The 144,179-nt window shown below is 37.5% G+C and overlaps 4 protein-coding genes and 1 non-coding gene across 9 annotated transcripts; 1 reads left to right on the forward strand and 4 right to left on the reverse strand.

The window, feature by feature from the left end:
- Positions 1–21,263: 21,263 nt before the first annotated feature.
- On the reverse strand, positions 21,264–39,838 carry LOC121432716 (aldo-keto reductase family 1 member C13-like). Its single transcript, XM_041630867.1, has 10 exons — positions 39,692–39,838; positions 34,772–34,900; positions 32,186–32,353; positions 31,251–31,367; positions 30,297–30,374; positions 29,669–29,791; positions 26,852–26,961; positions 26,436–26,601; positions 23,041–23,123; positions 21,264–21,546 (listed from the first exon to the last, which is right to left on the reverse strand). Exons 2-10 carry the CDS (start codon positions 34,853–34,855, stop codon positions 21,504–21,506), a joined length of 972 nt encoding a protein of 323 aa, XP_041486801.1. The 5' UTR covers positions 34,856–34,900; positions 39,692–39,838; the 3' UTR covers positions 21,264–21,503.
- Positions 39,839–52,986: 13,148 nt separating this feature from the next.
- LOC121432715 (aldo-keto reductase family 1 member C13) lies at positions 52,987–71,343 on the reverse strand. Of its 5 annotated transcripts, none has more exons than XM_041630865.1 (10): positions 71,212–71,343; positions 64,155–64,290; positions 62,208–62,375; positions 61,459–61,575; positions 59,944–60,021; positions 59,332–59,454; positions 58,530–58,639; positions 57,746–57,911; positions 55,576–55,658; positions 52,987–53,242 (listed from the first exon to the last, which is right to left on the reverse strand). In XM_041630865.1, exons 2-10 carry the CDS (start codon positions 64,236–64,238, stop codon positions 53,200–53,202), a joined length of 972 nt encoding a protein of 323 aa, XP_041486799.1. In that variant the 5' UTR covers positions 64,239–64,290; positions 71,212–71,343; the 3' UTR covers positions 52,987–53,199. The 5 variants fall into 5 exon arrangements, with proteins under 5 accessions (XP_041486799.1, XP_041486797.1, XP_041486798.1 ...); XM_041630863.1 differs by having other exon boundaries at positions 71,199–71,336; XM_041630864.1 differs by lacking the exon at positions 71,212–71,343 and adding an exon at positions 71,084–71,104.
- A 10,066-nt stretch (positions 71,344–81,409) lies between these two features.
- Positions 81,410–94,510, reverse strand: LOC121432553 (aldo-keto reductase family 1 member C13-like). The gene is made up of 9 exons (XM_041630555.1): positions 94,355–94,510; positions 91,372–91,539; positions 90,841–90,957; positions 89,505–89,582; positions 88,877–88,999; positions 88,073–88,182; positions 87,185–87,350; positions 83,701–83,783; positions 81,410–81,698 (listed from the first exon to the last, which is right to left on the reverse strand). Exons 1-9 carry the CDS (start codon positions 94,436–94,438, stop codon positions 81,656–81,658), a joined length of 972 nt encoding a protein of 323 aa, XP_041486489.1. The 5' UTR covers positions 94,439–94,510; the 3' UTR covers positions 81,410–81,655.
- Positions 94,511–114,582: 20,072 nt separating this feature from the next.
- LOC121432554 (aldo-keto reductase family 1 member C13-like) lies at positions 114,583–126,513 on the reverse strand. Its single transcript, XM_041630556.1, has 9 exons — positions 126,362–126,513; positions 123,546–123,713; positions 123,031–123,147; positions 121,105–121,182; positions 120,563–120,685; positions 119,785–119,894; positions 118,468–118,633; positions 117,778–117,860; positions 114,583–116,180 (listed from the first exon to the last, which is right to left on the reverse strand). The coding sequence occupies exons 1-9, from the start codon at positions 126,443–126,445 to the stop codon at positions 116,138–116,140; spliced, it is 972 nt and encodes a 323-aa protein (XP_041486490.1). The 5' UTR covers positions 126,446–126,513; the 3' UTR covers positions 114,583–116,137.
- Positions 116,832–116,957, forward strand: LOC121432775. Its single transcript, XR_005972227.1, has one exon. It is a non-coding gene; the product is annotated as a small nucleolar RNA SNORD22 (small nucleolar RNA).
- Positions 126,514–144,179: the final 17,666 nt, after the last annotated feature.

Raw genomic sequence — 144,179 nt, forward strand, 5'->3', positions numbered from 1 at the left:
TTCTGTATCATCTGGTATAAATTCAGCAGTTTCAATATACAAGATAACCCTTTATGCATATTCCAAATCAGTAACTATACTGGAAGGTTCTTTAAAATCCCTTAGCAGCATAAGAATAGCATATAATTCTGCCTTCTGGAAAAAAAGTATAAGGGCTTTGTTCCACCATACTTAACTCTTCTGATTTGTAATCAGCCTTCCCTGATTTATTTGCATCAGTATAAAATGTACAACTTTCAGTTATTGGTGCATCACGTACAATTCAGGCAAGAATGCAAGAAGTTCTTTTTATAAGGATAAGTATATCACTTTTGGGATAATTGCTATTAATTTATACCCCCAAAAATAGCACAAATACTTTACCAGGATTCATTGTCTTCCCATAACTTTTTATTTCATCAGCAGTAAAATGCACTATAATGTCTGTTGGGTTTATACCTGCTAATTGACAAAGTCTCATTTTATCTTTTATAATCAATTCAGAGATTTTCTACATAAGTTTTTAATTTTTTACTTGGTTTATGGGGTAAAAACATCCATTCTAAGATAATATCATCCCCCTGCATTAAAATTCTTGTAGGAGAAATTCTGGAAAGCAATATGACTAGAATACAATTAAGATTTGGATTCACCCTATCCACATGTGCCTCCTGTAATTTCTCCTCAACAAACAGCAATTCCCTTTCCACTACATCTGTTAATTCTTTGGGACTTTTCAAGTCTTCATCACCATCTAAGGTTTTGTTTAAATGAATTATTAGATCACGTGTTATCCTATCAGCCGGTCGTAGCCTGGAAATATCTTCCAATAATCTTTGAAAGTCATTGAGAGTTTGCAATTGATTTCTTCTAATTTGTGCTATTGTGTTCTAATTTTCTGTACACCTATTCTGTATTCTAGGTAATTAACAGAATCTCCTCTTTGAATCTTTTCAGGAGTAATTTGTAATCCCCATTTAGGCAAGACTTTCTTTACTTCTTCAAACATCCTTTCTAAAAGTACCTATATTTGAATCAGATAACAAAAAGTCATCGTGTAATGGTAGATTATAGAATTAGGAAATTGTTTACAAATTATTTCCAATAGCTGAATGACAAAAGAATGGGGCTATTGAACATTTCCTGTGGGAGGACGGTCCATTGATATCTTCTAGAAGGCTGAGCAGTATTATAAGTAGGTACTGTGAAGGCAAACTTTTCTCTATCCTTTTCTTGTAAAAATATAATAAAGAAACCTTCTTTTAAATCAATAACTATGAGAGGCCATCCCTTTGATAACAGAGAATGCAGAGGCATTCCAGATTGTAGAGGGCCCAAACGTTGAATAACCTGTGTACAACTCTTCAATCTGTCATCATTCTCCATCTTCCAGATTTCTTTTTTTAACAAAAAATACAGGAGAATTCCAAGGGCTGGTAGATTCTTCTATATGTCGAGCATCTAGTTGCTCTTGTACCAGCTGTTCTAAAGCCTTCAACTTTCCTCAGCTAGAGGCCACAGCTTAACCCATATTGAACTCTCAGTTAACCATTTTAAAGGTTAGCTGTTGGTACATCTGAAGATTTATCAATTGCTTTGTGTTCTTGTACAGCCCAAATAGTTGGTGTCTATCGCCTGTAATATCTTCTAATATTTTCTTCAGAAGCATAAGTTTTGGGGCTGCAGGAATGTTAATTTGGGCATTCCATGGCTGCAATAGGTCACAACCCACAAATTTACTGCAATATTGGCTATATATGGCCTTTGCCACACCTCTTACATACACCTAAAGGCAGAGTCCTCCTATTTCTGCCATTCCCAGAGGAGGCATTGTTCCTAAAAATCCATGCTTTACAGTCCCTTCTCAGATGTCCCATTCTACCACAATGAAAACATTTGGTATTTTTGTGTATTCTCTTACCATTGGAATTTGCTTCTCCTACCCACACTTCAGTACCACAATCAAGTGTCTTGATATTCATTGTATGCAAGACCCATTCATCCATGGGTGCTCATATAATGTTTAAAAGCCCAAGGATCCGTTTGTACTCAATGTTGTCATTCTCATAAGCCAAAGATTCAATTATTATATTTCTAGCTGCTGGATCAGTTACCCCTCTTTGTACAGCCCTAGTTAGTCTTTGCAAAAGGTCACTAAAAGGCTCTCTGAACCTGTTCAACCCTACGATGTAATTGTACTCTCTTTTGTGATTCCTGAATCTTGTCCAAAGCCTTTAAAGATGCTGTGCTACATGGGGACAAGGTGTGGTCATCATGAAGAGCTTGATCATTAGGATCAGAATATGGTCTTTCACCTAGAATTTGATCTAGGGAAATCTCAAGTACATTTGCTTTTTTCTTGTTGCTCTAAACTGCTCACCTCCTCTTTAAAAAGACATCTCCAAAGTAATTGCTGTCCACATTCTAGGACTTCTGAGATTAACTGAGCCCAATCTTAAGGCTTTGCTTTGTGACTGAAAGCCCAGGTTTTGACCATCTCCCTAAAAAAGGGCAAATGTAGTCCATAAGCTACAATTTTTTAATTTTCCTTAGCTCAGTCAGATGTATGGGCTCCCATGTACATTCTTTGACAACCTTAGGGTACTTGGGGCCAGATACATTTTCTGTTGTTATTACTGGAAAGGCAGGCAGAACTCTGGGGAAGCTATCCTGGAGATTTTTATGTACTGACAAGATTAAATTTCGCCATTGTATCTTTTGTTACTGATCATCAAATTTAATAATATCCTCAATATTTTCATATCTGCTTACCATTGCCTTTTGTAATGTCTGGATCTCTGCCCAGTGTTCTGCTCTAATGCCCTGATTGATGATTCTGAGGTATGAAGTCTGTCCAGTAGAGATAATGTCTCATTCTTGGACATAATTTTTATGGCATATATATAACCTTCCTATAGAGACATCCTATCAGTCAATTTGTCATAACCCTTTGACAATGTCTGATTAATACATTCAATAGTGTAAATTATCTCAAATAATGTTTCAGTACCCACTGTCATTTATTGGGTTTTATGTGCCATATCATCTGTTTCCTTCTCCAGAGTGATTAATCTTCCATTAAATGAAGTCATATCCTTCTTCAGATTTCCAAACTCTTTCTTGAGAAACGTGGTTTCAGTCTGCAAAGACTACACTATTTCTAAAAACACCTCATTTTTAGCCCTATTGTTAAACCAGAAAAAAATAATTGAGGACAAAACTAATCTCCAAAATTAAGATTAATCATGTAGAAGGGACATCATATAAGTCTTGTAAAACCTCATACATGCAATAAGAGGATATTGAAAACTTGGACAGTTAGGTTGCCTATCATACTGCCCTTTTAAATTAGCAATTTATGATCTCTATTTAAATCTTACCTGTGGTTTAATTAAATTAGCTGGATTAGGTGCAATAATCATAACCTGCCAGTAGGTGTCGCAGGCCACCTACAAAACTAACCCAGATGGACCTGATGACACAGTTGGAGTCACGTGACTCATATGAATCTGATTTTAGTGTGAAATGCTAAAAGATATGTTTAGATCAAAAATATTTATTAATAGAAATTACAAACTGTGTGAATCACTGTAGGCCATGATCAGTCAACAGCCACAAGAGCACAGGGATAACAAGATAACAGCAGGTACCCAGTAAAGCCCATATCACATCTGAATTTCTACACAGTGTGCTGTGATGGAAGGACTGGAAGCTGCTCTGAGGTGAGTAATGAGGTAATATAAAGAACTGTGGCCAAATTGCATCAAGAAAAGCCACTGCTTTGTGAGAATTCTATATCCAAATGAACAGCTGGCTCCACACACAGGCCATGGCTGGCTGAAGGAGGGCCTAGCCAGGAGCCCTCTGAGCTGGCAGTGGTTAGTAGAGCCGGGAGGTTCTAAAACCAAATGTTCATTGGGCGCCAGATGAAGGCATAAATCATAAAACAACCCCACACCAGTTTGAAATTATGATTAATAAAATGGTTAATTATTTAAAGGGAAAACTTACAGATCATTGTCCTAGACAACAGACCTCTGAGTGAACAGGAACAGAGTCTAGCAGCCAGAAGTGGGAGCCAGAATTAAGAGAGAGAGAGAGAGAGAGAGAGAGAGAGAGAAAGAGAGAGAAAGAGAGAGAGACAGCAGGGCTACTGCCGCTTTTTAAAGCAAAAGCAAAAGAGACCACACCCAAGTGGGCTGGTATCTTAAAGGATATTGGCTGAAGGACCAGAATGAGCTTCCACAGCAAATCTCATCTTTATAGAAAGCTGTTTGTTACTCATTTTGTGATAATGTATTCATTATTCATGTTGGGTTATCAGCCCTTAAAACAAAAGGTACTTTGCTTAATGAAAATATAGCCATACTTAAATGTAAGATTATTGTCTTCTCTGCCAGAATGCTCATAAGTTAAATAATAGATCATCATGTCATATCAAATTACTTTTGCATTTGTTTTAAAAACATCAGGGTCAGACATGGTGCTCAATCTCTTAATCCCAGCACTCTGAAGCAGAGGCAGGAGGATCTCTGAGTTTAAGTTCTTCCTGGTCTACATAGCAACTTCCAGGTCCAGAGCCTGGAAGTATAATTCTGTCTCAGAACAAATTAAACAACAAAAACAGGAAAAGGGCCGGGCGGTGGTGGCGCACGCCTTTAATCCCAGCACTCGGGAGGCAGAGGCAGGCGGATCTCTGTGAGTTCGAGACCAGCCTGGTCTACAAGAGCTAGTTCCAGGACAGGCTCCAAAACCACAGAGAAACCCTGTCTCGAAAAACAAAAACAAACAAACAAACAAAAAAAAACAAAACAAAAAAACAGGAAAAGGAAATTCTTTTCATTATGAAGTTATAGTCAGTGAAATGATAGCTCTTATCAGCATTCAGCCCTCAGTCCTGCCCAGGTTATCGAGCTACAAGGCAACTCAGGCTGAGGTTTCTATAGGGATCATGACACTTGTCTTCTCTTCCTTTTTCTAAACTATTTTTAGATTAATTTTATATGGGAGTGTTTTGGCTGCATTATGTGAGTACACCACATGCATGTAGTACCTATGGGGTACAGAAAAGGGTGTCAGATCTCTAGAATTGGAGATGGTTGTGGACTGCCCTGTGCTCACTGAGAATACAATCCTAGTCCCTGCAAGAGAAACAAATGCTCTTAAACCACTGAACCATCTCTCTAGCCCCATTGCCTTCCTTTCCTTTTGCTACTTTACCATACAAATAATTAAATCTCATTATATTTATTCACGATTACTCTTTGGATATTTCCAACAAACTAAATTGGCACATCATACATATCTTTGTAAATCTTACAGATAAGAATTATATGCATTCTAAGTTTAAAAAATAATTTACTTATCCTAGAATTGCATGATCTAAGGAAGATTTTAAAACATGAAATTTCTTCCAGGTTTGTAAACTGCCCTCTTTGGTCACTTTACTTCAGAACACTCTCTGGATCACTATGCTATAAACCTAATGTACATTAGCAAAAATCATTATTTTACAATTACCAATTTCACCATCATAATCTTGCACTGCCCACTTAGTGTCCACAGTGGTGCATTTGATGTTTTGCTTAACTCAGGTGCAGCATTTGCTGTGAATACTGACCCTCACAAAAACAGAACTGCAATCGTCCTTGGACATTTATTTTGTTTCTTATCTACACAAACATTCTATACGCTGATTTATTATTATTATTATTTTTACTTTCTTAATACTAGGAATCAAAATTTCCACTTCCTCCCCTCCACCCACTTCCCTCCTGCTCCCCTACTTACCCTTCTCCCCTTCCCCTCCAGTCCTAAGAGAGGGCAGGGTACCCTGCCTGCCCTGTGGGAAGTCCAAGGCCCTCCCCCCTCATTCAGGCCTAGTAAGGTGTGCATCTAAATAGACATATGCTGATTTTTTACGCCCAGCATGTTTTTGGTATGGGGGAAATACCCTGGATTATAGAGGTTAAAGAAGGAACCCTCCCTCCTTCCATTCAGCATCAAACCAAGAAAGCTAACAGTGTTCCAGACTGGTGACTTTGATTTCTTCTACCAAGCCAAGACACATTGCAGCAATTGAAAAAACGATCATATTATCAGACCTTGACACAGGGCAAAGCCAAACTATCTTCTTTCTCATATGTAGTATAGCTGTAGTGTAGAGAAACAGAACTCCATGAGCGCCACTGAGTCCCGTGGGAATGGGTGACTTGACGGCTTTATCTCCCCCATCCTCCCTTAGCCTATTTTCTCCTTAAACCTCCACCACAACACCAATGTTCTTACCTCTTCAGGTTTGAATGTACCAATACCCAGTGCTGGAATTTAGCTTCACACGCTGCTGTTTGGAACTCATTATTTAGCACTCTTCTGACTAAGCAGGTTCTGATTCTCCTGCAGCCTTTGTGGAACAGTGAAAATGTGAAGGCCTTATGTCAACCTTCTGACTAATGGACAACCAGAAGCCCATACTATCTAATGACTGGCCAGTGGTACCCTCTGGTTAGTAATTTAACAATTCTTCTGCCTGTCTAATGGCTAACTAGTGACATTATCAGTTTAACAGTTAACCAACAGAGAAGGGAGGAGTAGGAAATTTAAGGAACTACTTCACAGGTCATTTGGTTCCATTCAGATATGTAAAAGATAATTCTGTAGTGAATCTTTATATAGTTGTATTTCCTTTTAGTAAAATTTCTCTTTAAACTATATAAATTACTGCAAGCTAGTGCAGGATGTTAAATGCATAGTTAATAATTGTTTTCTCCAAAGAAAACTATTCTCCTGTGGTTTTGGGATGTCTCAAGTCTCCCCTAGTCTCAAGATCAGCAGTACTCTTAGTTCTTTTGCTCTTATCAGAGAAAATATCAAATACACCATATCAATTGAGCAAGGAGGTTAGGACTGAATTTTAGCAAACAAGGAAACAAGAACAGACTTCAAAATAAGAGCAGATCAAGCTCTTATATTTGTTTGGGACAGGAAAACTCTTCCTAAATTACTTAGCATTAATTACTTCTATTTCATTACAGCAATACTTGTAATACCATTATGAATTCTGACAATGAATGTAGTACATGATGCCCATCTGTACTCTATGTGCTCCCATACAGTTTGTGAGCCAGGAAATGGGCTTGAGATTGACACACACAAAGACACACAGACAGAGACACAGGTCATCATTGAAACAGGAATGCCCCCTTTATTGTGTCCAGGGGCAGCATATAGGGATCCTTAACTGATAGCCATGTTCCAGCCAAATGCACCAGAAACTACTCGTCTGCCATCAAGAACTTCTGAGGGTCTCGTGCTCAGAGCAGCTGCAAGTATTGAAAGTTGTTTACCAGAAATTCAGGGTCTGGGGGGTTCACAGCTCCCAACAAATGAATATTTGGATTATTTCTAATTTTTCCATTTTCTAAGAAATATTGTTACACATGTGTACTTTTAAGATATTATTCATCATTTGAAATTTTTATATATGTATACCTATCTTCCTCCTATGCTCCAGCTTTTCCTAACACACATCATCACAGCTCTCTCCCAATTTTATGCCCTTTCATTTAATTTTAACATGTGCATATAGGACTGAAGAGATAATTATCCTTCTGAAATATATCTCTGTACATCTAGAAAACCTAACTAACATGACTATCTATTAATATGTACTCTTTACCTATACATTTCATTTTTAAGTGAGCTGCACTAACACAATACCTTAAACAAAAGCAGAAATATATATATAACAAAATTGACCTTAAAATTGCATCAATAAAAAAAAGATTCACACCAATGCAAAGTATTTGTCTCTATTACATATCCCCCTTTAAATGTAAACAAACATTTATAAACAATCATTTAGTGAAATTGGGTATTGTTCTCTAGACTACTTCCTGCTGATTGGGGCACTGTCAATCATATCTTTCATGGGGTATTTTGTGTGGTAGGTCCATCTCAGTCAGCTGTCCTGAAGTTGTCATGAATGTTGAACCATCTGGGCCATTGCTTCAGTGGGTCTTGTTTGATCAAACCATATTAGCCAGTAAGGAATCCACAGCTTTGTAGCATCTGTGGAAAAAAAAGCAGAACCTCTTTTCCAAAGCAACATATCCTTAGACCCAAATTTTGAAGTTAAGTTATCTTTAAAATATATATGTTGGTTTGGCTTAGCAGCACATACAATGAAATGTCTCTCTGTACTTAGCTCATTCATAGTCAAAAAATTTAAAGATAACACAATAATATACATAACCCAGACTCTCTGTGTATTTTCCAACTTTATGTGGCTTATTTTTCTTTACTCCTTTAATCTATGATTGTCTGTACTCTGTCTCTTTAAACACTTTACTTTTTTTATAACTGTCTATAATCTCTTTTGTAGTAGGGAAATTACTTGTTGGTTCCCAGCTGTTCAGCCCTGAAATAATTACACAGAAACTGTATTTTTTTCTGTCTTCTTTTTTTAATTTTTTTTAATTTAATTATTTAATAAGGATTTCTGCCTCCTCCCCGCCACCACCTCCCATTTCCTTCCCCCTCCCCTGATCAAGTCCCTCTCCCTCATCAGCTCTAAATCACTGCTTGGTTCATTAGCTCTAGCTTCTTATTGACTAACTCTTACATTTTAATTTAACCCATTTTTATTCATCTGTGCATCACCACAAGGTTGTGGCCTACCAGAAAATTTTCAGGGTGTCTGTGCCCAGTGGTATCCCTATGGCTTCTGCCTATCTCCTCCTTCAGTTCAGTTTGGTTTTCCCCATTTATATCTATTCCATGCACAGGCCCAAGACAGTTTCTTTATTAACCAATGGTATTTACAGCATACAGAGTGGAATCCCACATCACTTTTTCCTCTCTCTCTTAAGCCTATGTACATTACCCAGCACTGTGACCCATTTAGAGGTCTTTTTTCATCAGAATTTGTCATTATTGTATGTGCATCTATAATTATTTTCTGACCACAAGTGCTTTTTTAATTCTAAGCATGCATGGCTAAGACGAAATCAGTGACCCTGCCTGTTGGCTCTGCTCAGTCCAACATGGCAGAGGAATGTTCACTGCCTCTGAGAGCTATGTTCAATGTCCCAGCTCCAGAGTCACAGTGAGTTTATGTCACCATTAAGCAATTGTAACACACTGCTCACAGACCACATTTAAGCGCTCAGACTCCTTAAAAATCTATAGTTGTTCATGCAACTAGCACAAACCAGTAAGTTGTCTCCTAAAGAAGCCATGCAGCCTTTGCTGCCAATGCTGAGTCAATAAAACCCTCTCTGAAAGGAGCCACAGCAACTGTGCTCACCACAAGCAAACAGAGCCCATCTGAAAAAGAATTTGGAGCTACTAAGAAGCTGCACTAAACTCTGTTATTTTCTGTATTGAATTCTTTTCCATTCTCTCTCAGGTTTTATGTGGATGTAGTCAGCCCAAGTTGGCATGCCAGTCTGTAACAGGAGACTGTTTGTTTGTTCCCAGCCACCAGAACTGAATAATCACACAGAAACTATATTAATTGCAACATTGCTTGGTCAGTCAGTTAAGCATATTGCTATCTAGCTCTTATATCTTAAATTAACTCATTTGCATTATTTTATATTTTGCTATGAGGCTTGTGGTTTACCAGTAACATTTCTGGATGTCTGTCTCCTTTGGTGGATATATGGCATCTCCCTGACTCTGCTTACACTCTCTCTGTTTAAATTTTCTGCCTGGCTTTACTTTGTTAAGCCATTGGCTAAAAGTGGCTTCTTTATTAACCAATGACAATAAAACATATTCACAACATACAGAGAGGAATGCCACATCAGGTCTTCATGCCCTTGGCCCCCGTGCTTTCACTGACTTTGACAAACAGAATTAATGGCCTGAGCCAGTCATTTATCTTTCTGCCTCACTCATGGGAAACAAAACGACAACAAGTATCACCCTTTCCACTCCTCTGGGATGCCTGTTAGAAAATCTAAACTTTTTCTGCTTAATGCCAGGTATATAGGATGCTACCTACACTCACTTGCCTTTGTACTAACAAATGATCCAAATATCCACTGAAAAAATTACTCAAATTGGCTGCCTCATGGCTCTTTAGGCCCCAAGATTTTATGGAATCTTTCCAATTACTGTCAGAAAATGGATAGATAGAAGGAGTTACTGTATATTCAAGGGTTCTTCTATTTCAGTGCGAAACATCCTCTCTGTTCTTTGTCTTCTCCATCTCATGTCCTTCTACCTATAAAATCTGAATTAGAGAATATTCCCATTACTTTAGATCCTGCTTATGAACCCCCACCATTTTATTCTCAACATTCAATTGCTCATTCTGCACCCTTAGCTTCTCCTTCTCTGTCACTGCAGTACCCTAGATACCCATCCCTTGCACCTTCTTTCACCATCCCTATTTCCCACTTTCATGCCACCACAGGCCACTTGACTCGGCCACAGTCAAGCTAGCTACAGTTCTCCCTTGTGAGAGGCAACCTGGGTGGAAAGACTGGTTAAAGCTCATGTCCCCTTCTCACTAACAGAACACTGTCAAATTGAGAAAAATAAACTAGGATCTTACACCTCTGACTCTACTGTTTTCATAAAGGAATTCCAATATATCACCCAATCTTATAGTCTCACATTCCATGGTATATAGATTTTAACAAGCAACCTACTACCTGAGGAATGCAGGCCAGTTTTGGGAGAAAGCTAGAGCCCATGCAAATGAAGTTCACCAGACTAATGCAGCTCATCTGGTCATCCAGTCAGGGCAGAAGCTGTCTAGGATCTTGACTTCCAGTGGGTCTATAACACCCCAGGAGGCCCCTTAGCTAGAGATCAGTTTATTACCTGCCTCCAGGCAGGTCTTTATAAGACTGCCTTCAAGCCAGTAAACAGTGGAAATTCTTCAGGAAGTAGTTCGGGACAGAAAAATCCATTCAGTTCCTGCAATACCTTACAAAAGACCCTTTGCAGTACAGTAACTTAGACCCTGAAAACCCAGGATCAGACAATTCCTTTTGACCATTTTTTTTTCTCAGATCTTCCCTGACATTAGGGCTAAACGTAGGCTTCTGAAGAAAGGGCCACTTACCTCACAGGCAGAAGTCTTACCATTGACCTTGAAGGTCTACCCTGAGAGGCATGAGAAAGCTCAAAAAATAAATAACAATGCTGGCCAAGGCCAAATTGACACAATTCAGGAACGGAGAGGAATTCTTTGCCCTCTGGGGCTTGAGGTTCTCCAGATACCTCTTTCAAGGGTGATCAAAATTGGCACTGGGCCCAGGCTTGCCCTAATTCCCCTGGGACAAGAAGATGATATCCAAGGTGCCAGCAAGAGGGACACAGGTAAGTGGACTGTCCCTGTGCACCTTGTGGCGTGCAGATGTTGAACACAAACTACCCTCCAGCCAATTTCCTAGTCTTGGCAATGGAGGACTGAAAATGCTCAGGTTATCTTGAACTGATCACCACTGTCATCTCCAAAAGGGAACCCCAGGTAGACATCACAGTATCAGGACATTCCATCTCCTTCCTCTTGGTGCCACATACTCAGTCCTGTGGGAGTTTTGGGGACCCACCTCTCTTTATCATCTTTCTATTGTTGGGGTAGAAGATAGCCTTATCTATTTCATCAGACTCTAACACTCAATTGTATTTTCAGGATTATTCTTCTAACTCATTTATTTTTGGTACTGCTAACCTTACTAGCAAGTGATCTTTTAGTCAAAGTATGAACATTTGCTCCTCCCATCCACTGACCCCATATTCTCCAGGAGCTCCTCTCCTCCTAGCCACCTACCCTACTAGTTATAGCATATCATTTCCTTTGCCTGCCTCTCAGGTGGACCCATGAGTCTAGGCACCCAGAACACTTTTGTTGCTAAATACCATTCCCCCATCATCACTCAATTACCAGATCCTGTGCAGTACATCACTGAGCCCAGCACCTACTTCCATTCCAGAGTCTGAGGAGACTTAAGCCAATTATCTCTGACCTCTTAAGAAGAAAGCTCCTTCTCCTCACTTCTCCTTTCAACACTTTATACTTGTGGTTAAGAAACCTAGCATGTTTCTTAGCCAGCCATCAGGGAGTTTGCTGCTTGTAGGTTCTCCCAAAACCCAACTTGATCCACTGGACCTCCCAAGCTACTAATGATACCCTGCTTAAGACTTGAGAGCTTGCTACAATACTGAGGGGACCAAGAGCTTGCTACAACACTGAGGGGACCAAGAGAGAGCACCAAAAGAGTGAACCAGGAAACAAGACCAAGAGAGCAGGCTTATAGAAATCTCAGAGGCTTTCTGAGACAGGCATTGACAGTACAGAGCAGGCAAAAAAAAAAAACCTCCCAAACACTCAGACAGTCACTGAAAGGATTGAGCCAAGATGCAGTGACACTGCTGGCCTCATTTGAAGAAAGAGATGGGTAGGCAATAATGCAAGAATTCCTCCTACAACCTAAAAAGCAACATGGTAACACCAGTACACAGTGATCACACAACAGGAAGACTTGATCATCCTAACCCAAAAGAAGCAAAAGTAAACAACATTAAATGTAACATTATGCAAATGATAAAGAGCTTTAAAGAGAAAATGAAATATTTCCTTAAAGAAATGGAGGAAATGATGAACAAAAAATTAGAAAAAATTAATAAATCCCTCAAAAAAAACCAAGAAAACCAAGAAAAAACAATCAAACAGGTGAAGCAAACAGTTCAAGACTTGAAGACTAAAATAGAGGTAATAAAGAAAACACTAACTAAGGGAATTCTAAATATGGAAAATCTGGGTGAAATAAACAGGAACTACAGAGACAAGTATAACCAACAGAATAAAAGAGATAGAAGAAGTATCTCAGGTGTTGGAGATACTATAGAGAAAATGGACTCATTGGTCAAAGAAAACATTAAATCCAAGAAATTCTTTTTTTTATAGAACTTTTTTTAACTTTTTTTTATTGAGAAAAGGAGAAAAAAAACAAGTTTCCTCCTCCTCCCAGCCTCCCATTTCCCTCCCCCTCCTCCCACCCTTCTCCCCCCCCTCCCACCCTTCTCCCCCCACTCCACGGGGTTTTGAACCTACGTAATGTGCTGGCTTTGTGGGAGCCTAGCCAGTTTGGATGTTCACCTTCCTAGAAATGGACGGAGGGGGGAGGACCTAGGACTTACCAGAGGGCAGGGAACCCTGACTGCTCATTGGACTGGACAAGAAATCCTTAACACAAAACATTCAGAAAATCTGGGATACAATCAAAAGACAGAACCTAAGAATAATAGGGGAAGAAGAAGGAGAACTTCAGCTCAAAGTACAGAAAATACATTCAATGAAATCATAGACGAAAACTTTCCCAACCTAAAAAAGGATATCCCTATGAAGGTACAAGAAGCTTACAGAAGACCAAATAGACTGGATCAAAAAAAGTCCCTTCACTATACAATAATCAAAACACAAGACATATAAAAAAAATGAAAGAATGTTAAGAGCTGCAAAAGAAAAAGCCAAGTAACATATAAAGTTAAACCTATCAGAACTACTCCTGACTTCTCAATAGAAACTATGAAAGCCAGAAGGTCCTGAATAGATGTCCGGCAGACAATAAGAGACCATGGATGCAAGCCCAGACTACTATACTCAGCAAAGCTTTTAATCACCATTAAAGGAAAGAACAAGATATTCCACAACAAAAAAGATTTAAACAATACATATCCAAAAATTCAGCCCTACAAAAGGTACTAGAAGAAAAACCCCAACCAAAGGAAGCTAATTGCACCCACAAAAATACATAACTGAAACCTCCTACCAGCATATCCCAAAGAAGGGAAATGCACAAACACTACTACCACTACTACCGAAATAACTGGTATTAACAACTACGGGTTATTAATACTGCTTAGTATGAATGGACTCAATTCACCTATAAAAAGACACAGGAAAAGAGAATGGATACAAAAACAAGATGAAACCTTCTGCTGTATACAAAAACACACCTCAACCTCAGAGACAGGCACTATTTCAGAATAAACGGTTCGGAAAGGATTTTCCAATCAAATAGACCCAAGAAACAAGTGGGTGTAGCTATCCTAATATCTAACAAAATATATTTCAAACTAAACTCAATCAGAAGAGATGGAAAAGGGCACTTTATACTCATAACAGAAACAATTCATCAAGATGTAGTCTCAATCCTGAATATCTATGCCCCTAATACAAGAGCACCCACATATGTAAAAGAAACATTATTACAACTTAAATTGCGGATGCTGAGGAGTTCCATCTGGATGGAACCTTCAGTTGGCAATGGATGGAGAGAGAGACAGAGACCCACATTGGAGCACTGGACTGAGCTCCCAAGGTCCAAATGAGGAGCAGAAGGAGGGAGAACATGAGCAAGGAAGTCAGGACCACGAGGGGTGCACCCACCCACTGTGACAGTGCGGCTGATCTATTTAGAGCTCACCAAGGCCAGATGGACTGGGACTGAATAAGCATGGGATAAAACCAAACTCTCTGAACATGGTGGACAATGAGGGCTGATGAGAAGCCAAGGGCAATGGCACTGGGTTTCGATCCTACTGCATGAACTGGCTTTGTGGGAGCCTAGCCTGTTTGGATGCTCACCTTCCTGGACCTGGATGGAGGGGCGAGGACCTTGGACTTCCCACAGGGCAGGGTTTCCTTCCCTTTCTAAGGAGGGAGAAGGAGGGAGGAAGATGAGTGGGGGAGTGGGAGGGGAATGGGAGGAGGGAAGATTTTGAATGGAAAATTAAAAATAAAAAAATAAAATAACGTGATAGATATTACTAAAAAAATAAAGAAAGAAATGGAGAGTTTGAGCTGGTACCTACATAGATCCTTCACCTCTACATTCTAGTACTTTTGATGTGGGTAGGTAGTCTGTAGGCTGCCACAAGAGAAGTATAAACATCAACTCACATGCAAAACCTTTCATTTACAATTGCTTTCTTGAATTTATTCTGAGAGCCTGCAAAATATGATAGGGTGATGGTGACACAAACCTTGTGGGAATAACCAAGAAGCAAGGAATAGATAGTCCAGAGGTCTACAGAAAAACTGCATACTAATGGTCTAAAAAATTAATAAATAAATAAAAGAATATTAATAAAATTATAGCTTTTAATTTAATATTTTTATGGGGTTCTTGAGTATGTAAACAAGTAGGTCAGATTCTTTTTTATTCCTCAGGAAATCCATTCTATTTCATTTTATTATATTTTATTTTGTTTCTTGTTTGTTATCTCTTAGAATACTATTATTTTTTAATGAAAGACAGAAAGAGAGTAGATATAGATTGGAGGGGAGGTGGGAAGAATTTAGAGGAGAATTTGGAGGAACGGAAAATATATGATATATACTATGAGTAAAGAATCTACTTTCAATACAAAGAATTTTTTTTATTGAGAAAAGGAAAAAAAAAGTTTCTGCCTCCTCCCAGCCTCCATTTCCCTCCCCCTCCTCTCACCCTTTTCTCCCTCCCCCCACTCCTCTCCCCCTCCCTCTCTAGTCCAAAGAGCAGTCATGGTTCCCTGCCCTGTGGAAAGTCCAAGGTCCTCCCCCCTCTGCCCATATCTAGGAAGGTGAACATCCAAACTGGCTAGGCTCCCAAAAAGCCAGAACATGAAGTAGGATCAAAACCCCGTGCCATTGTCCTTGGCTTCTCATCAGCCCTCATTGTCCACCATGTTCAGAGAGTCTGGTTTTATCCCATGCTTTTTTAGTCACAGTCCAGCTGGCCTTGGTGAGCTCCCAATAGATTAGCCCCTCTGTCTCAGTGGGTGGGTGCACCCCTCGTGGTCCTGACTTCCTTGCTCATGTTCTCCCTCCTTCTGCTCCTCATTTGGACCTTAGGAGCTCAGTCCAGTGCTCCAATGTGGGTCTCTGTCTCTATCTCCATCCATCACCAGATGAAGGTTCTATGATGATATGCAAGATATTCGTCAGTATTTCTTTAGGATAGGATCATTTCAGGTTCCCTATCCTCAGCTGCCCAAGGAACTAACTGGGGACATCACCTTGGGCTCCTGGGAGCCACTCTAGGTTCAAGTCTCTTGCCAACCCTAAGGTGGCTCCCTTAACTAAGAATTGTGCTTCCATGCTCCCCTATCCAACCTTCATTTATCCCAATCATCCTTTTTCCCCAAGTTCCCCTCATCCTCCCCTTCTCCCTTTTCTCTCCCCATCTCCCCTTACCCCCATCCCACCCCACCCCCAAGATCCCAATTTTCTCCCCGGTAATTTTGTCTACTTCCCATAGCCAAGAGGATAACTATATGTTTTTCCTTGGGTTCACCTTCTTACTTAGCTTCTTTAGATTCTCCAATTGTAGACTCCGTGACCCTTATTTATGGCTAGAAACCAATTATGAGTGAGTACATCCCATGTTAATCTTTTTGGGTCTGGGTTACCTCACTCAGTATAGTGTTTTCTATTTCCATCCATTTGCATGCAAAATTCGAGAAGTCGAGCGTAGTACTCTAATGTGTATATATTCCACACTTTCTTCATCCATTCTTCCATTTAAGGGCATCTAGGTTGTTTCCAGGTTCTGGCTATTACAAATAATACTGCTATGAACATAGTTGAACAAATGCTCTTGTCATATGATAGGGCATCTCTTGGGTATATTCCCAAGAGTGGTATTGCTGGGTCCAGGGGTAGGTTGATCCCAAATTTCCTGAGAAACCGAAACACTGATTTCCAAAGTGGTTGCACAAGATTGCATTCCCACCAGTGCCGGGGACACAGCCCGCCGCCCTTGTTTCAACAGAGTGGCGCCCAACGTGGGGCTAAATCCACTTAAAAACCTGAGAAGGCTTAAAAATAAGGGAGAGAGAGTTTAACACAGATTTTTTGCTGTTTGTTGCTGGCATGCTGTAGAGAGATTTCCTGATTCGGCAACAGCAGCAGAAAAAAATGCTGTGTCATTTTAAAGCATGGCTTCCTGGGGCTGTGCTGCCAATGTGAACTCTGGCTTTAAAGCATTTCAATGGATTTTATGGGACTGGATGTTTTATGTTCCCACTTGGGATCAGAAGGAGAGTGCTCTGCGACAATGCTGAGAGCTCCCTGCCTGCACCTGGGCAGACTGCAGAATCAGGCTTAGGCAGGCAGAAAAGCATGATGGAAGAGACGTGTTTTCAGACTGCGCAATGCTCTGCATGTCAGATTTGGTTGTAACTTGGATAAAAAGAGTTTCTGTGCTGCATGCTCAGTCTCAGAATTAAACTGCTGAATGCGGCTTCAATGTGGACTTGCTGTGTGCCTGGAACTGTGCTCAGCTCAGGGGCACCAAATGGATCTGAGGCAGGAGCAGCTGCTCCATCCATGAGGAACTGTGCTGACCTCAGGCAGGAACTGCCATAATTACCATAATAGCAGCACAGTTAAGGTTTAGACATGGCAGTAAACAGGCAGTACCATATTACCTCTACATGGTGCAACTTCAGTTTTTAAGAACTGCTTAACATTTTAAGAAATTCTCCTGGATAATAAAAAAATGTTACAGATTCACAATAAAACAGATTCAGACATAAAAGGCCACACTGTTGGATAAATGTATGTAGGCTTAAGAGACAGAAAAAAAAAGAATATAGAGAATAAAGTTAATGGTTAAAAAAAAGGGGTAAAGTCTTTAAAGAGACAGAGTACAGATAGTTGTAGATTAAAAGAAATAAAGAAAAATAAGCCACGTAAAAATGGAAAATTCACAGAGAGTCTGGATTATGTACATTGTGTTTTCTTTAAAATTTTTGACTGTGAAGGAGCTAAGTACAGAGAGACATTTCATTACATGGGCTGCCAAGCTAAACAAGAATGGATATAAGGATATTACGATTTCAAAATTTGGGTCTAAAGATATGATGCTGTGGAGAGGGTCTTCTTTTGTTTTCGCAAAAGACCAGACCCTATGGATTGCATCTATCCCGATATGGTATGATAGACCACGCCCTCCTGAAAGGTTGCTGTAACATCTTCAAAAAATTACTTCACTCAACTGCCAACTGAGATAAACCTGGCACACAGGTTACACCCTAAATGATCTGATTAACAGCGCCCCCATTCAGCAGAAAGCAGTTTGGAGAGAAAAAACTGCACCCATGTTCCCAAAATATTGTTTATAAATGTTCTTTTACATTTAAAGGGGGAAATGATATAGGTATGAATAATTTGCATTGGTGTGGATTTTAAGGTCAATTTTGTTATATGTATATGTATTTCTGATCTTGAATAAGGTGTTGTGATTGTGTAGTTCATTTTTAAAATGTAATGTATAATTAGAAAATATAGGTTGTTGATGGATAGTCATAAATAATAGTCAAGTTTGTAGTCATGTTACTTAGATTTTCTAGATATATAGAGATATATTTCAATTAGATAGACATTCTTCATATCTTTCAAAGACTGCAGAATATGGCATTTTAAATGTTTTAATAACTTAGGACTTTTCATGACAATGAGACACTCTGCTCCTGGCAGCACCAATCTACTTCAAGAGGAAGATGGACATCAAAGAGGATCCTTATGGAGTTTGATAGCCATTTGGGCAAGAAACTGCTCTTGCCTGGACTGATGCATGAACTGGACACAAAGAACCCACAAGAGAGAACTTGCCTAAAGATGAGATGGTCTTTCGGGGTTCCTGACTCATGAAAGAGTCTGAGAGACATTCTACAGGATACAGCAGAAAATGACTGAACTGTCTTTGAAATTTCCTGCTTGATGAAAATGTCTGCTGGATACTATGGGCCTAAAGGCTGAAGATGGATGCCCCAACGGTACAAAAGAATTTTGGGTGACTGTCCAGGCAGCGAGATGTCTCTGTCATTTCTAGAGTTTTCTTATTTCTTGTTTACTTAGGTAATATTATATCCTTCTGGAGTCTTTGATGGAGTTGAAGAATGAATAGATAGTGATAGTTTTCCTTAGTTATGATAAAAGATAAAATAGATATAAATATTGTAACTGTAATTCTTGCTTGATAACTGTTTTGCCATATGTAATTTTGCTATGTTAAAGTTAAAGCCTTCCTTTTTTTGTTTAAACAGAAAAAGGGTAAGTGATGTGGGAGTGTCATATATCAATCTGTTGATTTCATTGGTTAAGCAATAAAGAAACTTCTTGGCCCTCATAAGTTAAAACATAGGTGGGTGGAGTAAACAGAACAGAAGGCTGGGAGAAAGAAGCTGAGTCAGGGAGTTGCCATGGTTCTCCCACTCCAGACAGACGCAGGTGAAGATAATTCCTGGTAAGCCAGCTCTTGGGCTACATAGATTATTAGAAATGGGCTAGTCCAAGTGCGAGAGTTAGCCGAGAAAAGGCTAGATATAATGGGCCAAGAGGTGTTTAAAAGAATACAGTTTCTGTGTAATTATTTCGGGTAAAGCTAGCAGTGGGGGCGGCCGGGTGCCGGGGACGCAGCCCGCCGCCCTTGTTTCAACACACCAGCAATGGATGAGGGTACCCCTTCCTCCACAGCCTCTCCAGCAAAGGCGATCATTGGAATTTTTTATTTTAGCCATTCTGACAGGTATAAGATGATATCTCAAAGTTGTTTTGATTTGCATTTCCCTGATCGCTGAGGAGGTTGAGCATGACCTTAAGTGTCTTTTGGCCATTTGAACTTCCTCTGTTGAGAATTCTCTGTTCAGTTCAGTGACTTATTTTTTAAATGGGTTAATTAGCATTTTAAAGTCTAGTTTCTTGAGTTCTCTATATATTTTGGAGATCAGACCTTTGTCTGTTGCAGGGTTGGTGAAGATCTTCTCCCAGTCAGTAGGTTGCCTTTTTGTCTTAGTGACAGTGTCCTTTGCTTTACAGAAGCTTCTCAGTTTTAGTAGGTCCCATTTATTCAATATTTCCCTTAATGTCTGTGCTGCTGGGGTTATACATAGGAAGCGATCTCCTGTGCCCATCTGTTGTAGGGTACTTCCCACTAAAGAGGAAGGAAAATCAAGAAAAAAACGAGAAGAAGCAGTATGATATCTAAAAGGATATCATATTTTCTCCTCCAATGTTGTAGAATCAAGGTCCGCTTTCCTTATTATGGGAGCAGATATTGAACAATAGTCCCATAGTGTTTTCAAATGCAAATGATATAAGTTTATTTCTATCTACTTTCTAGAGTTTACAAAGATTCTATGGAAAATGGTTGCTAAGATAAGGAAAAATAGCACCTTGAACCAAAGCTGTTGCTCTGGTGACAGCAGTTGTTGCTGATGTTAGTGTACATCCTGGGCTGAGAGGAAAGGGCAAATTATTTTAGAGAGGATAAGCATAATTCTACTCTGATGAATCTTCAAAGCATTGGACCAATAGGATAAATTATTGTAACTGGAAAATATCAATTAGCCAAAACCAAGTAAATCATTGGCATTTCCATAAGAAAATGTGAAACTTCATTACTCCATATATTTTGATGTTCTGTTGTGGCTGTTTTCATTTACTTGATGTTGTAATTTATTATGATGAAGGTAAACTAATGCTCTATGGTCTGTGAAACATGGGTAGGCTCTTTGTGAGCAATATCATATTTACTACATAATCAAACATGAGAAATAAATCTGATGCCCAGTTAGAAGATTCAACTCTACTGATTAGTGTTTGTGGTAATAAAAATTGCTTTTCATGCTACCAGGGAAGAAAGATAATCATCAATACCACTAATATACAAATCTTGCTGCTTACAATAGTGATATGTCAGCAAGATATACTAGTGGAATAGTGGTACAAATGTTATGGAAGTAGCCAACCCCACTTTATTAGATTTAAGGCCTGCAACACAATAAGCAACCCGTACCTGACACTGTTAATCATGCTAAGAACCTGAGATTAAATAGACCAAAGCTCTAGGGAGAAACCTACTCTAATAAAGGAACATAGCAACTCCTGGTGACATACTTCTGTACCTAAAGATCACTCAACCCCCCTGCCACCTCATGGACCAACACTATCTCAGGAATGTCTCACTGAACATTTCCAGTTCTCTGTAATTTGGAAGTTGTGGGGGAACACTGGCACTGTGGGTCAGCCTTTCCAAGAATGCTTCCCCTTCCAGACTAAGAACCATGAATATGTGCAGTGTGTTTTTATTGGGCTCACAAGTCAGATGAGCATTCTCACAAATACCTGGTACTTGCAACTTTGCTAGAAGAGAAGGTATACACCCACTATAACCTCTTAAGCTATCATTTCCTAAATTATACACCCAAACTTCCAAAAAAGTTAAATTTTTGTCTCAAAGATTCAAAAGAAAACAAACCAGGCAAGAAATGCAGACAGTATTAAAGAAAGATCTTTATAGGAATTATTGCCATTATTTCAAAGCATAATGAAAATGTAATGATTTATGGTAGACTTGTGGACACGGCTCTAGCTGAAGTTGAGTTGTTAAGCAGTTCAGACTGAGCATAAATGATATATGTTCAGTCGACAGCATCTCGGATGTCACCCAGATCAATATCCATATAGAGGGACTTCGAGACTTGGGATAGAAGTCAAGACAAAGGCATCCATATTAAAATTCATCAGAAAAAGGGTATTCTGGGTGACCCTTACCACTAAAATAGAAAAGAAAAATATAAACTATTAATGCTTGGATTCATTTCCATGGTGGTAAATCAGAAATCTATGATGCCATCTTTAGACTTAACCCTCAATTTTCCTGGCTGGTTGCAGAATCAACTATTTTTATTTTCATAAACTTGGATATGAAGGAAATGTTTTTAACAAAGTAAAACTGCTTTTGTTTCAAATTAAATTCACTTGTCTAGAGCAGACAAATGCAAACAGACATTCAGATATAGTCCTTCCTTTTTGCTTCTTATTCAGTCTGTCAAAGCATAGGAGGAAACATTATGTCTCATTTTAGTGTCTCAATAAAATAAAAAACTGAATATCATATTTAATGAAAGTCTAAGCATTAATTATCACAAAATAATGTGGTGAACACTGCTTATAGGTACTAATATCCTTGTCAATTCATTCATTATTTATGTACTGACCATTGTATACAACATAAGGTGTTAAATTCAGAACGTCTCTAATAAGATAGATTCCTATGGCTAAGAATCAAGCTTAGCATATAATTTGTAGATCTATAGATTATCACCATTAGAAAGTATAAATTGACAAAATTATTACTTATTATAATACTTAATATATAACAAGAATTACTAAGTACTTGCAAGTCACTAACATGCATTATTGATGTGAGATGTCCTTCTGTATATGCGTTGCTTTTATTGGTTGGTGAATAAACTGTTTTTTCCAATGGCTTAGCAGAGTAAAGCCAGGTGTGAACTCTGAACAGAAATACTTAGAGAGAGTAGGTGAAGTCAAGGAGATGCCATGTAGCTGCCAAAGGAGAAGTACATGCTGGACCTTTACCCAGTAAGTCGCAGCCTCATGGTGATACACAAAATATAGAAATGGGTCAATTTAAGATATAAGAACTAGCTAGAAATATGGTTGAGCCTTTGACCAAACATTGTTGTAATTAATATAATTTTTGTGTGATTATTCAGGTCTTAGTGTCCAGGAAACGAAAGAGAAGCCTCCACCTACACATTATGTCTTGTCTTTATCTTTCAATTTTCTCTATTAATCCATTATCATCTACTAGTGATGACAACATACATGCCATTGAAAACTGTCTATCCTTTTAAAGTATCAAATTATATGTCCAAAGAGCAAGAAGTGAGATCAATGTTTTTGTTTGTTTGTGTGGTTTTGATTTTGGTTTCTCAAGACATGGTTTCTTCGTGTAACAGCCCTAGCTCTCCTGGAACTAGTTCTGTAGACCACTCTGACTTTGAACGCACAGTACTCAACAGCAAAGGCAGGTAGATCTCGAACTCACAGAGATCCACTAGCCTCTGCCTCCTGAGTGCTGGGATTAAAAACATGTGCCACCACCACCCAGCTAAAAATAATTGTCATAATGGCAGCTTTCAAGAAACTAATGAAATGATTGATTCTATGAACAAACATTCACTGAAAAGGAAAAGACATAATCTAAAATAAATTCTGACATATTAATAAGAATGACTTACAATGGAGCAGGTGCATATCTTAAATTTTTGTTCAGGCCATCTAGAATTTTCATATCCTCTGAAGGCAGCTCAAATTCAAATACCTATTGAACAATTTGAAACATTTCAGGACAGTGTCTATTTGCAAAATTTTAAAACCCAAGTGAGTCATATTTTATTCTACAAATGCAACTTGTGAATATGCAAAAACCCGTGAAAGTTATTTTATGACATTAAGCAAGATACTCAAGTGATCAAAGGATATCAAATAAAAGTTAAAGGAAACCACTTTTGAGATCTGTTGAAGCAGTACAATTTACCAAAGGGAACTTTATTCAAAGACCACGGTGCTAGATTTCAAACAATCTAAAATAAATTTCTCAACCCAATAATTCAAATATTTACGTGAATAAATAGAATTCTTTGTAACACAGTTTAAGGCACAATTTATTCAGGTGTTAATTTTATTGTTTCAAAAAAAGAAAGTATTTGGCATGAATAGGATTTCACTGGCTGGCATTTGGTTTCTTTACATAAAGCAATTTTCTACTAATTTCTAAATTATTGGCACAAATAAATCATTAAATCTTTAGTTATTTCTTTTTTAAAAAGGTGATAAATAAATAGAAAGAGGAAAAGGGGGTAGAAAGGGAAGGAAAGAGGGGTGGAGACAGAAGGAAAAGCTTAAAGTGTCCAAATCTAGCTACTGATTTATCTAGTAAAAAATCACTGAGCAAACTTTTCTTTATATTTAAAAACTAACAAAAGAAAAAAGGATTAATTAGTAAATGATGATAAATAGCACCACTTCTCTTTATAAACTTAACAGGATATATGCAAATGCCTTAAAGGAAAAAATTAAGTTGTTAATATATAAAAAGGTCACATAAAATTGTAAATTCTCAATATTTACATATTAAAATTCTTAATATTTCAAACTTTCAGTTCTTCCTCAACTGATAGAGAAATTTAGTATTTATCTAAAAGCTTAAATATTTAAACACTGAAAGATATAATCAAGGTAAACAATAATAAATTAAGAAATTCACACATATATGATTTATCTGCACAGAAAATCATATTTTATTTTTATTCAAATCTAATTATATCATCCCCACCTTTGTTCTCCTCACTCTCACATGTCTCCTCGCTAATTTTTGATCTTTTTGTTCATTTATTCTACACACACAGATACACACCCATGTACATAAAAGCATTCTGCTGAATCTATTTAGTGTTGTTTGTTTGCATATCATTTCACGGCTGACCAGTGGCTGTTGGATAAACAAGTACCCCATCCTAAGGAAGACCAATTCTGCAGATCTTAGGCTCTTAAAATTATTTGTCTGTAGTTCTCTATCTAAGTATGCTACATTATGAGATTTCTTCTTTACACGCAGTGGAATTATTTGTCATTGTCCTTGTTTAAGACCTGAATTATTGTTAAGTCATATTGTTAAGGTAGTTTGTCATATTTTGAAAAGAGGTTCACATAAATAAGACAAAGAGAATCCATGATTATAATTACTCTTGATGGCAACACTACATAGCCATTTAGAACATTATTTAACTGTTCTTTAATTTTTATTTTACATAATTTCAGAAGCTGCACTTCAACTAGAGTTTGGAAAGAAATGCGCTTTTTAAATATATATGGTATATGATGTTTTGTTCTCAATGAAAAAAAGAACATGACATTTAACCACAAAATAAAAGAATGAAGAAACACAATAAAGAGAAATATTTGCTAATGAAAATAAACAAGGAGAGAGAGAGAGAGAGAGAGCACAGCAGAATTTAGGATAGAATAAATGTATCTGAATTTGTAAGGTAATTAATGTGGAGAAGATATAAATGCTGCAAATTAATTATAACTCATATTATCAAGTCTTCACACTCCATGCAAATGTGCACCTACTTCTACTAATAGGCAATGTCCTTATTCTGACTCCTTTAATTTTAACACTTTCTGTCCTTTGTCTATTTCCATACGTGTATATACAGTATTCATGTGTTTTTATATGTGCCTATGTAGGGGTTCACATATGTGTGTATTGTATGTGGAAGACTGAGGTTGATACCAGACTTCATCCACATAGCTCTTGTACCTTATTCATTGAGGCAGGATCTCTCCATCAGACCCAGAGAACAACAATATGACAGTTTTCACTAGTCAACTTACTCTTGGGAATCCCTTATCTATGCTTGCAAAGCTCAATTAGAGGAGTGCACCATACCTACTTGGAATGTGAGTTCTGTGGATCTAAAGTCCAGTCCCAGGTATGCTTGGCAAGAACTTTAATAACTGAACCATCTCCCAGGTCTTAACTTAGCAGAATATGTGGTAGATAATTTTTTCCTAGATTTAAAGTCTTTGCAAGTATTGACTCAGTGTCTTGAAAGAGGAATATGTGAGGAAAGAAAGCCTATGCCATTTGGCTAATGAATGAAAACTTTTTGGGGCTAAAGAACATCACAGAAAAGATCAACTGTATCCTGAGTCAGATGGATATCATCATCTTGCAAATATATACACTAGTTCTTTAAATGTACTTGAGAGAACGCAAGGTAGATAGACCACTCAGTGCTCAGATATAATTCTAGAAAAATATAAAACCATAGAATAATGAACTAAAAAATATACTCTATATTAAAACTCTAGGTTGGACCTGGTTCATTTTCAATTGTTTTACATAATGGTATAACAAAGTTCTTGTAGTTGAAAATAGAAGGTCAACAATATAGGTTAGTCTTCAATAAAGGAATATGATCTTAGCCAGTAAAGCAACTCATAAGAAATAAATACATCCATATTAAAATATGTGTGCATGATACTATCTATGGCCCCCTGGTTTAAACACTATCTGAACTTCCTGAGCAGATTAGAGTCCCAGAACACACAGTGCAGCCCACAATCATTCACAACTTCAGCTCCAGGGCACCCTTTTCTAGCCTCTGCAGACACCAGGCATGGATATGGTGCACAGACATGTATGCAGCCAAAACATCTATACATATAAATAAAAATTAATAAACAAAAATGAAATAAAATATGTGAATATGCAAGTCAAATACAAAATAAAGCCACAAATGTTTATCATATGAAAATATCTACTCAAACTTAAACTCTCATTTCATCAAACAATGAAGAGACCCATAGCAAAGCTGTTCACGGTGCGCAGATGACTTAATTCTGAATTCTAAATTTCTGTGCTCTCTCTAAATAGAATTTTATCAAGTTAAGTTGTTATGTTGTAGAGTAGGACAAAACATTTCTGCATGCAACTGAAATCTCACGTGAGCAGGAAATGCTAGGCAGATTCTCTGTGCCAAAAAGTTCCCTGAGAGATTTCAAAGAAGAAAATAGAAGAGAGAGGATGTGTAAGAGTCCAGATGCCCACAGCCTCCCTGGTCACCTGTAAATTCTCTTTTATCTCATTCTCTTTGTAACTCTGGGCAAGGACCACGATTCCACGTTGAAGATGGTAACGAAGAGCAATCTGGGCCGGACTTCGCTTGTGCTTTTTTGCCATGTCACAAAGAACTGGATCATTCAAGAGAACCGGGGAGTTTGGGTCCACCCTGGAAATAAAAGCCGAAAACTTTAGCTTCAAAAGCTAAGAATTGATAGGAGGCTTCAGAACCAGGGGTCTTCAAAAAAAAAAAAAAATCGTTGGACCAGTAACTTCCATCATTAAGATCTCCTCAAAAATGGAAATTCTTCTCTCTCTCTTACCAAGTTCAAAATGAGCTTCTGAAACCTGAGTTTATGTTATTATTAAAAAGATTTCACCAATACTAGTGTTTGGAGTAAACTCCTTACTGTCCTTACCATCGTTTAGGTCGTTGAGATCCAAGAGCACAGTAGGCGACCAGAACAATGTCCTTTGACTTGCAGTAGTTCAGCAGTTTGCTCTGGTTCAGGTAAAGATGGCATTCCACCTTTAGAATAGAGGGACAAACAGAATAGTATCTAATTATACAAAATACTAGTGTTTATGTAAAAGAGAAGGATTAAATAAGAAAATGTAACATACTTTGATTATCAATATAGTTTAATCTGCATCTTTAAAATTTAATTTCACATCTATATACAAATATGACACAAAAATATTTTTATTATGATAAAATAATTCTATGAAGCAGATCTTGAAGTTCAAATTCCAATTTGGATTACAAAGTGAAAATACAGTACTGACTTGAAGACATTTCCAAAAATATCTGGGAAATTTAAATATACACAAGTTCAGATTATGGAAAAATTGCTAATTTTTTTAAATACAAGTCTAACAATGTCTGATCACATCTCCATTTTGGGGAGTTATTTTCTGAACTTTTTGAAGGTGAACACTTAAAGAAACTACTTTGAAGAAGGTCCTAAGAATGTTTCGGAAATAGAGCCAGTAGGTTAAATTACTTGCTGACAAGTCAGACCTGAGTTTTTTTCAATGAAACTCACAAGTCCTCTCCTTTCCTCCTTTACAAATGTACCATAACACACACATACATACACACACATAAGCATACACACATGTACATACACAACACAAATGCACACACCCAAATGTAATTTTAAAAATTAAAGAAAATATTGGAAAGATATAAAGTAAATATATATGTAGAGATAGACCCTGAATGGGTGTATTTGTCCATGTGACAAACTGTCACTATTTTGAGATACAGGTTAGGAAGCAGAAATATTCTTCTTCAGTCTATCAATTATTTAGAATGCTTCACAAAAATTATGATAAGAATTTTTGGAGAAAATTAAAGCCATATATACATATATATATATATTGGTTATATTGGAAAGTCACAATTTCATGTTATTATGAAAAAAGTAATGACCTGAAACAGTATTTTCTATTCAGGAAAAGCTATTAATAGCAGACCAGCTCATGATAGCTAAGTTAGGGAACCAGCATAGCTGCCAACAACAGAGGAAAGGATAGCCTTTATGTGGCTTCTAAGCACAGTGGAAGTTTTTATTTATAAAAATGTATAAAGTTAACTGCATGTAGAAAAATTAATGCATTGGAGATAATCACAGTAAGTAAATTAAAACAGTTGAAGAAAGACGAATAACCCACTTTTTCTCTTTTCTAAGTCCTAGACCTTGTAGATATATGAAATCCTACATGGACAGATGACTTGAAAATTGAGACAAGCTGCCTGGGGAATAAAGAAGAAAGAGGACGGGATAGAGAAGAGTGGTTCTGCTTCTTCCTCCAGATCGCGGGCCGCATTAGTCCATGGGGATGGAGGGAGCAGAACTGGAGATCAAGGTTAGCATGGCTGTGAGTGTGACAGAGACAGCCCTCCAGGAGACAGACTTTGGTGAATCAGCTCAACTGTATCCCATGTTATAAGGAAAATATAGAACTGGGTAGCTTGAGGACAAACCCAGATTGAGATTAAGTGACATGCTCCTATCAAAAGACCACATATGTGACAATAGATTTCTATAGCAAAACTCCCAGTACGAGCCTTCTAGCAGGAATCTGTGCCAAGGGTCAATAAATATCAGGAATCTGGCTAAGAGACAGCTTTTAAATAAGATCAGTCCTCCACACCCAGGGACAGTCTCTAGATGAGAGCAGTAGAGAGCAGGAAGTATTGCTGAAAAGAGAGGGAGTTTCCCTGTACTATGCTTTTGGAAAAAGCTGCCAGGCCATGATAAAGTGAAACCTCTGACCAGCCATCAAGGCCTTCCAGCAGAGAGTGCAGTGAAGTGGTCTAAGGCAATGCTTCCTTTATGTCCAGCACACTGCCCTTTTCTGGTGCACTCTATAAGATACTTTTCTTTTTCTGATCTATAGTTAAATACTTCAACTGCCTGCAAATCTCTTCTTTACTACCGTAGCAGCCAGGTCACTACAGTTTCCAGACAAAGATCTTTGTTACATGATGAGCATGTGTTAAATTGGAATAGAGAATATAGGGCCACTCACAGAATACATGCATGCGTTTAAAATAGCTTATAAGAGATGAGGAAGAAAAGAAACGCTCACCTAGAGGTTTTCTGGCACAGAATCTACTGTATGTTCTGCATGTAATCCCCAAGTATAGCTTTTATCCAACATTAATATCACTATGAAGAGACGATCAGTTAAATGTGCATGGTTTGTAGACTTTGTACTCCCTGCAGCTATGTCTTTCTTTCAAAATCCCAAGACCGGGCATACTAAGAGGAAAGAATAACCCCTTTGCCTCCAAAGCTGCCCTGCCTACTCATCTCGCTCATTTTCATCCTCTCCTTTCACTGCTCATTCCATGTTCTTATGACGTACTCACCATAAGTGGGCCCATTTCCCAGCACCTTCACTTGTCTGATAGACTACATTTTCTTAGGTCAGATAAGTCTACTTTGATCCTGAAATACTACTAGTGACATCTGCTTCCTGGATCACTTTAAATCTCCACATTTTGCACCAGTTGGACACGACAGTATGGTCTCCTTTTCACTAAATTTAATACCGCAAAACTGAATTTTAGAATCTCAAAGTATCCTTTGCTCCAGTGACACTATTCTTGGAATCTTCTTTTCAATGAAAATAAGATGACTTGAGGAAGGATCAAATGGACTGGAGACATCAGAACAGAGATAAGGAAATGTGTATCAGACTAAAGGGAGTGTGACGTTTCTCACCTGGTTGCAGACAGGCTTGTACTTAAGCCCAGGCTTACTCAAGATTTTCTCCAGCTGCCTGCTATTAAAGTTGGAAACCCCAATGGACTTGACCAATCCTGCATCCTTACACTTCTCCACAGCCTAGAAATGATGGAGTTGTGAAGAGTCATATTTACATTGAAATAAATACAAGGTGGAGCAGTTCAGAGTACACCATTTTGCTCTAGATATACAGTTCAGTGGCAGAGCACTTGCTAGCAGTGAAAGACCCTGGGTTTGATCATTATCACACTAACATTGAGAAAGTGGCACTAAGGAGACACTGCCCAGATTATCGCTGAAATTGAATGTGAAGAACCCAAAAGAGCGAAGATAATAAAGGAAGAAAGTGACAGCCATGAAGGAATTACTGCATCCTTACTAAGAACCAGATTTTCACACTACATATGTTGGCAAAATACATTCATTCCTGTTGTCCTGAGTAGTTCTTCATTACACTATAGTAATGCATGGCTCTTCTTCATTCTGGTAACACACCATGTAAACATAATGAATTTATACACCTAGAGGCATATACCCCCCTTCCTCAAGCATGATCCGGTTTCCCTCTCCCAGCTCCTCCACTGTCCCTCTTCCAACTGCTCACCTCCCATGTGGCACAGATATCCACTGTGTCCAATAATGTATTCCCATGTTCATCTTCTGGAAATAGATCCTCCCCTGGCTGGAACAGAAACAGTCTTCATAATAATCTGACGAAACACAATTATAATCAAAGGAATAGCTAGAAATAGAACACTAAATATGTATTAACAAGAGCATCATTCTATGTACTTACATTTACAAAGTGATTTGTATGTGGAAGTATAAGGAGTACTCTCAGGTACTTGAACTAGTTTCTTGTATAAACTGTATATATATATATATATATATATATATATATATATATATGTAATAGTTTTACAAACATATTAGTTATTATTGTTATTAGTAAACAGTATTCTCACAGGTCTATCTGTAGTCTCCTAACTGTTGTCCATTACTTTGTAACTTCTTATTCATGCTTTTGATGAGAGATTTCTCTTTCACTAAGAATTTTAGTAGACATACAATCCTGACCTCCGGTAATAGTAGATTTCAGTCCTGACGCAAGCCAAATAATCAATATTCTTTTCCTACCTGAACATATTTTGGCAATAGGAAAGTTTGTCCACTAAAGATGGTTAATCAAAGTTGTATTCCAAGCTAATTTTGATGGAGGAAAACTTAATGATGCTATAAAAAGTTGATAACCAGAAAGCTTGAACTCTCTCAATGCCACAAGAAAACAAAATGCTTTACTAAAACCTCTATACCTAGTAGTGTAATATGAGAAATGCATAAATAGTGTCATTTTTGAACATTTCTTGAGTCTGTAATTCTAGCAATTGCTTGGACTTCAATTTTATGGCCATTTGCATAATCTGTTTTGAGTAGATTATGTATTACATAAATTGAATTTACAATAAAATAAAATAGATCTTTATCTTGATCATCCAGAAAAAAATGATAACCATGCCATTGTCAAAGTTGATAAAGTCTGACCATTCAAATTACTTACCTTCATTGGCACTGGGTAATGAAGAATATAGAGGTCAACATAATCCAGTTGAAGGTTTTTCAATGATTTTTCCAAGTTAGATCGAACCAGCTCTGGTCTAAAGAAAGTGCACCAAAGCTATTTACATGAAAGAATGGAAGTAATCCTAGATTAGTAAACAATCCAAATATGGAAGTTTTACTTTATCTAATATAAATGCATTTGCACTATGTAGAAACTTATAATCAAAAGACATGAAATCCCCTTTGTTCTATTGTTTTTATTAATCTGACTTACAAATACAAACTTGATCATAAGTTTGTTTTAATCCTTCAAAAATAAAAGAAAATTTCTCAAAAGATAAAACTCATATTTTTTACAAATAATATTCAGTCTCTGAATTAAATCTCACATAGATCAAAAGCAATTATTAATCTAATTATTTGACCCATTTTTACCATTAGAGAAGAGTTAGCATCACTTGTTTACATAATTGAACAGAAGCAACAGATAAAATTTTAATGTGTGACTGACACTAATAATTGTACTTTAACCTTTAATATGAAAGTTCTCTTTTACTGCTCTTAAATGGTTAAAGATAAAATTAGTATTTGACATATAATAAATTTTACAAAGCTTTCAAGGAGATAGAGAAAGCCACAATTTCATAGTTTAAACTGAATTCACAGCCCATGTTAAAAATGAATTGAGGTTTGGGAAAGAAAAGGACTTCAGAGTGATATATTTGAGAACAATGGGAAGTCAAAATCTTTTTTTTTGCTTTTCATGAACTCATCTACAAATTATATGTAATAAAATTATATGCAATAATATATGTAATAAAAATTGTATATATATATATATATATTATCAGATAATTAATGATCCAATTAATGTTTGCGTGCCTACATCACATTTCAGTTCACCTGTGCATCTGAGAACTACACACACAATACCTTTGTAGTGAGGAATATGTCTTCTCTCTTCAAAAGGCCAGCTGCAATCTTGCTTCGAATAGCCTGCCCTACATCCTTTTCTGTTTGATACACATAAGCAGTATCAATGTGGCGGAACCCAGCATCTAGAGCTAAATTTATAGCCTCCAGTGGCTTATCTTCAGGAACCTAAAGAGTAAACAAAAGCAGAATTTAAAGGCATGTAAGAGAGATTGAAATGGATGTAGTGGACAAAAAGGAGGAATTTTATATTCCTAGGTCATTCTCATGTTACTTTACTACCTAACAAGAGACTGGTTTCCTGGCCACTGATATTTCACCTCCCGTAAAACTTAACAGTATCCACAAACAGTAACTATGAAGATGACAGACACAGAGGTGATTTCAGGAGCCTTTCCCCCCATATCTAGGATAGCTGAGCATTTGAGGTAAGAGGTTTCAACCTACTTTCACTGAGTTCTTCCTGGATAATAATGAGAATTTCATATTCCTTAACTCCTTCATACCCATGCAATAATGATCAATTATTTGCACCAGAGGACCTCAAGTAGACCTCAAATTCAGTGATTATTCTATAAATGCTTACAGAACTGAGTATATAGAAATAGCCCCTGTGGTAATTTATGGGGTCACAAGTACAATGAACACAGGAGAAACGTATTTGGAACAAAACAGATAAGAGATACAAATTCAGTGCAGCATCATGAGTCTTCCCCCAGTGAAGACTCCTAGGAAATACTGAGCTTTTTTTTCTGCATCAAATTGTGTCAATACATGGAAAATCTCATCTGTATAGAAAGTTGTACCTGCCGGGTGGTGGTGGCGCACGCCTGTAATCCCAGCACTCGGGAGGCAGAGACAGGCGGATCTCTGTGAGTTCGAGACCAGCCTGGTCTACAAGAGCAAGTTCCAGGACAGGCTCCAAAACCACAGAGAAACCCTGTCTCGAAAAAACCAAAAAAGAAAAAAAAATAGAAAGTTGTACCTAATTTGTAAGGGATTATTCATGTTAGGTTATCAGCCCTTAAAACAAAAGTTACATTGTGTAATGAAAATATAACCAGACTTAAATTTCAGATTATTGCTTACTCTGACACAACATCCATATGTTAAAGGATAGAGGATCATGCTGCGTCAAACTACTTTAGCATTTATTTAAAAACATCTGAGTTAGACATGGCACACAACATCTTTAATCCCAGCACTCCTGAAGCAGTGAGTTCAAGATCTGCCTGGTCTACATAGCAAATCCCAGGACCAGAGCTTCACAGTAAGACCCTGTCTCAGAACAAATTAAAAAAAAAACAGGAAAAAGAAATTCTTTTCATGATGATAGTATAGTAAATGAGATGGTGGCTCTAAGCATTGAACCCTGAGGCCTGTAGAAGTGATCAAGCTACAGGGCTACTCAGGCTGAGACTTCCATAGTGATTGTGGCCTCTTTCTTTTTCTAAACTGTTGTTTTTGATTAATTTTCTGTGAGAATGTTTTGCCTGCATATATGTCTGTGCACCATATGCATGCAGTGCCTGTGGAGGACAGAAAAGGTTGTTAGATCACTAGAACTGGAGTTACTGATGCTTGTGAACTGCCATGTACCTGCTGGGAATAAAATCCTGGTACCTGAAGAGCAATAAATAAGTGCTCATAAGCCACTGAAGATATCTCCTGCCCCATTACCTTCCTTTTCTTTAAGCAATTTTACCATACAAAGTAATTAAATCCTATCATATTTCTTCAGTTTTGCCCTTTGGATATTTCCGACAAGATAAGGTATAGACCAGACAATATGGCCATTGGAATGCCATACATATCCTTGTAAAAATTACAGATAAGAAATACGTGAGTTCAAAGTTTAAAAAAATAATTCGCTTATCTTAAAATCGAATGATCAAAGATTTTAAAACATGAAATTCCTTCCATGTTTGTAACTTGTCGTTTTTGCTCACTTCATTTCAGAGCACCTTCTGGACCACTATGCTATAAACCTAATGTACATTAGCAAAGACCAGCATCTCACACCTGCCATTTTCACCATCATGATGCTGCAGTGTCCACCCAGTGCCCACAGTTGACACAGTTGAGAGTAGTGCATTGGATGTTTTACTTAACTGAGGTGGAGCATTTGCTGTGAAATACTGACCACGCCCCAAACAGAATTGCAGTCATCCTAGGACTTTTATTCTGTTTCTCATCTACACAAATATTTCACTTGCTAATTTTTTAAGTCTGGCATTTTTGAGGTATGGGGAAAATACCATAGAATATAGAGCTAAAAAGAGGAACCCTCCCTTCTTCCAATCAGCATCAAATCAAGAAAGCTAACAGTGTTCCAGACTGGTGATTTGATTTCTTCTACAAAGCCAAGACACACTGAACCATTGACAAATGATCATATAATAAGACCTTGACACAGGCCAAACTATCTTCTTTCTCATATGTAGTATATATAGCTCTAGTCTAGGGAAACAAAACTCCGTGAGTTCCACAGAGTCCCATAGGAATGGGTGACTTGACAGCTTTATCTTCCCCATCCTCCCTTAGGCTATTTTCTCCTGAACCCTCCACCAACACCATAGTTCTTACCTCTTCAGGTTTGTATGTGCCAAAGCCCAGTGCTGGAATGAAGTGGCCGTCATTTAGCTTCACACGCTGCTGTTTGGAACTCATTGCTTAGCACTCTTCTGACTAAGCAGGTTCTGATTCTCCTGCAGCCTTTGTGGAACAGTGAAAATGTGAAGGCCTTATGTCAACCTTCTGGCTAATGGACAACCAGAAGCCCATACCCTCTAATGGGTAGGTGGGGTTACTCTCTGGTTAATGATTAAACAATACTCCTACCTGATTAATGGTTAACCAGTGACAATTCCCGTTTAACAATTAAGCAACAGAGAAAGGAGGAGTAGGAAATTTAAAGCACTACTTCACAGGTCATTTGGTTCCATTCAGAAATATAAAAGATAATTTTGTAGTGAATCATTATATAGTCGTAATTTCTTTTAGTAAAATTTCTCTTTAAACTCTAAAAATTACTGTAAGCTATTGCAGTGGTTAAGTGAACAGTTACTAGGAGCTTTCTACATAGAAACCTATTCTCTTCTGGTTATGGATGTCTCAAGTCTCCGCTAGTCTCAAGTCAGCAGCACTCTTAGTTTTTGTTCTCCTAAAAGAGATGATATCAAATACATCATAGCAATTGAGCAAGCAGGCTAGCACTGAATTTTAACAAACAATGAAACAAGAATAAACTTCAAAATAAGAGCACACCAAGCTTGGCAGCAGTGGCCTTGCTTCTTACAGGCACGCTCTCCTCTCTCTTATCTCTTCATCGCGGGCACTTTTAGGAAAATAAAAAGCATGTTTCTCTTAGATTTTACCTAAATTTCAGTCTAAGGGGCAAGGAATAGAATTTAAATAATACCAAAGTTGAAAAGAAAAAAAGTAACAACACTGGGCACATACTACTTTGTGAGAAAATTCCTGAGGACAATTTGAGATTATCCAGGCAGAGTCAACCACTCCTGCATGTTGTTCTTTGTGACCTGGTTGTGGGTCTTTGAAACTGGCCCAGTGAGAATCAACACTACCAAATATTATCATATCCTATTTCATCCACCTACACCATCTGCCCAACCTTCCAAGGGCTGTGAGTTGTCGCAATTAAAATGACCCCTACAGTGATCCAAAACTATAAATGTGCATTGGTAGAATACATACTTTGGTGGTAACAAACAATTAACTAATTGGCCTTAAAACCCAATCAACAGTGGGGAAAATAGTCCTGGAACCAGAAACCTAGCCAACTACCCAGGACTAGGGAAGCCATGGATTTTGGAGAAGAGCCTAAGTCATTATAAGCCTAACAACATTTTAAATATCTGTTCTTAAATTCAAAGACAAGTATAACCCTCGGGTTTTCCTCATCAAGGAAATGTCTCTTGGCAGCAGGCTTAGGTCTTTTCAGAAAATCACAACTAATCAAAATGTACATTTGTGGAGTCCAGCCCCAACTGACATATCTACAGCATGGCTCCTGCACGTCAGGCTCAGGGATAATCGACTGCTCTCTATATCCTGATGTGGGGAGACCATTGGTCAGTTTACTTCCTGTTCAACAATAGATTTTTGAAATCTTTCAGGGAAGAGAGGACGCAGCTTGTCTGGCTAGTTCTTCCTGGGTGAGGGCATTGCTATAAGGAACATCTGGATAAGAGATCACAGAGTCCTCCAAGGAATAAAGTTCAGAGACTCTTAAAAAGAAAAAAGTGATGATAGGGGTTAAAGGTTAGCATCACTTGGTCACTCTCAGTTAAAGTCTTTGGGTGTTGAGCCTTGAAGATATCAATTGTACAAAGATGCTAAGTGAACAAGAACCAGAGATACAAGACAAAAATCAAATCATGAATATTGTGGGAGACTGTTGGTATAAGAAACATACAATTTTTTTTTAATTTGAAAATTCTAAGGAAGACTTAGATCATTTCGTGCAAGCAAGCTATGATGTGTCTGGATCTGGTCCAGAATAGGTGCAGCACTACCTTTTGCATAACTATTTGAAAAGTAATCTGTTGGTTCATGGAACAAACAAATTTGATTACCCATTAAAGGAGGAGCAAGGAGTCAAAATGTTTAATATCATAGTAAATGAGAGGCTAACCAGGGCCAAACCTGTTTAAACAATGTTAGAAAAACCTTTGGAAATACTTTTATGGGAGTCAAGACAGGATTATGTGAGGAGGCCAGAGGGGAGAGTGAATGTGTCATTACGACACCTCCCAGAAGGATAATTTCACTAGCAGGAGCTGTGGAGCATAGTCCACAGATTTGCTTACCTGAACCTTGGTGCCCTTAGAAGAGAAAGCACAGTGGGTAATTGGTTTATTGCTTCAGTGTGGTCCTCCCCTTCTCATTCTGAGTCTTTGTGAAACATAAGCCTTTCTCCTGAGCTGTGGGTTCAGTCATTAATTCCTTGGAGTTTGACAGCCTTTTGAACACTGTCCCTTTTACACTAGCTAAAACCAGTCATTTGTTTTTTTTATGTCTTTATATATGTTTGGGAGCACAGGGGTTCCCTGGGTCAACGAGATCAAATAAGAGTCTTAGTTGGAGCAGATAGCATTATTTTGTTTTATGCACTGGGGAGCATTTAAGAACATATGAGAGGTTAAATAATTAAGCTCCTTAAAGAGTCAGGGAATCTCCTAGAGACCTTTAATTGTTTATACTTTCCTCTATCAAGTGTGCCATCTGAAGGAATGGGGAAGTTTCTTGCTGACCATACAGCTTAACATAGAAGCACAGAGAATACTCTCTTTTCTTTGAGTGTACATGTAGTCTATGTGCAGCTTAGAGTTCAGTAGTTGGAAATTCTAAGGCCTCTCCAATTACAAGGACAGGTGACTTACCAGAGAAGCCAAACATTCCTAAGGGTTCCTTTTCCCTCTGTGTTCTGGCTGACTTGGGAAGATAAGGTTCAAAACACTAGCTATCCTTCTAGACCTCCCATTCTCGTTGAGTAAGCCTGCAAACTTGGGCTTTCAGCATCCACAAGGAAAGTTTTTTCCATCTTGTGCAGTGACACATGATTTTTTTTTTATTACTAACCTTTCTGTGGCAGGCGAAGTTTAGATGAGAACATATTTTTAACAAATAAGGCAGAAAATATAATTATCTTGATAAAACATAAATTTTTTTCTAACCCAACCTTTATGAATGATACAAACCATATACTTTTACACTGAACTAAGCCCAGGCTTTATATCAGTGCACTGAATTCTGGCCTTAGAGATTTTAGTAACCTTTACTTATTATATACATGCCTTCTGGAAATCCCACCTCCACAAATCTTTGTAACTTACATTCTACTTTATAGTTTCTCCTTCCTAATTACGGATTCTTTTCTATCTAATTCCCTTTCTTACCTTGAAACAGTAACATAAACAAATACATCAACTTACTCAAAGGGAACTGAATCCAAATTATTTTCATAGTTTAAAGTAACCCATAATACTGGCCCACATGTTCTTAAACTATAAGATTCTTGTCCGTGGTAACTCCTAGGCAGACTTAATTTCTGCTTGGATAATTTAAAATTTTTCTTTTACATAATTTTCTTGGTCTCATATGATTCTGAGGGTTTCAGAATGTTGGATTCTGGCAAGGCCAGGCTATGATACGAACTTCCAAGTACCTCAAACAGTGAATTATCAAACAAGAAAAGGCATGTAAGAAAACACACATAGCCAAAACTGTGTGTATGCTAATCTTGCAATTGTGGTTTGAGATGCAAAATGTGTCTGTTCCAATGAAGGACTGTGACAGATTGCAAATGGTTTCGTTTTCATAGGGGACCAATGCCTACTGCACAGGAGACTTTCCTTAAGTGAGAGCAGGCTGCACCCAGGACCCTTATTCTAGTTCTAACTCGTAAAGCTCTTCCCTGACATTGGAAATGGGCAATAACAAGCAATAGAAACAGGCCTTTCTCCCCTCAGAGTGACCACCTCTCACTCCAAAACAAGAAAAACTGCCTGGGAAGAGATTCGATGTTGAAGAGCTACCACCTGACGTTTTAAAATTTAAAAAAAAAAAATAGTTCCTTCAGATCTGTGAGGTGGCTATGTCTGTAAAGGCACTTTCTTTGCAAGTCTGAAGACATGAGATTGAACCCCAAAACCTACATAAAGGTGGGAGCAGAAAACCAATTTGCAAAACTATATTTATACCTCTCAATAAATGACAATACATATGTACCTCACAAACATTATGTACATGCAAACCCACACATATACTAATAATAAGTTAAAAAATAATATTTTAAAAGACAATGAAAGAATCCCAGCAATAGGGGCGAGGATCCTCATAAAAGGGATGAGGGTGGTTTATGGTCACTCCCTGTCAACAGTCTTCATGTTTTCCAAGGCTATACTGCTGTTTCATAAGAAAAGAAGGCTGCTTGGTTAAAAAGACATCCTGTTCTGCAGCCCTCAGAACAAGAATCCTCTAAACACATCCTTAAATTCTTGCAACTTCCCAGACAGCCAAGTGCCACTTCAGAATAATCACCGCAGGGGACTCCAATGTCTTTCCAGAACATATTAGAGCAAGCAAAAGGGTTTCATCTCAGCAATAAAGTGGGAAACGGCACAAGACAAAGTTCTTGACCATTCCAAGTTTCCGATAATGGTCACACAAGCAACAAACCAGAAACAGCTGCTTTTTCAGCTCTTTTGGGTCAAAGAAAAGAATGAAACCAACAGGCTGGATGGCAGTGGCAATTAAACCAGGGATACAAGCAGTGACAGAGGAGAGGGGGAGGAGAGAGAAGAGCCACTTAAGCTAAATGATTCTTAGAGCAGAAAAAGCAACAAGAGGAAATAATTTCAGTACCCTTAGGAGATAGGAAGGAAGTGAGACAATACAGTTGCCAAGCAGAAGCCGATTCCTGGCCAAGGGTGTTTGAGGAGGAGAATGCCTCTCTGTGCCCTTTAGCTAAAGAAAGTGGACCTGTATTGAGCACCAGATGTCCTGCAGCAGGTCTCCAGTTCCCCTGGTCTCAACTCTAGCTTCAGTCTCGTTTATTCTGCATTCCAAAGTGAAGAACACACAACACAGAGAGCGGCCAAGAGTTTCATTTCAGAGGCCACGGAAGTAAGAACTCTCTTCAGAATAAGAGCATGCTGAGCCCAGCAGCAGAGCCTGGCAACTGGCAGGCAGGGACTTTTATTTGTCCTCTCCTTATAACACTTGCCCTCCCTCCTCCAGGGTGGGCCCTTTTAGGGAAGAGGCCTGCTTTTCTCAGGACCCCATTTTCTTAGGGTTTCCACCTAAGAAATAGAAGGTTCAAAAATATGTGTAGGATTTTAATTACTCATAAAATAGAAAAGTTCACTGTGTATGCTCCCCTGAAAATGCCAACTTAAGATGACGCAGCTTCCACCACCTATTGTAATTTATGTTTTGTTTGTGGGTGCAGGCATGGGCCAGCCCTTCCCAGAGCTAACTTCATGCCTGAGCCTATGTGTGTTTAATTTGCAAAGCTTTCTGCTATGATGAAGCTTCTACTTCACACAACACAAGAAACAATGAGCTGTTATTACAGGCTTGAAGTAACTAGGATATTCTACAAAGATGCTTTTGTCCTTCCTGGGCTATCAGACTATTGAAACAACAGACCTCAAGAAATTAGATTACCCCTAGGAATTTTGTATTTGGAGAAAAAAAGGATGTGCTTACATGACAGTCAAAGACAAAATTATCCCCAGGAGAAAGATTTATGAGGTAATAGAACATCTTTCAGGAAGAATTGAAGCCAAAGGCACCACATTTTGACCACAGTACATAGTTGTACATACTGCACACCACAGGAGTGGTCATTTCAGCTGGGACCACTCAGAACCCAGCTGGGATACTCAGATAGTGGTGCAGGATAAAACAGACGTGTGTGCCTTGAAAAGTGATTTAGTTGGATGACACCACTCACGGAGCCTTTCAAGTTTTATATTTTTGAATCATAGACTAAGATAAGTATACAAAGAATTAGATAAAAGTGCACACTATAACTATACAAAGGTGTTTATTTGTTCATCCAGTCATTTATTCATTTATTCATTTATTTTGGAGCTATGATGGAGGAAGGTCATTGGCTAATAAAGGAACTACCTTGGCCCATTTTATTGGTTAGAGGATAGGTGGGAGGAGTAGACAGAACAGGACGCTGGGAGGAAGAGGAAGTGAGCTCAATCTCGACAGCTCTCCTCTCTGGAGCAGATGCCTGAGAGAGACGCCATGCCCCACTCCCGGGATGAAGCTCCGACCCAGGATGGACATAGGCTAGAATCTTCCTGGTAAGCGCACCTTGGGGTGCTACACACAGATGATTAGAAATGGGCTAAATTAATATGTGAGAATTAGCCTAGAAGATAAAGGGCCAAGCAGTGTTTAAATGAATACAGTTTGTGTGCTGTTATTTCGGGCATAAGCTAGCCGTGCAGGCGGCCGGGGTGCTGGGAACGCGGCCCCGCAGCCCTTACTACTTCAGAGCTTAATTTAAAATCTTTGAAATTTTGCATTTCTTACAAGTTTCTCTTTAAAACAGCATCAATGACCACTAATAAGCCTTCTTTGTCTCATACCAAGTGCAACTCACTTGAATAATAGCTCTATTTAAACAGAGATACAAAACTAGGCAATAAAAAGTTTTCAGCCCAAACAGAAATTTAAATGCCCTTAGCCATTTTAAACATGGGAAATTTTTAACAAAAAAATGTTAAACATCTATTATAGTAGAACATAACTATTTTAAACTTGGGGTTCTGTTTTAACAACTTTGGTATAAATGGATCAGTTTCTAAGAATGCCATTTTGCTTCGAATATAATGAATAAGAAAACTATATGAATAACTTTATTACAAACAACCTAACACATATAAATGTACTTCTATGTGCTATCTTCTTTATAAGACGCTCATAGTTCAAAAGTGTTAAATTTCTGTATTATTGAGAATTTTTATAACATTTGAGATATATGATATAAAATCATGAACATGTTATTTTACATATTACATTAATATGGTATATTAAATATAAATAGCATGAGATATTAAACACCAAATATCACATATTAAAATATTTTTATATACACATATGATATTTCCTCTTCAAACTATTCATTTATCTTCTTTAGATTTTGATATTCAGATAAAAAAGTAAAAACTAAATTAAATTTGATGTTTTAAGTCAAAATATTCTAATATTATTCTAAAAATAATACATGAAAATTTTTAGATTTGCAACTGTGTCTGCAATTGAAATTTTGACTTTTGGTAGTTTCCTAGATACTTATATTTATATAAACTCATATTTATATAAATATAAATTACAAATACTAATTACAAATGCTATGTAGATGTCAGTTTCATCCATTCTTTTAAAAGAAATAGTATATCTGGGATATGAAAGTCTAAGTCTGAAACTCCCTGTCTAAAACAGTAATTCAGAGGTCACTACATATGACATGGGAACAAGGAGAGTGTGACTTGAAGTTTATACTGTCTTTCCAAGGGAGAAAGATTGGAAAGACATTGACAGTCACATAGCAAGTGATAGGGTAATAGGATACCTAAGAAACACGGGTAGACTGAAATATGGTACCCACAGGAAGTCAGAAGGTGAGGTACTCACTGCTGTAGGTTCTCATTTGCTGTAGCTAAGCCTTCTTGTCACAGAAAAGAGACTGACAGTCTTGCTGAAGGGTAAGCTCACAGCTCCTGAAAGCCTTGAACCCAGTCGTACATTCTGGTAAGACGTAACTTCTCTGATGTGATGATTTTGGTCAGCAACCATCATGACACTGAATCTGTTATTTAATATAGACCCATGCTGGTGACCTAATAACAGTGAACATTCTTACCTCAAAAAACCTGGAGCCTTGGTGAGATGGGAAAAGGAGTTAGTCACAAAGAGGAGGCAATCCTGGTGTTGTTAACTGAAAAATTCAAGTGGAAGGTTTGGCTCATACTCTGAAGGTCATGCTTAGAAATCAACATGATCCTCAGTAGCTAGATGCCGATTCCATTACCTTATCTGTGTGTTTTATAAACCCAAGCCTTACATCACCAGGTGGCCAGCCGCTGCAGCCCCCTGTGTCAGTTGAGGTGCACTATCATTGGGTCTGAGAACTATGAAGCACCAGCAAAGCATTTGACTTCTTCCCCTCATACCCCCTGCAGCGTGTCAATGGCTGAGTGTGCTTTGAAAGTGTATAGTGATCTCTATATACAGATGTCAGTGCTGTGTTCGCTGTTCTCACCCCCAGCTCAAATGGGACAAACTCCTACCTAGAATATTAGTCTTTCCTGAAGTGTACAAGCTAGGGAAGCCTGAGAATGGGAAAGAATCTGCCAGGCCCCATGCTGCAATGTTAAGTGTAGCAAAGAGAGGCCGCTCCTCATCCACAAAGAAAAGAAGTGGAAAAGTACTGGTAGGCATGTCACACTTAGCTGGCCGAAAAACAAAGTCTAACTGGTAGGACAAGCAAGAGAGTCCAGCTTAAAGTGACCCCCACCCCTCCACCCGGCCAAATACAAATTTAGAGGGGTCAGAAAGAGCACTAAAGCTTTCTCTTTTCTAATTCATTTCTCTCTTTATCTTATTACTATATATTAGTAGTATTTTAATTTATTTTGTTTTTTAAAAAGAATGTTTATGTTTTTTTTCATTCTCTTTAGGTTTATTTATATTTCTTACACATTTTTGTTAATCAGTTATATATCTCTCACCCTTTGGGCAACATCCTTATGATATTCTTCTATAATCTTTAATCTTTCCTTTAGTAAACAGTAACTAACATTTCTATTTCCCTTTTTTGTACATTTTTAATTATTCCATTGATTTCCTGCATATACTTTTACTCTAAATAATATTAATCCCATATGTTTTTTTTCTGTTTTTGTATTCCATGGCCATTGTTTTTGATGGTATAGTCTTTAGTTGGTTTTTAGTGTTTCTATATTGTGTTTAGTTAGTGTTATTTTGTGACAGTAGCTTGATTTTTATACTCATGATGGTAGTAAGGATTAAGATCTTAAGGCAGAATGCTGACTAAAAAGACGTCCTAATAAAACTAAATATTCAACACACAGAAACACAGGAACAAACACCAAGACAAAAGCAAAAGACAATATGATACCCCCAAAACATTATAAAACCTCCACTGATGAATCCAAAAATAATGAAATTATTAAGCTACTGAACAAAGAAAAAACATCTATCAATAGTGTAGGAGAAAAATCAGTAATATTGATAAATTCCAGGAGGAAACAATCTTTGAGAATAAAAAGCATATTGAAATGCGGTAATAAAATAAAATACACAGTCAAAATCCACAAAAAAATGGTAATATTAAGCTTAAAATAGAATATCAGAGATTGAAGACAAAGTTGTGAAAATGCTACATTCAGATACAAATGAAGAAGAGAAACAACAGTGATCATAACATTCCAGAAATTAAGAGAACAAAACTAAGACTCCATTAGACAGAAAGAACTGAAATCAGCAGTAAAGGTACAGAAAACCTACTCAATGAAGTTATAAAAGAAAAGTATTCAAATCTAGAACATTTAAGCACAAGAGACATATAAATCTCCAGTAGACATAAACAGGCAGGAACCTGACCATGACACACTGTAATTGAGATGCCAAGACAACAAATGTAAAAGCTGCAACGGAAAGTTGCCATTTCACGTTTATAGGCCAAACCATCAGAATAACATCAGACCTATGAGAAGAAACCGTAAATCCAGAGGAGTATGAGAACTATTTCTTTGAAGCCAATAGTGCCTAACCAAGAGAAAAAAAAATTCAAAGACCAGTAAAAATTATATTCATGACCACTAAGCCAGCACTCCAGGAGATCCTTAATACTTGCTACATAGAGAAACCATAGGGAAGCTTTTCAGTAAGTAATTAAGGTAAGGGCTCAAGGACTCAAAGAGCCTAGAAAATGAGGTAATAACGGACAAATGGAATTGGAAGAAATTTAAAAAGTTCTTTATAACAAGGAAGATAACTGACAGAGTAAAGGGGTAGCTTACAGAGTAGGAGAAAATCTTCCCCACGTATACATCTGATAGACAATTCAGATGCAGAAGATTTAAAAGTTCATTAAATTAAATACCAAACAGTATCTAATTAATTAAAGAGAAATTGAACTGGTCAAATAGATTTCAAGGAATAAATACAAATTTCATATAAATTTTTTAAAAAATTATATTTACCATCACTATACATAAAGGACATGAAAATTCAAACTACACTGAGGCTCCCTCCTTCTGACCCCAAGGAAAATGGGTATTTAAAAAAATGCTGACTAGCATCAGGGGAGCCTTAAACACAACAATTGCAATTGTTAGCTACTGCAGTTATATTCTAGTTCAGTAGGCAGATTAAAAATAAACAACTAAAAGTAGACCAAACATGTGATCCTTCAATATCACCCATGTTTGGTGTCAAAGGTTCTTCATTCATGTGTTGCTTTCATTGTTAATGAATAAAGAAACTGCTTTGGGCCTGATAGGGCAGAACTTAGGTAGACAGAGAAGACAGAAGTGAATGCTGGCAGAAAGAAGAACAGAGTGAGAGAAGCCATGGATTTTCTCCCAGAGATGGATGCTGGTTAGAATCTCCGGCAAGCCACAGCCACGTGGGTTTTAATTAATACATTTTCTGTGTGGTTATTTTGGGTGTGAGCTAACCAGGCTGCCCCCTCCTCGTACGGGCTTAAAAAGGAATTCTAGACACACACACACACACATACATACATACACACACACACACACATATAAATATATATACATACACACACATATATATATATATATATATATATATATATATATATATATATATATGGAGAGAGAGAGAGAGTTTAACACAGCTTTTTGCTGTTTGCTGGCTTGCTGGTGGCATGCCACGGAGATATTTTTCTGACTCAGCAGCCACAGCAGAAGAAAAGTGGCGGTTACCTTGAGTCAGCATTCCACAGAAATACTTGCACACCCATAGTGATGAATTGAAGAGAACATGGTATATATACACAGTGGAATTTTATTGGGCCATAAAGAAGGAATAAAGTATGTCACTTGCAGGAAAATAGATGAAACTGTGATTGCCATATTAAGCACACAAACCAGACTCAGATAAACATAGTTGCTTTCTTTCATATGCGGAATTTTGATTTTAAATAAGTGAACCTATTATATAACATATTTTCTCGGATAAAATTATTTAAAGAGAATGGACCAGATAGGACAATGGGAGATAGAAAGACAAATATTATGTTTTCTCTCATGTCTTTATCCAATAAAATTGAAAATTTAAAAATCTATTAAATTATCCCTTTATCACACAACTCATTATTCCCTGTAAAATAGCTGAATAAAAACGTCATCCCAGATTAGATAACTCTTCACTTTGGTCATGTCATTTCCGAGGACCAGCTTTACCACTGGAAAGCCAACACTGAGAGAGACACAAGTGAGTCCACTTAGCCCAGGTCCAGCATCTCGCGAGTGATTTGGGGGCTACTCCACAAAATGCAGTACTACTCATGTGTCTTATCTCCATTACCATTTAGAAGATTAATTTCTCTTAATATGACCTTATTGGAAAGAAGAAATATTTTCTGACTCCATATAAATAGAGAATTTACCTTCATCCTATTGCAATCAATATTAAAACCAGAAAGACGACAGCAATAGTACACACTGGATATTTTTATTTTTCTGCAAAGCTGGAAAATAAACTGAAATAGGATAAATGGTACCCAGAATATTCAATAGGTGATGACATGATCAGATGCTGAGGCAGACCAAGCCCTAACCACCTTGTCTCCTGTTCATGGACTAGTTCTAGTGTGAAGAAACTGAGACCCAGAAGCAGGTGACTGGGCAAAACAATTGAGTCCCCACTCACTTTACATGCATTACCCTTGGATCTTGCAACACCACACCACTACTCTTGCTTCATGTATCAACAACCTGACATGTGAAATTTATCTCCTGTCACTCTTTTAGATAAACAAATGCTGTTTCTTTTTTCTCATTCCCAAACACAATAATAACATAAATCATTTCATCTAAAATTGTTTCCTTGATAAACCAATAACATGGGAAGATCTGGGGTTAAAGCGGTAGTCCACCACATGTACCACTGAGTTTGAAATGATCTGCCTATTTTATGTGAATTAAAATTTCTAAATATATCATGATAAAGAAACTAATCTTTTATTATGATTCTTTTTAGAATCTTGCAATCATAGCAAACTATGCAATATATGTATTTATTTGATAAGTTACTCTTTTTAGACTAGGAAACATTAGCCCCTACTTTCCTGGTGGTGTTTTTGTCATCACTATGAAACTCTTGTCCTATCTTTGCATGTGGATATGACAGCTTGTGGCAGAGTTTGCATAATATATTCATGAACATGTGTGTAACTGTGGGTGCACACATGCGTCAGCACGGGGAATAAAGGACAACCTCAAGAGCTAGTCCTTGCTCCTTAACTTCTGCCTTGGTTGAGAGAGATCTTTTGCTGTTTTCTGCTGAGTGAGTATGCCAGACTGGCTCACCCACAGACATCCAAGGACTCATTCTCCCATGTCTGTCTCCTATCCCACTATAGAAACATGGGGATTACAGACACAGGTTGCCATACAGGCTTTACATGAATTCCACTGGCCAAAACTCAGATCTTATACTGACACATCATCAAGCATTTTACCCACTGAGCTATTTCCCCAGCACATGAAACCTCTGTCCAATTGTAGGAGCAGGTGGACTTATGGCTAGTACAACAAATGTCTTGTTCACACTTTTATCATTCCATTTGTATGACATCTGTTAATATTGCTAATGCCTCTTATGTGGTGAAACAACATATTCAATGGTCACTTGAATAGCCCTTGAAATGTTACACTTAGCACACCAGATTGTAACTGTTTTAGCCAAAGGGTTGTTGGAATACCATAGCCCAAATGGGAGGCTGGGTCCAGTGGTAACTGGGGACCCTATTGCTGGCAATTTTAATGCCTGTTGCCATGGGCATTCATCTCTTAATTCTGTGTAAGATCAGACAACCCATGAGAATGCAGCATATGTTCACTTAGCAAGTCCTTCTGAGCCTGTTGGCCAGTAACTTGAACATACTCCAGGTTTGGTTGCAAATACTGCACCAACAATAAAGACTCCTCTATAGACAGGCAATTTCTATAGAAGAGGAAAGGGGTCTCCCAAAGACGGGTAAGGGTTTACTCTTCTGAGATGACCAAAGACAGGAGGGTCTTCTGTTTTATAATAAAAAATTTAGGGGAGAGATGTTGGGATTGAGTCCTGGCCTTCAGCTGCTCTTCCCTGCTAGAGCCTTCTAGTTGAAGTTACTAAAAGCTGTGCTTTGCGTAGAGGACCAGAGGATGGGATTTTCACCTGTTGGCCATTGACGACTTTGTATTTAAACCTCCATGGTGCTATTAAAGAAGGGCTTTTTGTACCAGCGATTGGAGGTCCCTGTGTTGGTTTGTCTCCTCGTGTGTTTCCTCAACCTCCAGCCCCTTGCCCAAAGCTCACAAACTGGATTCTAGCACATAAAGCGGAGACAGAGGGCATGGTGCGCAGCACCCAATCAAACATTTTTAGAACAGTCAGATGTCTTAGACTATGCACACAGTAACACACAGAGAGACAGTATTAGAAACATGACAATTGATTTCTTAATTTTTGACTCTTAAAAGGTAAATTGCAAATTGAAAAGAAAAAAATCCTTTCAATTTTCTCTTTACAAATAAATTTTGCTTTGTAAGAGTTTTGCTGAATCATTACGTGGGGTGAGAGCACTGTGCAGTAAAAAGGACAGTGTAGCAGTGTACTGATTAGATGTAGAATGATTAACCACTGTTGGAAATCATATGCCAAAGGTACAAACAGAACCTTAGGACTCATTATGTCTTTCACCTGTTATGCAACTATGAGGATCTTTAAATATAGTCAAAATACAAAAGACTATTTCATTTAATATGTGGCTTTACTCAAAATGATTCTTTGAAGAGGAATTTGGAAGGACATTGTGGCTGTAAATTTTAGAGGACTTAAATGGAATTTGAAGTATTTCTGTCAAAATACCTTAAAATATTTGTCAGTGCAGGCTTCAGATTTCACATTAACAAAGAATGTTTAAATAAGGACTAGGGCTTCTAGTGCATTTCCATCAAAGAGCGGGGACTATGTTAGCATCCACACTGTCATATCGTTATATGAAAAAAGTAATGAAAAATGGAAAGACTGGAATTTTTAAGCAGTCTCTATTTCTGAAAGTTTGGAGTGTAGTTACTTCATGTCCTATGTGCTTTTCAGTAATTGTAAGGAAATTTTATAATTTCAACTCTAAGAACAGCTCTTTTAAAGCAACCAAGGAGAGCTGAGAGCAGGAGACATAGTCTACTTGGTATGCTGTACCAAATGGTCAGTCCCTGAAGCATATATGGAACTTTCTACAGACTCAGAGAAATTTATTTATGTAGTTAGACATATACATGTATGTATAGCAATAATTAATTTTAAAAGGACATGAAATGAAAGAGACCAGAGAGGGGTATATTGAGGACTTGAAAAAATGAAAGGGAATTGGGTATATATACAAATGAAATACGTTTTTAAAAGATAAAACTATACCTTTCACTATGGGCATAGAATAACACCCTTTATTACATTTATTTCAACGTCATTTACTCAATACCACAAACTCAGTGTCTTTCTGTCTTTTTAATTATGTTACTGTTCTTTTTAAACTCCCCTAGCCTTCTCTCATTAATGTAAATATAGATTACGATAATTTCTGAGTGCCTCAACTGTCCATCTCTCTGGAGATTTGTTTTAAGTCCTGGCACCCTGTTGATCTACATGGACATTGTACTACATACACACATACCTGTTTGAAGGCCCTGGGAACAGAAAAAGAACTACTATGCTCCATGGATGGCAATTCCAAGGTCCAACTGCATCCTATTCACAACCTACATTGTTAAATGCTTCTCTTTTTAGAGCCTTGGGAATATGGGGAAAATTTGGAAGCAAATTTAAATGAAATTACAACATAGAAACTGGTATGCCTATAAATAAAGATCTATATTATATAAAGACTTTGTGTAATTATCAAAATTCTCATATTTTATACTATAAACTCTTAGGTTTTCCTTTGTGCCTAAAATTGTGTCACATCTGAACTAAATTTATGGATGAAGTTTTATGTATACAATATAGTGGTGAATCTTTTAATATCTAGGAACTAATAGGACAACAATTATTTTTGTTTACATGGCCATCCTCTGTACACGTATTATATACAAAAAAGTCCATCAATAACTCATTTAGATGGGAGAACAGCTCACTCTTTGGTTGTGACCATTCATAATTTTACTATTTCCAACTTGATCTGTTTTGGCAGATGTCAAAGAATAAATTTAGTGACTCAGGGATCAGGACCAAGACCATGGTGGTCATTTGGTCATTAAACATTATTTATCGTGTTTTATCACGCTATTGATTTGTCTAATGTAGAATTGTGTTCCATGTACTCAAATTGATCAGGTCCTATGTAAGTCTAAGTGATCAAATTAATCTAAATCATGAACTCGGGAACAAGTGAGTAGATTCTGATCATTCTCTCTATCATCTGTTATTCATAATTTTATTTTATTTTTTGGTCATGGGTACAGCCTCTGTTTCCAATTTTTTTTTCAACTGCAAGGGAAGGTAAAAATTCCTCTTTGATACACTCATCTGCCACTGAATTTTTTCCACACATCCCAAAACACCTAGAATTTCTGAACATTTACAAAGCCATAACGAGATTGAAAGTCCCTTTGTATCTAAATGAAGAACAAAATATTAAGTAACAGGGGCAGGAGAGATGGCCCAGAAGTTCAGAGTCATTGCTTTTTTTCAGAGGACTTAGCTTAGATTCCGAGCACACACATGATGATGGCTCACAACACTCTGTAATTCCAGTTCTAAGTGATGAATACCACCTTCAGACCTCCCTAAGCACTAGACATTCATGTGGTACACAGACATACATGCAGACAAACACACTTTATATACAATAAAAATTTGTTTAAAAAACACATTGAGCGATAGTAAATAAGAATTAATATAGAAAAGGTAATGGTATATTAAAAAGTACTCAATTCTATCCTAAACTATTAAATTCTGGTCAACATTCTAAGCATTGAGAAAAGACTGTTTGTCATCATTTAATCAGTTGTTCAAATGCAAAGAAAACAAAATTTATCTTCTATGGTACATAAAGATTCTGTGGGAAACTTGCTAGCTAATGCCAACTGCTATTTATGAAGTTAGGCTTCATGAAAGAATGGAAATATGAAATAAAAATCACATATTTGGTATATTGGGACCTATAAGATCAGTTGCTAGAAGTGTTTTGAATTAAAAATTGAATGGTAAGCCAGACACAAAAAGAGGAACATGGGATGTACTCACTCATATTTGGTTTCTAGCCATAAACAAAGGACATTGAGCCTATAACTAGTGATCCTAGAGAAGCTAAATAAGAAGGAGAACCCAAAGAAAAACACATAGGCATCCTCCTGAATATTAACCTTCATCAGGCGATGAAAGGAGACAGAGACAGAGACCCACATTGGAGCACAGGACTGAAATCTCAAGGTCCAAATCAGGAGCAGAAGGAGAGAGATCACGAGCAAGGAACTCAGGACCGCGAGGGGTGCACCCACACACTGAGACAATGGGGTTGTTCTATCGGAAACTCACCAAGGCCAGCTGGCCTGGGTCTGAAAAAGCCTGGGATAAAACCGGAATCGCTGAACATAGCAGACAATGAGGACTACTGAGAACTCAAGATCAATGGCAATGGGTTTTGATCCTACTGCACGTACTGGCTTTGTGGGAGCCTAGGCAGTTTGGATGCTCACCTTACTAGACCTGGATGGAGGTGGGTGGTCCTTGGACTTCCCACAGGGCAGGGAACCCTGATTGCTCTTTGGGCTGAAGAGGGAGGGGGACTTGATTGGGGGAGAGGGAGGGAAATGGGAAGCGGTGGAGGGGAAGAGACAGAAATCTTTAATAAATAAATAAATTAAAAAAATATTGAATGGTAACTGTTGATGCCATCTTCATGCCTAAACCACATGGTTCCAGGCAGGCAGTTCTTCCCAGTGTGAGATATAAAACCAGTAAAACTACCTATTTGGGGATCCTGTTGTTACTAATTGTGTACTTGGTTTCTAAAGATAATCGACTGCTTAACAGAGCCTATATCACAGTTAATGTAGGTTCCATGGTGTTTCTTGTATTTCTACGGGAAAGATTGATGTTTGCTTGTCCAACATGGTGTTAACATCTTTACACACTACATTTGCAGGCATTCATAGATCACATTCACCAGTGCATCACAATTCTTTAAGTATTTCAAAATTTATTAAAATTAAAGTTGGTTCTGTTTTTATTTTTAAAAAATAATGCTAGGAGCCGGGCGGTGGTGGCACACGCCTTTAATCCCAGCACTCTGGAGGCAGAGGCAGGCGGATCTCTGGAAGTTTGAGGCCAGCCTGGTCTACAAGAGCTAGTTCCAGGATGGGCACCACAGCTACAGAGAAACCCTGTCTCGAAAAACCAAATAAATAAATAAATAAAAATAAATAAATAATGCTAGGAAAAACTCTCTGCCATGTCACTGGATTAAATTTGTGAAAAACTCCTTTTGTTTTCAAGTTATAATTATATTGTAAAAAATAAGAAAAGAAAAAGGAAAAAGTTCTGAATAAAATAATCTTGGCATTATTTCTAGGTATAACGATGATCAACTGAAGTCTCCCATCCTAACTTTTAAAGGTCCTACTAGGCTGGTTCTCATGCCCTCTCTTTAGCCTAATCTATTCCAGAAATGCTTCACCCTCCAGTTCCAAGTCTCTAATGCTAAGAAACTAGAGAGAGCCTGGGAATTGTTGATCAACCTTTCTATGTGTGTCTTATCTTCCAGACTGTGAATCACAGAATGTGTGCAGAGTTTTCTTGCTGACTCAGGGCTAGAGGACCACTGACTCATAGACAACTGCTAAGAGTCATTCTCTGGTCTGGAAACACCACCTACCCCAAGTCTAAATGGCTTATAAAATGGAAATCATCATCGCCAAATACCACCCCTAGATTTCCAACAAAACCAGTTTTGTGACATACTGACTCATTAAAAAAACAAACAAACAAATGTATCTTTTGAGAAGAAAATGTTATATTTATTTTGAGGCATCCTGAAAATTAAATTCCTTTCCTTCAAGACCATTAGCTGGAGCTTCAGTTGAATGTGAGAGTTGCTAAGAAGTCAAGGTAGTCGGGAAATGAGGCATCCACCAAACAGCATCTGAGTCACATCACCAACATCATTGCACACAGTAACTTCAGGCAGTCCTGACTAGGTCCTCATGTTAATATTCCTCAGAATATGGATATTCAGGGTGGTCTATAAAACTGAAATAGGAAATAAAAGCAAACACGCACTTTTTGTTCCATTTCAACAATATAAACTCTGACATGTAGGCGGTCACTATCAAGGAGAACGTTAAATGTTTTATTTCTGATTAGTTGCAGAAGGTGATATTATTTTTTATTATTGTTGTTGAAATCCATTTCTTTTTTATGGTTTAGTTGCATGTTATTTGAAACATACCCAAATCTTCATGTTCTCTCAAAACAAAAATAAACTAGCAAACAAAAACCTTTACGTGTAAGTAATTACAATTTTGGCAATGATACTCAAATCTCAGGTTCAAAGTAATTTTTCTTCTCTTTATTTCTTAATTTGCTCTGATGCTTAATTTTTATTTATAATTTTCATATTTTTTAAATTTTCTTCTTTTTTCTTTTTTTATTAAAATTTACTTTTCATTTTACAAACCAACCCCAGTTCTTCCTCTACTCCCTCCCCTTCTCCAGCCTGTCCACCTACCCTCATTGCCATTTCTTATCCACTCCTCAGAGGGAGTCAACAAAGCCTGGCATATCAACTTGAGGCAGAACCAAGCTCCTCCCCTCAACGCTCTTATCAAGGCTGAGCAAGGTATCCCATTATAGGGAATAGACCCCCAAAATCTAGTTCATACATCTTGGGTAGACCCTGGTGCAACTGCCAGACCCCACCCCCATGTCAATATAGCACAGGAAACGATTATTCAGTGAGGTTAGAAAAATTAAAATAGGAAATAAAAACAAACACACGTATGCATTTCTACAATATAAGTTGTGACATCTAGGAAGGCACCATTAAGTTGAAAGTTTATCATTTCATTTCCTGATCAGTTGCAGAAGGTGATATTCTTATAGTCATTTATAGGCATGTATAAGAAATGTTTTTAAAATATCATTTATAAATTATTTTCCAATATGTCCCTTAACTTAAACAGAACATACAAAGACCAGTGTTTATTAACATTCATCTCCCTTAGCTCCATCTATGCATCAATCAATGAAGGGCCAAAAATCCTTCCCAAATCTAGTCTCCTTAAAAAGGAGAAAATTGTAAGTCATCTTTAGTTCAAGGTAACTCTATACATTGATCAACACAAAAATATCTTAATATGCCTTAAAATATCATTTACGTCTAAAACTTTCACTTCCATTTAATTATTAGTAATACATTAATTATTCACTCACTGCCTATCTATTAAAAAGTAATGTATTAGATTCATTTAAAAAAATTAATAAGATGGTCTTTCATATCCAAGGAACTTACTGACCTCTCTATATAAATAGCATTCTAAAATATGCATTGGTAAAAATAATTAATTGTTAAGGTGTGGCAAGAATTATTCATTATTTACAACAATGACTCACTCATTTTGTCATATTTTCTTTTACTTTATTTTTCTATATACCAACAAAAATATTAATAATGCTAATATATTTAACAATTTACATGGTATTGTAGATTTTCTAATTCTCTTTCAAACATTATCATATTTATTAATATTGAGAAAAAAATTCCAACACACAAAAGATATAGATATATGGTAGATAGATAGATAGATAGATAGATGATAGACAGATGGATGATGAATATGCACCTATAAGTACCTATGCAGTCTTTGTAATTTATAACCTTTTTCTCATATTAAATTTTGTAACCATAGAGCAGGAAAGAAAACTAAAGATCATTAGTTGGTTTTTAATTCTCCCATGATTTTCTCTAAAGGTCCTTTTCTTACTTTTAAGTGTTGCAGGAGAATTGTTTGTATTCTGTCAGTCATGTTTGAAATAAACACTGATTGGCCAGGTAGGAAGTATAGCCAGGAAATCCAGACAAGAAGTAGAAATGATGCAATGAGAACAGGAGAATTCTGGGAAGGAGGAAGTTGATTCTTCCTGTGCAGACCACCGAGGAAGCAGGATGTGACCTGCCAACTGAAAAAGGTATCCAGCCATATGACAAAAATAGATTAGAATAATGGGTTAATATAAGCTACAAGAGCTAATAAGTAGCCTGAGCTAATGGGCCAATCAGCTTTATAACTTATAGAGATCTCTGTGTGATTTTCTTTGGGACTTGCCGGCTATGGGGTACCTGGCGGGACAAAAACTCCGAACAAGCCAGCCACTCACGTTACATTTAAGCATGAATTCAAACCCTTCCCCATGTTTTGAAATGACAAATTCATGTTTCAAAACTCAGAAACAAATGTTGCATTAACTATCTCTGTGGAAATCTTGCTACAGACAAATAGGGCAGTTAGTGTGTGAACCATCATGGATGGAAGAAGGAGGCAGAGACTTGGACATGAGATGAGGTGTTTATCAACATTACTTACAACTCAGCTGCAAGATATCGAAAATTTTTGTTCAGGCCATCTAGGGTTTTCATATCCTCAGGAGACAACTGGAATTCAAAAACCTTCAGGAAAACACAAGGGTTTTAGCATTTGAATAAATCAGACTTTATGCCTCAAAAGCACTGTGATTAGTATGTATGCACCTAAAAATGATGAACAATGTTTACTAAAGCATTCATGGTTATTAAATACCAAGTAATAATGAAAGAAAACTGTTTTGATATATATTAAAATTGCACAATGCTATAGACAAGAGGAAATCTCATAGTCATTTTGAGTAAAAACAAAAGTAAACAAACAATCAAACAAAAGCAGTACATTTAATATCACATTAAAAACCAGAGCACTACGTAAATAGATTCCAAAAAATCTAGAGAAAAATTTTGAAACACATCAAACAATGATTTTCATGGAGAGTTACATTTTATAACCCATCAATGAATCATTAAAATGTAAACAATTGCTCTTTTCAATATTATGTATGTAAAGATTTGTCCAAATTCTAAAATTTGAGACACTTTAACTTCAAAATGATTTTCGCTAATTGTTCACATTTATTTTATAAAATTAGATCCAATTTTATTAAGGATTTTAAATTACATATTCTAGAGTTCTAGAATCAAATAGAACCATTTGGGGACTGACAAATTGTCATAATAAACACTGATCCCCATGTCCAAAGCACATTCCCATTTTACAACAAAAAGCAGCTACTTGTTCACTTTGGCAACAGCTACTTCCTACTTAAGGAAGTACTAGCTCTTAAAGTTCACTGAAAACAAGATTCTAACTTTAGATTACAAACTTTAATATTCAAGAAAATAAGCTGTGTTTAGATGAACTATGATTAAAGAAAATAGCACAAACCATCTAATAGAAAGCAACCAATTATTTTCAAAATAAAGGAAATTATATAATTGGTTAAGGATTTCCAGTAGTTAAAAATCTCAGGAAGAGGTTAGTTATAGAATGTCTTCACATCCTAAGATGTTAATAGTAAAATTTCACAAAAAGAACTATCACTTCTCCACAAAAGGGAAAAACTATATGTAAATTTTATTGACAACAGGAACGATAGGAAAGACTATTTTCCAAGTATAAATGAGTTAATATACCCTGTGGAGCAAAGTTCCTTCACCCAAAACGAACAGTAATTAGCCTGAGATATTTTAAACATGGCTCTTAGCATCTAAAAGTTAAATGTCATCGTTCCCTGCAATGGTCTCATTACTACTTTGGGATTTATTACAATGTGGTTACTTGAAATACCCAAAGTGCGGGAAAACTAAATAAAAGGCAGAAACCCTTAAATCTCTGGAAGTTATGTATTAATTTCATCCATTCCCACTAGGATAGAAGCTATACACTCAGATCTAGGAGTGAGGTGTTTAAACTTCATTCTCCAGTTCAATGATTCTAGCTCAGTGTAAATATAATACTGACCATCACAGTGAAGTATGAGACCTGCATGGAACTGAGGGGATGCTCAATCAGTCTAATGAGCTTAAGAGGCCTCATTGTCTTGAAAAATATACAAATGTTCCTTAAATATATGTGAAGCAACTTAGCATAGATAGAAAATTTTCACTGACTTCAGGCTAAAGTAAAGCAAATTTAACAAAAAAGAACACTAAGGTAAATAAATGATTCATAATAAATTTCTAATTAAGAATGGTATTATTAGTAATTACTAACATTTTATACAATAATAAAGTATATTTGAAATTTTGAAAATATCAACTTGGGAGAAACACAAACTTAGAGTTAATCTGTGTGTGTGTGTGTGTGTGTGTGTGTGTGTTACAATATATGAGCATGCAATGAAATAAAATTAAAACCATAGAAATGTCTAGAATCAAAATTACTTAGTCCAGATCCCTCATTTCAGAATATAAAAAGGTCCATGAAAAGATGGATACAATACTTGGCTGACAAGGCAAAGCAAAATCTAAATCTTCTCCAACACTAACTCTGTAAAGTCATGCTGTTGTTTATGTCATAGACAAAACATTTCTCATGCACCTGAAAGTTCAAATGTACACAAAATGCTAGAAATATAGGTTTCATCTCAAAAAAAGTTCACAGACATTTAAAGGAAGCAAGCATACAAAGAAACTAAGTAACAACCCTAAGGAGCAGAGCTCATCACCTGCAAATTCTCTTTCATCTCATTTTCTTTGAAACTCTGGGCCAGGGGCACAACCCCACGCTGGAGCAGGTATCGCAGAGCAACCAGGGCGGGACTTCGATTGTTCTTTTTGGCCACGTCACAAAGAACTGGATCATGCAAGAGAACTGGAGAATTCTGATCCACCCTAGTAGGAAAGCAGAAATAAGCTCAAGAAGCCAAAGATTTGGGTTGGTTATAGTGCTGCAAAGCACAGTAGAGAGTACATTCTAGACTAGACATGATGGTTATATATAATTATCAACTAAACATGATCTTGAATCACCTAAAAATTGTGCCTCTAGAATGCCTTGAGAGATTATCTTATTATAAAAATTTATGTAGGAAAACCCATTTTAATTATAGGTGCGATCAAGCAAGCAATCCTGGACTGTATAAATGGAAAAAAATGATCAGATCATTAGTATTCATTTGTCATTCTCTGCTCTTGATTACAATGTGAAGAAACCACTTGCTTCCAGCTCGTGACACCCCATCTTGCCTGCTATTACGTTCTGTACCCTAGAATTGTGAAACATAGTAAACACTTTCTCCCTAAGGTTGCTCTTGTCAGAGCATTATTTTAGAGCAATCAGAAAACAAACAAACAAACAAAAAAAAAAAGACTCCAGGGCTACACAGAAGTCCCTGAGCTACCAGCTTCTGCTTCACATGGATCTTCTAAAGACAGCTCTCTCTACCTAGCAGCTGAGTAGTGTGATGCTAATTGACAGTCGTGCTTCAGGTATCCGCTTCATCTTATTACCATTCTTTATATCGTTGGGTTCCCAGTGCACCATAAGCAACCAGAACAATGTCTTTTGATTTGCAGTAATCCAGCAGCTTACTCTGGTTTAAATACAGATGGCATTCAACCTGTGAAGGAATATGATAGAGATAAGATTATACCAAATGCTCAAATTAAGACAAATAAAAGTGTTTAAAGTCAATAAAGTAGACTAAGAAAATTATGTGCAATATCACATTTGAATTTAAAAGATCAAACTGCTGCAATTTTTCGTGAAAAAAAAAGAACTAATTTTGGAAGATTCTGTAAATAACTTTTGACTGGGCAACTTTTTGTGTCAAATAATAGCTTATGCTCAGCAAGGCAGTTCAGTGGGTAAAAAATATCAGGTTCTAAACTTAATTACATCATGAGGAAGGATAATAGTAAGACAGAGAGAAGCATCTAAGCTCCACATAATTCCTGTCAACACAGTGATTTTTTTTTAGCTCAGTCTTTTAGAACAGTATCTATGCCTACTCACTACCCTCAGTTCAAGGGGACATCACTTTCCTCTGCCCTCAGCGGTTGCCTGCTGAACCAAATTTAAATCTATATTTTCTCCATAAGTGGGGTACTAGATAGTATGTCCCTATTCTTACCAATACTTCAGAGTACAAGATAAAGTTTAGAATCCCCCATGTCTTTTCAACCAGTGGCACTGCTCTCAGAATCTTCTTTTCCACAGCATGGAAATCACTTGGGCAGAGGACAAATGAACAATATCAGTAGTACAGGGTGAAGAAAAGCATGAGAGATGGGGAGGAATGAGAATCCTTACCTGATTGCAGACAGGCTTGTACTTAAGCCCTGGCTTATTCAGGATTCTCTCTAACTGCTTGTGGTTAAAATTGGACACCCCAATAGACTTGACCAATCCTGCATCCTTACACTTCTCCAATGCCTGGTGATGAGAAAGGGGTTATGAAATGTTATACTTGCAATCACTACATTAATATAAAGAGAAGTTGGAGCAGTTACAAAGAAAACTGTCAAGAGCTTGATGAGTAGTTCTGTATTAGAATACTAACCTGTGTTAAAAGGCCCTAAGTTTGATCATAGACACTAAAAACTATGGAGAGGAATGTATTGCCCAAATGATCATAGAACTTAAATATGAAGAAGTAAGGATAATTATGATAATGGTGAATATGGTATCAACCAAAGAGGAGTTTTTATGACATCACTAGTAAATTGAGAGTGCTAGTACATAATGTGGCAAAATAATACATATTCCTATTATCCTGAGTACTTCTTCACTTTCCTCCCTTACATTTTAGTAATGCATTCTTCCCCTTTCATTCCAGCAAATATGTGTAAATAATTTCTATACCCATAGGAAAATGAGCTGATTCTGCCTCCCTCTGCTTGATTTATTGTCAAAAGTACTCACCTCCCACGTGGCACAGAAATCCACTGTGTCCAATAGCAATTTCCCTTTTTCATCTACTGGATAATCAATATCCCCTGGCTGGAAAAGAAGTGCTTGTTAAAGAAATCTCACAAAACACTTGTCTCACCTCTAGTAATGTTTTTAAGAATATCCAGATAACTTAGTATTAAGCACTGGCCTCTCTTTCAGAGGGCCTGGGTTCAATTGCCAGCATCTACAGGGTTGGTGAGAACAATTTTTAAGCAAGACCATGGGGCCTAGTGCTATATTCTGGTCTCCAAAGATACTACAGCATAGAAATATAAATAAAACATACAAACACATGAAATATTTTTTGAAAAATAAGGAATATCTTTGAAATAAGACAGTAAGCAAACATAGAGGAAGTGAAGCGTTCTCTTATACACTGCGTTCACAAGTGAGGAGTTGGAAAACTTTTCTTTAGGAGCCCTGTTTTGCTGTACTCGCTTATGTTACCCATAGGAATAATTAAAATTTTCCTTTCTTATAATTTTCTTTTTATTTTTGATATTATAGTATAATTACATCATTTTGCTTCTTCCCTTTCCTCAGTCTAAAACCTACAATGTATTCTCTTGCTGGCTCTAAATTCATGGCCTCTCTTTCTTTAATTGTTATTACATACAGACACAGACACACACACACACACACACACACACACACACACACACACAATTCCTGCACCTAACTAATATTTACAAACAACAAAGTGAACTCTCCTAGTACACTTGTATTCTTTTGTCTACATATTTTGGAAAAAAAAATGAAAATGTTTCATTTTCACTGGGAAGCATGGTCATTGCATGTCCTTGAACACCAGCAAGAATTTATATCAATCCTGTCCCAAGATAAATAATAAGTATGGATGCCTGTGGGCCCAAGGGCAGACATGTGAGCCAATGATGCTAATTAGGACTATGTGCAGGATTGATTGTGATAAGAAAAGATGCAGAGAAGCCACAACATGCCCAGACCTTGAAGCTGAAACTCTCTGGGGCCAACTTTGCCACTAAAAAAGAAAAAGAGGGACAAGACCCAAGAAAATATCTAGTAGCACAAATAAATTCAAAAGATGTGTAAATACAATTCTGGAAGTTACTTCTAATCTGTCATTCTGATAGTTTGTTTGTTTGTTTTTGTTGTTGTTTTTTTGTTTTGTTTTTTTTTTTTTTTGCTTTTTTCGAGACAGGGTTTTTCTGTGGTTTTGGAGCCTGTCCTGGCACTAGCTCTTGTAGATCAGGCTGGTCTCGAACTCTCAGAGATCCGCCTGCCTCTGCCTCCCAAGTGCTGGGATTAAAGGCGTGCGCCACCACCGCCCAGCTCTGATCGTTTCTTGATTACTTTATTTCATAATCCTGTAAACCCTTTGTGAAACCTACTCAAAAGTTTAGTAGCATAAATTTATATGAAATTATAATAGAAACTTGTCTCAATGATCCAAATGATATCCATGCACACATGAAAAATATGTTCATTTGACAAAGAAATCGCTACCTTCATTGGCACTGGGTAGTGCATAATGTAAAGGTCAACATAGTCCAGTTGAAGCTTCTTCAGTGATTTTTCCAAAGCAGGCTGGACCAGCTCTGGCCGAAAGAAAGTACACCAGAGCTACAGACGGTGAAGAATGGAAGTTGTGATCAGTTAATAGATTGCCCAAACATGCAACTTATTTATCCTAATACTGAATTATTTTTTAACTTGAAGGAAAATTGTAATCATTCACTTTAACACAGGATTTGCGTTACTCATACTTAACAGTGTGAAATCAGTTACATATTTTTGTTATTGTTAGCTCATTTATTGAACAATGAAAAGGAGTTACTCAAGAAATAAAACACATACTAGTAATAAAGTCTAATAACTAAATTAATTTCATAAAGATTATACTCTCGGGGCTGGAGAGATGGCTCAGTGGTTAAGAGCATTGCCTGCTCTTCCAAAGGTCATGAGTTCAATTCCCAGCAACCACATGGTGGCTCACAACCATCTGTAATGAGGTCTGGTGCCCTCTTCTGGCCTGCAGACACACACACAGACAGAATATTGTATACATAATAAATAAATAAATAAATAAATAAATAAATAAATATTTTTTAAAAAAAGATTATACTCTACCATTACTTTCTCTCACCCATTTATACAACTGACACCTTTAACCAGCTTCTCATCAAGTAATATAATTTTAACTTTTTTATATATCTTTCAATAATTTGCCCTCTTGCATGCTATAAAAACTCTACCTTTGTAGTGATGAACATGTCTTCTCTCTTTATAACGCCAGCTTTAATACTGCTTTGAATGGCCTGTCCTATCTCCTCTTCTACTTGATATGCATAAGCAGTATCAATATGGCGGAAACCAACACCTATAGCTAAGTTGGCAGCCTCCAGTGACTTGCTCTTGTGAACCTAGAGTAGCAAACAGAACAGGTATTTAGAGATACATCTTCTGAGTGAGCTTAGATGGGACTTTGCTAGACAAGAAAGAATTTGTTCTTTCAAAATTATCATCAGACTACAAGGCAAGAGCCTACTCCTTTGATCCTTGAACCCAGCATGTCACTGGGTTACCTTTCTAGCTGAATCACTGAGTTCAAGACTCAGTGGGACACCCTACCTCACAAAAATAAAGTAAGAGTAGTGGAGGAAGACTTTGACCTCTGGCATGCACAAATACACAAATACATATAGTTATACAACCTATACATAAAAGGAAAAAAAAATCAGACTGCCTTTTGAGTATTTTAGTAATTTCTGCCCTTTTTCCATAATAAAACACAGTGACTAAAATTCTGCCTTGTACCTCCTTCTCTGAATCTCAGCTCTGACTTAGCTAAGAATAAAAATCACTCTGTGAGGTACCAACACTGATGGTTTAACAGGAGCCTTGAGACCTGTTGCCGTTTTTCTTTCTGTCACTTTGTAAAAGTAACTAATCTTGTATATATCTCCAGATTTATCTTTGTAAATATGCATAAATCTAATAGGAAGGAAATATATGAGTTTGAAGTTAAGGGAAGTGGTCTATTGTCTCAGAATTTAAAAGATTCAGGAAGTTTACAAACAAGAAAGTCCCTCCAGGATAAGTACACCTTGATAGTTTCAGTTCTGGAGACCATGCTCTAAACCCAACATGCATTAATGAAGACTAATAATTCACACTTATGGTTACCAGATCCTCTTTGCCCCAATCATAAGGATATATTATGAATTCCAGTAAGTTTCCTACAGTTCAGAATTTGCACATGGGGAACTTATTTAGTTCTACTGCTGCATTCATTGTGTGGTGCAGAAGTTTACCCAAAAACAAAATTGAAGTAGCCCTCAAATACTTGTATCATGCAATATTACAGGCAGACACCCTGAGTTACCACACTGATTTCCATGGATCTTGCATTCTTAAAAGGAAATATCAAGCTGTGGATTGTAGACATGAACAGAGAAGTCCCTCTCACTGCAACCAAGAACACTGATAGGCAATCTGTTGACTTTCATTTCTTCTATCCAGCTGAGAAACGTAAGACATAGGAAAAGCATAGTGCCTAGAATTTTTAAGTCATGGATATGTCCCTTTAAGCCCAGAGCTCAAAGCCTGAAGACTCATGCTGAGTTCACTCTTAGAACTGACAGATGTCAAACCAGAACAGTAAACTCATAAGCAGGTCTGTACCAGAAGAACAAATCTAAGGAAAAGAAAAAAAAGAAAAGAAAAAAAAAAACAGCCACATTCAGCCAAGACCAGAGAGCCTCACCTCTAGCAAAAATAACCAAGGAACTTAAACAATCTTTCTCCCTACCCCTGAAGTCCCTGACTAAATTATAGTAAATGTCCAAAGGCCTCTGAGTCATATACCCTGTACTTCCATCACATAAAACACTAACACCCACTCTCAAAGAAACTGTTCAAAGAGTTAGGCCTTCCCTTTGTTCTCCATTAAGCCTCTCTCTCTGCTGGATCACAATGAGAAGTACAAATATGCATAAGACCCTAATCTGACAGAATTCTGACTCAGCCTATCTAGGGAAACAGATTAGTCTCCTACCCACAACAACCAATTGCAGCTACTGCTGCAACCTCTTTTTAACAGGAATAATAAACAGGTTGGGACTCAATCAAGCCCTGATGTAGGCCAAGCCAAACTATCTGCCTTCCTATAAATGGAATAGGTTTAGACTGGACATACTTACCTCTTGGGGCTTATAGGTGCCAAAACCCAGGGCAGGAATGAAGTGGCCATCGTTTAGTTTGACAAACTGCTGTTTGGAACTCATGGCTTGTCACTCCTCTGCCTAAGCACGTCCTGAATCTTCTGGTGCTGCTGCCCTAAAGTGGAAGTTGGGAAACATCATATATCACCTTCCTGTCTAGTGACTAACAAGTGGCACTCCCATTCTGATGGTTAGCCATTCCTACATCCTGGCTATTTTTTAACCATTTCGACTCCCTAGAAAATGATTAACTAGTGCTATTGTCTGAGCAATGGTTAAACAATACTGCTGTGTGCCTACTGTTTATGCCCTACTATTGACTGTCTAATGGTCAGGCAGCAGAAAGGAGGAGGCAGTTGTAGCATTATTTCTAATTGATCTTAACAAGAAAAACCTCGAGTCAGAAATTAGGGGATGAATGCTGAAATATCAGAGAAAGGAGAGCACCCAGCCACTAGTCCTACCTCCATGAAATCCTGAGACCAAATGGGGTACCCTATCTCTGCAAGTCCTAAAACTGAATACTGATTCTACGAAACTTCAGGCTGAAACCTCAGCCAGCGTTATTCTTTCCACCCAGCCTTATCACTTCCGGTGCTGAGATTAATAGTGTGAGCCACCACTACTTGCCTCTTTTCTTTTTAGACAGGTTCAATCTCATGTATCCAGGTTAGCCTTAAACTCACAGAGGTCCATCTGCCTCTACCTCCCACATGCTGGGATAAATGTATGTGCCCCTACTGGCTGACTCTCTCACAGGGGAATGTTAAATACCCCCACCCTGTGCCAAAATATTGTATGTCAGCCATTGGAAATGATATGCGAGCTCAATCAATAGTTTGCCATTGTGTGGATGATATTTTACTAGCAGATTAAAATGTAGATACCCTAGAGAATTAAAGAACATTTTGCATTACTGGGGATTACAAATTGGTCCTGAAAAAATATAAGGAGGAGATTCTATTAGTTACTAAGGATATAAAGTGGGTCTATAAATAATTATACCCCAAAATGTACAAATTAGAAAAGATCAGATGCAGATTCTTAATGACTTCCAAAGACTGGGAGACATTGACTATCTACAATCCACTATTGGAGTAAGAAATCCAGAAATAAGTAATTTGTTTCAAACATTGAAAAGTGCCAAGGACTTAAATAATCTCAGAGAATAATGAGCTGAAATGAGAGAAAATTAGCTTTGTTGGAAAAGAAATTACAGGATATACATGTGAATCATTTGGATCCAGAGTTTGATTGCATTTTGGTCATTTGACCTTCTATGAGTTCTCCAATAGGGATTTTAGAAGAGGGAAGATAACATCTTAGAATGGATATTTGTATCATGTTAGCAGTGTAAAAAAATTAAAAAATTATAAACTTACTTGGAAATGTTCTGAGTTGCAGGAATAGACCCATAAGAAATTGTAGTTTTTTTTCTTGTGATGAAATTGACTCATTGTGGTCAGAAAACAAACATTGGCAAAGAGTTTGAAGAATTTTTTTGGGAAAGATTAACATCAAATATCCCAAAGACAAGAGAGTTGAATTTAAAAAAGAAATAACTAGATTTTCCTCACATTATATGGGGAACACCAATATCTGTAGCCCCTACATTCTATCCTGATGCAAGTAAGTCAGGAAAGGCAGGTTAGACATGAAGAAACTTAAATAAGTTGGCTCAAAGTCCTTATGGTTCTGTCCAAAAGTCAAAATTATATGCTATTCTCATGGTATTATTATATTTTCCATAACTTCTTTCAAAAGTTATTGGATTTCAATAAGCAGAAAGAGGTTCTTTTGCATACTGAAACTATTGAATTTATACTAGATGATACAGAATTGACTTTATTGTTTATTCATTACAAGTAATAATCAGGAATAGTAATCATTTCAGTTGGGGCAACTCAGGAGTACATAAGGATGGTGGTGCTGGGTAAAATAGACATGTGCCCCATGAAAAGGATTCATAACAATTTTAAGTAGATGAGACCAGCTAATAAAACATATTAAAATTTGCATTCTTTGAATCATAGGCTACAATAAAAATACAACAATTTGGTAAAAGTTAGCACTGCAATTATGCGAAAGCATTTATTTATTTATTTGGAGCTAAATTTAAAATGTTCGAAATTTTAAATTTCCTATGTTTTTTTAAAGAGTTTCAATTACAACTAAAATGTTTTCATTTTGCCTGGTACACAATTAAAACCTACTTATATAATAGCTCCATTTAATCAGAGTAATAAAAATGGACAATATTTCAACTCAAATAGAAACTTAAATAATTGTTAACTTTATTAAGTTATGAATATATAAGGTAAAATTTTAAACAACAATTACAATAGAACATAAATATTATAAACTTCGTGTTTTGCTTTAAACTTTGGTAAAAATAGATCAAGTTCTAAGAATGCAACCTGCTTTAAATGGAAAGAATAGGAAAAATTCTGTAAATAACCTTTTGAAGATAACAAACTTAACATATATAAATTTATTCCTATGGACTTTCTTCTTTATAAGCCTTCTGTGGCACAACTATGTTAAACATCTATGTTAGTAAGGTTTATATAAAAACAGACATATATTTATGCTATTATTTCTGTTCAAATCATCACTTTATCTTCTTTAGTTTTTTATCTTGATATAAATAAGTGAAGACCAAATAAAATTTGATGTTTTAGGTCAAAGTATTCTGATAAAATTCTGAAAATAATACATAAATCTCTTCAGATTTCCATTTGTATCTACAATTAAAATGAAGACATCTTGGTAGTTTCCTAGATACTTATATTTATATAAACTCATATTTACTTGCCAGGCTAATTGCAGATGCCATGTACAGATGTCAGTTCCATCCATTCTTTAAAAGGGATAGCACATCTATGATATGAAAGTCTAACTCTGAGACTCCCTGTCTAAAGAAGAAACTCAGAAGTCACCTACTTGTAACATGGGAGTAGGGAGAGTCTGACAATAAAGAATATGCTCTCTTCCCAAGAAAGAGAAATTGGAAGGACAGTGACAGTCACACAGGAAGTGATAGGGTAACAGGACACCTAAGAACCATGGGCAGACTAAAGTATGGTACCCACAGGAAGTCAGAGGTTACAGTATACACTGCTGTACCCACCCATCAGGCAAATTCCTAGTGAGAGAAATGACACAGAAGCCATAACTTAGGGTCACTGGCAGATAAAAGCCCACAACTCCCGAAAGCCTTGAATCCAGTTGTGAATTCTGGAAAGACCATGACTTCTCATGTGATCACTTTGGTCAGCAACCGTCATGATAGTGAGCCTGTTATTTAATATTGATCCATCCTTGGGTGCCTAATAACAGTATACAATCTCAATTCAGGAAACCTGGATCCTGAGTGAGATGGGCAAAGGAGTTAGTCACAGAGAAAAGGCAAAACAGGTGTCAGCAGCTGAAAATTCAAGTGGAAGATTTGGCCATAGAAATCAACCTCATTCTCAGTAGCTAGCAGCTAACCACATCACCTTATCTATGTGTGTTATAAACCCAAACCTTACATCAGCAGGTGGCCAGCCTCTTCAGTCTCCTATGTGAGTTGAGGTATGCTATTAATGGAACTGAGAACTACGAAGCACCAGCAAAGCATTTGACTTCTTCACCTCACCTCATCCCTCCAGCAGCATGTCTACAGATGAGTGTGCTTTGAAAATAGAGAGTAGTTTCTAAATAGTGATGTTGGTGCGGTATTCACTTCCCTCACCCCCACTGCAAATTGGAGAAACATTCTTTTTTTCTTTTTCTTTGGGGGGGGGTCTACACATGTATTTTTATTTATTTATATTATTCTAATATGATGTCCAGGAATATAATTTACTAAGAGATAATGGAGATATTTTTTAAATTTTTTATAAGAAACCACCAAAGAAATTTAACTTTTACATTCCCATCCTTTGTAATCATAGAGTTTTGAAGCAAAATTATTGAAGTGTACAAGCTAGGGAATCCAGAGAATGGGAATCTGCCAGGCCCCATGTTGCAATACTAAGTGTAGCCAATAGACGGCGCTCGTAGTCCACAAAAAAAAGAAGTGGACAAGCGCTGGTGGGCATGTTGCTCTTAACTAGCTGAACAACAAAGTCTAACCAGTAGGAAAAGTGTCAGGGGCATGGGAGTTATACCAGGTGACAACTAGTATTCAGATGTAAACCCATCAGAGAAATGGCTATCTGATGGAGGTTAATCCTGTCCAGAAAACATCTGCAAGAACATTGACTCTGAAAGTCGTTGTTCACTTTGGCTAAAGCAGCTTGCTGTCTCCACAATACCTGCATTATAGTGTGTACTCTCATGTAATGTGTATATGCAATCTCCTGGTTGCATCTTAACCTTATGGGCACATATATCTGTGAGTGGTCAGGCAGATGACTTTTCATTTATCTATAGAGTTTTGATATGCATAATACACACTGTAGCATGCTTCATAACTGAACCTATTTGTCCCACAAGGACTGTGGACACTGAAAAACATGCCTTGCTCTTTTGCTTTTTGGGTGACTTCCCTCCAATCTGTGGGACCTCCGGTGAGAAAATTTAGTCACACAATCAAAAACCTTGATTCCCACAGTCAAATCTCGGCTCCGTTCCCTGAGATAAAGCTTGGAGGTCAATGCTTTTACAATTATCTCTATTTGGCAGGACATTTAGTTAGGAAAGGAGTCTCTCAAATAGATCACATTTTGGAACTTCAAAGATAAAGGGATGTCCAAGCTTGTTTGAGATTGAGTGCCCTAAATGCTCCCACAGCCAACTTGGTAAAGTGTTGACCTCAGTTGACCCCCAGTTCTAACCCTAAAAATGGCTGTTAATACCCTACACCTACCCCTTGTTTAATTAAAGCACACCTAGAAATGTAGTTTCATGCACCAACTCCACTGTTCCCTCTTTGAATTTTAAGTTTCCTAAACCAGCCTTTAAGTCTCCTAGGTGTTGCCTAGATTTCCTTTTGGCCTCGCTTCTCCAGAGCCATAAAGATACTGACAGTGTCACTCAGGACAACCCTTATCTGCTTTTGGACCCTGAGAAACTCAAGCTCTGCTACTTGCGATTCCAGAGAATTACCTTTGTTTATGTATGTATACACACACACACACACACACACACACACACACACACATATACATATACATACACACACACACATATATATACTAGAAACCTTGAAGCAAAAGAAAGGAGAATAATGAACATAATTTGAACAACACGTGTGTAAACTTGTTTCATACTTGTTAGATTATCCTTTAACTGGACACACACTTTCCCCTTTTGTCTTTTTCATCAGCAAAGTAGATCAAAGAGGACAGTGATGTGATTAACATAAAAGGCTTAAACATAAGGGATCTCATTGCATTTGTCATCCCTGAAGAGCATGTCGATAACTGTAGCATGGATTCTGGATTTAGGCTCCCATTCAGAGATCTAGTCTTTCCACCCCAGTTCTTAGGAAAGCCAGGCATTAATGCAAATGAAAACAAGTTGCCTCCTTTGGAGAATGTTTTGGTTAAACTTGTCCCACTTCTTTAGGATGCAGTCCGGGGGGGGGGGGGGGGCTTTGATGAGATGGAGGTGAATCTGATTCCCCAACAGAAGGAATATGAATCAGAAAGCTAAGACATATTTCAGATGGGGTGTCCCTCTTTTTACCTATGCATCCTCTACGCTCCAGAGGGCAGTCATGCGTTTCTTTAGGTATCACCAGGGAATTCTCATCTAGTTATTAAACAGTGACCAATCTCTGGGGCATCCTTTCCAGATGCCAACTATTTTCAAATGTCCCTTTTATGCTTAGGCTGTCCCCTAGACATAAACCAGCCCAGTGATCCTAAGCTCTATCTATATTCAAGGAGTTTCTCCCAGATATTTGTGGCCCCTTTTCAATTAAGCCTGGTGTTTGATCTTGCTGATTTCCTGAAAACACAGCTGGTGCCAGTCAGCAAACAACTGATTCAAACAGAGTCCCTGCTTTGTTTAGGGGTAAGGACTTCATATAGGCTTTTTGACGAGTGCACACAAGCTGGGAGCATGACTCAGTGGCATAGTACATGCCTCATATGTAAGGGCCCGGAGCTCATTCAAAATGCAAAATGCATCTGTCTGTGAGGTGGCTTTCCTGTAAAGGCACTTTCTGTGCAAGTTTTAGGACCTGAGATTGATCCCCCGAAGTCACATGAAGGTGGGAGCAATAAACCAATTTGCAGAACTATATTCATAGCTTTCAATGATTGCCATGACATATGTACCCCCACAAACATTATGTACATGCAAACACGCACATAATATAACAACAATAGTAATAATAATTTTAAAAATATTTTTAAAAGACAACCAAAGAATCCAAGCAATAGGGATGAAGATCCCTATAAAAGGGATGGTGGTGGTTTAGGGTCACTCCCTGTCAACAGTTTTCATGTTTTCCAAGGCTATTCTGAGGTGTCATAAGAAAAGAAGGCTGCTTGGTTAAAAAGACATCCTGTTCTCCAGCCCTCAGAACAATGATCCTCTAAACTCATCCTTAAAGTCTTGCACCTTCCCCAGACAGCCAAGTGCCACTTCAGAATAATCACCTCAGGGACTCCAATGTCTTTCCAGGACATATAAGAGCAAGCAAAAGGGTTTTACTGTGGGAAACAGCTGAAAACAAGGTTTTTGACCATTCCAAGTTTTCAATAATGGTCACAGAAGCAACAAACCAGACACAGCTGCCCTTTCAGCTCTTTTGGGTCAAAGAAAAGAATGAAACCAACAGGCTGCGTGGCAGTGGCAATTAAACCAGGGATACCACCAGTAACAGAGAAGAGGGGGTGGAGAGAGTGGAGCAACTTAAGCTAAATGATTCTTAGAGCAGAAAAAGCAACAAGAGGAAATAATTTCAGTACCCTTAGGAGATAGGAAGGAAGTGAGACAATACAGTTGCCAAGCAGAAGCCGATTCCTGGCCAAGGGTGTTGGGAGGAGAATGCCTCTCTGTGCCCTTTAGCTAAAGAAAGTGGACCTGTATTGAGCGCCAGATGTCCTGCAGCAGGTCTCCAGTTCCCCTGGTCTCAACTCTAGCTTCAGTCTCGTTTATTCTGCATTCCAAAGTGAAGAACACACAACACAGAGAGCGGCCAAGAGTTTCATTTCAGCGGCCACGGAAGTAAGAACTCTCTTCAGAATAAGAGCATGCTGAGCCCAGCAGCAGAGCCTGGCAACTGGCAGGCAGGGACTTTTATTTGTCCTCTCCTTATAACACTTGCCCTCCCTCCTCCAGGGTGGGCCCTTTTAGGAAAGAAGTCTGCTTATCTCAGGACTCCATTTGCCTAGGGTTTCCACCTAAGATATAGAAGGTTCAAAAATATGTGTAGGATTTTAATTACCCATAAAATAGAAAAGTTCACTGTGTATGCTCCCCTGAAAATGCCAACTTAAGATGACTCAACTTCCACCACCTATTGTAATTTATTTTCTGTTTTTGGTTGCAGGCATGGGCCAGTCCTTCCCAGAGCTAACCTCATGCCTGAGCCTATGTGTGCTTAATTTGCAAAGCTTTTTGCTATGATGAAGCTTCTACTTCACACAACACAAGAAACAATGAGCTATTATTACAGGCTTGAAGAAACTAGGATATTCTACAAAGATGCTTTTGTCCTTCCTGGGCTATCAGACTATTGAAACAACAGACTTCAAGAAATTAGGTTATCCCTAGAAATGTTAAACATGGAGAAAAAAACGGCTGTGGTTACAGGACAGCCAGAAGACAAAATGGTCCCCAGGAGAAAGATTTATGATGTAATAGAACATCTTTCAGGGGGAATTGGACCCACAAGGCACCACATCTTGACACAGTACATAGTTGTACATACTGCACACCACGGGAGTGGTCATTTCAGCTGGGACAATTCAGAACCCAGCTGGGACACTCAGATAGTGGTGTTGGATAAAACAGACATGTGCGCCTTGAAAAGTGATTCTTAATAAATTTTGGTGGATGACACCACTCAAAAACCTTTCAAGTTTTGCAGCCTTGAATCATAGACTACAATAAGTATACAAAAAATTAGGTAAAAGTGTACGCTATAACTATGCAATGGTGTTTATTTTTCATCCAGTTATATATTCATTTGTTTTGGAGATAAATTTAAAATCTTTGAAATCTTACATTTCTTAAAAGTTTCTCCTTAAAACAACATCAACGACCATTAATAAGTTTTCTTTGCCTCATACACAAGTGCAACTCACTTGTATAATAGCTCCATTTAAACAGAGCTACAAAAATGGGCTTTAAAAAGGTTTCAGCCCAAACAGAAATTTAAATGCCCTTAAACGTTTTATGTGTGGGAAAATTTTAACAAAAAAAAATTTAAGCTTCTATTATAATAGAACATAAATATTTTAAACTTGCGATTTTGTTTTAAGAACTTTTGTATAAATAGGGCAATTTCTAAGAATGTCAATTCGTTTTGATTATAAAGAATAGGAAAAATATATATTTTGATTATAAACAACCTAATACATATAAATGTACTCCTATGTGTTTTATTCTTTATAAGCCACCCATAGCTTAACTGCATTAAACTTCTGTGTTATTGAGAATTTTTATAACATTTTATATATAGAATACATATTATATAAATTCATGTACATTTTATTTTATATGTTATATTAACATGGCATATTGAATATAATTAATATGAGATTTTAACTATAAGATAAAGGTAAAGTGCCAAACATAATATATTAAAATATTTTATATATACATATATATGCTATTTCCTCTTCAAACCATCATTTATCTTCTTTAGAATTTGATATTCAAATAAAGAAGTAAGAACTAAATAAAATTTGATGTTTTAAGTCAAAATATTCTGCTATTATTCTGCAAATAACACGTGGGGTTTCCAACTGTGTCTGCAATTGAAATTTTGACTTCTTACTTGTTTACTAGATACTTATACAAACTCATGTTTATTTGCCAGACTAATTGCAGATGTCATATATAGATGTCAGTTTCTTCCATTTCGTAAAAAGAATAGCATATCTTGGATACGAAAGTCTGAAACTCCCAGTCTAATACAGTAATCAGAAGTCACTACATATGACATGGGAACAAGGAGAGTGTGACATTGAAGTTTATACTGTCTTTCCATGGGAGAAAGATTGGAAAGACATTGACAGTCACATAGCAAGTGGTAGGGTAACAAGATACCTAACAAACACAGGTAACTGAAATATGGGACCCACAGGAAGTCATAAGATAAGGTCCTCACTGTTGTAAGTACTCATTTTGTCTTAGCAAATCCTAGTCAAAGAGAAGATGCATAAGACTTAGCTAAGCCTCCTTGTCAGAGAAAAGAGACTGACAGTCTTGCTGAAGGGTAAGCTCACAGCTCCTGAAAGCCTTGAATCCAGTCGTACATTCTGGCAAGAATATTAGTCATTCCTGAAGTGTACAAGCTAGGGAAGCCTGAGAATGGGAAAGAATATGCCAGGCCCCATGCTGCAATGTTAAGTGTAGCAAAGAGAGGCAGCTCCTCATCCACAAAGAAAAGAAGTGGAAAAGTACTGGTAGGCATGTCACACTTAGCTGGCTGAAAAACAAAGTGTAACTGGTAGGACAAGCAAGAGAGTCCAGCTTAAAGTGACCCCCACCCCTCCACCCGGCCAAATACAAATTTAGAGGGGTCAGAAAGAGCACTAAAGCTTTGTCTTTTCTAATTCATTTCTCTCTTTATCTTATTACTATATATTAGTAGTATTTTAATTTATTTTGTTTTTTAAAAAGAATGTTTATGTTTTTTTCATTCTCCTTAGGTTTATTTATATTTCTTACACATTTTTGTTAATCAGTTATATATCTCTCACCCTTTGGGCAACATCCTTATGATATTTTTCTATAATCTTTAATTTTTCCTTTAGTAAACAGTAACTAACATTTCTATTTCTCTCTTTTGTACATTTTCACTTATTCCATTGACTTACTGCATATACTTTTACTCTAAATAATATCAATCCCATATGTTTTTTCAAATTTTGTTGTCCATGGCCATTGTTTTTGATGTTATAGTCATTAGTTGGTTTTTAGTGTTTCTATATTGTGTTTAGTTAGTGTTATTTCGTGACAGTAGCTTGATTTTTATGCTCATGACGGTAGTAAGGATTGAGTTCTTAAGGCAGACTGCTCACTAAAAAGATGTCCTAATAAAACAAAATACTCAACACTCAGAAACACAGGAACATACACCAAAACAAAAGCAAAAGACAACATGATACCCCCAAAACATTATAAAACCTCCACTGATGAATCCAAAAATAATGAACTTATTAAACTGCCTAACAAAGAAAAAATGTATCAGTAGTGTAGAAGGAAAATCAGTAATATGGATAAATTCCAGCTGGAAACAAACTTTGAGAATAAAAGCAAATTGAAATGCCGTAATAAAATAAAATACACAGTCCAAATCCACAAAAACTTGTAATATTAATCTTAAAATAGAATATCAGAGATTGAAGACAAAGTTGTGAAAATGCTACATTCAGATACAAATGAAGAAGAGAAACAACAGTGATGGTAACATTCCAGAAATTAAGAGAACAAAACTAAGACTGCATTAGACAGAAGGAACTGAGATCAGCAGTAAAGGCACAGAAAATCTACTCAATGAAGTTATAAAAGAAAATTATTCAAATCTAGAACATTTAAGCACAAGAGACATATAAATCTCCAGTAGACATAAACAGGCAGGAACCTGACCATGACACACTGTAATTGAGATGCCAAGACAACAAATGTAAAAGCTGCAACGGAAAGTTGCCATTTCACGTTTATAGGCCAAACCATCAGAATAACATCAGACCTATGAGAAGAAACCGTAAATCCAGAGGAGTATGAGAACTATTTCTTTGAAGCCAATCGTGCCCAACCAAGAGAAAACAAAATTTTCAAAGACCAGTAAAAATTAAATTCATGACCACTAAGCCAGCACTCCGGGAGATCCTTAATACTTGCTACATAGAGAAACCATAGGGAAGCTTTTCAGTAAGTAATTAAGGTAAGGGCTCAAGGATTCAAAGAGCCTAGAAAATGAGGTGAGAACGGACAAATGGAATTGGATGACATTTAAAAAGTTCTTCATAGCAAGGGAGATAACTGGCAGAGTAATGGGGTGGCTAACAGAAAGGGAGAAAATCTTCCCCACGTATACATCTGATAGACAATTCAGGTGCAGAAAATTTAAAAGTTCATTAAATTAAATACCAAACAGTATCTAATGAAAGAGAAATAGAACTGACCAAATAGATTTTAAAGAATGAACACAAATTCCTGATAAATTTATTAAAAAATGTATTTACCATCTCTATGCATTAAAGACATGAAAATCCAAACTGCACTGAAATTCCCTCTGACCCCATGGAAAATGGGTACTAAAAATGCTGACAAGCATCAGGGGAACCTTATACCCAACTATTGCAATTGTGAGCTACTGCAGTTCATTTCTAGTTCAGTACGGAGATTAAAAATAAATAAATAAAAATTGATCAACCATATGATCCCTCAAATTCACCCCCTCTGTATACTGAAGTAACCTTGAGTCAGCATTCCACAGAAGCACTTGCACACCCATAGTGATTTCTTGATGAACTGATGAATGAATTGAAGAGGACATTGGTATATATACACAGTGGAATTTTATTGGGTCGTAAAGAGGGAATAAAGTACAAAACCTGCAGGAAAATAGATGAAACTGAGATTGCCATATTAAGCACATAAGACAGACTCAGATAAACAAACATACTTGCTTTCTCCTGTATGCAGAATTTTGATTTCTAATAAGTGAACCAATTATCTAACGTATCATATCATATAAAAGAGACTAAGGAGTATCTTGTAGAGAAAGATATTTAAAGAGAAGGGACCAGAGAGGACAATGGGAGAAAGAAAGACAAATATTACGTTTTCTCTTATGTCTTTATCTAACAAAAATGTAAATTCAAAGTTTATAAAACTTTCCCTTTAGCACATAACTAATTGTTCTGTGTAAAATAGCTAAATAAAATTTTTTGCCACATCCAGATAACTCTTCACTTTGGTCATGTCATTTCCGAGGACCAACTTTACCACTGAAAGCCAACACAGAGAGAAACAAGTGAGTCCGCTTAGCCCATGTCCAGCATCTAGCGAGAGATTTTGGGGCTACTCCACAAAATGCAGTACTACTCATGTGTCTTATCTTCATTACCATTTAGAAGATTAATTCCTCTTAATATGACCTTATTGGAAAAAAAAAGAAATCTTTTCTGACTCCATATAAATAGAGAATTTACCATCATCCTATTGCAATCAATATCAAAACCAGAAAGATGACAAGCAATAGTAAACACAGGATAAGTGTATTTTTCTGCAAAGCTGGAAAATAACCTGAAATAGGATAGATGGTACCGAGAATATTCAATAGGTGATGACGTGATCAGACCCTGAGGCAGACCAAGCCCTAACCACCTTGTCTCCTGTTCATGGACTAGTTCTAGTGTGAAGAAACTGTGACCCAGAAGCAGGTGACTGGACAAAACAATTGAGTCCCCACTCACTTTACATCCATTACCCTTGGATCTTGCAACACCAACACCAATACTCTTGCTTCATATATCCACAAGCTGACATGTGAAATTTATCTCCTCTCACTCTTTTAGTTAAACAAATGCTGTTTCTTTTTTCTCATTCCCAAACACAATAATAACATAAATCATTTCAGCGAAAACTGTTTCTGTGTTAAACCAATGACATGGGGAGAACTGAGGTTAAAGCGGTAGTCCACCAATGTAACACTGAGTTTGAAACAAACCGTTTATTTTACATGAGTTAAAATTTTAAATATATCATTATAAAGAAGCTTATCTTTTAATATGACTTTTTTAGAATCTTTCAATCATAATAAACTATGCAATATATGTATTCTTGGATAAGTTACTATTTTTAGACCAGGATACATTAGCCCCTACATTCTTGGTGAATTTTGTCATCACTGTGAAACTCTTGTCCTATCTTTGCATGTGGATAGGAGAGCTTGTGTCAGAGCATGCATAATATATTCATGAACATGTGTGTAACTGTGGGTACACACATGCCTCAGCATGGAGATCGAAGGACAACCTCAAGAGTCCTTGCTCCTTAACTTCTGCCTTGGTTGAGAGAGATCTTTTGCTGTTTTCTGCTGAGTGAGTATGCCAGACTGGCTCACCCACAGACATCCAAGGACTCACTCTCCCATGTCTGTCTCTTATCCCACTATAGAGACATGGGGAATACAGATACAGGCTACCATACAGGTTTTACAGGAATTCCAGTGGTCAAAACTCAGATCTTATACTTACACATCAAGCACTTTACCCACTGAGCCATCACCCAAGCACATGAAGTCTCTTTCTAATCAGACATTCCTTGAAACAGTCAGATGTCTTATACTATGCCCACAGTAACACAGAGAGAAACAACATTAAAAACAGGACAATTGATTGTTTCCCAATTTTTGACTCTTAAGAGGCTAAATTGCAAATTGAAAAGAAAAGAATCATATCAACTTTCTCTTTAACAGATACATTTTGCTTTGTAAGAGTTTTGCTGAATCATGACAGTGTAGTAAGAGCACTGTGCAGTAAAAAGGACCGTGTAGCAGTGTACTGATTAGATGTAGAATGATTAACCACTGTTGGAAATCATATGCCAAAGGTACAAACAGGACCTTAGGACTCATTATGTCTTTCACCTGTCATACAACTATGAGGATCTTTGAATATAGTCAAAATACAGAGACTATTTCATTTAGTATTAGATCTTACTCAAAATTATTCATTGAAAAGGAGTTTAGAAGCACTTTGTGGCTATAAATTTTAGAGGACTTAAATAGAATTTGAAATATTGGTGTCAAAATACCTTAAAATAATTGTATGTGGAGCATACAAACTTCATATTAATGAAGAATGTTTAAAAAGGGACTAGGACTTTTATTGAATTTTTCTCAAAGAGTGGGGAATATGTTAGCACCCACACTGTCGTATGGTATATGACATATGTAATAAAAAATGGAAAGATTTGAATTTTTAAGCAGTCTTTATTTCTGAAAGTTTGTAGTGTAGTTACTTATGTCCCATGTGCTTTTAAAACAGTCATTGTAAGAAAATTTTATAGTTTCAATTCTAAGAACAGCTCTTTTAAAGCAACTGAGGAGAGCTGAGAGCAGGAGACATAGTCTACTTGGTATGCTGTACCAAATGGTCAGTCCCTGAAGCAATAAGGAACTTTCTACAGACTCAGAGAAATGTATTTATGTATTTACAAATATACATGTATGTGTATAACTATAATTAATTTTTAAAAGGCCATGAATTGTAAAGAGACCAGAGAGGACTATATAGGAGGGCTTGGAGAAATGAAAGGAGAAGTGTGTGTGTGTGTGTGTATGTGTGCGTGTGTGTGTGTGTGTGTGTGTGTGTGTGTGTTTAGAAGATAAAGCTATACCTTAAACTATGGGAATAGAATGGAATATAACAAGCAGAAAACAACACTCTTAAATTTATTTCAACTTCACTTACTCAATACCACAAACTCAGTGTCTTTCTGGGTTTTTTTTTTTCATGTTCCTCGTCTTTGTAAACGCATCTAACCTTCTCTCATCAATGCAAATATAGATCATGATAACTTCTGAGTGCCATTTGGATGGACTACTGGACACTGCCTCAATTATCAATATCTCTGCAGAGGAGATTCTTTTAAATCCTGGCACCCTGTTGATCTACATGGACATTGTACTATACACCCACATATCTGTTTGAAGGCTCTGGGCACAAATAAAAGAACTACTGTGCTCCAAGGATGACAATTTCAAGGTTGCTACCTCCTACTCACAATCTACATTGGTAAATGCTCCTCTTTTTAGAGTCTTGGGAATATAGGGAAAACTTAGAAGCAAATTTAAACAAAGATTAAATAAGATTGCAACATAAAAACTGTTATGCCTGTAAGTAAAGATCTTTATTATATAAAAAGTTTGTGTAAACAATCAAAATTCTTGTAATCTTATAGTATAAACTCTTAGGTCTTCCCTTGTGCCTAAAACTGTGTCACATCTGAACTGAATTTATGGGTGAAATATTATATATACAATATAGTGAGAATTTTTTAATATATAAGAACTAATAAAACAGCATTTATTTGTGTGTATATTGCCATTCATATACATAAAACTCCATCCATAAACACAGCTCTCTCTTTGGTTGTGACCATTCATAATTTTACTATTTCCACATTGATTCATTTTTGCATCAAAGGTTAAATTTAGTGCCTCAGAGATCAAGACCAAGGCCTTGGTGATCATCTGGTCATTAAACATTATTTTTCATGTTTTATCAAGCTATTGAACTGTCTAATGTAGAATTATGTTCCATGTACTCACACTGATAAGTTCCCATGTAAGTCTAAGAGTTCAAATTAATCTAAATCATGAGTTCAGGAACAAGTGAGTAGATTCTGATCATTCTCTCTATCATCTGTTATTCATAATTTTATTTTACTTTATGGTCATGGGTACAACCTTTGTTTCCAACTTTTTTTCAACTGCAAGGGAAGGCAAAAATTCCTCTTTGACACACTCATCTGCCACTGCATTTTTTCCACACATCCCAAAACACCTAGAATTTCTGAACATTTGAGATTAAAGGTCTCTTTGAATCTAAATGAAGAACAAAATATTGAGTAACAAAGGCAGGAGAGATGGTCCAGAAGTTAGGACTAATTGTTTCTTTTCCAAAGGACTTATGGTAGATTCCTAGCACACACATGATGGAATTACAAGCCTTTGTAATTCTAGGTCTAAACAAAGATTACCATCTTCTTGTCTCCCTAAACACCAGACATTCATGTGGTACACAGACATACATGCAGACAAACACACTTAACACAAAATAAAAATAGTTTTTAAAAGACATATTGAACAATAGTAAGTAAGAATTAATATGGAAAAGGTAAGGGTATATTAAAAAGTACTCAATTCTATCCTAAACTATTAAATTCTGGTCAACTTTCTAAGCATTGAGAAAAGGCTATTTGTTATCATTTAATCAGTTGTTCAAATGCAAAGAAAACAAAATTTATCTTTTATGGTACATAAAGATTCTGTGGGAAACTTGCTAGCTAATGCCAACTGCTATTTATGAAGTTAGGCTTCATGTGAGAATGGAAATATGAAATAAAAATCACATATGTGGTATATTGTGACCTATATGATCAGTTGCTACAACTGTTTTGAATTAAAAATTAAATGGTAACTGTTGATGCCACCTACATGCCGAGACAACATGGTACCAGGCAGGCAGTTCTTCCCAGTGTGAGCTATAAAACACAGTAAAACTACCTATTTGGGGATCCTGTTGTTACTGACTGTTGCCTCTTTGCTTGGTTTCTGTAGATAGCCGACCACTTAGCAGAGCCTATCATGTTTCCATTGGAAAGCTTGGTGTTTGCTTGTCCAACATAGTGTTAACATCTTTACACACTACATTTTCAGGCATTCATAGATCACATTTATCAATGCATCACAATTTTGATAAGTATTTCTAATGTATTAAAATTAAAGTTGGTTCTGTTTTTATTTTTAAAAAATAGTTCTAGGAATAACTCTCTGCCATTTCAATGGATTAAATTTGTGAAAACTTCCTTTTGCTTTCAAGATGTGATTATATTTTAAAAAAAAACGAAAGGAAGGAAAAAAATTTAAAAAAGTTCTGAAAAAAGCAAACTTGTCATTATTTCTAGGAAAACCTATGATCAACTGAAGTCTCCCATCCTGAGTTTAAAGGTCCTACTAGGCTGGTTCTCATGTCCCCTCTTTAGCCTAACCTATTTCAGAAATGCTTCGCTCTCCAGTTCCAAGACCCTAATGCTTAACAACTAGACAGAGCCTGGGAATTGTTGGTCAAACTTCCTATGTGTGTCTCATCTTCCAGACTGACAAGCACAGAATGTGTGCAGGGTTTTCTTGTTGACTTAGGGCTAGAGGACCTTTGACTTATAGACAACTGCTAACAGTCATTCTTTGGTCTGGAACAACCACCTACCCCAAGTCTGAAAGGTTTATAAAATGGAAATCATCATTTCCAAACACCATCCACAGACTTCCAACAAAACCAGTTTTGTGCCATAATGATTCATTAAAAAAGAAACAAATGTATCTTTTGAGAAGAAAATGTTATATTTATTTTGAGGCATCATGAAAATTAAATCCCTTTTATTCAACGTAAATTAAATTTTATTCAAATTAAATCCCTTTTTAATTCAACTCCAGCTTCAGTTGAATGTGAGAGTTGGTAAGAAGCAGTTTAGGTTGACCGGAAATGAGGCATCCTCCAAACAGCATCTGAGTCACATCACCAACATCACTGCCCGCAGTGACTTCAGGCAGTCATGACTAGGTCCCCACATTAATATTCCTCTGAAAATGGATATTCAGGGTGGCCGATCAAACTGAAATAGGAAATAAAAGCAAACATGCACTGTTTGATTCATCTTTACAATGTAAACTGTGACATTTAAGAAGTCACTATCGAGGAAAAGTTAATTGTTTTATTCCCTGATTAGTTGCATAAGGTGATATTCTTTTTATTATTGTTGTTGAGATCCATTTCTTTATTACAGAGAACAAAATATTTTATTTTTAGTTGCATGTTATTTGAAACATATCCAAATCTTTATGTTCTCTCAAAATAAAAACAAACAAGCAAACAAACAAAAACCCTTATATGTAAGTAATTACAATTTTGGCAATGATACTCAAATCTAAGTATCCATGTATTTTTTCTTCTCTTTCTTTCTTTATTGGTTCTGATGCTTAATTTTTATTCATTATTTTAATATTTTTAATTTTTTAAAAATTTTAATTAACATTACATTTCATTTTGCATACCAACCCCGGTTATTCTTCCAATCCCTCCCTTTGTCCTGTCTCTCACCTACCCTCATTGCCATTTCCCATCCACTCCTCAGGGGGGTTAAGGCCTTACTTTGGGAGTCAACAAGGCCTGGCATAGCAACTTGAGGCAGGACCAAGCCCCTCCCCCAAGCCCTCATATCAAGGCTGAGCAAGGTATCCCATCATAGAGAATGGACTCCAAAAGGCAAGTTCATGCATCTTGGATAGATCCTGGAATGAATGCCAGCCCCCCTCCCCGTGTCAATATTTCTCAGAAAATGGTTATTCAGTGTGGTCAGCAAAACTAAAATAGGAAATAAAAACAAATACACACTGTTTGATCAATTTCTACAATGTAAATTGTGACATCTAGGAAGACACCATCAAGGTGAAAGTCAATCATTTTGCTCCCTGATGAGTTGTAGAAGGTGATATTCTTGCAGTCATTTACAAGCATGTATAAGAAATGTTTTAAAAATATAATTTATAAATTATTTTCCAATTATGTCCCTTAGCCTAGAATAGAATATGCAAAGACCTGTGTTAACTAATATTCATCTCCCTTAGCTTCATCTATGAATCAATCAATGAAGAGCTAAAATCCTTCCTAACATTAGTCTCCTGAGAAAGGAGAAAGTTATATCATCTTAGATCAAGTACACAATGATCAACATGAAAATATCTTAATATGCATTAAAATATCATTTATGTCTACTATTTTCACTTCCATTTAATTATTAGTAATTTATTAACTATTCACTCACTGTCAATCAATTAAAAAGCAATGTATTAGGTTCAGTTAGAGAATTAATAAGATGGTCTCCCATTCAAGCAGCTAACTGTATAATTAGTAGACTTCTCTATATAAATAACATTTCAAAATATGCATTGATAAAAATAATTAATTATTAAGGTGTGACAAGAATAACCCATTATTTACAACAATGATTCTCTCATTGAGTTGTACAATTTCATTGACTTTATTCTGCTGTATACTAACAAAAATCTTAATAATGCTAATATATATACCAATTTACATGGTATTGTAGATTTTTCTAAACCTCCTTAAAACCTTATCATATTTATTAATATTGAGAAATAAAATTCCAAAAAGAGAAGATATAGATAAATGATAGATAAATAGAAGATAGATCGATAGATAGATAGATAGATAGATAGATAGATAGATAGATAGATAGATGGTGCACCTATAAGTACCTATGCAGTTTTTGTAATTTATAACCTATTTGTAGTATCAAATTTTTTAACTATAGAGCAGGAAAGAAAACTAAAGATCATTAACTAGTTATTAATTCTCCCATGCAGTAGTGCTTTTCTCTAAAGGTTTTCTTTTTTACTTAATTCAAAACCTCCATGTTTGAAAATGACAAATTCACATTTTCAAAAATGCAGAAATAAATGTTGTATTAACAATCTCCATGGGAAACGATACAGAAAACTAGGATATTTGGTGTCTGAATCATCATGGATGTAAGAGGGAGGCAGAGACTTGGACATGAAATAAACTGAGATGAAGTGTTTATCAACATTACTTACAACTCAGCTGCAAGATATCGAAAATTTTTGTTCAGGCCATCTAGGGTTTTCATATCCTCAGGAGACAACTGGAATTCAAAAACCTTAAGGAAAATACAAGGGTTTTAGCATTTGAATGAATCAGAGTTTATGCCTCAAAAGCAATGTGGTTAGTATGTATGCACCTAAAAATGGTGAACATTGTTTACTAAAGCATTCATGGTTAATAAATAGCAAGTAATAATGAAAGAAAACTGTTTTGAGATATATTAAATTTGTACAATGCTATAGCCAAAAAGAAATTTCATAGTCATTTGAGAAAAAAACAAAAAGAAATAATCAAACAAAAACAATACATTTAACATCACATTAAAGACCACAGCAGCATGTAAGTAGTTTCCAAGAAATCTAGAGAAAAAATTTTGAAATACATCAAACAAGCAGCAATTTGCATGGAGAGTTACACTTTATAATCCATCAATGAATCATTAAAATGTAAACAATTGCTCTTTGAACATAATGTATGTAAAGATTTGTCCAAATTCTATAATTTGAGACACTTTAACTTCAAAATGATTTTTGCTAAACGTGTGAACAACTGCATCCACATAAAGCCTGAGAGAGTTTGGGATGTCAGTCTAGACAGAAAAGGGTAGAGTTCATCACAGCTTATTGATAGCAGCATTTTCTCAGGTGGGCTCTGGTTGCTAGTGGCAAACACTCTCATTTAAGAGAGGCTTCCTGACTTAGCTTTAGCTGTAAAACCTTGCAGTTCTTTTACGAGGTCCTACCACAAAATACTTAAATGGTGTTGATGACAAGCTGACTGCATGCTTTTTCGTTTGCAGTCATAGCAGTAAAAAAAGCCATGCCATTTTAAAATGTTGGCTTTCTTGGCAATCCTGCCAGCACAAACTCTGACGCTTTCAGACAGGAGGTCTGGCTACAGAGCATTTGAGTGTGATTTGTTAGCAGACTGCTAAAGATTGCTTGATGCCAGGGAACTTTAAGTGTCATAGAGTTTTGGCAATAAATATGGCTCTGGCAGGTACCTCTGCCATGAGCCTGAAATCTCAAAAGGTCAAGGATCATGGCTGGATAAAGCCATGACTTTAACCTTAGCCATATCACTTAGCAAATTAAATACTCATGTTGTTAGAAAAAGAGAGATATACAGTAAAGAGAGAGTCAAAGATAAAGAAAACCTCTAAATGGTTTACAGTATATTAAAAATATATGCAGGCTAAAGGTTAAAGTCCTTAAATTAAAAAAGGAGAATAGTTGGGTGTGGTGGCACACACCTTTAGTCCCAATACTTGGGGGCAGAGGTAGACTGACCTCTATGTTCAAGGTGTAGTGGCACACAACTTTAATCCCAGCACTTGAGAGGCAGAAGCAGGTGGATCTCTGTGAGTTCACAGATAGCCTGATCTACAGAGGGAGTTCCAGGACAGCCAAAGATACATAGAGAACTTGCCTCAAAAAGCCAAAAATTAAAAGTAAAAATAAAAGAAATAAAGGTTAAAATAAAGCCACGTAAAGATGAAGAATACACAGAGAGTCTGTATACTGTATGTTATTATATTCTCTTTGAATTGTTTGAATGCTGAAGAAGGAGCAACAGCTGCCAAAATATATTTGTTTATAAATGCTGCTAAATGAATCCAAGATAAATATTTTGAAATACCTTGACTTCAAAATTGAAGTAAAAAAATATGATACTTTGGAGAAGAGGTTTTGCTTTTGTTTCCACAGAAAATGAGAGGCTATGGATTTATTCTGAGTTAAGAAAAATAAGGATTGATCAAGGAAGACCACCCTAGAAATCTCCAATAGAAAGAGATAGCCCAGATGTCTGAGTTCTACATCCAGAAGAGATTTAAGACTGCTGGTTGAGATGAATAAACCTCACAGGAAACTCCAGTCAGAACTTGATCATAATTCTAAATTTTCTTTAGGTCCCCATAAGATTATTGGCGCCCCCAAACAGCAGGAAGTAGCATGGAAAACTATGCCCACATTCCCAAAAATGGAGTATAGATATTTTCTTTTGTTTAGAACGTTGGTTAAAAGTTGTTATGGCTAATGGTCAGGAGAAAAACTAAACAAAGGATATTAGATTCAGAGTTCTTGTTTTTTTTTTTTTTTTTAAAGAGGATTAAGTGCTGTGGAGCAATGATCTTATCCAGTCAATTATATTTTAAATAAATGCTGATTTGCCAATAGCCAGGCAGGAAGAATAGGTTGAACAACCAGACAGGAAGTAGAGGCAAGTCAGTGACAACAGGAGAATTCCGGGAAGAGAAAAGCTTGGTCTGTATTCCTGACCCAGACACAGAGCAAGCAACATCTAACTGCCTCACCGAAAAAGGTACCAAGCCACGTGAAATAAAACATAGACAAGAATAATGGGCTAATATAAGTTATAAGAATTAATAAGAAGCCTAAGCTAATGGGCCAATCAGATTATAGTTAATGTAGACCTCTGTGTGATTTCTTCAGGACTTAACGATTGTGGGAACCGGGCAGGACAGAAACTCAGACAACGCTAAATGTAGAGGTAAAACATGGAAAATTTGTCAGTTTTATGAAACCTATATGGAACTGAGGAAAAGCTCAATCAGTCTACTGAGCTTAAAAGGCATCATTGCCCTGAAAAATGCACAATTGTTCCTTAAATAAATGTGAAGCAACTTAGCATAGACTGATTATTTTCACACTGAGTTCAGGCTAAAGTACAGCAAACTTTTAAACTGAAGAACACTAAGGTAAATAAATGTTATTCAAAATAAAATTCTAATTAAGAATTGTTTCTTTAGTAATCATTTTTTTTCTTTTTTGTTTTTGTTTGTTTTGTTGGTTGGTTTTCGAGACAGGGTTTCTCTGTAGCTTTGGAGCCTGTCTTGGAACTAGCTCATGTAGCCCAGGCTGGCCTCGAACTCACAGAGATTTGCCTGCCTCTGCCTCCTGAGTGCTGGGATTAAAGGGTTGTGCCACCACCACCTGGCATTCTTTCGTAATTATCAAAATTTTATAGTATAATAAAGTATATTTGAAATTTTGAAAAGAATCAATATTGGTAAGGAGAAACGTAAACTTACAATTAATCAGTATGTGAGCATATATTAGAATATCGGAGCATGCAATGAAATAAAATTAAAACCATAGAAGTGTCTAGAATCAAATTTACTCAGTCCAGATCCCTCATTTCAGAATATAAAGAAGAGGTCCATGAAGCGATGTATGCAATACTTGGCTGACAAGGCAAAGCAAAATCTAAATCTTTTCCAACACTAACTCTGTAAAGTCATGCTGATTATGTCATAGACAAAACATTTCTCATGCACCTGAAAGTTCATATGTACACAAAATGCTAGAAATATAGGTTTCATCTCAAAAAAGTTCACAAAGATTTAAAGGAAGAAAGCATGCGAAGATTCTACATAACAACTCAAAAGCATATAAAAGATTTTAAGTAACAACCATATGGAACAGAGCTCATCACCTGCAAATTCTCTTTCATCTCATTTTCTTTGAAACTCTGGGCCAGGGGCACAACCCCACGCTGAAGCAGGTATCGCAGAGCAACCAGGGCGGGGCTTCGCTTGTTCTTTTTGGCCACATCACAAAGAACTGGATCATGCAAGAGAACTGGAGAGTTCTGATCCACCCTAGTAGGAAACAGAAATAAGTTCAAGAGGCCAAGGATTTGGGTTGGTTGTGGTGCTGCAAAACAAAATCCAGAGTGCTTTCTAGACTAGTCATGATGGATATATATATATATATATATATATATATATATATATATATATACACACACACACACACACACACACACACACACACATATATATATATATATATATATATATATATATATATATATATAAATTATCAACTGGATAAAGTCTGGGATCACCAGAAAGATCGCCCTCTAGAATGATTGGGAGAGATTATCTTATTATGATAATTGATATAGGAAAACCTATTTTAATTATGGGTGCGAGCAAGCAAGGGATCATGGACTGCATAAATAAAACAAATCACATTATTAATGCCCATTTGTGATTCTCTGCTTCTTGATTGCAATGTGAAGGGACCACCTGCTTCAAGCTTCTGACACCCTGTCTTGCCTGCTGTTATGTTCTATACCCTGGAATTGTGAACTATACTCAACACTTTCTCCCTGAAGTTGCTCTTGTCGTAGCATTATATTAGAGCAATCAGAAGACACACACACACACACAAAAAGACTCCAGGGCTACACAGAAGTCCCTGAGCTACCAGCTTCTGCTTCACATGGATCTTCTAGAGACAGCTCTCTCTACCTAGCAGCTGAGTAGTGTGATGCTAATTGACAGTCGTGCTTCAGGTATCCGCTTCATCTTCTTACCATTCTTTATATCGTTGGGTTCCCAGAGCACCATAAGCAACCAGAACAATGTCTTTTGATTTGCAGTAATCCAGCAGCTTACTCTGGTTTAAATACAGATGACATTCAACCTGTGAAAGAATATGATAGAGATAAGATTATACCAAATGCTCAAGTTAAGACAAATAAAAGTGTTTAAAGTCAATAAAGTAGACTAAGAAAATTATGTGCAATATCACATTTGAATTTAAAAGGTTAAAGTATTGCAATTTTTCTTGAAAACCAAAATAATTAATTTTGAAAGATTCTGTTAATAAATTTTGTCAGGACAGGTTTTTGTGGAAAAAAAAAAGAGCTAGTGGTCAGCAAGGCAGTTCAATGGGTAAAAATGTCAGCTTTTAAATCTAATAAAATCATGAGGAAGGATAATAGTAAGACAGAAAAATGCATCTAAGCTCCACATAATTCCTGTCACCAGAGTGATTTTTTTTAGCTCAATTTTCCAGCGAAGTATCCTATGGCTACTCACTACCCTCAATTCAAGGGGAAATAAATGCCTCTGCCATCAGCTACTGCCTGCTGGACCAGCTTTAAATCTATACATTCTCCAAAAGTGAGCTACTAAATAGTCTGTCCCCATTCTTATCAATATTTAAGACTACAAGATAAAGTTTAGAATCCCCCATGTCTTTTCAACCAGTGGCACTGCTCTCAGAATCTTCTTTTCCACAAAATGAAAATCACTTGGGCAGAGGACAAATGAACAGTGTCAGTAGTACAAGGTGAAGAAAAGCATGAGAGATGGGGAGGAATGAGAATCCTCACCTGATTGCAGACAGGCTTGTACTTAAGCCCTGGAATAGTCAGGATTCTCTCTAACTGCTTGTGGTTAAAATTGGACACTCCAATAGACTTGACCAATCCTGCATCCTTACACTTCTCCAATTCCTGGTGATGAGAAAGGGGTTATAAAGTGTCATACTTGCAATTCACTACATCAGTATAAAGAGAAGTTAGAGCAGTTACAAAGAAAACTGTCAAGAGCTAGACATGTAGTTCAGTATTAGAATACTTACCTGTGTGTAAAAGGCCCTAAATTTAATAATAGACAGTAAAAAAGATGGGGAGGAATGAATTGCCCAAGTGATCATAAGACTTAAATATGAAGAAGTCAAGATAATGATTATAATGGTTAATGTGGTATCTGCCAAGGAGGAGTTTTTGTGACATCATTAGTAAATTGAGGATGATACTACATAAGGTGGCAAAATAACACATTTTCCTATTATCCTGAGTACTTCTTCACTTTTCCTCCCTTACATTTTAGTAATGCATTCCTCCCCTTTTATTCCAGCAAATATGTATGCATATGAATCAATTTCTATACCTATGGGAAAATGCTCTGATTCTCCCTACCTCTGCTTGATTTATAGTCTTTTTGAAAAGTACTCACCTTCCACGTGGCACAGAAATCCACTGTGTCCAGTACCACTTTCTCTTTTTCATCTACTGGAAAATCACTATCCCCTGGCTGGAAGAGAAGTGTTTGTTAAAGAAATCTCACAAAACGCATGTCTCACCTCTAGTAATGTTTTTAAGAACATCCTGGAGGAGGCTGACAGATAGCTTAGTGATTAAGCACTGGCTTCTCTTTCAGAGGACCTGGGTTCAATTGCCAGCACCTACATGGTTGGTCAGAACAATTTGTAAGCAAGACCATGGGGCCTAGTGCCATCTTGTGGTCTCCAAAGACAGTACTGCACAGACATACAAATAAAACATGCAAACACATTAAACAAATAATGTTTTCAAAAAATAAGGACTATCTTGGAAATAAGACAGTAAGCAAACATAGAGGAAGTGAAGCATTATCTTTTACACTGCATTTACAAGTCATAGATATGAGGAGTTGCAAAACTTTTCTTTAGGAGACCTGTTTTGCTGTACTCTCTTATGTTATCTATAGGAATAATTAAAAAAATTTATTTCTTATAATTTTTTTCTTATTTTTGAAAGTATACTATACTTACATCATTTCCCTTCTTCCCTTTCCTCAGTCTAACACCTCCCCTGTATGCTTCTGCTGTCTCTCAAATTGATGGCCTCTCTTTCTTAAATTTTTATTTTATACAAACACAGGCATACACACACACATACACAATTCTTGAATCTAAATAATATTTTTAAACAACAAACTGAGCTTTCCTAGTTGACCTATATTCTTCTGTCTACTCATTCTTTTGTTAAAAAAAATGTTTCATATTTACTGGAAAACACAGTCATTGCATGTACTTGACCACCAACAAGAATTTATATCAATCCTGCCCAAAGATAAATAATAGATATGAATGCCTGTCGGCACACGGGCAGGCATATGAGCCAAGGATGGCCAATCAGGATTGTGTGCAAGATTTATTGTGATAAGAAAAGATGCAGAGAAGCCACAATGTGCCAAGACCTTGAAGCTGAAACTCTCTTTGGCTACCTTTGCCACTAAAAATAAAATAATAAAATAAAATAAGGACAAGACCCAAGCAAATATCTAGTGACACAAATAAATGTAAAAGATGTGTAAAGGCATGTTTTCTGGAAGTTACTTCTAATCTGTGATTCTGGCCATTTCTTGGATACCTCATTTCATAATCCAGTAAGCACTTTGTGGAACCTACTCGAATGTTTATTATCATAAATTTATATGAAATTATAATAGAAACTTGCCTCAACCATTCATAAAAATGATATCCACGCCCCCACAAAAACATATGTTCATTTGACAAAGAAATCACTACCTTCATTGGCACTGGGTAGTGCATAATGTAAAGGTCAACATAGTCCAGTTGAAGCTTCTTCAGTGATTTTTCCAAAGCAGGCTGCACCAGCTCTGGCCGAAAGCAAGTACACCAGAGCTACAGAAGTTGAGAATGAAAGTTGTGATTATTTAATAGACTGCCCAAACATGCAACTTATTTATCCTAATACTGAACTATTTTTTTACTTGAAGGAAAGTTGTAATCATTCATTTTGAAAACAGGATTTATGTTACTCATACATAACAATGTAAACTCAGTTACATGTTTTTGTTATTGTTAGCTCATTTATTGAACAATGAAAAGGAGTTACTCAAGAAATAAAACACATACCACTAATAACATCTAATAGCTAAGTTAATTTCATATAGATTATACTCTACCATTACTTTCTCTCACCCATTTATACAACTGACACCTTTAACCAGCTTCTCATCAAGTAATATCAATTTAACTTCTTTATATATATATAATTCAATAATTTGCTTTCTTGCATGCTATAAAAAACTCTACCTTTGTAGTGATGAACATGTCTTCTCTCTTTATAACGCCAGCTTTAATATTGCTTTGAATGGCCTGTCCTATCTCCTCTTCTACTTGATATGCATAAGCAGTATCAATATGGCGGAACCCAACACCTATAGCTAAGTTGGCAGCCTCCAGTGACTTGCTCTTGTGAACCTGCAGGAACAAAAAAAAAAAAAGAGGTATTTAGAGATGCATGTTCTGAGTGAGCTTAGATGGGACTTTGCTAGACATGAAAGAATTTTTTCTTTTAAGGTCCATCCTCAGACCACAAGGCAAAAGCCTAGTCCCCTGCTCTTTGAATTCCTGCGTTTTATTTGTAAGATGATTGAATACTGAAGAAATATGATAAATAATACAGAAAGATAAGCATCTCCACAGGTTCCGTGTTTGCTTGTTTTTTGTCCCACACTTGAGGCAAGGAGCCACAATCCATTTTCTTGGAGTTTCTTTCCTAACTAAGAGTAAGATTATCATATCCAAGAACCTCTTTATACCCACACAATCATGGCACTGGTGAATGGCAAGCTCACACGGGGTTCAAATATTTGCTTGAAAGTCACACTTCATTCATGTAGTGGAGTTACTAAGCAAAATGAGCACAAGAATGTCTACTTGGGACAAAGCACATTTACATACACACTCCTCTTTGACTCCAACTAAGACACTGCCCAAAAAGGATGAGAAAGCAAAGATCTCAGATAATAAGCAAGGCTAAGTTAATAATAGGACCTTGAACAGAGAATAGTATCCTCTGTTTGTCTTTCTGCATATATATTATCTTTATCTGACATACCTAAATACTGTCAGGAAAAAGAAAATCTACCCTATGAATATGTTCTCATTAAAAATAAATTTCCTACATCATGTTGGGTATTATTCACTTGGGGAGTCAGCCCTTTTCTCCAAAGATATTTGCTTTAAAAAGATTTGACTGGCCAAGAATTGGTGGTGCATGCCTTTATTCCCAGCACCCGGGAGGCAGAGGCAGGAGGATCTCTGTGAGTTCGAGGCCAGCTTGGTCTACAAAAGCTAGTTCCAGGACAGATTCCAACAGCTGCAGAGAAACCCTGTCTGGAAAAACAAATAAACAAAAAGATTTGACTGGAAACAAATCTAAAATCACTGCCTCAACTGTGAGATTTGGATGAAGATATGACAGTTCTTTTATTACAGAATTTAAGGTGTGGACTGAGAAGATATCTCAATCAATAAAGTGTTTATTAACAACTCTCCGAATCTTAGTTCAGACCCCAGCCCTCAGGTAAAAGCAAAGTGTGGCATGGTGCCACACATGTGTAATCCCAGTGCCTGGGGAAACAATTCAGGGTGATCCCAGGATGTCACTGGATTGCCTTCCAGCTGAATCACTGAGTTCTAGACTCAGTAGGACACCCTACCTCACAAAAATAAAGAGGAGTTGAGGAAGACTTTGACCTCTAGCATACACAAATACACAAACATATATAGTCATACAAATATACAAAGGAATAAAAAAGGAAATTAGACTGCTGCTCTTGATTATTTTAGTCATTTCTACAGTTTTCTTTCATAAAAAAACACAGTGAGTGAAATTCTGGATTGTACCTCCTTCTCTGAATACCGGCTCTGACTTAGCTAAGAATAAGAACCACTCTGTGAGGTACCAACACTGATGGTTTAACAGGAGCCTTGAGACCTGTGGCCGTTTTTCTTTCTGTCACTTTGCAAAAGTAACTAATCCTATATATATCTCCAGATTTATCTTTGTAAATATGCATGAATCTAATAGGAAGGATATGTATGAATTTGAAGTTAAGGCAAGTGGTCTATTGTCCCAGAATTTAAAAGATTCCGGAAATTTACATACAAGAAATTCCCTTTAGGTTAAGAAACTATACCTTGATAGTTTCAGTTCTGGGGACCACCATTCTGTAAACCCAACATGCATTAATGAAGACCAAGAATTTACACTTACCGTTACTAGGTCTGCCTTCCCCCAATCATAAGGATATATTGTAAATTTCAGTAAGTTTCCTACAGTTCAGAATTTGTACATGGGGACATTACTTGGCTCTAGTGCAGCATCCACTGCATGGTGCGGAAGGCTGCCCCAAAACAAAGTGAAATAGTGCTCAAATAATTGTTTCATACATTACTACAGGGAGACACCCCGAATTAGCACACTGATTTCCATGGATCTTGCTTTCTTGAGAGGAACTATCATGCTGTGGATTGTAGACATAAACAGAGAAGTCGCCCTCACTGCAACTAAGAGCACTGATAGGAAATATGGTGACTTTCTTCTCTGCTTTCCAGCTGAGAAACATAGACATAGGAAGAGCATAGTACCCAGAATTGTTAGGTCATGGATATGTCCCTTTAAGCCTGGAACTACAGGCAGAAGCTTCATTTCAAGTTCACTCTTAGAGCTGACAGGCCCCAAACAAGAACATTAAATTCACAGGCAGGTCTGGACCAGAAGAGCAAATCTAAGGGGGAAAAAGAAAGCAACATTCTGCTAAGACCAGAGAGCCTAGCCTCCAGCAAGAAAAACCAGGGAACATAAACAAGAATTCTTCCTACCCTGAAGTCCCTGATTAAATTATAGTAAATGTCCCAATTCCTCTGAGGCATGTACCCTGTAGCTCCATCATACACAACACTAACACCCACCATCAGAAAAAAAAATGTTCTGACAGTTAGGCCTTCCCTTTGTTCTCCATTAAGCCTTCCTCCCTGCTGGCTCACAAGCAGAAGTGCAAGCATGCATAAGACCCTATTCTGACAGAATTCTGACTCAGCCTATCAGGAAAATAGATTAGTCTCCTACCCACAGCCACCAATTGCAGCCAGTGCTCCAACATCCATTTAACAGGAATAATAAACAGGTTGGGACTCAATCAAGCCCTGATGTAGGCCAAGCCCCACTATCTGCCTTCTTGTATGTGGAATAGCTAGCCTGGAAATACTGAGAATCATGCATTCTTACCTCTTGGGGTTTATAGGTGCCAAAACCCAGGGCAGGAATGAAGTGGCCATCGTTTAGTTTGACAAACTGCTGTTTGGAACTCATGGCTTGTCACTCCTCTGCCTAAGCACGTCCTGAATCTTCTGGTGCTGCTGCCCTAAAGTGGAAGTTGGGAAACATCATATATCACCTTCCTGTCTGGTGACTAACAAGTGGCACTCCCATTCTGGTGGTTAGCCATTCCTACATCCTGGCTATTTTTTAACCATTTCGACTCCCTAGAAAATGATTAACTAGTGCTATTGTCTGAGCAATGGTTAAACAATACTGCTGTGTGCCTACTGTTTATGTCCTACTATTGACTGTCTAATGGTCAGGCAGCAGAAAGGAGGAGGCAGTTGTAGCATGATTTCTAGTTGATCTTAACAATAAAAACCTGGAGTCAGAATTGAAAAAATGAAAGCTGAATTATCAGAGAAAGGAGAGCACCCAGCCACTAGTCCTACCTCCATGAAATCCTGAGACCAAATGGGGTACCCTAATCTCTGCAAGTCCTAAGACTGAATACTGATTCTATGAAACTTCAGACTGAAACCTCAGCCAGCGTTATTCTTTCCACCCAGCCTTATCACTTCTAGTGCTGAGATTAATAGTGTGAACCACCACCACTTGCCTCTTTTCTTTTTTAGTTTGGATCAATCTTATGTATCCAGGTTAGCCTTGAACTCACAGAGGTCCATGCCTCTGCTTCTCAAGTGCTTGGATAAATGTATGTGTCCCTACTGGTTGACTCTTTCACAGGAAATGCTAAATACCCTTACCCTGCGCCAATATAGGGTATGTGAGCCATTGGAAATGATATGCAAGCAGTTTCCTCAATCTATAGTTTACCATTATATGGATGATATGTTACTAACAGATTCAAATAGATACCCTAGAAAAAATGTTTGAAGAATTAAAGAAAATTTTGCATTGTTGGGAATTACAAATTGGTCCTAAAAAATTACAAGGAGGAGATTCTATTAAATACTAAGGATATAAAATGGGTCTAGAAAAAATTCAATCCCAAAATGTGCAAATTAAGAAAGATTAGCTGCAGATTCTTAATGACTTTCACAGACTACTGGGGCATTGCCTGTCTACAACCCACTATTGGAATAACAAATCCAGAAATAATTAATTTGTTCCAAACTTTGAAAGGTGACAGGACTTAGATAGTCTCAGAGAATTATCAGCTGAAGATGAGGGAGAATTGGCTTTGTTGGAAAATAAATTACAGGATACATGTGGATCATTCGGATCCAGAGTTTGATTGCATTCTGGTTTTCAACCTTCTATGATTTAACCCACAGAGGTTTTAGCAGAGGGAAGATAACATCTTAGAACAGATATTTGTACCATGTAAGCAGAGAAAAAAAATATAAATTTACTTGGAAGTGTTCTGAATTGAAGGAACAGACCCATCAGAAATCGTAGTACAATTGACTCGTTGTGGGCAGAAAATGAACATTGGCAAAGAGCTTACAGAATTTTGGGGGGAAAGATTAACATCAAACATCCCAAAAACAAGAGAATTCAAATTAGGAATAAATGAGGAAGAAATAACTAGATTCTACCTCACATTATATGGGGAACACTAATATCTGTAGCTCCTACATTCAATCCTGATGCAAGTAAGTCAGGAAAGACAGGTTACAAATCAAGAAATTTAAGTAAGTTGGCTCAAAGTCCTTATGGTTCTGTCCAAAAGTCAAAATTATCTGCTCAGCTCAAGGTATTATTGGATTTTCCAGAAACTCTTTCAAAGGTTACTCAGTCTCAATATACAGAAAGAGTTTTGTTGCATATTGAAACTGTTGAATTTATACTAGATGATACAGAATTGACTTTACTGTTTATTCAGTTACAAGTAATAATCAGGAATAGGAATCATTTCAGCTGGGGCAACTCAGGACTCCATGAGGATACGCAGATAGTGGTGCTGGGTAAAACAGACATGTGCTCCTTGAGAAGGGATTCTTAACAATTTTAAGAGGATGATACCAGCTAACCAAACAGTTTTAGTTTTGCATTCTTTGAATCATAGACTACTATAAAAAATACAAAGATTTGGTAAAAGTTAGCAATGTAAATATGAATTTATTTATTTATTTATTTATTTGGAGCTAAATTTAAAATGTTTGAAATTGTAAGAATTTTCTAAATTTCTTACAAGTTTTTTTTTAAAGAGCGTCAGTGACCATTAATAAGTTTTCATTTTGCCTGGTACACAAGTACAACCCACTTATATAATAGCTCAATTTAATGAGAGTAATGAAAATGAGCTTTAGAAATATTTCAATCCAAATAGAAATTTAAACAATCCTTAACTCTATTAAGTTATGAATATTTTAAGATAAATTGTTAAACATCTATTATAATAGATCATAAATATTTTAAGCTATGGGTTTTGCTTTAAAACTTTGATATGAATAGATCAATTACTATGAATGTCCAACTTGCTATAAAGTTAAAAAATAGGAAAAATATTTTGATGATAAACAACTTAACACATATAACTTTTCTCCTATGGACTTTCTTTTTTATAAGTCTCCTGGAGCACAACTGGGTTAAACATCTATGTTAGTGAGATTTATATAACAACATATATATATTTATCTTATTATTTCTGTAAAATAATCATTTTGTCTTCTTTAGATTTTTATCTTGAGATTAAATAAGTGAAAACCAAATAAAATTTGATGTTTTAAGTCAAAATATTCTGGTATTATTCTGCAAATAACACACAAATCTCTTCAGATTTCCATTTGTATCTACAATTGAAATGAAGCCTTCTTGGTAGTTTCCTAGATGCTTATATTTATATAACTCATATTTACTTGAGATACTAATTACAGATGCCATGTATAGATGTCAGTTTCATCCATTCTTTTAAAAGGATAGCATATCTGGGATAGGCAAATCTAATTCTGAGACTCCCTGTCTAAAACAGAAACTCAGAAATCATCTACGTGTGACATGGGAATAGGGAGAGTCTGACAATGAAGAATATGCTCTCTTCCCAGGACAGAAAGATTAGAAGGACATTGACAGCCACACCGCAGATAATAGGGTAACAGGACACCTAAGAACCATGGGCAAACTAAAGTATGGTACCCACAGGATGTCTGAGGTTACAGAATTCACTGCTGTAATCACCAGGCAAATTCCTAGTGAGAGAAAAGACACAGTCACTGTCAGATGTTAGACTTACTGTCAGATAAAAGAAACTGACAATCTTGCTAAGGGATAAGCCCACAGTTTCTGAAATCTTTGAATCCAGTTACGAATTCTGGAAAGACCATGACTGCTCTGATGTGATGATTTTGGTCAGCAACCATCATGATAGTGAATCTGTTACTTAATATTGAGCCTTCCTTGGGTGCCTAATTCCATAAACAATCTCAGTTTAGGAAACCTGAATCCTGGGTGAGATGGGCAAAGGAGTTAATCACAAAGAAAAGGCAAAACAGGTGTCAGCAGCTGAAAATTCAAGTGGAAGATCTGGCTCAGACACTGAAGGCCTTAGAAATCAACCACATTCTCAGGAGCTAGCAGCTAACCACATCACCTTATCTATGTGTGTTATAAACCCAAACCTTACATCACCAGGTGGCCAGCCTCTTCAGCCTCCTATGTGAGTTGAGGTATTAATGGGGACTGAGAACTACGAAGCACCAGCAAAACATTTGACTTCTTCACCTCATACCTCCGGCAGCATGTCTACGGCAGAGTGTGCTTTGAAAATAGAGAGTAGTTTCTAAATAGTGATTTTGGTGCAGTATTCACTTCCCTCACCCCGACTGCAAATGGGAGAAACTCCTACCTAGAATATTAGTCATTCCTGAAGTGTACAGTAGCTAGGGTGTCTTGAGAAGGGGAATCTACCAAGGCCCCATGTTGCAATATTAGGTGTAGCCAGTAGAGGCCGCTCCTGGTCCACAAAGAAAAGAAGTGGACAAGCACTGGTGGGCATGTTGCTCTTAACTAGCTGAACAACAAAGTCTAACCAGTAGGAAAAGTGTCAGGGGCATGGGAGTTATACCAGGTGACAACTAGTATTCAGATGTAAACCCATCAGAGAAATGGCTATCTGATGGAGGTTAATCCTGTCCAGAAAACATCTGCAAGAACATTGACTCTGAAAGTCGTTGTTCACTTTGGCTAAAGCAGCTTGCTGTCTCCACAATACCTGCATTGTAGTGTGTACTCTCATGTAATGTGTATATGCAATCTCCTGGTTGCATCTTAATCTTATGGGCACATATATCTTTGAGTGGTCAGGCAGATGACTTTTCATTTATCTATAGAGTTTTGATATGCATAATACATACTGCAACATGCTTCATAACTGGACCTATTTGTCCCACAAGGACTGTGGACACTGAAAAACATGCCTTGCTCTTTTGCTTTTTGGGTGACTTCCCTCCAATCTGTGGGACCTCCGGTGAGAAAATTTAGTCACACAATCAAAAACCTTGATTCCCACAGTCAAATCTCTGCACTATTCCCTGAGATAAAGCTTGGAGGTCAATGCTTTTACAATTATCTCTATTTGGCAGGACATTTAGTTAGGAAAGGAGTCTTTCAAATAGATCCCATTTTGGAACTTCAAAGATAAAGGGATGTCCAAGCTTGTTTGAGATTGAGTGTCCTAAATGCTCTCACAGCCAACTTGATAAATTACTGACCTCATTTGACCCCCAGCTCTAACCCTTAAAAAAGCTATTCATACCCTACACCTACCCCTAGATTAATTAAACCACACCTCAAAATGTAGTTTCATGCACCAACTCATCTGCTCCCCTTTTAGAATTTAAAGGTTCCTAAAGCAGCCTTTCAGTCTCCTAGGTGTTGCCTAGATTTCCTTTTAGCCTCGCTTCTCCAGAGCCATAAAGATATTGACAGTGTCATTCAGGACAACCCTTATCTGTTTCTGGACCCTGAGAAATTCAAGCTCTGCTACTTGCAATTTCCAGAGAATTACCTTTGTTTGTGCATGTATATATAAACTGGTAACCTTGCAGCAAAATAAAGGAGAATAAAGAACATAATTTGAACAACACATGTGTAAACTTGTTCCATAATTCTTAGATTAGAAATTTTGTAAGTTCTCTCACTATCCTGGGGTAACAGACCTGAACCTTACCAGGGAGCCAGTAGTGCTGGACTCTGCTGGCTCTCATTAGAAAGGTAAGAGATTCCAACTTCAAGTGACTCGTCCCCTTCTCCTGGCTAAATACAACTTTAGAGGGCCCAGAAAGAAGCCTGTGAATGCTTTGTCTTTTCTTTCCTAATAAGTTTCATCATTTCTCTTACTATTATATTTTAGAAGTATTTAAATTTATTTCATTAAAAAATTATGTTTTTATTTTTACTCTTCTTAAGTTTATCAATTTTTCTTAACATTATGTTGATCAATTATCGATCTCTTGCTCTTTGATCAATATCCTTATGACCTTCTACAATTTTACGTTTTTCTTTCTTTTTTAACATTAACTGGCATTTCTATTTCTTTTTTTCTTATCTTTTTACGTATTCTATTAAATTACTACATGTACTTTTAATAATTTTAATTCCTTATCTTTTCTAATTATGTATTCCATGGGCATGGCCTTTGTGGTATAGTCTTTAATTGGTTTTCAGTGTTTCTATATTGTGTTTAGTTAATGTTATTATATTACACTGGTTTGGTTTTCATGCTTATTGTGGTAGTAGGTGATATGGGTTGCTCCTCTGTATGATATGAACATGATTTATTACTATTAGTTATTGAAAAAGCTTTTGGCCTATGTCAGAAAAGAATATGGCTATATGGGTAATCTAGAGATAGAGGAAGAAAGAAGATAGAGTCAGGGAGATGCCAGCAGCTACCAGGGGAGCAAGATGTGAAGTAACAAGTCACAAGTCTAGTGGTAAAATACAGAATAATAGAGATGGGTTAATTTAAGTTGTAGGAGCTAATCATTAATAAGCCTGAGCCAGTGGGCAAAACTGGAATATGTGGACAGGAGAGAAAAGTCCAGTTACAAATAGGGGATTGAGTCCTCAAGGTATACTGTTCACTAAAAAGATGTACTAATAAACAAAATGCCCAAACTAACAAATGCAAAAGAACAAAAAAAACCCAAAACAATAAAAGACAACATGATGTGTCCAAGATACCATAACACATCCACTGATAAATCAAGAAATAATGGTGTTTGTATACTGAAATAGCCTTGAGTCACCATTCCACAGAAATACTAGTATGTCCAATCCATGCAGACTGCTTGGTGAACTGAGGAGAAAAAATGGTAAATATACACAGTGGAGTTTTATTAGGCCATAAAGAAGAATTAAAGTATGTCACCTTCAGGGAAATAGATGAAACTGAGATTGCCATATTAAGCAAATAAGAAAAACAAACATACTTGTTTCCTCTCATATGCAGAGCCTATATTTCAAATAATTAAATATATTATATAACATCATATCATATAAAAATAAACAAAGGAATATATTATAAAGAAAGAGATATAAAGAGAGATGGACCAGAGAAGATAATGGGAGAAAGATAAATATTATGTTTTCTCTCACATCTATGTCTAGTAAAAATGTAATTTCAAAGTCTGTTAAACTATTCCTTCACCACACAATTGTCAAGGCACACACAGATGTGAGCCTATTCCACCTTGTCTGATGGTCAGAGAGTTTGAGCTTATTTTTGCTCTTTCAAAGTTGTTGACAACACGTGTGGCCAGAAACGAGAGATTCTGGCCTTGATCGTGGTTAATTAGTATTTTGAGTGCTGAAGTAGATCCATTCCACCTGTCCTAAGGGTCAGAGAACTCAAATCTATGCCTTGTGTCATCCTAATGAAGTCTGTTGCCTCCTTCCACCCCCTTTGGGCTGTATAAGCTTGTGGAAAATTAAACGAAATAGATTCAGTAGTCACTGAATGCCCCTCCCAATACTGTCTTGTGTTTCCATCTTATTTCTCCTGTATCTCTGTTCCTTTTGTGTAATTATTCCAATGTTCACCCTGGAACATACAAGTTTATCAAAGCTGGTTTTCTATACACAACTAATTGTTCCAGGGACGATACTTGAATCGAAGCTTTTTCCCACTCTACCAAATCATTTTGGTTGCTTCATTTCCGAGGGCCAACATTACCACTTCAAGCCTAACACTTAGAGAGACATACAGGGGTCCATTTAGCCCAGGTTCAGCATCTGTTGAGGAATTCTGAGGCTACTCCACAAAAATGCAGTATGACTCATGTTTCTTATCTTCATTACCATTAGAAGATTCATTTCTCTTAATCTGGCCTTCTTGGAAAGAAGAAATATTTTCAGACTCCATATAAATAGAGAATCAACCATCATCCCATCCCATTGCAATCAATATTGAAACCAGGAAGCCACTAAGCTGTGCTCTAGACTGGATATTTTCATTTCTCTAAAAAGCATGAAAATAAACTGAAATAGGGGAAACACAGTACCCAGAACAATCAATAGGTGATGATGTGGTCAGACCCTGAAGCAGAGCAAGGGCCAACTTCTTGTCTCTTGTTCATGGACTAGTTCTAGCATGAAGAAACAGAGAAACTGCTTCTCTGTTTTAGATTCTCTCAGCACACTGTTAAATACAGAAACTCCTTTCAAAACAGAGAAGAACTACCTTATATTTGACATTTAATGTTTGCAGTCTCTGCATTTACATCTGCCATATACTGTGCACAGTATCGTGTTCACGAGTACCCCGTGGAGTGGGGACTGATTCCTGACTACAGGCGCCTATTACGACTTAGGATTCTGGGCTTGCAATCATATTGAATGTATGAAGATGTAAATAAAATCGAAAACCTTATTTTTGTACAGTTTTGAAGTTTATACTCAGAACTGAAGCCTCCCCAGCCGTGTGGAGCGCTGAGCAGTGTGTAAATATGTTTTTACCGTGGATGGGTTGGTACAGTATTTTTGCATCTGTGGGACCTGCACTTTTGTTCCGTAGTTTGAACTATATATAAACTGTACCATCTGTAAAGTTTTTATAGAATAAATATTCAGCTGTGAAAACTGGTTAAATAAATCTAATATTTCTTTTTAATTATTTATTTATTTATTTATTGAAGATTTCTGCCTCCTCCCCGCCACTGACTGTCATTTCCCTCCCCCTCCCCCGATCAAGTCCCACTCCCTTGTCAGCCCAAAGAGCAATCAGGGTTCCCTGCCCTGTGGGAAGTCCAAGGACCACCCACCTCCATCCAGGTCTAGTAAGGTGAGCATCCAAACTGCCTAGGCTCCCACAAAGCCAGTACGTGCAGTAGGATCAAACCCATTGCCATTGATCTTGAGTTTTCAGTAGTCCTCATTGTCTGCTTTGTTCAGCGAGTCCGGTTTTATCCCAGGCTTTTCCAAACCTAGGCCAGCTGGCCTTGGTGAGTTCCCGATAGAACATCCCCATTGTCTCAGTGTGTGGGTGCACCCCTCACGGTCCTGAGTTCCTTGCTCGTGCTCTCTCTCCTTCTCCTCCTGATTTGGACCTTGAGATTTCTGTCCGGTGATCCAATGTGGGTCTCTGTCTCCTTTCATCTCCTGATGAAGGTTAATATTCAGGAGGATGCCTATGTGTTTTTCTTTGGGTTTTCCTTATTTAGCTTCTCTAGGATCACTAATTATAGGCTCAATGTCCTTTGTTTATGGCTAGAAACCAAATATGAGTGAGTACATCCCATGTTCCTCTTTTTGGGTCTGGCTTACCATTCAATTTTTAATTCAAAACAGTTCTAGCAACTGATCTTATAGGTCCCAATATACCAAATATATGATTTTTATTTCATATTTCTATTCTCACATGAAGCCTAACTTCATAAATAGCAGTTGGCATTAGCTAGCAAGTTTCCCACAGAATCTTTATGTACAATAGAAGATAAATTTTGTTTTCTTTGCACTTGAACAACTGATGAAATGATGACAAACAGTCTTTTCTCAATGCTTAGAATGTTGACCAGAATTTAATAGTTTAGGATAGAATTGAATACTTTTTAATATACTATTACCTTTTCCAAATTAACTCTTATTTACTATCCCTCAATGTGTTTTTTAAACAATTTTTTATTGTATATAAAGTGTGTTTGTCTGCATGTATGTCTGTGTACCACATGAATGTCTAGTGCTTAGGGAGGTCTGAAGGTGGTATTCATCATTTAGAACTGGAATTCAGAGTGTTGTGAGCCATCATCATGTGTGTGGTCAGGATCTAAGCTAAGTCCTCTGAAAAAAAGCAATGATTCTGAACTTCTGGGCCATCTCTCCTGCCCCTGTTACTTAATATTTTGTTCTTCATTTAGATACAAAGGGACTTTTAATCTCATTATGGCTTTGTAAATGTTCAGAAATTCTAGGTGTTTTGGGATGTGTGGAAAAAATGCAGTGGCAGATGAGTGTGTCAAAGCGGAATTTTCACTTTCACTTGCAGTTGAAAAAAAATTGGAAGCAAAGGCTGTACCCATGACCAAAAAATAAAATAAAATTATGAATAACAGATGATAGCGAGAATGATCAGAATCTACTCACTTGTTCCTGAGTTCATGATTTAGATTAATTTGATCACTTAGACTTACATAGGAACTGATCAATTTGAGTACATGGAACACAATTCTACATTAGACAAATCAATAGCGTGATAAAACACGATAAATAATGTTTAATGACCAAATGACCACCATGGTCTTGGTCCTGATCCCTGAGTCACTAAATTTATTCTTTGACATCTGCCAAAACAGATCAAGTTGGAAATAGTAAAATTATGAATGGTCACAACCAAAGAGTGAGCTGTCATCCCATCTAAATGATGGACTTTTTTGTATATAATACGTGTACACAGGATGGCCATGTAAACAAAATAATTGTTGTCCTATTAGTTTCTAGATATTAAAAGATTCATCACTATATTGTATACATAATACTTCACCCATAAATTTAGTTTCAGATGTGACACAGTTTTAGGCACAAAGGAAGACCTAAGAGTTTATAGTATAAAATATGAGAATTTTGATAATTACACAAAGTCTTTATATAATATAGATCTTTATTTATAGGCATACCAGTTTTTATGTTGTAATTTCATTTAAATTTGCTTCCAAATTTTCCCCATATTCCCAAGGCTCTAAAAAGAGAAGCATTTAACAATGTAGGTTGTGAATAGGATGCTGTTGGACCTTGGAATTGCCATCCATGGAGCACAGTAGTTCGTTTTCTGTTCCCAGGGTCTTCAAACAGATATGTGTGTATGTAGTACAATGTCCATGTAGATCAACAGGGTGCCAGGATTTAAAAAAAATCTCCAGAGAGATGGACAGTTGAGGCACTCAGAAATTATCATAATCTATATTTACATTAATGAGAGAAGGCTAGGGGAGTTTAAAAAGAACAGTAACATAATTAAAAAAACAGAAAGACACTGAGTTTGTGGTATTGAGTAAGTGAAGTTGAAATAAAGGTAATAAAGGGTGTTATTCTATGCCCATTGTGAAAGGTATAGTTTTAACTTTTAAAAACGTATTTCATATGTATATATACCCAAATCCCTTTCATTTTTTCAAGTCCTCCACATACCCCTCTCTGGTCTCTTTCATTTCAGGTCCTTTTAAAATTAATTATTGCTATACATACATGTGTATTTTTAAATACATAAACACATTTCTCCAAGTCTGTAGAAAGTTCCATATATGCTTCAGGGACTGACCATTTGGTACAGCATACCAAGTAGACTATGTCTCCTGCTCTCAGCTATCCTCAGTTGCTTTAAAAGAGCTGTTCTTAGAGTTGAAAATATAAAATTTTCTTACAATGAATGAAAAGCACATGGGACATAAGTAACTACACTCCAAACTTTCAGAAATAAAGACTGCTTAAAAATTCCAGTCTTGCCGGGCGGTGGTGGCACATTCCTTTAATCCCAGCACTCGGGAGGCAGAGGCAGGCGGATCTCTGTGAGTTCGAGACCAGCCTGGTCTACAAGAGCTAGTTCCAGGACAGGCTCCAAAACCATAGAGAAACCCTGTCTTGAAAAACCAAAAAAAAAAATCCAGTCTTTCCATTTTTCATTACCATTTTCATATAACGATATGACAGTGTGGATGCTAACATAGTCCCCGCTCTTTGATGGAAAGGCACTAGAAGCCCTACTCCTTATTTAAACATTCTTTGTTAATGTGAAATCTGAAGCCCGCACTGACAAATATTTTAAGGTATTTTGACAGAAATACTTCAAATTCCATTTAAGTCCTCTAAAATTTACAGCCACAAAGTCTTTCCAAATTCCTCTTCAAAGAATCATTTTGAGTAAAGCCACATATTAAATGAAATAGTCTCTGCATTTTGACTATATTCAAAGATCCTCATAGTTGTATGACAGGGGAAAGACATAATGAGTCCTAAGGTCCTGTTTGTACCTTTGGCATATGATTTCCAACAGTGGTTAATCATTCTACATCTAATCAGTACACTGCTACACTGTCCTTTTTAGTGCACAGTGCTCTTACTACACTGTCATGATTCAGCAAAACTCTTACAAAGCAAAATTTATTTGTAAAGAGAAAATTGAAAGGATTTTTTTCTTTTCAATTTGTAATTTACCTTTTAAGAGTCAAAAATTAAGAAATCAATTGTCATGTTTCTAATACTGTCTCTCTGTGTGTTACTGTGTGCATAGTCTAAGACATCTGACTGTTCTAAAAATGTCTGATTGGGCGCTGCGCACCATGCCCTCTGTCTCCGCTCTATGTGCTAGAATCCAGTTTGTGAGCTTTGGGCAAGGGGCTGGAGGTTGAGGAAACACACGCAGAGACAAACCAACACAGGGATCTCCAATCACTGGTATAAAAAGCCCTTCTTTAATAGCACCATGGAGGCTTAAATACACAGTCGTCAATGGCCAACAGGTGAAAATCCCATCCTCTGATCCTATAGGCAAAGCACAGCTTTTAGTAACTTCAACTAGAAGACTCTAGCAGGGAAGAGCAGCTGAAGGCCAAGACTCAGTTAGTCCCATCATCTTCCCCCCCCCCCTAATTTTTTTATAAAACAGATGACCCTCTTGTCTTAGGTCATCTCAGAAGAGTAAACCCTTACCGGTCTTTGGGAGACCCCTTTCCTCTTCTGTAGAAGTTGCCCGTCCATAAAGGAGTCTTTATTGTTGGTGCAGTATTTGCAACCAAACCTGGAGTACGTTCAAGTTACTGGCCAACAGGCTCAGAAGGACTTGCTAAGTGACCATATGCTGCATTCTCATGGGTTGTCTGATCTTACACAGAATTAAGAGATGAATGCCCATGGCAACAGGCATTAAGATTGCCAGCAATAGGGTCCCCAGTTACCACTGGACCCAGCCTCCCATTTGGGCTATGGTATTCCAACAACCCTTTGGCTAAAACAATTACAATCTGGTGTGCTAAGTGTAACATTTCAAGGGCTATTCAAGTGACCATTGAATATGTTGTTTCACCACATAAGAGGCATTAGCAATATTAACAGATGTCATACAAATGGAATGATAAAAGTGTGAACAAGACATTTGTTGTACTAGCCATAAGTCCACCTGCTCCTCCAATTGGACAGAGGTTTCATGTGCTGGGGAGATAGCTCAGTGGGTAAAATGCTTGATGATGTGTCAGTATAAGATCTGAGTTTTGGCCAGTGGAATTTATGTAAAGCCTATATGGCAACCTGTGTCTGTAATCCCCATGTTTCTATAGTGGGATAGGAGACAGACATGGGAGAATGAGTCCTTGGATGTCTGTGGGTGAGCCAGTCTGGCATACTCACTCAGCAGAAAACAGCAAAAGATCTCTCTCAACCAAGGCAGAAGTTAAGGAGCAAGGACTAGCTCTTGAGGTTGTCCTTTATTCCCCATGCTGACTCATGTGTGCACCCACACTTACACACATGTTCATGAATGTATTATGCAAACTCTGCCACAAGCTGTCCTTTCCACATGCAAAGAGGGGACAAGAGTTTCATAGTGATGAACAAAACACCACCAGGAAAGTAGGGGCTAATGTTTCCTAGTCTAAAAAGAGTAACTTATCAAATAAATACATATATTGCATAGTTTGCTATGATTGCAAGATTCTAAAAAGAATCATAATAAAAGATTAGTTTCTTTATCATGATATATTTAGAAATTTTTTTATTGAGAAAAGAAAAAAAAACATAAACAAAAAAACAAGTTTCCACCTCCTCCCAGCCTCCCATTTCCCTCCCCCTCCTCCCACCCTTCTCCCCCTCCTCTCACCCTTCTCCCCCTCCCCCCACTTCTCTCCCCCCCCCTCTCCAGTCCACAGAACAGTCCGGGTTCCCTGCCCTGTGGTAAGTCCTAGGTCCTCCCCCCTCCGTCCATATCTAGGAAGGTGAACATCCAAACTGGCTAGGCTCCCACAAAGCCAGCACATTAAGTAGGATCAAAAGCCCGTGCCATTGTCCTTGGCGTCTCATCAGCCCTCATTGTTCGCCATGTTCAGAGAGTCCGGTTTTTTCCCATGCTTTTTCGGTCACAGTACAGCTGGCCTTGGTGAGCTCCCAATAGATCAGCTCCACTGTCTCAGTGGGTGGGTGCACGCCTCGTGGTCCCAACTTCTTTGCTCATGTTCTCCCTCCTTCTGCTCCTCATTGGGACCTTGGGAGCTCAGTCCAGTGCTCCTGTGTGGGTCTCTGTCTCTATCTCTATCCATCACCAGATGAAGGTTCTATGATGATATGCAAGATATTCGTCAGTATTGCTCTAGGATAGGGTCATTTCAGGTTACCAATCCTCAGCTGCCCAAGGAACTAACTGGGAACCTCATCTTGGGCACTTGGGAGCCCCTCTAGGGTCAAGTCTCTTGCCCACACTAAAGTGGCTCCCTTAACAAAGAATTGTGGTTCCGTGCTCCCCTATCCACCCTTCCTTTATCCCAATTCTCCTGTTTCCCCAAGTCCCCCCTCCTTCCCTTCTACCTTTTCTCTCCCCATCTTCCCTTACCCCCATCCCACCCCACCCCCAAGATCCCAATTTTCTCCCCGGCAATTTGGTCTACTTCCCTTAGCCAAGAGGATAACTGTATGTTTTTCCTTGGGTTCACCTTCTTACTTAGCTTCTTTAGGTTCACCTATTGTATACTCCGTGGCCCTTATTTATGGCTAGAAACCAATTATGAGCGAGTACATCCCATGTTCATCTTTTTGGGTCTGGGACACCTCACTCGGGATAGTGTTTTCTATTTCCATCCATTTGCATGCAAAATTCGAGAAGTCATTGTTTTTTACTGCAGCATAGTACTCTAGCGTGTATATATTCCATACTTTCTTCATCCATTCTTCCATTGAAGGGCATCTAGATTGTTTTCAGGTTCTGGCTATTACAAATAATACTGCTATGAACATAGTTGAACAAATGCTTTTGTCATTTGATAGAGCATCTCTTGGGTATATTCCCAGGAGTGGTATTGCTGGGTCCAGGGGTAGGTTGATCCCGAATTTCCTGCGAAACCGAAACACTGACTTTCACAGTGGTTGCACAAGATTGCATTCCCACCAGCAATGGATGAGGGTACCCGTTCCTCCACAGCCTCTCCAGCAAAGGTTATTCTTGGTGTTTTTGACTTTAGCCAATCTGACAGGTGTAAGATGATATCTCAAAGTTGTTTTGATTTGCATTTCCCTGATTGCTAAGGAAGTTGAGCATGACCTTAAGTGTCTTTTGGCCATTTGAACTTCTTCTGCTGAGAATTCTCTGTTCAGTTCAGTGCCCCATTTTTTAATTGGGTTAATTAGCATTTTGAAGTCTAGTTTCTTGAGTTCTCTATATATTTTGGAGATCAGACCTTTGTCTATTGCGGGGTTGGTGAAGATCTTCTCCCAGTCAGTAGGTTGCCTTTGTGTCTTAGTGACAATGTCCTTTGCTTTACAGAAGCTTCTCAGTTTAAGTAGGTCCCATTTATTTAATGTTGACCTTAATGTCTGTGCTTCTGGGGTTATACATAGGAAGCGATCTCCTGTGCCCATCTGTTGTAGGCTATTTCCCACTTTCTCTTCTATCAGGTTCAGTATGTTCGGGCTGATATTGAGGTCATTAATCCATTTGGACTTGAGTTTTGTGCATAGTGATAGATATGGGTCTATTTTCATTCTTCTACAGGTTGACATCCAGTTGTGCCAGCACCATTTGTTGAAAATGCTTTCTTTCTTCCATTGTATACTTTTAGCTCCTTTATCGAAAATGAGGTGTTCATAGGTTTTTGGGATAAAATCCGGGTCTTCTATACGATTCCATTGGTCGACTTCTCTGTTTTTATGCCAGTACCACACTGTTTTTATTACTGTAGCTCTGTAATAGAGTTTGAAGTCAGGGAAGGTAATGCCTCCAGAAGATCCTTTATTGTATAGGATTGTTTTGGCTATCCTGGGTTTTTTGTTTTTCCATATAAAGTTGAGTATTGTCCTCTCCAGATCTGTGAAGAATTTTGATGGGATCTTGATGGGGATTGCATTGAATCTATAACTTTCCTTTAGTAGAATTGCCTATATTTAGAAATTTTAATTCACATAAAATAGGCAGATCATTTCAAACTCAGTGGTACATGTGGTGGACTACCGCTTTAACCCCAGATCTTCCCATGTTATTGGTTTATCATGGAAACAGTCTTAGATGAAATGATTTATGTTATTATTGTGTTTGGGAATGAGAAAAAAGAAACAGCATTTGTTTATCTAAAAGAGTGACAGGAGATAAATTTCACATGTCAGGTTGTGGATACATGAAGCAAGAGTATTGGTGTTTGTGTTGCAAGATCCAAGGGTAATGCATGTAAAGTGAGTGGGGACTCAATTGTTTTGCCCAGTCACCTGCTTCTGGGTCTCAGTTTCTTCACACTAGAACTAGTCCATGAACAGGAGACAAGGTGGTTAGGGCTTGGTCTGCCTCAGCGTCTGATCACGTCATCACCTATTGAATATTCTGGGTACCATTTATCCTATTTCAGTTTATTTTCCAGCTTTGCAGAAAAATAAAAATATCCAGTGTATACTATTGCTTGTCGTCTTTCTGGTTTTGATATTGATTGCAATAGGATGAAGGTAAATTCTCTATTTATATGGAGTCAGAAAATATTTCTTCTTTCCAAAGGTCATATTATGAGGAATTAATCTTCTAAATGGTAATGGAGATAAGACACATGAGTAGTACTGCATTTTGTGGAGTAGCCCCAAAATCTCTCGCGAAATGCTGGACCTGGGCTAAGTGGACTCACTTGTGTCTCTCTCAGTGTTGGCTTTCAAGTGGTAAAGCTGGTCCTCGGAAATGACATGACCAAAGTGAAGAGTTATCTAATCTGGGATGAAGTTTTTATTCAGCTATTGTACACAGAATAATGAGTTGTGTGATAAAGGGATAATTTAATAGATTTTTAAATTTTCAATTTTATTGGATAAAGACATGAGAGAAAACATAATATTTGTCTTTCTATCTCCCATTGTCCTCTCTGGTCCATTGTCTTTAAATAATTTTATCTGATAAAATATGTTATATAATAGGTTCACTTATTGAAAATCAAAATTCTGCCTATGAAAGAAAGCAACTATGTTTATCTGAGTCTGGTTTGTGTGCTTAATATGGCAATCACAGTTTCATCTATTTTCCTGCAAGTGACATACTTTATTCCTTCTTTATGGCCCAATAAAATTCCACTGTGTATATTATATATACCACGTCCTCTTCAATTCATCACTTTAGGTGTGCAAGTATTTCTGTGGAATGCTGACTCAAGTTAACCACCACTTTTCTTCTGCTGTGGCTGCTGAGTCTGGGTCTTTGGCTCTGTCTCCTTTCATCACCTGATTTAGGTGAATATTCAGAAGGATGCCTATATGTTTTTCTTTGGGTTCACCTTCTTATATAGCTTCTCTAGGATGGCGAATTATAGGCACAATGTCCTTTATTTATGGCTAGAAACCAAATATGAGTGAGTACATCCCATGTTCCTCTTTTTGGGTCTGGCTTGCCTGACTCACTATAGTGTTTTCTATTTCCATCCATTTGTATGCAAATTTCAAGAAGTCCTTGTTTTTTACTGCTGAGTAGTACTCTAATATGTATGTATTCCATACTTTCTTCATCCATTCTTCCATTCAAGGGCATCTAGGTTGTTTCCAGGTTCTGTCTATTACAAATAATGCTGCTAAGAACAGAGTTGAGCATATACTTTTGTTGTATGATAGGGCATCTCTTGGGTATATTCCTAAGAGTAGTATTGCTGTGTCCAGGGGTAGGTTGATCCCTATTTTCCTGAGAAACCGCCACACTGTTTCCAGAGTGGTTGCACAAGTTTGCATTCCCACCAGCAATGGATGAGTGTACCCCTTTCTCCACAACCTCTCCAGCAAAGGCTATCATTGGTGTTTTTGATTTTAGCCATTCTGACAGGTGTAAGATGGCATCTTCAAGTTGTCTTGATTTGCATTTCCCTGATAGCTAAGGAAGTTGAGCATGCCCTTAAGTGTCTTTTGGCCATTTGAACTTCTTCTGTTGTGAATTCTCTGTGGTAGTATACATAAGTGACCCCAAAAACTCTACCAACGAACTCCTACAGCTGATAAACACCTTTAGTAATGTCGCAGGATACAAGATCAACTCCAAAAAATCAGTGGCCTTCCTATACACTAAGCATAAGGAAGTAGAGAGGGAAATCAGAGAAGCATCACCTTTCATGATAGCCACAAATAGCATAAAATATCTTGGGGTAACTCTGACCAAGGAAATGAAAGATCTATTTGACAAGAACTTTAAGTCTTTGAAGAAAGAAATTGAAGAGGACACCAGAAAATGGAAGGATCTCCCTTGCTCTTGGATTGGGAGGATCAACATAGTAAAAATGGCAATTCTACCAAAAGCAATTTATAGATTCAATGCAGAAACTGAGAACCAGAAGCAGGTTACTGGGCAAATTAGTGGAGTCACCACTGCGTCTGTATTTATTTGCCGTTGATCCTGCAACACCAGAAACACTGCTATTGCTTCAAGTAGTTCTAGAAGTTGATGTGTGAAATTCATTTCGTGTCATTCTTCTGAATAAGCAGATACTGTTTCTTTTTTCCTTCTCAAGACACAATAATAATAGAAATCATCACATCTAAAACTTGTTCCATGTTCAAACAATAGCATGGAAAGAGATGAAGTTAAAGCAGTAGTTTGCATGCAGCAGAGAGTTTTATTCAATATGTTTATTCAATATGAATTAGTATTCCTAAATATAATACTAAATCATGATAGAGTCATTTTTTTAAATAAATTTTCTTTTTAGAATCTTTTAATCATAGTAAATCATGCAATCTATTTATTGGCTAAGTCAACATTTGTTACACTAGGAAGCATTAGCCCCCTACTTTCTTGGATGATTATTTGGTCACTATGAACCCTTTGTTTTATATTTGTATGTGGATGCAGTGTGTGCATGATTTGTTCATGAGCATGTGTGTAAGTGTGGATGCACACATGCCTCAGCATGGAGATCATAGGACACCTCAGGAACCTTGCTCCTTAACTTCCACGTTGGTCAAGGCAGATTGCTTGCTGTTTACTCCTGAGTATGCCAGACTAGTTCATTCACAAGCACCCATATCTGTCTCCTATTCCACTATAGAGACATTGGCTCATTCCAGACACAGGTCACCTACCATACAGGCTTTACATGGATTTCAGGGATCTTAACTCAAATCCTATAATTACACATCAAGCATTTTACCCACTAGACCATCTCCTCAGCACATGAAGCCTCCTCTGAATCAGACATTCCTTGAAACAATCAGAACAACCCTTTGAACTTTCTCCTAGACAAATATATATTTTCTTTGTCATGATTATGCTTAGTCATGACGTTATAGTGAGAGCACTGTGCAATAATAAGGGCAGTGTAGTAATGTAGTGCTTAGATGTAGAATGATTAACCACTGCTGAAAATCATACACCAAAGGTACAAACAGAACCTTAGGACTCATTATGTCTTTCACCTGTTATGCAACCATGACTATATTTTTCAATATAGTCAAAAATGCATAAGTCTATTTCATTTAATGTGTGGCCTTACTCAGAGTTATTCATAGAAGCGGAAATGGGAAGCACTTCATGGTTGTAAATTTTGGAGTACTTATATAGGATTTGAAATGTTCGTGTTAAATATCACAAAAAAATATAAGTGGTGCATATAGATTTCACATGAATAAAATATAGAACTAGGGATTTTAATGCATTTCTTTCAAAGAGCAGGAAATATGTTAGCATCCACATTGTCACATGGTTATATGGGTATGAAAAACCAGGAAGACTGAAATTTTTAAGCATTCATTGTTTATAAAACCTCAGAGTGTGGTTGCTTTGTGTATGTCCTATGTGCTTTCCAATCATTTTAAGAAAATTTTATTGCTTTCATCTCTAAGAAGATTGCTTTACAAGCAACTAAGAAATGATATGAGCAGGAGAAATAGTATTCTGGAAGTGTACTCTAATTCCTATGCTATATTAAGTGGTCAGTCCCCAAAGCATAAATATATATATTTGTGAATCCATAATAAGATTATAAGCTTCTGTAAATCCAAATGAAGATCACAATACTGAACAACAGGGCTGGAGAGATGGTTCAGAAGTTAGGAGAAATTTCTTCTTTTCCAGAGGACCTGGATTTGATTCCTAGCACACACAAGTTGATTCATAACCATCTGTAATTTCAGTTCTAAGGAACAAATAACCTCTTTGACCTCCCGAAGCACCAGATATTCATGTTGTACACAAAAATATGATGTGGGAGTGATTTCTTTCTAATATGTTGCTTTCATTGGTTAATTAATAAAGAAACTGCCTAGGCCCATTTGATAGGCCAACCCTTAAGTGGGTGGAGAAAACAGAACAGAATGCTAGGAGAAATAAGCTGAGTCAGTGAGTCGCCATGATTCTCCCACTCCAGACAGACGCAGGATAAGATCTTCCCTGGTAAGACACCTCATGGTGTTACAGGGATATTAGAAATGGGTTAGATTAATATGTAAGAGCTAGCCAATAAGAGGCTGGAACTAATGGGCCAGGCAGTGTTTAAAAGAATACAGTTTCCATGTAATTATTTTGGGTAAAGCTAGCTGGGTGGCGGGACACAGCCTGCCGCTCCTATTACAACAAAAATACATGCAAACAAGCACACTTACACATAAAATAAAAATTATTTTATTTTTAAAAAATTATATTGAGCAACATTAAATAATATTTAATACAGAAAAGATAATGGTATATTAAAATGTGTTCAATTCTCCCTTAAAATATTATATTCCTGATCAATTTTGCAAGCCCTGAGAAAAAGCCTTTGGTTGTCACTTTAATCAATTATTCAAATGCAAGGAAAAAAAATATTTTCTGTGGTACATAAAAATTCTGTGGGAAATAATTTGTAAAATTCCTAAAGAAAGCACCACAAACCTAGATTTGCTATTTAATGTCAACCACTATTTATGAAGTTAGACTGTGAGAATGGAAGTATTAAGAAAATTAAAACTGGTACGGGAAGTACAGATTTGGTATGTTGAAACTTATAAGATCGTTAATATAACTTCATTGAAGAAAAATTATATGGGGACTGTTGATACTACCTATATTCCAAGATCACATGGTACCAAGCAGGCATATCTTCTCAGTGTGGGATATAAAGAATAATAAAACTACCTATTGGGGTATCCTGTTGTTACTAATAGTTGCCTCTTTACTTGGTTTCTACTTACCAAAGACTATGTCAATTAGCCTGTGTTACATAGTATTTCAGATGTATTCATGGGAAAACCTGAGGCTTCCTAGTCTAACATTGTTTTTGACATTGTTACACTCTAAATTTTGAGGAATTCATAGACCACATTCCATCAATGCACCATAAATCTTAAAAGTATTTTATATTTATTAAAATTAAAGTTGGTTTTGTTTTTTGTTTCCTTTAAAACATAATGCTAGGAATAACTCTCTGATGTGTCATTGAACTAAATATGTGAAAATCTCCTTTTGTCTGTAAGATGTAATTATCTTTTTAAAAAAAAGAAAAGAAGAAAAAAATAAAACTAGGAAAAAATCCAACCTTGGCGTCATTTCTAGGTAGAGTTATGGTCAACTCCCTCCTCTTGAAGTCTCCCATCCTGACTTTTAGTGATCCTACGAGGCTGATTCTCATGTCACCTCTTTAACCTATCTCAGGAATGCCCCACTCACCAGTTCCAATACTTTAACGCTAAGCAGGTAGAGAGAGCCTGAGAATTGTCGGACAACCTTCACATGTGTGTCTCATGTTCCTGATTGAGAATCACAGAATGTGTGCAGGGTTTTCTTGTTGACTCAGGTCTAAAGGACCACTGACTCATAGACAACTACTAAGAGTCATTCTCTGGTCTGGAAACACCACCTACCCCAAGTCTGAAATGTTTGTAAAATACAAATCATCATCTCCAAACACCAACCACAGACTTCCAACAAAACCAGCTTTGTGTCATAATATCTCATTTTTTAAAGTATCTTTTGAGGAGAAAACATTATATTTATTTCAATGAAAATTAAATTCCCTTTCTTCAAGATCATTAGCTGGAGCTTCAGTTGAATGTGACTGTTACCAAGCAGCCTAGGTTGACCGGAAATGAGGCATCCACCAAACAGCATCTGAATCATATCACCAATATTACTGTCCACACACAATAACTTCAGGCAGTCATGACTAGGTCTCCATATTAATATTCCTCAGAATATGGATATTCAGGGTGGTCAGAAAAACTAAAAGAGGAAATAAAAGCAAACACACAGTTTGATGTATTTCCACAATGTAAGTTGTGACATCTAGGAAAGCACTATCAAAGTGAAAGTTCAACATTTTGTTCCCTGATCAGTTGCAGAAGGGGATATTCTTGCAGTTATTTACAAACATGTATAAGAAATGTTTTAAAAATATAATTCATGCACTTTTCATAAGTTATGTCCACCTGCCTACACTAGAACACCCAAAGACCAATGTTCATTAATATTTATCTCCCTTAGCTTCATTTATGCATCAATCAATGAAGAGTCAAAATCCTTCCCAACTTCAGTCTCCAAAGAAAGGAGAAAAGTATAAGTCACCTTTAGTTCAAGGTAACTCTACACATTGATCAACACAGAAATATGTTAATGTGCCTTAAAACATCATTTATGCCTAATACTTTCACTTCCATTTAATTAATAGTAATGCGTTAATTATTCACTCGTTGCCCATTAAGTAAAAAGGAATGTATTAAACTCAGTTAGGGAAAGAATGTCCTTCATAAAGTAGACATCCATTGTCCAAGGAGATAACTATATAATTTGTAAAATTCTACATAAAAATAATAATCCAAAATAAGCATTGATAAAACCATTAATTGATAAGGTGTGGCAAGAAATATTCATTACTCCCTATGAAGAAACTTTCACATGTCTTACTTCCTGCCCTAGCGCCAGAGCCTGAAAAGGTGAACCCACTGGGGCTGGCTGGGGGAAAAGAGGAAGATTTGTTCCAGAAGGAACTGTCTGAGGGATTGAGTTTTTATAGAGAGGAAAGAATTGTCAAGTGATAAGAGATAAAAGGTGGCTTGTCTTCCCAGGTCTGAAGAAAGGAGGAGCTTGTGAATGGAATGCAGATCTCCAAGAACAAAGATCTCTATTTCCTCGATAATTTGGAGTTGTGTGTCATCATTCTCTTAATAAAATTGTTTCTTTGCAAAAAAAAAAAAAAAGAAATATTCATTACTTACAATAACTCATCACTGAGTTTTATCTCTCCTTTGCCTTCATACTACTCTATACTAACAAAAATCTTAATAATGATAACATATATACCAATTTTACATAGCATTGTAGATTTTCTAATCCTCCTTCAAACATTGTTATATTTATTTCTATTGAGAATTAAAATTATAACAAGCAGAAAATGTAGATAGATGACAAACAGGCATGCAGATAGATAAAAAACAAAAAGATAGATCGATAGATGAATATGCACATTTATATATACATGCAGGTTTCATTTATAATACAGCCTATACCCAGTATCAAATTTTGTAACCATTGATCATAAAGAGAAACTAAAGATCTTTTGGTGGATATTAACTCTCCAATACAATAGAGTTTTTCCTAAAGTTTCTTTTTTTAGTTTAGAATATGATTTCCAAAACCTTCTCTATGTTTTACAATGACACATCCACATTTTCAAAAACTCAGAAACAAATATTGCTCTATCTCCGTGGGAAACTTGTTACAGATGAATAGGACATTTGGTTTCTGAACCATCAAGAATGGAAAAGCAGGGGAGAGACTTGGTCCTGAAACTAACTGAGGTGAGGTGTTTAACATTACTTACGACTCAGTTGAAATATATCGAAAATTTTTGTTCAGGCCATCTAGGGTTTTCATATCCTCAGGAGACAACTGGAATTCAAAAACCTTTCAGAAAAACACAAAGGTTTTAAAATTTGAATGAACCAGATTTTTGTCTGAAAGGTAATGTGAGTAGTACTTATGCCTCTGAAAATAATGAACATTGTTTACCAAAACATTCATGATTAATAAATACCAAGTGAAATGAAGGAAAATTGCTTTTGAGATATATTAAAATTGCACAATGCCACAGATGAGAGGAATCCCAAAGGCTCTTTGAGGGAGGAAAAAAAACAGTTAATATACATAGTTTCCAAGAAATTTAGAACAAAATTTCAAAATACATGACACAAAACAGTGATTGGCATGGGAAGTTACGTTTTGGTAATCTATCAATGAATAATTAAAATGTAAAAAATTGCTCTTTTCAACATTATGTAAGTCAAGATTTACCTAAATTCTAATTATAACATGTTCATATAAGGACAAAAGAGCTGACTTTAAAAAGAATCTTATTTTAATTTGAGACATTTTAACTTCAAAATGATTTTTCACTAACAGTTCACATCTTAAACACATGCAGGGCGAGATCTCAAAAAAGTGCACAGAGATTTGAAGGAAGCAAGCATATGGAAGATACTATGTAACAATCCTAAGGAGCAAAGCTCATCACCTGCAAATTCTCTTTCATCTCATTTTCTTTGAAACTCTGGGCCAGGGGCACAACCCCACGCTGAAGAAGGTATCGAAGAGCAATCAGGGCGGGACTTCGATTGTTCTTTTTGGCCACATCACAAAGAACTGGATCGTGCAAGAGAACTGGAGAGTTCTGATCCACCCTAGTAGGAAAGTAGAAATAAGCTCAAGAGGCCAAGGTTATTGGTTTGTTGTGGCAAAGCACAGTAGAGGATGTATTTTAGACTAGACGTGACGGTTATATATAATTATCAACTGGACAAAGTCCGGAATCACCTGAAACATGGGCTTCTAGAATGCCTGTGAGCGTTTATCTTATGAAAATTAATGTGGGAAAAGCCATTCTAATTGTTGATGTGACCATGAAGACACCATGAAGCAAGCTGCCAGGTCAGACATGCTGAATCTTTCCCAGTAAGACTGATGCTACACAGATTATTAGAGATGGGTTGATCAGGATATGAGAATTAGCCTGTAAGGGCTAGAGTTAATGGGCCAAGCAGTGTTTAAAATAATACAGTTTGTGTATTGTTATTTCGGGGCATAAGCTAGCCAGGCGGCCAGGAGCTGGAGCGGCAGGAACACAGCCCGCAGCTCCTACTACAGAAATAATCTACCCTCTTGAGCTTATTTCTCATTCTGTTGTTAGATCTGCGGGCCTACTTTTCATCCCGCCTGGCTTATGCCCCGAAATAACAACATACAAACTGTATTCTTTTAAACACTGCTTGGCCCATTATATCTAGCCTCTTCTCGGCTAACTCTTGCACTTGGACTAGCCCATTTCTAATAGTGTGTGTAGCACCCCAAGGTGCACTTACAGGGAAGATTCTAGCCTATGTCCATCCTGGGTTGGAGCTTCATTGCGTGTGTCTACCCGGGAGAGAGGAGCATGGCCTCTGTCTGAGGCGTCTACCTCACTTCCTCTTCCTCCCAGCATTCTGGACTGTATAAATGGAGACAATGATCAGATTATTAGTGGTCATTTCTCAATCTCTGCTTCTTGATTGCAATGTGAAGGAACCACCTGCTTCCATCTCCTGACTTCCTGCTCTTATGCTTTGCACCCTAGAATTGTGATTCATAATCAGCCCTTTCTCCCAGAGGTTGCTCTTGGCCAAGTATTCTATCAAAGCAACAGAAAAGGAAATCAAGATGTCAGGGCTACACAGAAGTCCCTGAGCCACAAACTTCTGCTTCACATGGTTCTTTTAAAGTTCCCTCTCTCCCTGAGAACTGAGTGCCATGATGCTAAATGACAGTCGTGCTTCACGCATACTCTTCATCTTCTTACCATTCCTTATATCGTTGGGTTCCCAGGGCACCAAAAGCAACCAGAACAATGTCTTTTGATTTGCAGTAATCCAGTAGCTTACTCTGATTTAAATAAATATGACATTCAACCTATGGAAGAATATGAGAGAAAGACATCAGATTATATCAAATGCTCATATTATGACAAACGAAAACTTAAAGCCAACAAAGTAGGCTAAGAAAATCATATGCGATATCACATTTGAATTTAAAAGATCAAACTGTTGCAATTTATTTTTGAAAGACAAATGAACTAATTTTGGAAGATTCTGTTAATATAATTTGCCTTGGCTAGCTTTTGTTTCAAAATCATACTTAGTGGTCAGCAAGGCAGTTAAGTGAGTAAGGATACCAGCTGTTAACTTAATAAAATCATGAGGAAGGAATGTAATAATATGGTAAGCAGCATTTAAACTGCACATAAGTGTTGACCACTGGCTGTTTTTTTTTTATTTAAACTCACTCTTTCAGCAAAATATCCCAAGCCCACTCATTATTCTCAGTTAGAGTAGAAGATTAATTTTCCTTGTGCTTAACTTCTGCCTGTTAGACCAACTCAGAAATTATACATTCTCACAAATACTTTAATAGTTCCAGTTTAAATTTAGAATCACTCGTGTCTTTTGAAACAATGGTACTGTTCTCAGAATCTTCTTTTCCACAAAATGAAAATCACTCGGGCAGAGGACAAATGAACAAGTGTTAGTCGTTCAGAGTGAAGAAAAGCATGAGAGATGGGGAGGAATGAGAATCCTTACCTGATTGCAGACAGGCTTGTACTTAAGCCCTGGCTTATTCAGGATTCTCTCTAACTGCTTGTGGTTAAAGTTGGACACTCCAATAGACTTGACCAATCCTGCATCCTTACACTTCTCCAGTGCCTGGTGATGAGAAAGGGGTTATAAAGTGTCATACTTGCAATTCACTACATCAGTATAATGAGAAGTTGGAGCAGTTTAAAAGAAAACTGTCTAGAGCTAGACATATAGTTCAGTATTAGAACACTTGCCAGTATGCATAAGACCCTAAGTTTGAGATAACAGACACTATAAAACAAAAAAAAAAGGTGTGGAGGGGTATATTGCCCAGATTATCAGAGGACTTAAATATGAAGAAGCAAAGGTAAAGATGAAAATGAAGAATAAGATGTCAGCCAAGAAGGTTCTATGATTTCTTTTGAAAATTGAGGATGCTACTACATAAGATATGTATGCATGTAAATGAATTTCTATACATAGGGGAAAGTGAGTTGATTCTCTCTCCCGCTGATTGATTTATTCTTCTTTTGAAAAGTACTCACCTCCCATGTGGCACAGAAATCCACCGTGTCCAATAGTAATTTCCCTTGTTCATCTACTGGAAAATCATTATCCCCTGGCTGGAAGAGAAGTGTTTTTAGAGAAATCTCACAAAAACATGTGTCTCACCTGTAGTAATGCTTTTAAGAATATTTTGAAGGACCTGGAGAGATAGATCGGTGAGTAAGCAATGGCTTCTTGTTGTAGAATATTATTTTAAAGTGTGTGTGTGTGTGTGTGTGTGTGTGTGTGCGTGTGTGTTACATTTGCTTGTGCTGTGTAGAATTTTTTTGCTGATGTAAAGATGTGTTAATTTTTTATGCTACATTGTTTAACTCTGTGAAGCTATAATTCTTTGCCTATCTAAAACACCTGGTGGTCTAATAAATAGCTGAATGACCAATAGCGAAGCAGGAGAAAGGATAGGCAGGTCTGTCAGTCAGAGAGTATTAATAGAAGGATCAAGGGTGAAGGGAGCAAGACAGAACAAGGATAGGAGGACGCTAGGGGTCAGGCACATAGCCACTCTGCCTGTCACGGTGGAAGATTGAAAGGAAGATTATAGAAATAAGACCAGGAGAAAACCCAGGGGGGGGGAGGTGGGTTAGGGAGAGAGGGGCAGTTAAAAGCTGGCTAGAAACAAGCTACAGTAAGGCCAGGAATTCATAAGTAATAATAAGGCTCCATGTGTGTGTGATTTATTTGGGAGCTGGGTGGCAGGCCCCCCAAAAGAGCCCCAAGAGTCAAAGTGTAAAAAAACCACCACCACAAAAACAATAACAGCTCTCTTTCGAAGGACCTGGGTTCAATTCCAAGCACCTACATGATGGTCACAATTATTTGTAACTAAGTCCCATGTGGCCCAATGCTCTCCACAGAAACCAGTACACAGACATACACACAAGCAAAATAGCAATACACATTAAATAAATATTTTTTTAAAATGTAAAGAACAACTTGGAAATAAGAGAGTAAGCAGCCATAAAGTGAGGCATGATCCTATACAGTATGTTTACAAAGTGATACACAGGTAGAGTTGTAAAAATGATCTTTAGGAGCCTAGTTTTGCATTGTTCTCTTATGTCAATTATATGAATAAATAAATATTTTCTTATAATAATTTTATTTTTGAAATTAAAATATAATCACATTGATTCCCTCCTTCCGTTTCCTCACTCCTGTGCCTCCCACGTATAAACTTGTTGTCTTTCAAATTCATGGCCTCTTTTGCTTTCATTGTTGCCACACACATATACATGTATACAGACACATACACACACACACACACACACACACATGTACATATTATTCCTGCACCTAGATAATATTTCCAAACACCAAACTGAGCTCTCCTAGCTGACTTGTATTCTTTTATCTACTCCTTTTCTTGTAAAAGAGGAAAATGTTTCATATTCACTGGGAAGCCCAGTCATTGCATGGCCTTGAACACCAGCAAGAATTTATATAAATTCTTTCTCAGGATAAATAATAAATATGAATGTATGTGGATTCAAGGGCAGGCATGTGAGCCAAGGAATGCCAATCAGGACTTTGTGCAAGATTGTTTGTGATAAGAAAAGATGCGGAGAAGCTATAAAATGTCAATGACCCTGAAGCTGAAACTCTCTTGGGGACATCCTTACCACCAAGGGAGAAATAGAGACAAGACTTGGGCAAACATCCAGTAACAAAATTAAATTTAATGATGTGTAAATGCAAGATTTTCTGGAAGTTATTTCTAATCTCTGACTCTGAAATTTTCTTTGACACCTCATTTCAAAATCTTATAAACCCTCTGTGGAACCTTTTCAGAAGTTTAATAAAATAAATTTATATGAAATTATAATGAAAACTCGTCTCAACCATCCATAAACATGAAATAAATGTCTCCATAAAAATGTGTACATTTGACAATACAAATCACTTACCTTCAATGGTACTGGGTAATGTATAAGGTAAAGATCAACATAGTCCAGTTGAAGTCTTTTTAGTGATTTTTCCAAACTAGGCCGGACCAGCTCTGGCCGAAAGCAAGTACACCAAAGCTACAAAAGTTGAAGATTAGAAGTTTTGATCAATCAATAGATTGCTCAAACATGCATACTTATTTATTCTAATACTACAATATTTTTTGTACTTGAAGGAAAGTTATAATCATTCCATTTAATCCACTATTTACTTAAGTCATACTTAATAATGTGAACTCCCTTATATATTCTTTGTAATTGTTAACTCATTGAACAATGAAAGGAAATTATTCAAGAAATAAAACACATACCACTAACAACATTCAAAAACTAAATTATAGAGATTATAATCTAATAGTAATTTCTCTCACCCATTTATTCAACTGACACCTTTAGCCAACTTCTGATCAAGTAAAATAATTTTCACGTCTTTAAATTTCACTAATTTGCACACATGCATGCTATAAAAACTCTACCTTTGTAGTGATGAACAAGTCTTCTCTCTTTACAACGCCAGCTTTAATCTTGCTTTGAATGGCCTGCCCTATCTCCTCTTCCACGTGATATATATAAGCAGTATCAATATGGCGGAGCCCAGCACCTATAGCTAGGTTGGCAGCCTCCAGTGACTTGCTTATAGGAACCTAGAAGAACAGCCCAAAGAGGTATTTAGAGATGCACATTCTGAAAGCTCGTTCAGAGTGAGCCTAGATGGGAGTTTACTAGACTGGAATAAGTTAGGTCTTTCAAAGTCACCCTTAGACCACTAGGCAAGAGCCTAGTACCCTGATCCTTGAACTCTCACTTTTATTCTATAAAGCATAAGGGATTCTACAGAAATATTGTATATGTCACGGAAAACCAAGACTCTCCACAGACTCATTGTCTGCCTATATTTGTCCCACATTTAAGACAAAGAGCCAAAATCTACTTTCTTGGGGTCTTTCCTGATTAATAGCAAGATTTTCATATCCAAAAAAAATTTATATCTATGTAGTCCTAGTTACGTACTGGCTCTCATAAATTCCAAGCTCATACTGGTTTCAAATGTTTGCTTAGAAGTCACACTCAATTTACGTAGTGGGGGTTACTAAGCAAAATAAACAAAAAGAAGTCTGCTTGGGACAAAGCTCAATTACATAGACAATCTTTCTTGACTCCAGCTAAGACACTGTCACATAATCGTGAGAGCAAAGATCTCAGATACCACACAACACCAAGTTAGTAATAGGGATTTGAACAGAGAACAGTATCCTATGTTAGTCTTTATATATATCCATTTTCTTTGTCTGCGAGAACTAAATACAGGCAGAGAAAAAAACCCTAATCAAGGAATATATCCTCCTTAAAATAAATTGTGAACATCATATTGGAGATTATTCATTTGGGGTGTCAGCCCTTTCAAACAAAGATAACTTGCTTAACAAAGATATGATTGAAATTAAATCTAAGAGTATTGCCTTGACTGTGAGTTTTGGATAAAGATATGACAGCTTTATTAAAGAATGTAAGGTGTGGACTGAGAAGATGTCTCAACCAATAAAGTGTTTGCTAATAAGTCTCAGGATCTTAGTTCAGACCCCAGCCCTCACGTAAAAGGAGAATATGGCACAGTGGCACACACGTGTAGACAGAGTGCTTGGGGAAACAAAGTCAGGGTGATCCGTGGAGCTCACTGGACTGCAAGTCAAGGTAAATCCCTGAGTTCCAGATACAGTGGGACAGCCTACCTCACAAAAATAAAGTGAGAGCAGTTTAGTCAGACTTTTACCTCTGGCGTAAACACACGTGTGCACAAAAGCACAAACATGTGTAGTCATACAACACATGCAAAGGGGGTAAGAAGAAAAACACTACATTTTTGATTATTTAGCAATTTCTACAGTTATCTTTCACAATAAACCACAGTGACTGAAATTCTGCCTAGTACCACCTTCTCTGGATACCAGCTCTGACATAGTTAAAAGTAACATCACTCTGGGAGTTACCAACATTAAAGTTTTTTACAGGACCCTTGACCTGTTGCTGCCTTTCTTTTTTATTGCTACCTTGATAAGTAACCAATCCTGTATATATCTCCAGATTTATCCATGTAAATATGCATAAATCTAATGGGAAGGAAATGTGAAAATCTGAAGTTAAGGGAAGTGGTCCTTTGTCACAGAATTTAAGAGATTCAGAAAGTTTACAAACAAGAAAGTCCCTTCAGATTAAGAAACAGTACACCTTGAAGTTTTCCATTCTAGAAAACTTCATGCTCTAAACTCAACATTCATTAATGAAGACCAGTATGGTTACCAGGTCCTCCTTCCCCCAATCATAAGGATATATTATAAATTCCAGTAAGTTTCCTACAGTTCAGAGTTTGTTATGGGGGGATTTATTTAGCTCTAGTGCAGCACTCGCTGTGTGGTGTAGAAGGCTACCCCAAAACAAAACTGAAGTAGTCTTCAAACACTTGTATCATGCATTACTACAGGGAGACATCCTGAGTTACCACACTGATTTTCATAGATTTTGCCTTCTTGAAAGGAAATATCATGCTGTGGGTTGTAGATATAAACAGAGAAGTCCCTCTCACTGCATCCAAGAATGCTGATAGGCAATCTGGTGACGTTCTTCTCTTCTCTCAAGTTGAGAGACAAAGACATAGGAAAACCATAGTGCCCAGAATTGTTAAATCATGGATTTGTCCCTTTAAGCTTGGAGCTCACAGCCAGAAGATCCATTTCAAGTTCACTCTTGGAGCTGGCAGGCACCAAACCAGAACAGTGAACTCACAAGCAGGTCTGGGCCACAAGAGCAAATCTGAGAAAAAAGACTCGGCCACATTCTGCTAAGACCAGAGAGACTAGTCTCCAGCAAGAATAACTAGGAAACATTAACAATCTCCCTATCCCTAGAGACTGAGTTATAGTAATTGCCTGAGTTACAATTATGGTCCCTGTAGCTCCATCATATACAATACTAACACCCATGCTCAGAGAAAATGTTTGAAGAGTTAAACTTTCCTTTGTTCTACATAAAGCAGGCATCATTGCTGGCTTACCAGGAACAGGGCAAGCATGAATAAAGACCCTATTCTGAAAATTCTGACTCAGCCTATCTAGGGAAACAGATTAGTCTCCTACCCACAGCCACCAATTCCAGCCACTGCTGTAACCTCTATTTAACAGGAATAATAAACAAGTGTGGTCTCAATAAAACCCTGATGTAGGCCAAGCCTAACTATCTGCCTTCTTGTACATGGACTTGCTCTGGCCTGGAAATACGTGGAATCTTATATCCTTACCTCTTGAGGTTTATAAGTGCCAAAACCCAGGGCAGGAATGAAGTGGCCATCGTTTAGTTTGACAAACTGCTGTTTGGAACTCATGTCCTGTCACTCCTCTGCCTACGAATGTCTTGAATCTTCTTATGCCTTGAAGGGGAAGTTGGCAACCATCCTATATCAGCTTCCTATCTATAGGCTAACAAGTGGCACTCCCATTCTTCTGGTTAACCATTCTTACTTAGTGGCTAGTGTTTAACTCATTCTATACCCTAGTTAATGATTAATTAGTGCTACTGTCTGGCTAATGGTTAAATAATATTGCTCAATGCCTATTGTGTACTACTAGTATTGCCTGTCTAATAGTCAGTCAACAGAAAGGATGCAGTAAAGTAAATCATTATATCACATGTAAGAAGGGAAGCCACTCATTTTCATATAAAGGATGAATTTTAAACAAATTGCTATATACTGATAAAGTATTTGTTTCCTGTAATGTTCTCTTTATTAATTTGTGTATTATATATGATATATTATTGCATATATTATATATTTGAGGAGAAGAGATTGATTGAATAATTATAATACTTCAGACATTTATTGCCATTTGATCATTATGAAGCCTCTACTTGGCTTTTTATCCTTGAAAATAATAAGCTAGCACTTAACATAGAAACATATTCAAAGAAAAAAGATGCCACAATTGGACATTTTAAAAATTTTGATACTCCACAATTATATTTATTTAATAACTAAAATACAAAAGCTTAGTCTTTTTAATTTTTTTCCTGTATTTTTCCATTGTTTTTGTCCCAAGTACAATCTTGAAATAAATAAAGGGGACAACACAGAACAGTGCTTAGTGGTTGATAAACCATTGACAACTACTGGGTATTATTTTATAACAAGCAAAGGGACTTAGATATTACAACAGAACTCATTTATTAGATAATTTTAAAATATTTGTGTATACGTGCTAGGAATGTGTTGCCAGATACAGTTTGTTCATTCTCAGCTGCTCTGACCCAAAATAATCTCACAGAAATCATATTATTTACATTAGAAATATTTCTTAAGACCAGCCTCTGTTCTGACACAAATAATTTCAATCAGACCAAATCAAACTAAATAAAAGATGCCCATGTTTAATTACTGCAGTGATCCCAGGAGGCCCAGGAAAGCATGGTTAGGGGAAGACAGAGATGGGGGAGACCACGAGAAACCTGGGACCACCTGCTTCTTCTCTGGGCAGAAGTGTAATAGTCTGTGAGAGTGGTCCTGACCCTCCCTGGGAGAGATCAGCACTTGGCAGACTTTTCCAGAGTTGGAGTTTGAAACAAGGCAACTCCCAGGGGTGAAGGTTGAAATGGAGTTTCCTGCTCCATTCCTGCTCCATTGGCACTCCAAGGATGGGTGCTAGGGGCTGGGGTGATGCTTTCACCCAGATAATTTGCAATACTGTTTGGCCAATAACTTAAGCATTTTTCTCATTAGTTCTTATATCCTAAAATAACCCATCTCCATTTATCCGTGCACAAGGTCAAGGTCTACTTTGAAAGTTTCAGCGGGCACCAGTGGAAGCATCTGTCTCTGGCTACATGGCTTCTCATTGACTCCACCTTCTTTTTCTATTTATCTTTTCTAGCCTGGCTATATTCTGTTAAACCATTTGCCGATAGCAGCTTTTTTATTAACCAGTGGTATACAGAGGAGATTCCTACATCAGGTGTACAAGAAGAGAATGTTTGATCACTTGGGAATTGTAGTTACCAGCAGGCATGGGAAATCTAGCTTGTTATATGAATGTGGTATATAATTCTGAAGGCATAAGTCACAAATAACCCCACACCAGTTTGGAATTATGATTACTAGAATGGTTATTTATTTAAGGGGGAAAAACTTACAGATCACCCGTCCCAGACAACAGCCCTCTGTGCAATCAGGAAAGGAGCCTAGTCGCCTGAAGCGGAGCTGGAAGCCAGAGAGTGAGCAGAGGGCTGTGGCTGTTTTTTAGAGAGAGAGACCACACCCCAACGGGCTGGTATCTCAGCGGCTATTGGCTGAAGGAGTGGAAGGAGCTCCCGCAACACAATTCTGACGCCATGACTTCAGAGCAACCACTCTTAACCACTGAGCTTACTATTCAGTCCCTGATTTTTATATAACTATAAATAAGATGTTAAAATGCAAATCAATGTGTTAGATTCATAGCTTCATTCAACATTCATAAAAGAACTCACCTGAAAATAATGAAATTGATATGAGTATTGGACAGGGAGAATAAAGTTAAAGAATTGAAGATATGTATTTTTAATTCTATTTCACTAAAGTAAAACATGAGAGTAGAATATGTGATATTTTTAATATAATGTGGTCATATAATGTTTATTATAAGCAAGTAAAGGCTAAAGTTTATAAAACTTCATTCTTCTGAAAGAAACAGTCATGGGGATTAATAATTTTCCTGTATGCTTTCTAATCTAGAATCAATGTCTATCAAGTTGGCATTCAAAAAAGAAGTGTTTTCTAAGAAATAAAAAAGAAGGGTTGAAGAGATGGCTCTGCTGTTAAGAGTATCAGCTCCATTTCCAGGTGACAAAGGTTTTATTTCAGGAACTACAAAATTAGGTAGCTCCAGGAGGCTCTGATGCCCTCTTCTGTTCTCCTTGAGCACTACATGCATGTAGTGGATAAACACTTATATAGACAAAATATCCATGCACATGAAGTGAATAGTGTTTTTAAAGATATAGAAAACAGTATCGGCTATATTTCATTTGTGTCTAGTTTTCATTGCACAGAAACAGAGATTGACCAATGCAACTGAAAGAGCCTGTGGTTCATTCTACTGATTGCTTAGTATATTACATTTGTTTACATGTGTGTCACATGTTTATACCTTCATCTGCTGATGAAAATTTTAGCTCCTTCCCCTTGCTGAACTCATGAAACTCCTTTTTAATGTTATCATACTTTATTTTTACTGTCTGGAGAATGTGTGTGTGGTACAAGAGAATACCGGGTGGGACAGAAACCCCAACAAGCAGGCCCACATGTTAGATGTGTGTGTATACATATGTATTAGTGTGGAAGTCTGTGTGGAGAGCCCTCATGTCCTAGAGAACCCAATATTAACTGTCATAACTGAAAGCTAAAAATTCCAGACCAAGTAATTCTATGCTACCATACAATGTGGCATGTATAATAGTCTGCTCTGTCCCTGTAAGAGACAAGCCACTCCCACTCCCTCCCTCTTACCTCATTCATTGAGGCAAACTGATCTTCAGCTTCCAGCCTGAGTTCTTCCTCTTTTCCATCTCCCCCTGAAGAGGCAGCTTCTGCCTCGCTCCATTCTCCCCTCCCCGCCTCTGTCTTTCTTTCTCTCTGTTCTTCCCCCTTTTCCCCTTATCCCTTCTCCCCTTTCCCATCCATAAATAAATAAATATCCAACTAATAAATATCCAACCTCACTTTGCATGGCATACCTATCTGTCTGTCTCTCGCCTGCTGCATGGCTCCCTGCCTGGGACCAACCACCTTTGGAGACCTGTGGCATGGTCTTGTGGCATTCCCATCCATCTGTCTCGCCTTGTGGGACTTACTGCCCCTTATGGCCCACTGCAGCCACTTGGGGAACTGTAACATCCCTACCTGAAACTGGCTGTTCTTGGAACCCACTGCCCACTGCCTGCCTCCACTCAGAGACCTGTGGCATGGTCTCAAAACCTGCTGCCCACTGCCGCTGCTCAGGGACCTGTGGCGTTTCTGCCACTGTGCCTCTCGGGGACCTGTAGAATTTTACTTAATCTATTACATTGGTGCTATGAGACTCAGGAGGGTTTCCTGCTCTGAGCAGCTCTCCCAGGGTCAGGATCTAGAACCGGGCATTTTTTCCACAACAACCACATGTTCCATTTGCCTGAGTAGGATTTCTACATACCCCACTGGCTTCAATTGATGAGTTTCCCCGATTCTGGTCAGCTTAAACATTTCTCTCAACCAGAAATCTTCTGATGTTCCTAGAAAAGGGGGTACAGTCTTTATGGCTATGGTCTAGCCCTTTGACATTCATCTCTGGATGACTTTCCTTAGCAAAAATTGTGTTTGAACAATCTTGGGTCAGTCCTCCCCCAACTGGGGGCCCACAGTCCCTCAGATTTTTTCTTTTTCTTTTCTTTTTTTTTTCCCCTGCCATAAAAGGCCATTCAGAGCAGCCTCTGGCCTCTCTGGCTTCTGAGTCGCCCTGACCATATCCAGTCAGGTTTTAGCACCCCACCTGTAGACAGAGAACACTCTCCTACAGGTCCTGTGGTACTCACCAGTGATTTACACCTTACCTACAGGGGGGAGATGTCTCCCTGTAGGCCTTGTGGTATCACTGTTTTTGTGGGTTTTCAAAGTTTCAGCTATGCATAGCAAGCTATCCATGTCCATCAATCCAGGCTCCTCTGGGATGGATGCCTATTAGAGGCCCTAAAACTCCAGGCATTAATGCCCTACTTCTTCATATCCTACCCTCACTCTGATGGTGTCCCACCTGCTCCAATTTTATGGGAGCTTTCTAACTATTGCCAGTGTACAGGCAAATGGAAGGAGTTTCCTCAAACTGTCCCTGCCACCACTACTGCTGCCAACAAGATTGGCCAGATCCACAAGGTGGCTATTTTCAGTCCCAGCCTTTTACTGCCCACTGTGACTTGTGGCATGGTGGCTCAGAGACAGGGCTGATCACACCTCAATGTCTCTCTTATTATTAAACTTAAAGTCCCTGCAGCTCAAAAATTGTTTCTTTTCCATACAATATTTGACTGCTGCCATTTTGACTGAGGTCAGGCAACCTAACCATCATATTAACTGAGGTCAGGTGACTTCACCATCATCTTAACTGAGTGGCTTTTCCATACAACATGTGACTGTTGCCATTTTGACTGAGGTCAGGTGACCTTACCACAATCTTAACTGAGGGCAGGTAACTTTGCTGCCATCTTGGCCGAGAGCCAGATCAGGTGACCAGGTTCTGCCATCTTTACTATGATATTTTTTGCCTGGTTTCCCAGTGTTAACTCTGTCACATAGATGACCTTACTACCATTATGACTGAGGTCAGGTGATCTTACCGCCATCTTAACTGAGGTCAGGTGACTTTACCACCATCTTAACTGAGAGCCAGGTCAGGTGACCAAGTCCCAACATCTTTACTGAGGTATACCCTGCCTGGTCCCCCCATTTATTTACGTTTTGTCTCTAAATTCCTCTTGTTGACACTGTTGCATGTGTGTTTTGTGCACTGGCATGCCTTTGGTAGTGCCCACCAAGAGCATCCACTTCAACCAATTCCTGTTCACTCTGTGTGTATGTTCATGTGTGTAACTTAAATGTACCTATGTTTATTGTTTTTTTTTTTTTGATTTTTCGAGACAGGGTTTCTCCGTAGCTTTTTGGTTCCTGTCCTGGAACTAGCTCTGTAGACCAGGCTGGCCTCGAACCCACAGAGATCCACCTGCCTCTGCCTCCCGAGTGCTGGGATTAAAGGCGTGCGCCACCACCGCCCGGCTCCTATGTTTATTGTTAAATGTTATAATTGTCTATTCCTCCTATGTTTATTGTTAAATGTTATAATTGTCTATTCATTGTATCTCATTCCAGACTACAAAGCAGTAAGTCTCATGATTTAAACTGGTATATACTTTTAAATCTCTTACAAAAATACTTTATATTTAATCCAACCCTGCTTTATTTGTTAGGTTGAGAACCAGTATAGTCAAGCTCAGACCCAGCTTTCCGGGCAGATTCTGTAACTTATCTATACCCAGTAAATGCCCTCAACTGCTCGGAGATCTGGGGAATATGGCATTTAAATATTTAATTATTAAAAGACTTTTCATAACAAAAAGATACAGGTTGGCTCCTAGCAGCAGCACTCTATTTCCTCCAAAGAAGACAGAAGACAAATAGGCACAAAGAATGTCCATCCATAGTTTGTTTCTACTGCCAGGCATTGACCACTGGGAAAAACTGCCTTTCATCTAAACTGGAGATCAACAAACAGTGGACAGAATCGCTAGAATCAACAGCCTAGCTGCTCAGGTCAAGGTAGGCTTACCTTCGTACAGATTTCTTAGCCCCCAGGATCTTCTGAGCCTGGCAGGTCCTGCACTAAACAGCAAAAGGCAAATACAACCTTCAGCAACCATGGAGGACCATGAGGAATAGCTCTAGGTGCCAACCAAGTAAGTTCTCTGTCATGTTTTAATCAATAACTCAAGTAAAATTTAATCCTTCTCAAAGAGTTCTAATGTAGTTTGACAGCTGAGAGGTTTTGTCAGTTTAAAAGGACAACCTCACCAAACAAATTTCAGTAAAATACAAACATAAGTTATTAAGGTGTATACCTGCAGGTTATAAAGGTGTAAGGACAAATACAAGTTAATAAAATTCTCTCTCACGCTGCCTTCCATAATTTTAATACTTTTCATTGTACAAAAAACATCTTTCAAAGTCATTCTAATATAAATATGCTGATTTTTAGAGCAAATTGATTCAAAGTAGGAAGGTAACATGACCAAACATTAGCACTGGGTGGTATGTCTGTGAAGTTTTTCTGGAAATCAGAGGATCGCTCTCTTGTATTCATATCCCCTTTCCATCCTCACTCCTCCATTTCCCTTCTCCCTGTCCTCTGTTCTCACTCTCACTCTCTTTCTCCTTTGATCTGTTTATGAAAGAAATCAAGCATTTTATCCTGTTAAAGTTCCCCGCATGATAGGGGAAACTAGTCACTGATCACTGTGATAGTTTGGAAGGTTGCTTTTAAATTTCTTATACATTGAGGATCAGAGCAAAAGCCTTGATAACAGAAGCCCAAAGTCATGTGAGTCCCTGAAGGCTAAAAGGCACGACGTTTCCACATCCAGTGCAGCCACTCTTGTTTATCATTCTCCCCTCCTTTGTTCCCCCGAACACTGGGTCCTTCTACAAGGCTGCCCTTCTTCCCTCTACAGAGGGCAAAAGGTTTTATCTTCAGCTTGCAGTCTTCTCACCTATGGCTATACATAGTCCTTGCTCTAACAGGCTATAGCTTCATTCTGTAGAAACTGACAGAGACTGCAAGTTGGAAACGGGAGATTTTAATCTTCAAATACTAATAAAGGACAGAAAAAAGTATTTCCAGGAAACTTTGAAACATATTGTACCTAAGTCAGTATAGAAGTAAAAGTGCCCTTAAGTCACTTTTTAAATCTGCATGACGTTTTTGGCTCATACATTCTAATACCGTTTTGTTTTGGAAATTTATAGGTATAATGCCAGCCGTATCTCAACTAGAGCAAACTCCTGGAGTTTTGCAGGTCCAAAGACATTGTTCTATTTGCTTACAGTGCTCTGGGATCCCACAGAGACCCAACATGGTAATTAGACCATTGGACTTTATTTCCTTATGTCAATAATTCCATGTTGACAAACATTAATTTTTAACCTTGCGGAAAAGATCAACTATGAAGAAACAATCTCAATAGTGCAGGAGTTCCTATGCACCAGGGTTGAACTTCAGGCTTGCTAGTGGTCTTTTATTCTTGCTTTATCTGTGTGCCTGTTTGCAACACTAATAACCATAGTTCAAAAAGAGATTTTAAGTCCCAGTTAATAGAGATTAGACTACATATATCCTAGCCATGCCATTTTGACAAGTGACTAGAATATAAAACCCACATTCTTATCATTTCTAGAATTTTCCTTATTTCTACAATATTTAATGTTTAATTTAGGAGGGGTTAGAACAATCTCTCATAATATCAGCTAAAGTTATACAGAAACCCAAAAGAGAATTCCCGGAAGAAAATATGACCATTTTTCCAAGTGGTGATATTGACTTGCAGGTTATCTAATATGTTATAAGAGATTTTTTTGTTGCTTTTTCGAGACAGGGTTTCTCTGTAGCTTTGGAGCCTGTCCTGGAACTAGCTCTTGTAAGATCCGCCTGCCTCTGCCTCCCGAGTTCTGGGATTAAAGGCATGTGCCACCACCGCCCAGCTTTATAAGAGATTTTTCAAAGATATATTCAACTGAATTTATGAATTTATAGTTGTATTTATGTACATTGAATTTTAAAATTCCATAGGCTTAGGAAAATAGTACTGCTATTACATTTATCAGTGAATTCTAAATTCTGAGTTGATTTTTTTTCTTTCTTTTTTTTTCCTTTTGGTTAACTTGACACATGCCTAGACTTATCTATTAAAAGGATATGGAGCAAGGGGAACACTCTTCCATTGTGTGTGGAGTGCAAACTCATACAGTCACTATGGAAATCAATATGGCAGCTTTTCCAAATATTGGGAATCACTCCACCTCAAGACCAAGATGTACCACTCTTGGGCATATACTCAAAGGACAGTCCATCCTATCACAAAGACACTTCTTCAACTATAATCATTGTGACTTTAATCATAATAACCCACAATGTGGAAACAACCTAGACTTCACTGAAGTAAAGAATGGGCTAAAACAAATGTGCTACAGTGGAGCATTACTCAGCTGTTTAGAAAAAAAAGACATAAAATTTGCATGTAAATGGATGGAACTAGACAAAAGAATCTTCCTCGGGGCTAAAGACATGGCTCAGCGGTTAATAGCATTGCCTGCTCGTCCAAAGGTCCTGAGTTCAATTCCCAGAAACCACATGGTGGCTCTCAACTATCTATAATGAGGTCTGGTGCCCTCTTCTGGCCTGCAGGCATACACGTAGAAAGAATATTGTATACATAATAAATAAATAAATATTTTTTAAAAAAGAATCTTCCTGATGAGGTAACCCAGACCCAGAAAGATAAACATTGTATGTATACATATATAAGTGAACAATAGCTGTTAAGTAAATGATAACCAAGCTACAACTTGGAGACCCAGAGAGGTTAGGTAAAGCGGAGGGCTCTAGAGGGAAACACGTGTATCTCACTGGAAAAGTGGAAATAGAATAGATTTTTTTCAGGTGGACTTGGTGCCAGTGGGAACCGGAATAGAAGCAATCAGGTATGTAGAGGAGATGGGATGGAGGAAGGAAATGTGGGGAGAGAAGGTTGGATGTTCTTCTCTGTGTATTATGGTAGAATCATTAAATCAAATGAATGAACATATCCAACACTTCACCATTTCTGTTTTACTCAAAGGAAGAAGAAAAACTCTAATTCTGGGCCCACTTAGCAATTTAAAAGGGAGAAGAAAGAGGTAGTTGTGGAGGTGGGATCTAGCATTAGGGTAGGATCTTTGGTAATGAATTCTAAGATCAAATTACATCTCTGGTCCACAACTTTCTTTAGATTCTCATCTGGTGATGGAATCTCTGCATATGATTCTCCCATGCTGAGCCATCAGGCGTGTGGTTCTAATCAGAGCTGTGTCCTGTCATTATCATGTCCTTCAGATTTCCCAAACTCTAATCTAAATAAAATTAAAGAAAGTGTTTTACACTGTTCTACAGAAAGTACTTCTAGTACAATTTGTTAAATGAAATATACTCTCTTACAAAATAAGTAGCAATTCGAAGAGTAGTCGGCACCTTCTGAACAATCATTATCACAGGAAGAATACAGAAGAACTTTGGGGGGAGATAGAAATATTGTGTGCCTTGATTGTGTTGTATCACAGGTAATATGGGACACTAATTTATCAACAAACAAACAAAAAATAGCATTGCCACAGTTATCCATTCGAAACGTGAAGTTCTAGATTCTGGAACGCAGGTAATTGCACAGTTACAAAAGTCCTGGCAAGAATAGCCTTTATCTGTGTGAAAGTGGTGCATGTTGGGATCTGTAGTCTGCACCTACCTTGGCACAGTTTGAGGCTGATGAGAAACTCCTCCCAGGGCCTAAGAGTGAGCCATTGTTGCCAGATCCAAAAGACCCACTAAGGAATCGTAGTGATGATGTCCTGCTCTGCTCACTGTGACTTAGCCACTGAATTTTCAGACATTCGGCTCCCTGTCCCCTGTGGGTTGTGGAATTCCCTAGAATCCCCTCCTTGAGCTGCTGCTGCCCCACTAGGTAGATGATTTGACACCTGCTCAGGCTTCTACTGTGTTGCAACCCATACACATTCTCAGCTCACGACTACATGCTCACAGCTGCAGCTATCCTCAGCCAGGTTGTGCACCACCTGTGTTCTTAAATTAGACATGCTATGCCTCCTTATGCTCCATGGTCATCATCAGAAGATTTGGTGGGACAATTGGAAACTCTTAAAGGGAGAAATTAGTTTAATAAGACAAAAGAGAGGTTATTTCCCACATTAAAAAAATGGGAACCACTATTACAAAGGAGAGAATTACATCTCTGTGTGATTACACAACAGATGGTTTAAAATTGAAACAATGAAATAAAAGGATAATCAATTTAACTGGCATTGACATAATGTTAATTATCATTTTGATAATCTTTATTGTTGGTTTGATAATTCTTGGCTTATTTTATAAAAAGTCATTGGTATGAGTATCAAGATACAGCTCTTAGAAAAACTTATTAAAACAGTTCATAGAGATATTCAGATCTAGGCAGAGGAATTTAAAAGGGAACCAATCTCAGCATTGTACTCTATGGTTAGAGGGGAACACCTAAAGTTTTCAAATAGCAAACTTTAATTTATTCAGTCACCTTACAGAAACAACTGCCAAATGATAGATATTCTCAAAGCTGTGCAAGAGTTGAATGGACTTCTGTGGAAATTATAGATTTAAGGAGATTCAAGGAAGAATAGTCTCATATAGCAGCATTTACTTTTTGTTAAATTCATGGTCAACTTGTAATTGAATTATCTCTCAAGACTGGAGAGACTTGATTACAGCAGTCTTGGAGTCTGGTCCTCAGTTACAATGGAGGACCTGATGGGAATATGAAGCTACAACAATTGAACAATGAAGTAGCTAGAGTTATGGAAATCTCCCAATTATCAACTTCTTGTAGAGGGAGATTATGCTAATACACAAAGGCAATCTGTTTATGATGACCATGGCTTTATGCCATTCAGCAGTTTTGAATGCTTGTAACAGAACTGTGGAAAGATTTACTTCAGCAGTAATAGAATGATACCAAAATCAGAAGCTAGACAATAATTAAAACTCTGAATTTTGAAAATGCTAATGCACAGTGCAAAAGAATAATTCCATCATTAAAGGCAACATCATCAACCATGGAAAAATGGATCTGAGATACAAACAATATTGAATCTTATGACCATGATGATGCTCAGATAGGAGAGGTGATTTCCCGAGGTTTGAAGAAAATTTAAAACATAAAGTGTTTTAATCTTTGTAAGAAAGTTGTGTAGGTTTCTTTTGTGCCATATATAACTTTAATAAATAACTCAATTCTAGAAATTTCTTCATTTCTGTGTTGACCCATTTTTTATTCATAAAGAGATGTTTATTGTTTAAACTGTTTCCATGAGTTTCTAAGCTTTCTGTTGCTTCTGTTGTTGATATCCAGCTTTAATCTGTGGTGATCTGATAGGATGCGGGGAGTTGTTTCAATGATACTTGCTTTATGAATGTGTGCGGTAGACATTGGAGAAAGTTCCATAAGGTGTACAGAAGAATCCCTATACTTTTGTGTTTGGGTGAAATTTTCTATAGATATCTGTTAGGTACACTTGGTTTGTTACATTAGATAGGTCTAGTATTCCCCTATTTAGGCTTTGTTTAGATGACCTGCCTATTAGTGAAAGTACGGTATTGAAGTCTCCCACCATTAGTGTGTGAGGGTCAATATTTTGATTTAACTTTTAAACTGTGGTACTTTTTTTAAAACTGATTTGGGTGCCCCTGCATATGGGGCCTAAATGTTAAGAATTGACATGTCATCTTTGTGTATTTTTCCTTGAAGTACATACTGTCTTTCTGATTACTTTTGGTTTGGTCTATTTTGTTAGATACTAAAATAGATATATCACTAGCTTGTTTCTTAAGTCCACTTGCTTAAAATATCATTTTTTCCAATCCTTTATGCTGATGGAATGTCTATCTTTGATGTTGGTGTGTTTCTTTGATGCAGCAAAAAGATGTGTCCTGGGTTTTGTTTTGTTTTTGTATCTATTCTGTTATTCTGTTTTATTTAATTGGGAAATGCAGACAATGATACTTACAGATAGAGATACCAATGATCAGTGATGATTAATTCCTGTTATTTTATGTTGTCGAATGTGATTTGTATGTATGTATATGCATGCACATATATTTTTGCATGTGGTATGTGTTTGTCTTCCTTTAACTGTGATTATTTATCCCCTGTGTTTTCATGGCTGTAGTTAACCTCCATAGGTTGGAGTTTTTCTCCTAGCACCATCTGTAGATCTGCATTTGAAGATCAATAATGCTTAAATTTGGTTTTATCAAGGAATATCCTCTCCATCTATGGTGATTAAGGGTTTTGCTAGATATAGTCATCTGGGCTGGCATCTGTGATCTCTTAGGATCTCTTAGTTCATCTGTCCGGGACTTTATGTATTTTAGGGTCTCCATTGAGAAGCCAGATATAATTCTAATAGGTCTGCATTTATGTATTATTTGGTCTTTTTCCATTGTAATTTTTAATATTTTTGTTCTGTATGATTAGTGTTTTGATTACTGTGTGGCAAGGGGGACTTCCTTTTCTGGTGCAATCTATTCAGTGTTCTGTATGCTTCCTGTACATTTTTAGGCATCTCCTTCTTTAGTTAGGAAATTTTTAATCAATGATTTTGTTAAAGAAATTTTCTGGCCTTTGATCTGTGTTTCTTCTTTCCTATTCCTATTATTCTTAGATTTGGTCTATTCATAGTTTCCTTGATTTTCTGGATGTTTTGTGTCAGAAATTTTTTGAATTTAACATTTTCCGTAACAATATATCTATTTTTTTCTATCATATCTTCAACACCCAAGATTCTGTCTTCTATCTTTTATATGTTGTTGGTTAGAGTTGCCTATGTAGTTCTTATTCAAATTCCCAAATTTTTTTGTTTCCATCATTTCATCAGGTTGGGTTCATTCATTGATCCTATTTCCATCTTTAAGTCAGGAATAGTTTTATTAATCTCCTTGCACAATTCATGTTTTACTGGAATTCTTTAAGGGATTTATTTCATTTCATCACACTGTTTGCTTCTATTTTCCTAAGGAGATTTATTTATTTCCTTCTTAAGGGCCTCTTTTGTTTCACACAGGCTATTTTTAGGTCATTTTCATGGGTTCAGCTATGTTGGATTATTCAGTGCCTGCTGTGGTAAGGTTGCTGGGCTCCAGGGTAGACATTGTCCTGGTCATTATTAAGTGTTTTTACACTGATGTCTAGACATCTGGGATTGGTGGCCTGGGTGATGGTATCTGGTTTTGTCTTTGTTGGGTGAATATTTTGTTTCTTGGCTTCTGCTTCCTGCCTGGAATTTATGAGAGTGTGTTGACTATGTTCTGCCTGGTAGGAAATTTCTTTGGTCCTGTTTCCCTGGTCTGTTCAGCTGGTGTGTTTCCTGAGAATATCTGCTGGTATTGGGATGCTGGGATCATGGGATAAGTTGGAGGAAGGAAAATTTGAGAACATCTTTGTTGCTGAGGGTGGGTTCAGAGGAGAAAGGGAGAACATGGTAGGTTTTCTGCTACAGAGCTGGAAATGAGATCGGGAGACTGGATCTGCAGTAGCTGCAGGAAAGGTGTCCTTCTGCAGTCAGCCTAATTATTACCCTGCCAGGAATGGTCCTTGTCTTAACAGGGAGTGCCTGCTGGAATTGGGGGCTAGAAGGAAGCAGGAGTAAGCTGAGGGACATTAGAAGAGAAAGATCTTTGGGATCCACAGGAGATGGGAACAGTGGGCCAGGGAAGGCTACCACAGGTGTTCTGCTGAAAAGCTGATGATGATACTAGGGGATTGCTTCTGTGGAACAGAGGGAGAAGAGGACATCTGCAGGCAGCTTACCTGGTTTTCTGGCAGACACTGGCTTTGGGTTATCAGGAGGTGCCTGCTGCAGTTGGGGAGTTGGATGAAATGATAAGTCGGGGGAGGAAGGTCAGGAGGGAATGGTCTGTGGTATCCACAGATGTGAGCAGGTGGAGAAGGAAGACTGCTCTGTTACAGATCTAGGAACATGTTTGTTGGAGCTGGCGGTGGGAAAGTTGTATATTGGTGGAAGGAGAGAGTGGTGAAGATCCTCATTTAGCTTGTTACCCTGGCCTGCTAGGCAGCTGTGTTCCCAGGGAATGCCTGCTGTTGTTGGAGGCTGGGGACATGGGATGAGTTGGGGAAAGGAGATTGGAGAAGAAAATCTTTGTGATCTGTTGGGGATGGGATCAGAGAGGAAAGGGAGACAGCACAGGTGTTCTGCTACAGAGCAGGACATGAGATGGGGGATTGGATCTGGAGGAGCAGAAGGAGAGGTGTGGACCTACTGTCAGCCAATCTGCTCTGCTCTGTTACTCTTTGGTAATTTCCCACTTGAATACAAAATATTCAGATAGTATCCATATCATAATCTCTTCTCCAACTCCTCTGAGGACCCCACACCCTATTATTTTATGAACTTTCTGTCTGTCTTTTTCCTTCTATCATGTGGGTTTCGGAGTTCAAACTCAGATCATCAGACTCGGTGGCAAGTTTCTCTGCTGAGCTGTCTGCTGTCTAGTTCTCTGGTTCTAATAAACTGGCGAGGTGAACAGTCTTCAGTATTCCTGTTACAACTGCCATCTGAAAAGCAAATGCCTCCTTGTCTGCTGCTAAAGTCCAGCAGTTTTACCTTGGGATGTAGTTCTGTTGGTAGAATGATTACCCAGCATGCGTGAAGCCCTGAATTCAGTCTCCAGAACCACATAAACCTGGCACGCTGGTGCTGTACATCTGCACTCCTAGCACTTGGGTGGTGAATACAGGATGATCAGGAGTTCAAGGTTATTCTCTGCTACAGAGTGATTTTGAGGACTGCTTGGAGTTTATTTGAGTCTCTCTGGAGACCAACCAACAAACCCATCCTCATAAAACCCCACAAGACAAACACTGAGTTGTTATCTACCCACACAAGGGCCCTGGCTTATGTGAAATGTGTTGCTGTTGAGCTGAGTCACAGCAGATTCCTCTCTTCTGTTTTAGATGACAGGTCCTGGAGGATAGTCAGCACACAGCACTTTCCAGTTTTAGAAATCCCCAGAGAGTAACAAGCTCAATGAAGCTCTGTTTTACCCACAGCCTTCCCTATCAACCTGAGAAGAGGCAAGGCAGTTAGGTGGAAGACGTTCTGATTATCTCCATTTTATCCAGTCTGACAGGTGTAAGATGGTATCTCAAGGTTGTTTTGATTTGCATTTCCCTCATCGCTAAGGAGGTTGAGCATGACCTTAAGTAGGGGTAATGGGAAATGGAGAGAGAGAAGGGAGAAGAGGAGGACAGGGGAGAGCTTAAGGGAATGGGATGGTTGAGATAGAAGAAGGGTGGATATAGGAGCAGGGAAGAAGATATCTTAACTAAGGGAGCCATTTTAGGGTTGTCAAGAGTCTTGGTTCTAGAGGGGTTCCCAGGTGTCCACGGGGATTTCCCCAGCTAGGTCCTTGGGCAGCAGAGGAGAGGGTGCCTGAGCTGGCCTTCTCCCATAGCCACACTGATGAATATCTTGCATATCACCATAGAACCTTCATCTGGCGATAGACGGAGATAGAGACAGAGACCCATATTGGAGCACTGGACTGAGCTCCCAAGGCCCAGATGAAGAGCAGAATGAAGGAGAACATGAGCAAGGAAGTCAGGTTTGCGAGGGGTGCGTCCACCCACGGAGATGGTGGAACTGATCTAATAGGTGCTCACCAAGGTGAGCTGAACTGGGTCTGAACGAACATGTGATCAAACTAGACTCTCTGAATGTGGCTGACAATGAGGGCTGACTGAGAAGCCAGTGATAAATGATACTGGGTTTTGATTCTACTGCATGTGCTGGCTTTTTGGGAGCCTAGTCGGCTTGGATATACACCTTGGATGGAAGGGGGAGGGCCTTGGACTTCCCACAGGGCAGGGCACCCTGACTTCTCTTAGGACTGGAGAGGGAGGGGAAGGGAGAGTGGGAGCGAAATGGGGGGATGGGAGGAGGTGGAAATTTTTAATAAATTAAAAAGAAAAAGAAAAAAAGAAAGGTGGAACACAGGGTGATCGAATAAATTTTTCTCTTTATAGTTCCAAAAAAAAAAAAAAGCTTTATTTATCTATTATGTATACAGTGTTCTGCCTGTATGTCTGCGTGAAGGCCAGAAGAGGGCACCAGACCTCCTTATGGATGACTGTGAGCCACCATTTGATTGCTGGGTATTGAACTCAGTATCTCTGGAAGAGCAACCACTGCTGTTAAGCACTGAGCCATCTCTCCAGCCCAGGGCACAACCATAACTCACATGAGGTAAAATCGAACTTTAATAGTATAGATTATTCAATATTCAATATCTGGGATTTATTTCTGTACCGTGTTTTTAGGACAAGACAGGAATTATCACACCAAAATCTTTCCTTATATAAATATCTTTGAGAACTGTTGTTTTCTTTTTTGTAGGCTCACCTCATGTGGTGGTCACTTTAAATTATATGATGGTGAAGTCATATGGCATCCGTTTCCTCCAACCCTAGCACCGATGGTGACCAGCCACGTGGTTGCCTAGAGATGGCAGCAAGCCACGTGCTGTTAATATGCCAGAATGGGATCGTGGCACGTGGTCTCTTTGAGATTACCTATGTATAGATTTTTAACTACCAACCATGTGTTACTAATTTTAAAATAAACTTTTTGTAGAAATAGTTTTACCAAATTTTAAACCAAATCCAATAAAGTGAACTTAAAATCTTGACATGAAGAATGATTATATAAATCAAGTTTAATTTCTTGGCTGTTTTGCTTTGCTTTCTGTGCCAGGAGACTTAACCGGGCACAGGGCATAGGAGGAACTTTTAAACATGGTTGAATCTAGAGAATGGAAGACCTAGACCCCAATTCTAGAAAACAGCTTTTTAATAAAACAGAACACAAAAAAAAATCTAAATTTTTGCTAAACACACCAGAACGACAAACCAGACAAACTTTCTAATATATCTGTAATGGTCTGCCCTGTCCCTTTAAGAAAAAAGCCTGCTCACTCCTCCCCTTCTGCCAGTGCAAGGGGATCTTCCTTTGGCTTCCAGCCTGTGCTCTCCCTCTGCTCCCTCTCTCTTTTTAAGAGGTGACTATTGCTTCCTCTCCTCTCCTCCCCTCCCTTTCTACCTGTTTCTCTCTCTCTCTCTCTCTCTCTCTCTCTGTGTGTGTGTGTGTGTGTGTCCTTTTCCTTTTCTTCCCTTTTACTAAATAAACTGTATCCAAACTCTCTCTGCATGGCATGCCTATGTGTCTCTGTCTCTCACCCACTCCTCATGGGACTGGCTATCCCACTGACCCACCAAGGCCTCTCATCTGCTGCCTCCAACCCACCTGGGACCCCACAGAGGCCTTGGGTGGTAAGACCTGCTGCTCTTCATTGGACCACCACCCCTCATTGGACCAGTCCCCCACCCTCATATCTTTAAAAAAGAATAACATTGATATGTGACTTGGCCACATGCCCTCCCACCTGGGCGCAGGCCAGCTGAGGACACATGAAACCCTGGGCTCTGGAACAAAGTATCTACCTGCTTCTGAGCATTGACCTCTACGGACACCAGAGGCTTTGGTGGTGAGTTTTCCCCTTTAAGTCAGCTTAACCATTTCTCACACTCCCAGAAATCCTCTGGTTTTCCTAGAAATGAGGGGATCACACCTAACCACAGCCTTCATGGCTATGGTTGAGCCCTTCAGTGACATTCATCTCTGGTTGCTTCCCATAGCT

Source organism: Microtus oregoni, unplaced genomic scaffold (genome assembly GCF_018167655.1).
Source record: "Microtus oregoni isolate MIOR12 unplaced genomic scaffold, Mior012 000035F_ref0000213, whole genome shotgun sequence".
NCBI classification, from domain to species: domain Eukaryota; kingdom Metazoa; phylum Chordata; class Mammalia; order Rodentia; family Cricetidae; genus Microtus; species Microtus oregoni.

Excerpts from the sequence above, each read along its gene's own strand:
- LOC121432716 (XM_041630867.1), bottom strand. The coding sequence starts at position 34,855 with ATGAGTTCCAAACAGCAGCGTGTGAAGCTAAATGACGGCCACTTCATT. Across the intron at positions 32,354-34,771 it reads GCACATACAAACCTGAAGAG|GTTCCTGAAGATAAGCCACT; the intron begins GTAAGAACTATG and ends TTTACTCTTTAG. Across the intron at positions 29,792-30,296 it reads ATATCTGTGCCACATGGGAG|GCTGTGGAGAAGTGTAAGGA; the intron begins GTGAGCAGTTGG and ends CATCATTTCTAG.
- LOC121432715 (XM_041630865.1), bottom strand. The coding sequence starts at position 64,238 with ATGAGTTCCAAACAGCAGTTTGTCAAACTAAACGATGGCCACTTCATT. Across the intron at positions 57,912-58,529 it reads ACCCAACGATATAAAGAATG|GGTGGATCAGAATTCTCCAG; the intron begins GTAATAAGATGA and ends CTTTCCTACTAG. Across the intron at positions 55,659-57,745 it reads AGATGAAAGAGAATTTGCAG|GTTTTTGAATTCCAGTTGTC; the intron begins GTGATGAGCTCT and ends GTTTTCCTGAAG.
- LOC121432553 (XM_041630555.1), bottom strand. The coding sequence starts at position 94,438 with ATGAGTTCCAAACAGCAGTTTGTCAAACTAAACGATGGCCACTTCATT. Across the intron at positions 91,540-94,354 it reads GCACCTATAAACCCCAAGAG|GTTCACAAGAGCAAGTCACT; the intron begins GTAAGAATGCAT and ends TTGTTCCTGCAG. Across the intron at positions 87,351-88,072 it reads ACCCAACGATATAAAGAATG|GGTGGATCAGAACTCTCCAG; the intron begins GTAAGAAGATGA and ends GTTTCCTACTAG.
- LOC121432554 (XM_041630556.1), bottom strand. The coding sequence starts at position 126,445 with ATGAGTTCCAAACAGCAGTTTGTCAAACTAAACGATGGCCACTTCATT. Across the intron at positions 120,686-121,104 it reads ATTTCTGTGCCACATGGGAG|GCACTGGAGAAGTGTAAGGA; the intron begins GTGAGTACTTTT and ends TCTCATCACCAG. Across the intron at positions 119,895-120,562 it reads ACAAGCCTGTCTGCAATCAG|GTTGAATGTCATATTTATTT; the intron begins GTAAGGATTCTC and ends ATTCTTCCATAG.